Source organism: Canis lupus, chromosome 26 (genome assembly GCF_048164855.1).
Source record: "Canis lupus baileyi chromosome 26, mCanLup2.hap1, whole genome shotgun sequence".
NCBI lineage: Eukaryota > Metazoa > Chordata > Mammalia > Carnivora > Canidae > Canis > Canis lupus.
In genome coordinates, this window is record NC_132863.1 from 17,987,615 (window position 1) to 18,109,903 (window position 122,289).

Genomic DNA, 122,289 nt, shown 5'->3' on the forward strand with positions numbered 1-122,289 from the left:
TATTATTTACGATATAGGTCAAGGCATTAATATAGGACTTTATGATTAGAATTCAAACTTTATAACACTCTGCTTTTAAAAATGTAACTTCAAGATCTTATACTTCAAGTAGACAGTCTAGATGGAAATGTCAGAAAAAAAAAAACAAGGCAAATTATCAACCCCAGGCATTTTGGCTTAAAACATTTATTGCAAATAACCTCCCTCTCTCCTCGGCACATACCCATCAAAAGAAGGCTAAATGCTATATACAGTGTATGGACATTTGAAGAGGAAAAATAATTTAATTCCATAATCTCATGGCTAAATGGATAACTGGTGGAAGAAAATGGAGCTAGAAATAGGGATTGAGAGCCTTAGGAAATAAAGAGAAATGTAAATCTGTTCCCAATAGCCATGAAAATGAAATGTTAAGATTCCCACCTAAAATCTGAGGATTTTAGGATTCCTTGAAACTTCATTTGGAGCCAAGCTGTTTGAAGTTGGCACTAACAAAAGGGCTCTTTGGCAGCTACTATGAAAAACGTTACTTCCTTGCCAAACAAAATCTGTTTCATGAGGATATTTCAATTTTAAAAAAACCTCGCCCTAGTGGAGCTAGGATACCCTGCCCAACAGGATACAGAAATAATTACAAGAAAATGTCTCCCTAAAGCCTGGACTTTTTCTCCACTGGTGAAGGCTGCCAACCCATGGGACTATCTCCTCACAAGACTAACCCTACTCTTAATCACTAATCAATTAAAAAAAAAAAAAAATCAGCGTCGAGGTTCAAGTTAAGTGACAGTTTCTATTTCTAAAGAAATCTTTTAAAATTCCATGAACCATCCCATAAGAAAAAGCAGTTCTCTATAGATACTAAATTTGTGTGTATAAACAAACTGGCAAGAAACATTCAGCTTAGTTTTGGAGGTTACTGTTGAGGTCAGATGCCAGAATACTGCCACGGAAAGCTACAGGAAAACTTCACATTCTGCGGGAAACAATCACTAAACAAGAAGCAGCACAAACTTCTACTCAGGGACCCTGTATTGAAAGTAGGCCACCTTATGTAATTAAATGGTAACATTCTTGGAACGCGTTCCAAATTGAAGTTCAAAGGCCAGAGTGTCTCAGAATCCAGAGAAAAAGAGAAGTTTGTTTACCATAACGTGGTACAGAGCTAGTCAAACACTGATCCAGTGTTGCAGCAACTTGGAAGAAAAACACATAGTTCGTGACTGAGAAACACGAATCACAAAGCAAAAGGTCAGGAGAGAGCCCCCCGATGAATGTCAGAAATATCCATAGGGCAAAATTAAAAGACACGGTGCAAACAGCCAGATCGCTTCATCTGGTGAACTAATCGACAGAACTATAATGTTGTCGGAACCGTGAAAGAAAGTTCTTTTTAGCTCCACATAAAATACTTTAAAGCACCTCATTAATTTCTAATCATTAAATTTGTAAAAGTTTCTACATTAAAATTAAGAGAGCTAATCTCAGATTACCCAACCAGATAACCTGTGGCATACTCGACCAACTACTGCCGTTCTGGGAAGGTCTTCACCCACGATATGGCAACCTCAAAGCATCCAGCATTCAAACCCTGACATGCTTTAGCTATTAGTGGAGCTGAGACCCCTGCCAGGATGTGGCCACCTCAACCCATGCTGTACAACTGATGAAAGCGGTCCAAGGGCCCACTGAAGACCTAACAATTGAAGATGTAATAATTGCATGAGTCCTGCTAACATGACATCAAAACCTCTCCCACATTCATGCTCCGGGGTCTTCTGCTCGGGCAGTACTTCAACAGGTAAGTGGAGAAATATTTTGTTCTATTACCTCAAGAGGAGAGTTGTAATCTTTTTCTATAATTAGAGATTAAAGAATTAGTAGTAGGACTTATTCAAGTATCCTTCATCTTACATAAGGTTAACAAAGGTCAAATGACAGTCAATACACAAGCCAAGAGGCTTGTCTCCTTTTCTAGAAATTCTTACTGACTTGTCCTAAACGTTGAGGAATGGCTTCAGAGAATCAAAAACACACTTAATAAGACAAGCGAAGGCTATTTTTACCAATGCAATAACCAGAGGCCGGTCCAGCTAAAGGTGCGGACGGAAAGGGGAGTCAGGGGAGGAGGGATTCTAACCCGACCGCCGAGGCTGACGGTGGCCTCCTTTGGCACCCCTGAAATTCATCCCAGGGCTTCTCTTCAGGGCACGGCCGACAGGTTCTGGAACCGAAACGTCCGACTTGGGCCGGTCAGAGCGCGTTATTCGCGTCCGAGTCCGATCCCCCCGCGGGGGCCCGCGCGCCCACCCGGGGATGCCCCTCCGCGCCTCCCCGGTACCTACCAAGCTGGCGGCGCTCGCCTGGCCCCATCGGCCGCCCCGGGCCTCGGCGGCGGCGTCCCCTCGCGCCACGGGCCGGGGGGCCGCCTTCCCCGCGCCGGAGCAGTGGCCCCGTGGGCCGACGCCAGGCAGCCGCAGGCCGAGCGCGGCCGGGCGCAGCCACCAGCGCTCCGCCAGGCAGCCCCGGCAGCCCGGCCCCGAGCGCAGCACGGCCCCGCGGGCGCGCCCCTTGCCCGGCCGCGCCCCCGGCGCCCAGGCCGCGCTGCGAAGGAGCCCCCACGAGCCGCGCGCCACGCGTGAAGCCAGCATGGCCCTGCCGCCGCGCCGCGAGGACACAGGCGGCGAGCGCTCAGCAGCCTGGGGCGCCGGCGAGCCCCCGCTCCGCAGAGTCCCCGCAGCGTCGGAGAAGCTCGGGAGCCTCCATGGCAGTTTTCAAACCCCAGCACGCCTCGCTTATACAGGTGGCCAGCAGCCGCCAAGGACCGACGGCTTCGCGACGCTTTTGCGACACCGTCGGCGCTGGACTTCCCGGCGCCCCCGGCGGTCGCGGGAGCGCGTGCCGTTAGGCGCCTTGGGGTGCGCCGGGAGCCGCGGGTCGGCGGCGGCGTGGGCGTCTCTCGGCTCGCGGGGGTGAGCTGAGGTCGGTGCGGGCTAGCAGGGCGGGGACTAGCAGGGCGGGGCGGCGGCGCGGCCCCATGTGGCTCGGGCCTCAGGCTGAAGCCCTCCTGCAGAACCGCCCCCTCCGAGGTGTGGGGGGCGCCCCGGGGCCCTCGTGGGACGTTAAATATTAGTGAGGTCGTTAATACAGGCTCCCTGCCCTTTTGCCTCTTCTGGACGTTTCGTAAGCCAAAGACGGGTATTAGGAGATGCCAGTAGTGGCGATTACGGATTGTGTGCCAGGAAAGTGCTTCGTACAGCTAGATTCTAGTGCACTCTCCCATTTAATCCTCCCAGCAACTCCAAAATAGGTTCCTTTTTATTACCTTTACTTTAAAAAAAAAAAAAATTTGTTTATTCATAAGAGGCAGAGATCTAGGCAGAGGGAGAAGCAGGCTCGCTGGGGGAGCCGGATGCGGGGCTCCATCCCAGGACCCGGGGAGCAAGACCGGAGCGGAGAGCCACCCGGCTGCCCTATTACCTTTACTTTCACAGATAAGGAAATTGAGGCTTAGAGAGGTTAAGAAACTTGCTTCTTAGAGGAATATGCAGAATAACTAAGAATCAGTTCGTTGTTGACTGATTAGTATCATTATACATTAATACTGCAATTATATATTAATTACTGATGTATTATTATGCATTAACATCGCAGTGTTGCAGAACTGTTTTCTTAATTGAGTTCTGTGTCAAACTGGATTTGAATGGTTTTTGCGGCCTCGCCACCATCCCAACCCCCCCCCCCCCCCCCTCCCCCGTCTGTGATGACAGACCCACCTTAAACTCTTAGTTCAGGAGAGGAAAAGACCAACTGAATTTGAGAATCATTGTAGATCTGAGTATTTATCAAAAGAAATCTTTAATTACTCATGCATATGCTGAAATACCGACATTGAAACTTAGACTTTTTGTACCAGCAATGTAAAAAGATTAATTTTTTTTAATCATCTCGAAACCAAATATCTACAGTTCTCATACACAGACATCGGATAATCCTGTCAAGTGAGAGAGAATAGGCAGTATTTCAGCCTCTCCTTTGCTTTCCACTCACTGAATTGCCTTTATTCACTCTTTGCACTTCTTACCAATTTAAAACAGTTTCTCATTGTTTCTTGGGATTTTTCTTCTCTCTGCTCCACAGATGTTCTTGCTGCATCCGCCTGTAGTAGTTGGTATAACACGATCTTTTCTCTTATTGTGGTAATCATTTGCCAATATATACTTGTTTCAAATCATCAAGTTAAATATACACAATGATGTATGTCAATCATAGCTCAAAGCTGGAAAAATTTTAATAAAATATAGCAAACTAATATATATATATATTTTTAAAAAGCCACCTTTACTATGGACTACTGATATTACAGCTTATTATAAAGTAGGACGGTAAAGTATCTGGCATTTTGGCCTAAAAGACAATGACCACTTAATACATACAACTGGAAAGTAGGGGTGCTTGGCTGACTTAGTGGAGTGTGTGACTCTTGATCTTGGGGTTGTGAGTTTGAGCCCCATATTGGGTGTAGAGATTGCTTAAAAATCTTTTAAAAATAAACAAAAAATAATGAGTAACAGTGCTTCTAGCAATGCATTTCCCTAACATTTTCAGACAGGAGAATATCCAAATATTAGTCCGATTTCATTTTCTAGAACGTGACAGGTGTCAATAAATGAACAGGATAATCTGGGATGAAGGATGGAGAAAATGCAGAAACCCAGGAAAATAATTCCAGATATAAGATATTAGGTACATATAGTAAATAAAGAGTATAACTATATTTCCTAACATTGTTTGGAGGAGGGCAGAGGAAACCTAAAAATTCTACAGATAGTATTTGTTTTATAATAAGTTCATTTTCTGTTTTATAAATTCTGTAATTGTTCATTTCTAACCAATGGGATGAATAGATGAGCAGCTTACATGTCTGAGGGGATTGGGAATCTCTATCCCTGGAACTGTCCCAAATTTGGGAAAAATAATTAGAAAAATAAGTCTAACAAAAATCCAAATAAAAATAAAAATTCATTATGTAGGGGCACCTGGGTGGCTCAGTTGGTTAAGTGCCTGGCTTTGGCTCAAGTAATGATCTCAGGGTCCTGTGATCTGCTTCTCCCTCTGCCTCTCCCCCTGCCCGTTCTCTCTCTCTCTCTCTCTCTCTCTCTCTCATCAATAAACAAAATCTTTTTTTAAAATCCATATGTAGGGGACCCCAGGGTGGCTAAGTCATTTGAACGTCTCCCTTCAGCTCAGGTTATGGTCCTGAGGTCCTGGAATGGAGCCGTGAGTCAGGCTCGCTGCTCAACGGGGAGTCTGCTTCTCTCCCCACCCGCCCTCATGCTTGCACGCCTGCATGCACACTCTGAAATAAATAAAATCTTTTTCAAAAATCCGTAAGTAAACTCTTAGGTCTCATGCTTGAAATTAATTTCGAATTTTTATATCTCTACCCTTTTTATTAGTATAATTTTTTTAAAAAGCAAAATATACTAGTCAGGTATCTTATCCCAAGTAATCTAGTCAATCATGTAAGTGCTAATATTAAGAGAACAAAAGAATATGAAAAGAAAAAAGATTGTAAATAATTAACCTTGGATAATTAGCCAGTTGACAGTGTACTTTAGTGCTTTGAAAACGTAAATACCATTTAGAGCCACTAATAGCTATTGTGCAATCACAGCTATACTGTGTTTGGTTCCTTATCCTTTAATTGATTCTTTGCTGAGGAAGTTGTTAGAAATAAAAATCCCACCCATAGAGAGTAGTAATATCTTGCCACTTTTATGCTTTCCTTGGTAAGTTGCAAAGCACTGAAGGGTCTGGTTGTGCTAAATATCAACACATCTTAGGCTTTTGAAAATTCTGCAACCCATTCTTTCTCACTTGTCACTTCTATTTGAAGCATAAGCTTTTTGAAAAAAAAAAAACTGTGCCAAGTCTATTATTTTCTACTGATAAATTGACAAACTAGAAACGTGTTTGTCTCCTCATATATCAGACATACAATGAGGCATAGGTTTGTTATTTATAAGTTTTCAGTGTGGGACACACTAAACTTGAGTCACTTTCTGTTTCTTGAGACCAGAAGAAAATAGTGATAATGCAAAGTAGCTTTGCAAATGGATCTCATATAAGTAATAATGATTGGGAGTTAAAGCAAACCAGAAAATTGACATTATTTCTCTAGGAATCAAGTTAAACTTTGTAGGAGTGAGCCATAATCATTGACACAAAAAAGCCAGTAACTAGTAACTTAAATAAGGTACAGGTTTAAATCCTTGTAACTGATAGACCAACAGCCTTAAATAGGAAGGAATAAAATGATTGGGTTTAGATTCAGAACAGGAGAGGGAATTTGTTATAGGGCAAAGCTCCTCAGGACTTGCAGAGATTAGCTCCACCTATACTCTATAATTTAGTTTACTCTTTAACTTACTAAGAGTTTAAAGTATTAAGAGATCTAAACTAATTCTTTTTTCGTCATCTTCTAGTGCCAACTTTTCCTCATTCCTCCCAATAAGAGTACTGCTGGTACTAGAATATATGAACTATCAAGTCTTTACCTAAGAATTTTTATGCAGTCCATTCTTGTAGGAACCTCTAAAAGAAATAAAAATGCTCACGTAGGCAGGCATTATCTACAAATAAGGGAGTAAAATGGTTTTAATATATGGTAATAATGGTTTTAATATATTTAAACCTCTGCCCTTAATAAATATTTTTAAAGTAACAAAGGGATTTTTAATATTAGTGTATGACTTGTTTTATTTTCCATTCTATTCCCCTTTGCTGTCAAAAATTTAAGATTCTTTTCCTTTTTGTAGCTTAGAGACAAAGCTACCTGTTGTTGGCAGCTTTCTGGTGATCACAATGCTGTTTTAATGTTATTATCTATCCTTTCCATTTCAGGACAAGTGACTGAATTTTGGAAAATGAGAAATCACTCCCACTCCCCACTGGAAAAAAATTAAACCAATGCTGTGGACTCCTTCAGTGCTTTACTTCTGAGAGAAACCTTCAAATGTGAGTACAATTTTTTTTCCTCCACAGAATCCTAAGCACCTTAGTTAATTTTAAAAGTGTTCACATAGGGGCACCTGGCTGGTTCAGTTGGTGGTGCATGTGACTTTTGATCTTGGGGTCATGAGCTCAAGCCCTACATTGTGTGTAAAGATTATATAAGAAAAAAATAAAGGGGTTCATGTAATTACCGAAAATGGAATGCAAGTATGAGAGTTTTATATTTTAAAGTGTTTTGGGGGGCACCTGGCTGGCTTGGTCAGCTAAGCGTTCAGCTCAGGTCATGATCTTAGAGTCCTAGGATAGAGCCCCACATCATGCTCCCTGCTCAGTGGGGAGTTTGCTTCTTTCTCTCCCTGCTTCGGTACATGCGCGCTCTCTCTTTTTCTCTCTCTCATATAAATCAATAAAATCTTTAAAAAAATAGTTTTTTCTCTCTCTCATATAAATAAAATCTTAAAAAAATAGTGTTTCTGAATATGACGCATACTCTTCAGCTGTTAATTTCCTACACACACTTCATATTCCTTAAGAATTGAGCAGAGTTGTTCATATTTGTATAAACCATGTCTCCATACAGCTCAGCATTAATTTTTTTTTTCAGTTAAATCAAGTTATTTAATAATGTTATTTCTGGTAAACATGCTGATACATAGGAAAAGAGGGTGTAATGCTGGGCAGCTTGGTACTGATAGCATTAAACATAGTTGTGTTTCCTGACAACATTGGAGTCAGACTAGGTCCCTTCTGACGTTATGAGCAAAAGTAAAGGGCTGGATCCCTTTTGAAATATTTTTCACTGTTTTCTCATTAAAACTGAGATTTTACTCAGTAGAACTAGGTATTACCAAAGTAGGGTCAGCTTGTATAGCTGTCAGCCAGAGTTTGGGATGGATTTTCTGGTACAAAAGCCACCCTCTCAGGATGCCTGGGTGGCTCAGTGGTTGAGCACCTGCCTTCTTTCAGGGCGTGATCCTGAGTGATCCTGGAGTTCTGGGATTGAGTCCCACATTGGTCTCCCTGCAGGGAGCCTGCTTCTCCCTCTGCCTCTCTGTGTCTCTCATGAATAAATAAACAAAATCTTAAAAAAAAAAATAAATCCACCCTCTCTCTTCTGTTCTTGTCCATTCCAAGTCCATTTCCTGGGAGGAAAATTAGATTAAATATGTTCTTTCCCTTTTTCCCACAAATACTTAGAAAACTGTTATATGCCAGCCAGGTACTAGATTCTAGGCAATCTGCACATGTCTCTATTCTCAGAAAACTTACATTATTGGACCCTAGCCCCTAAAAGATTAAAAAAAAAAAAGCCTTCCATGAGATGTTTTCCAGGCCTCCTATATAAACTGGCGAAAACTCTAAAAAAATATGCAACACAAATTTCATATAAAATTTTAAAGGATGATGATTGTAGCCCAAGAGCCCTTTCTCCTGCAGTCACATCTTCTGACACTGTCCCCCTCCTGCCTCCCTCTGCCACTTTTAATGTTCCTTCTGATTATCTCAGGCCGGCTCCCCAGTATGGAGTTTTTGTGAATTCACTATAAGTATCTATACTCATAACTAGAAGTATTGTATATGATCTGGGTGGAGTGCTTTGGATAGGATGTATGCATGAGGGTTTAGTTGCAGGAAATACAAATCCCTTGTAGCCGCGGTAAAAACAAGGATTGCAAAATGGAATTGGGTGCTTGTGATATTGTCAGAAGGGCCGGAGGAGTGGGTGCTTCATGGTGGGTCTCCAGAACTGACTCTCAGAAAAATGTTGCAGATCTGGCTTGCCACAGAAGCTTCTACCCCCACAGCAGTGAGAAAGGTGGAGAATGGGGTGTGCTGCCATCACACCACAGCTGCTTCTCAATGGTTGGTAGAATTCTGCTGCAGAGAAACTAAATGTCTCCTCAACTACACATGCCACCAGAAAACAACAGGCAGGGGGAAGATTGTTCTCTTCACATCCACCTCCAAATCTCACAAAGGATGTCCAGTCCCTGCAATCCAACTCAAACTCAGAACACCAGCTGCAAAAGGAGTTTGGGAAGTGTCATTCCTTTGCTTCCCAGGCTCTGCATGGCAGATACATGAGGAGGGAGGAATGAAAGTTAGTATCAAATCACTGTATTTACAACATTCATCACTTCGGCTAGGCAATATACATCTACAAAATTCTACCGATTCATAACCTGTGTAACAAGAGCAACTACAACAGGTTCATGCAAGAACCACATTTCTCTCCTTTATAAAAGGAGAGTTGTTTGTGCAAGCCCATCACTGTGTGGTGCATATTCCTCTTCTGTTTCAGCTACATTCTCACCCTGATAACCTCTTCCAAAGGACTAAATTATCAAGTTAATTATCACCGATGCATTTAAAACACTAGAGGAAAATAAGAGGGTGGGAAGCAAATTGAGTAATGTACAGTGCAGGCCTCTCCACAACTGCACATGAGGTTGTTAACGTTTAAAACGGTCTTCCTCCATTCCCATTCCTTACTCCCTTTCCATCTCAGCTGCTCTGGATTCTTTACCTGATAGAGTGACTCAAAGCCTCATTCCTGAGGAGTCTGAGCCTTTAGAGATCATGCCTATAGCCTTCCACCACTCCTTGCTGGTGGACGTGTATATAGTAAGAGCTGCCCCAGAAGATTCTTTAAGATTCAGAAATCTTAGAGATTTCTGCCTCTATTTGTAGGAGTGACTCAGTTCCCCCCCCTCATTCTCAGGTCTGGCATTAATCCTCTTTTTTTCTTCTTCATAGGCTTAAGAGCCCAGTATGTTTTGGTGGCAGTTTCAACTCCCAGTTCAGTGCAGGCATTGCTGTGTCCTCTGACAGATGTATTCCTCCTTTATTATTTTTTTTTAATTTTTATTTATTTATGATAGTCACAGAGAGAGAGAGAGAGAGAGAGAGAGAGAGGCAGAGACACAGGCAGAGGGAGAAGCAGGCTCCATGCACCGGGAGCCCGATGTGGGATTCGATCCCGGGTCTCCAGGATCGCGCCCTGGGCCAAAGGCAGGCGCTAAACCGCTGCGCCACCCAGGGATCCCTGTATTCCTCCTTTAGATAGAAGGACCTCTAGCTAGTAAAGCCCCATTTTATGGGGATTCAAAACAAAAACGTTATGAATGGTCATTAGAAGAACAGTGAAACTGTTCTAAAATTTGCATCTTGTTTCCTAGGCCCACGTATTCTGGCTGTGGGAGAAACAACCATAGAGTGGTCACTAGCTTGGAGAAGTTCACATAGAACAGTACCCCAGACTTACAAGGTGTTGCACCTAGCTGGCATGATAACAGAATCTTCATTATCTGTTCCAATGTTCCCTAGGGCCAGATGCTTTTGGTTAAATGGGGTACATAGTAAAGACAGTAGCATATGAACTTCAGCCCATTGCCTTATTTCTTCAGTTGTAAAGTGACTTTATCAGGGGTAATACTATGTGGGATATCATGGTGGTGAATAAATTGAATAAATTCACATATGGCATTGTTCAGAGAAGCAAGGCAGGAAGGACATCCAAAATAAGCTCCCTGCTCACCCCCAGTGAAAACAAATTGCTGCCTCCTAGAGGCCCAGTGTAATTGATCAAACACCAAGTGGCAAGTTAGTCCCCTTGAAGCATGGTACTGTTATTTCAGGATAGATTGCTCCACTGGCTGATTAGATACTCAGCAATGGTGATAGTATATGTCACCCTTGGTGAGGGGAGGTTCAGGCTTGGTGAGCGTAAGCCAACCTTGGCCTCATGGTCACTATGTTCATGAATTCATTGAGCAAGGACTCGGGAGGCGAGAGAAAATGACTAGCTGACATTCATGGAGTAGGTGAATCCATTGAATTGTGAAGCTCCTTTACAATGCTCCTTTAGTGAGCATTCACATGGACTGAGATATTCTCATGCTCAGAGCATATTCTGAGAAGCTCATTCACACGCCTCTTCCCCAGACTGACTTTCACTCAGCAAATATTTACTGTGTGCCTGTTACATGCCATGTACTGCTATAGGAATGGGAGATTTAACAGTGAAGATGATAGTAAAAAAAAAATTCCCATCCCTACGGCTTACATTCTAGTGGGACTTAAGGAAACGGGCATGAAAAAGACTACCTAGTATATTAGATTGTATTGTTTGCTACAGAGAAAGCAGGGAAGGATGATAGAGTTGGGGGGAGTGCAGTTTTGAACAGTGTCTAAGAAAGATGGCACTAAGAAGGTGACATTTGAGTAATGACCCAAAGGAGTTGGGAGGATGAGCCATGTGGCTCTCTGGTGGAAAAGCATGTTGGATGGCAGAAACATGTGCAAAGGACCTCAGGTAGGAAATATGCCAGGCATGTTTTAGGACCAGCAGAGACCAGTGTGGCTGAAACAGAGTGATTGAGGAACATGAGAGCAGTGAGAATTGAGGTTAGAGTGTGAACATGGGAAAAGGTGTGAAAGACATTTTTCTATTTAGTAGCTGCTCCCCTTAGCTACACCCACTCACCCACCTCCACCTCCACACAGCTCTAATCTACAGTGGTATTCTGAGATTCATGTTAGCTCACAGGTAATACATGACATTTGTTTTTAGGCGTATCTTGCATACAACAGTTTGTGAACTCATCTGAGTCTTTTTGTTTCAATAGATGAGTTGAGTCCATTTGCATTTATTAATGTGACATATTTAAGGTGACTTTTGTCGTGAATATGTTGGGCTATTTTAAAACTTTTCCTGATGTAATGTTTTCTTGTTCTGTTTTTGTTTCTTTTCTAAAGTTTGTACCTGGGATTTGTTTTAATCAGGTATGGTAAGTTCACAGACACAAGACAATTGCTTTTGAAAGCATTAATTATATTTACCAACGGAAGGGGGCATACTGTTCCACAAAGGACCACATGGGGAAGCACCCAGGTTGGTCAGGAGGCAAGAGGGAGGGGAACGCTAGGCCTTTATTGCTGTGGTTGTGGGAAGTATTTAGGTGGGGGATATCCCCTACTGGGCAGGAAGTGAAACAAAAATGTTGGGGTTTGTGGTTAGAGGGTTAGTTGCAAAAGCTGGGATCACAGAGGAGATGTAAATAAGTTTGGTCTTGTGATTAATGGAGGCCAAATAGACAACCCAATATGGAAGAAAACTGGAAGAGATTCTCCTGATAATTTATTATCATCTTTTTCCCTATAATTTTATATAGTTGTTATAACCTTTGAGTTTTTAAACAGTAGTTTTCTTCTTTAATATAATGTAATATATTTATACTTTATATATATACACACACACATGAACAAACTATATATTACATATCCTTGTCCTGTCTCATCTACCACTTTATTTTGATGTTCTGTCTTTTGTGAAATATGCTTTTAATTCTATTAATAGATTTATCAGCTTTATGTATCTTTTAAGCCCCACCCCAGCCTTTAAAGATGAAATCGTATTTATACCATTTTCTCCCTCCTTTTTTTCAGACTCATATTTACATTATGTTCTATGGCAATCATTCCCACATTTATCTAGTTTTTATCTGACAGATAAACAATGTACATTGCCGGTTTTTCTTCCTGTTCATCTAGTTTGCTATTATTGGTCATATTTTAGTAGATTCTACAAGAATGGCTCACTTTCTGAGTTCCTGTATGTTAGGAAGTGTTTTTTGGCTTTATACATGAATGGTATTTGTCTGGCAATCGAGTACCATTTGAACACTCTCCTAACAAATGAGAAAGCTTGGTTTTATTGGTCTTGCCTCACTAAAGCAGAACCCAAAAACTTCCCTAGCATTCTATGGAAGGGACATTTAATCTAGCCTTCTTCAATCAGATGTTTCTAAATGAGATTTCTATTTCAAATGCAGCAATTTAAGGAGACCCCATGAAGAACACTTTGTTGCTCTTTTGGTGTGTGTGTGGGGGGGGACATTCTTCCACTTTTCTGCAGGGGCAGTCATTTCCCAGTGTCTCTAGTATAGAAGTGGCACCAGTGGGCTGTGGAGGCACAGTACTTTCCTCTAGGGTGTGCAGCAGTAGAGTGGTAGTGGCTTCCTCTTCAGGTCAGTTCTAAGGCATGGTTTTAGAAAGTGCTCCTTGCAGCATAGAATTTTGGTCCACCAATCTTCCAATAATTCTGTGAGCTAACCAAAATTCTTTAAAAAAAAAAAACAAAAACCATAAAACAAAAAAAACCCCTCATTTTCCTGCTTAATCAAGTCAGTCAGTTTCTGTTGTTTGCAACCCAGATGCTGCAAATTATAGCCAAGTGGGCCAAGTCTGACCCACTACCTATTAAGTAATTCTTAAGAATTAAGAATATTTAGCATTCTCAGAATGAAATTTTTATGAAATTCAGATTTCAATGTTTGTGAATACAGTTATATTGGAACACAACCACACCCATTTATTATGTATGGCTGCTTTAGAGCTAAAATGACTGAGTATTTGCGACAGAGACCAGAGCCCAGAAAGCCAAAATTTTCACTATTTGGCCCTGTACAGAAAAAGTTGGACTCTTGGTTTGCAATTAAGAAATCTGACTAAAACATCTGGGTATAAATTCTTTCTTAAAAACCTTGTAGGCATTGCTCTATTGTTTTACTGATAAATATTGCTTTAGAGAAATTTGAGAACAGCCAGATTTTTTTTTCTCCTTCAAGGTAGCTTATCTGTGTGACTTCTCATTGAACCTCTCTTCTGTTTCTGTACTCCAGCAAGATCCTGAGAAGCTGCTGCTGTCAACCTGTATGCCATATTCACACTATTGCACAGGGTTTTACTTTTTGCCCCAAATGGAGTATATAGCTTATTTTAAGAGAAATACTTTGTTGGTTTATTCTACAGTATTCACCACCAGACATCATCTCAGCCTCTTCCCTCTTGTAAGGCTACCTAGATCATCCTCATAGTTTTTGGCAGCTTTTCCTAGTATGTTAGAGTTTGGGGGTTCAGTTGTTTCCTGGTTCATAGAAGATGCACTATATATTTTTATCCTTCAGTTTCCTTATTAGTTTTGAGCAACTTCACAGGAGCGAAAGGGGAGAATGCCTCCATCTTGTTGCTAGAAACCTTTTATTCTCTTGTTATTTTTCGTATTTTTTTTTTAAATTTTTATTTATTTATGATAGTTACAGAGAGAGAGAGAGGCAGAGACACAGGCAGAGGGAGAAGCAGGCTCCATGCACCGGGAGCCCGACGTGGGATTCGATCCCGGGTCTCCAGGATCGCGCCCTGGGCCAAAGGCAGGCGGCAAACCGCTGCGCCACCCAGGGATCCCCCGCTGCGCCACCCAGGGATCCCTATTTTTCGTATTCTTAAATAAAGTTGGTTACCTACTTTAAGTTCTGTGTCCCCATTTATAAGTGGTATAATCACCCACTGTATGTGTATCCAGCATACGGGTATGTGTCAAAATCAGTCCTACCTGCTGGGACAGAAGCAGCAGAATAAAGCAAAATCTTTGTCCTTACAAGGCAGAACAAGAGATGGTAGCTTGGTCCAGAGTAATGGAACTGGAAGTAACTAAAAGTGCTGAGTGAATTTGCTGATGGACTGATAAGAAGATAAAAGAAAAAAAGAGGTAAAGATAACACCAATATTTTTGGCATGAGAAACCACCAGGATAGTTATTAAACATAAAATTTCAGAATACCTGGGAAAAGAAAGATCCAAGTACCTTCCCAAGAAGAGAAAAAAGTTCACATGCCAAGAACAAAAATCATAATGGCCTTGGATTTCTAAACAGCAACACTGAAAACTAAAAACAATAGAGCAACATCTATTTTTAGTCTTACAAACTAAAATTCTATACCCAAACTATCAATTCAGGGGTAAGGGTAGAATTTGCCTTATGAACTTGTTCTCAGGAAGCTACTAGAAGATGGGTTCTACCAAAAGGAGTCAGTGAAACAAGAAAGAGGATGACATAAAAGCCAGGAAATGGGACAGAAAATGAGAAGTCTCAAGATGATAGCTGTGTAGTTCAGACTGGAAAATGCTAGAGAAATCCAGAAGAGGTTTCAAAGAAGTTAAAATAGATTTGATTTGTTTGCATGTTCTGAGAGGAGACTTAGACGTACAGTGGAGCCTCAGGACCAAATTAGTGGTAGATACAGAGAAAGCTAAATAGCTGAAAAACAAATTAATTATTAACTCTAAGGAAAACAAAAGTCCAGTACCAGAAAGGAAATGAGTAATATTCAATAGTCATAATAACGTTACGGCTAAATATAGATTTAATGAAAACCAAGACATATAACTAAACTGGAATGAAATGGGAAAGTGTGTGTGTGTGTGCACGTGTGCAGAGGGTTTAGAGAAGAAGAGCATCTCACCTTCTGTGTGCTAAGTTAATGAGGCTCCTTAGTTTTTTTTTTTTTTTTTTAAATCTTAATTTCTTTTTTTTAACTTTATTTATTTATGATAGTCACAGAGAGAGAGAGAGGCAGAGACACAGGCAGAGGGAGAAGCAGGCTCCATGCACCAGGAGCCCGACATGGGACTCGATCCCGGGTCTCCAGGATCGCGCCCTGGGCCAAAGGCAGGCGCTAAACCGCTGCGCCACCCAGGGATCCCTCCTTAGTTTTATATAAGTCTTGCACAGCTATTGACTTAAAACAAGTACATATTTAACTTTGGTAATACAACATAATATAGTTTAAAATTTTTTTAGTAGCTAAGATGTTAAATATGTCAATAAAAATTATCTCCAATTTTTTTTGGAACTGAAAGTTGGTTTCAATTTATTTCTAAAGGTATTCAGTTTTTGTGTATCAGAACTAATTAAACATTAAGATGTAATTTTGCAAATACTTACCCAGATGGACATTTAATATGAAAAACTATGAAATATTTATAAGAATAAAAGAGGTCAAAAATAACAATATGAATAATATATATTTACATCATTAAAATATAAACATTTTTAATCTTTCAGAGGAGCTGTAAAAAATAAACACCTAACTTTATCACTTCTTAAAAATCAACAGTCTCTTCGTATTACATTAGTTTTAGGACATCATTTTCCAGAGAACAGTATTTTTTTTTTAACATATTGTTTATTAATGAGATGGTTTGTTTGTTTGGTTATTTATTTATTTATGAGATGGTTTTAAACTGCTAATAATCCTAGGAGGTCCTGGTTCGGTAGTCCACTTACATAGTTTGAAGCTGATAAACCTTCGGGCCTTTTTTCAAGAGGTAACCTTGGTCATTTAGTGATCCAATAAAATTTTCAAAATCAACAACCTGGAATAAAGTATCAAAAAAACAGCCCATTAAGTAATATGCAAAAATATGATTTATAAAATGAATCACTCAAACAGAAATAAACATTTCTCAAGTTTCTTGGGCAAATACATTTATTTGTACTTCCTCATAGAGAAAACTGCTTACATATAAGCCTTTAATTTTATTATGATTATATTCTAGTTGATTAGCTGAGCTAATAAAAAAAAAAAGCAGAAACTTCATTATCCAGAGTATTTTTTGTATTTGTTTTAGATTAGCTTCAAAAACAAAATTAGAGTAGCTTCAATTTTGAAATTTATTAGGCAATTTTCCATATAAACTTTTACATGCTTAAAGTTGTATTACATCCATCTTCACTAAAACTTTTAAGTAGGTAGAGCTGTCTGGCCCCAGGAATTACAGCTATCAAATCATTCTGAACACCTGTGAACTCAGCCAGGGATCTAAGAAAAGAACTGCAATTCTACAAATAGAAAAGCAACCAGTTTCTGCAAGAATGACAAAACAAAACCTCACTTCAAGAAAGAGAATAAGAGGCAGTACTGACTGCCAGGGACCTAATCAGTATGGATATAAGTAAGATGTCGGGACTAGAGTTCAGAATAACAATTATAAAGATACTAGCTGAGTTTGAAAAAAAGCATAGAAGACACTAGAGAATCCCTTTCTGGAGAAATAAAATAAGTCAAAATCAAAAAGGCTATAATGAAATGCAGTAAAAATGAAGGCTCTAAACGCTAGGATAAATGAGGCAGGAGAGAGAGTGATCTAGGAGACAAAATGATGGAGAATAAAGAAGCTGAGAAAAAGAGAAACTACGACTGGATCACGAGGAGAGAACTCAAGAAATAAGTGATACCATAAAGTGAAATAATATTAGAATAATCCCAGAAGAAGAGGATTCCAGAAGAGGAAAGATAGAGAAGGGTAGAAGGTACAGTGGAGCAAATTATAGCTGAGAACTTCCCTAATCTAGGGAAGGAAATAAGCATTCAAGTCCAGGAGGCACAGGGAACCACCCCCTCAAAATCAAAAATAGGTCAACACCTCGGCATGTAATAGTGAAGCTTGCAAATCTGAGACAAAGAGAAAATCCTGAAAGCAGCTTGGGGCAAGAGGTCTGTAACCTAAAAGGGTAGAAACATTAGACTGCAGTAGGTCTATTCAGAGAGACCTAGCAGGCCAGAAAGAACTGGCATGATATATTCAAGGTGTTAAATGAGAAAAATATGCAGCCAAGAATACTTTATCCAGCAAGGCTGTCATTCAAAATAGAAGGAGAGATAAAGAGCTTCCAGGACAAACGGAAACTAAAAGAATTTATGATCACTAAACCAGCCCTGCAAGAAATATTAAAGGAGATCCTTTATGGGAAGACAGAGCCCAAAAGTAACATAGACCAGAAAAGAACAGAGATAATAACTGAAACAGTGACTTTACAGGTAATACAGTGGCATTAAATTCATATCTTTCAGTAGTTACTCTCAATGTAAATGGGCTGAATGCCCTAATCAAAAGACACAGAGTATCAGATTGGAATAAAACAGCAAGACCCATGGATATATTGTCTGCAAGAGACCCATTTTGGACCCAAAGACACCTTTAGATAGAAAGTGAGGGAGTGGAAAACCATTTACCATGCTAATGAACACCAAAAGAAAGCTGGAGTAGCAATCCACATGTAAGACAAACTAGATTTTATTTTATTTATTTATTTTTAAAAAATGTTTATTTATTTATGATAGTCACAGAGAGAGAGAGGCAGAGACACAGGCAGAGGGAGAAGCAGGCTCCATGCACTGGGAGCCCGATGTGGGATTCGATCCCGGGTCTCCAGGATTGCGCCCTGGGCCAAAGGCAGGCGCTAAACCACTGCGCCACCCAGGGATCCCGACAAACTAGATTTTAAACCCAAGACTATAATAAGGGATGAGGAAGGACACTCTATCATAATTAAAGGGTCTATTCCAACAAGAAGATCTAACAATTGTATTTATGCCCCTAACATGAGAGCAGCCAATTATATATACCAATTAGTAACACAATTAAAGAAACACATCAATAATAATACAATAATAGAAGGGGACTTTAACACCCCACTCACAGCAATGGATAGACAATCTAAGCAGTAGATCGACAAGGAAACAAGGGCTTTGAATGACATACTGAACCAGATGGACTTCACAGAGATATTCAGAGCATTCATCCTAAAGCAACAAAATACATATTTTTCTTGAGTATATATGGAACATTCTCCAGAATAGATCATACTGGTCACAAATCAGGTCTCAACTGATAGCAAGAGACTGGGATCATTTCCTGCCTATTTGAGACTTGAATTCAATCAGAAGAGATGTGGAAAGAATTCAAATCCATGGGAGGTTAAAGAGCATCCTACTAAAGAATGAATGGGTCAACCAGGAAATTAAAGAAGAATTTTTTTAAATTCATGGAAACAAATGAAAATGAAAACATAACCATTCAAAACCTTTGGGATGCAGCAATGGCAGTCCTAAGAGGGACATATATAGCAATACAAACCTTTCTCAAGAAACAAAAAAGGTCTCAAGTACACTAACCTTATACCTAAATGAGAAAGATAGCAAAGAAAGCCAAAACCCATCAGGAGAAGAGAAATAAAGATTAGAGCAGAAATCAATGAAATAGAAACCAAAAGAATAGTAGACTAGATCAACGAAACTAGGAGCTGGATCTTTGAAAGAATTAATAAGATCAATAAATCTCTGGCCATACTTATCAAAAAGAGGAAGGACCCAAATAAATAAAATCATGAATAAAAAAGTAGAGACCACAACCAATACCACAGAAATACAAACAATTCTAAGAACATATTATGGGCAACAATATGCCAAAAAATTAGGCAATCTGGAAGAAACGGATGCATTCCTAGAGATGTATAAACTACCAAAACTGACACAGGAAGAAATAGAAAACCTGAACAGACCCATAACAAGCAAGGAAATTGAAGCAGTAATCAAAAACCTCCCAACAAAGAGGAGTCCAGAGCTGATGGCTTCCCAGGAGAATTCTACCCAACATTTAAAGAAGAGTTATACCTATTCTACTGAAGCTGTTTCAAAAAATAGAAATGGAAGGAAAACTTCCAAACTCTATGAGGCCAGCATTACCTTAATCCCAACACGAAACAAAGATCTCACCAAAAAGAATTACAGACCAATATCCCTGATGAACATGGATGCCAAAATTCTCACCAAGATACTAGCCAACAGAATCCAAAAATACATTAAAAGGATTATTTACCATGACCAAGTGGGATTTGTTCCTGGATGCAAAGGTGGTTCAACATCCACAAATCAACTGATGTGATACACTACATTAAGAAAGAACAAAAACATATGATCCTCTCAATAGATGCAGAAAAAGTATTTGAGAAGGTACAGCATCCTTTCTTAAAACTTTTCACAATGTAGAGGTAGAGGAAATATACCATAATATCATAAAAGCCATATATGAAAAGCCAGTGAATATCATTCTCAATGGGGAAAATGCAGAGCTTTTCCCCTAAGGTCAGGAACACGACAGATATATACGCTCACCACTGTTGTTCAACAGAGTACTAGAAGTCCTAGCCTCAGCAATCAGACAAAAAAAAAGAAATAAAAGGCATCCGATTCAGCAAAGAGGAAGTCAAACTCTCACTCTTTACAGATGACATAATACTCTGTGTGGAAAACCCAAAGGCTCCACCCCCAAATTGCTAGACCTCAAACAGGAATTCAGCAAAGTGTCAGGATATAAAATCAATGCACAGAAATCAGTTGCATTTCTATATACTGGCAATGAGACAGAAGAGAGAAATTAAGGAGTCGATCCCATTTACAATTATGCCAAAAACCGTGAGATACCTAGGAATAACATAACCAAAGAGGCAGAGGATCTATACTCAGAAAACTACAGAACACTCATGAAAGAAACTGAGGAAGACAGAAAGAAATGGAAAAACGTTCCATGCTCATAAACTGGAAGAACAAATGTTGTTAAAATGTCTATGCTACCTACAGCAATCTATACATTCAATGCAATACTATCAACTTTTTTCACAGAGTTGGAACAAATAATCCTAAAATTTGTATGGAACCAGAAAAGATCCCAAATAGCCCAAAGGAATGTTGACAAAGAAAACCAAAGCTTGTGGTATCACAATTCTAGACTACAAGCTCTATTACAAACTTGTAATCATCAAGACAATATGGGACTGGCACATAGATCAATGATACAGAATAGTAAACCCAGAAATGGACCCTCAACTCTGTGGTCAGCCAGTTTTCGACAAAGCAGGAAAGAATATCCAATGGAAAAAAGACAGTCTCTTCAACAAATAGTATTGGGAAAATTGGACAGCCACATGCAGAAAAATGAAACTAGACCATTTTCTTATACCATACACAAAAAACAGACTCAAAATGGATGAAAGACCTAAATGTGAGACAAGAATCCATCCAAATCCTAGAGAAGAACACAGGCAGCGAATTCTTCAACCTCTTCAACCTCAGCTGCAGCAACTTCTGGCTAGACACGTCTCCAAAGGCAACGGAAAAACAAAGGCAAAAATGAACTACTGGGACTTCATCAAGCAAAGGAAATAGCTGACAAAACCAAAACAAAACCAACAGAATGGTTGCAAATGTCTTATCAGACAAAGGGCTACTACCCAAAATCTATAAAGAACTTATCAAACTCAACATCCAAAGAAAAATAATCCAATCAGTAATGGGCAGAAAACATGAACAGACGTTTCTCCAAAGACAACAGATGGCCCACAGACACGTGAAACAATGCTCAACATCATTCGGCATCAGGAAAATACAACCAAAACCACAATGAGCTATGACCTCTCAGACCAGTCAGAATGGCTAAAATTAACAAGTCAGCAAACTACAGATGTCAGCAAAGATGTGGAGAAAGGGGAACCCTCTTACGCTGTTAGAATGCAAGCTGGTGCAGCCACTCTGGAAAACAGTATGGAGGTTCCTTAAGAGGTTAAAAATAGAGCTACCCTATGAGCCAGCAATTGCATTACTAGGTTTTACCCCAAAGATACAAATGTAGTGATCCAAAGGGGTAATTGCACCCCAGTGTTTACAGCAGCAATGTCCACAATAGCTTAGTTATGGAAAGAGCCCAGATGTCCATCGACAGATGAATGGATAAAGATGATGTGATATATACAGACACGTGCGCACACACGCACAATGGAATACTACTGAGCCATCGAAAAAATGAAATCTTGCCATTTGCAACAATGTGGATGGAACTAGAGGGTATTATGCTAAGTGAAGTTAGTCAATCTGAAAAAGACCATTATCATATGATTTCACTCATTTGTGGAATTTAAGAAACAAAACAGGATCATAGGGGAAAGGAGGGAAAAATAAAACAAGACGAAATCAGAGAGGGAGATAAACCATAAGAGAAACTGAGGGTTGATGCAGGGGAAGGGGGTGGGTGTATAGGGTAACTGGGTAATGGACATTAAGGAGGGCATGTGATGGAATGAGCAGTGGGTGTTATATAAGACTGACGAATCACTGACCTCTACCTCTGAAACTATAATGCACTATATATATTAATTTAATTTTTTTAAATAATTTCTTCCTTGTATGCTCAGTGTTGTTGTTTTTTTAAGATTTTATTTATTTATTCATAGAGATGCAGAGAGAGAGTAGCAGAGACACAGGCAGAGGGAGAAGCAGGCTCCATGCAGAGAGCCTGACGTGGGACTCGATCCAGGGTCTCCAGGATCACGCCCTGGGCTACAGGTGGCGCTAAACCGCTGTGCCACCGGGGCTGCCCTGAATTTAAATTTAAAAATGTAAAAACAAAACAACCCCACAAAGATGTTAAGATGACTTGCCCACAAGGGATTGTCAGAAAAACATGGAAAGTGAATCTTGCTGTATTTTGAAATACTCCAGAAAAGCCTATTCCAACCTTTTCATCCAAATCTTTATTTTTTTCAATCTCCATTTTATTAATTCCAGTATAGTTAAGTGTTATATTCAAGTGTACAATGGAGTGATTCAACCATTCTCTATATTATTCAGTGCTCCTCATGATAAGTGTACTCTTTTTTTTAAGGTTTTTTCTTCTAATGATTTACTTATTAGAGAGAGAGACAAAACATGTGTGCGAGCACACACATGGGAGAGAATCTTGGGCAGGAGAGAATCTTAAGCAGACTCCTTACTGATTGCAGAGTCCAATGCAGGACTCAATCTCAGGACCCTGAGATCATGGCCTGAACCAAAATCAAGAGTCCGATGTTTAACCAACTGAGCAACTCAGGCACTCCTAAAGATTTTTATTTTTTAAGTAATCTCTACACCCAATATGGGGTTTGAACTTGCAATCCTGAGATCAAGAGTTGCATACCCCACCAACTGAACCAGCCAGGTATCCCTCATAAAGTGTACTTTTAATCCCCTTCACCTATTTCACCCATCTCCTCCTCTGACCTCCCCTCTGGTTACTGTTTGTTCTCTATAGTTAAGAGTCTGTTTTTGGTTTGTCTCTTTTTTTTTTTTTTTTTTTTCGTTTGTTTTCTTAAATTCCATATATGAATGCAATCATATGGTATTTATTTTTCTCTGACTGGCTTCTTTTGCTTAGCATTATAGTCTCTAGCTCCATCCATGTTGTTGCAAATGGCAAGATTCCATTTTTTTAATGGCTGAGTAATATTCCAGTGTGTGTGTGTGTGTGTGTGTGTGTGTGTTTATTGCATCTTCTTTATCCATTCATCTATTGATGGACACTTAGGTCACTTCCATAATTTAGCTATTGTAAATAATGGGGCAATAAACACAGCAGTGCATATATCCCATTGAATGTGTTTGTATATTCTTTGGGTAACTGCACAGTAGTGTGAATGGTGGATCATAGGGTGATTCTTTTCTATTTTTTTAAAAGATTTATTGGAAAGAGAGAGAGCACACATGAGAAAGTACAAGGGGCAGGGAGGGGCAGAGGGAGAGGGACAAGCAGATTCCCACTGAGCAGGGAGCCTGACTTGGGATCATGACTTGAGCTAAAGGCAGATGCTTAACTGGTTGAGCCACCCAGGCACCCCGATCACAGTGTAGTTCTATTTTTAATTTTTTAAGGAACTTTCATACTGTTTTCCATAGTCACCCAAATCTTTTTGATATTTAGAAGTTCTATACTTAATATAAGACCTCGTGAAATTGTCATAAAAAAGATTTATTAAGTATTTGGTTTACCATACCTGAATGTTTAGCTCTTTGGCAATCTGCCGAAGTTGTTGAAATTGAAATAAATTATTGTAAGTTCTTTCAGCAATGTTGTTGAGAGCAGAAATAAATCTTTTTGCTGTTGACCTGTTGCTCATTCCAGAACCATGCTGGGATCGCTCAAAATCTAGTTTCCCAAATTCATCAGAGTAAGTTCCTAGCATGCTTAATGAAAAGAAAGAAAAACAAAGTTACCCCATGTGGCATGGCTATAGAAATCTTTGTTCCAGGTTATGAAAAGAAAAATGTGGAAGTAACCATGAGGCTCTCATATAGCAAAGATTTAAACATGTATTCACTAAATGGCCACTATGAAATTCACTATGGTATGAACTATGTGGAGATAAAAACATTTTTGGACACAGTTACCACTTTTAAGAAACATATGAGAAGAGAAAGGCCAAAGAATACAAAGTTGATACACTAGGGTATAAATACCTGGAGCATTCTTTTTGATTCATGAAAAAAAAAAAATGAAATTCTAAACATAGTAAATCTAGGCTTTAGAGGATAAAGGTATGTTCCCAGCTCCTAGTGTAGCATCTGACAAATCAAAGATGTTTAAAAATACTGTGGGAATGAACTAGAAGACTTGCAGTAATGATGAAAGGATCTACCTATTATTTCCATTTTTCTGCTTAATCTTATTTTCACAATATCATCAAAGAAAGACATATGTACTTTGTAGTAGATTTTAGCCAGAAGTCTGAAAACACCAGAGATACAGTTAGTCATCATCTGTAACCCAGCTTAATGGCTGATTCCCTGCCTGTACAATGGAACAGATACAATCTCATAGCAAGGCTTACAGGCAAAGATGTTATTTAATCAGGAATTGGTTAATCAAAATAAATTGGTCACTTGCTAGGCAATAGACTTGTAGTGGTGAATAAAACAGTAATAATTCCTGCCCTTAAGGAGCTTAAGGCAATGAGTTTACAGAATTACTAAAATCAGCTTCATTTTGTTCGTGAATAGTAAGAGCCTACATGAAAGAGAAAGCTATACAAATAGGAATGAGTCATCCAAATAAGACTATAATAAATAATTAATATAATTAATGTAAATAAATATTATGAAGAGCTTATTCCTCTTAAGTTACTTTTTCAAAAATGCTTTAAGCTACTAAGTTAACTATTAACAACTAATATTTACCGTAATCACCATATGCTATCCCATTTAGTACAACAATCCCCTGATGTAGGGACTATTCTTATTCCCATTTTACAAATGAAAAAGCAAAGTCTAGTAAGGTGAGTGACTTGCCAGAGGTTATGCAGCCAATGAGTGGCATATCTGGGATCTGAATCTCAACTATATGGCTTCAGATGTGAAGATTTATAAATATCTGAGCCACTTTCCTAAAAGAGAAAAAACTCAATTATCTTTCATCTTTGAAGGTGGATCTATTCTCCTGTACTTCCTGGTATATTTTTAATTTTAAAGAAAACATGTTTACCCTTGCTCATAAACATTTAGCTTTTATAGCTATGTGCTTTACTAACTATGATGAACTGTATCTCACAGTTTTGACTTTTCTTATTTTGGCTCTGCTTCCAAGTTAAAATGTAATTTTACAGGTCCAAAACCACATTAAGGGCAAACATTCAAAAACTCAAGAGAAAGAAACTCTGAAATGGAAGAGTTAATAAATAAAAGATGATTACTAAAGGTCAACTTTACTATCAATGCAGTACATTTACTGAGGGCATACTGTGCTAAAAAGTATGATCCTGGATCCTGGAAGTATACTGGTATACTCACAGAGTATATACTCACAGAGTATAGACTAAGGTCAGAAAGCATGGTAAGTGTAACAAACAATAATTCACAATCTAGTCTCAACGTGTTTAACTGGGTCTCGAAATCTACTATGGAACTAATGGCAGGTAATTCTAATCACTAGGAATCAACCTATTCTCATTATCTGAAAATTTTTATGAAAGCCAGTAAAGCACATTGAATTCATGGAAACAAATTCATATCTCACTGTTAATACTTTAACAATGAGATTTTTTTTTTCAGAAGCCCAGAAGTAAACTGACAGCCTAATTCAGTTACAAGCAAGGCAACTCTGAGAAGCAGTAGAAACAAATACAAAGTTCTACAAGAAATGCTGAAGAGTTCCTCTTGGATGGAAAAGTATATATAAACACTGTCTGATGTCAGGATTTCAGACACACAGAACCAATTATAAATGAGAAATACAAGATTTTTATTGAAATGGTTTAAAGCATAATTTATCTTAAGCATAATGCTCAGATATGAGAACAAATCAGACCAGTGGACTTATTGTGGAGAAATACCAGATGACTGCTTGAGTCGGTGTATAGGGCCTGATCTGAGGCCTAGGGGAAGTAAGTAAGGGTAAAGCTTCAAAAACAGAATGTTACAGGTAAGAGAGGGTGACAAGGTAACTGGATCCCTGATTTTGCTAGAGAGCCAAAGTGTAGTGCATACAACATTGTTCCGTAAAGCCAGGCACCAGAAGACCCAAAGGGTGAGAGATCGTTAAATGGAAAAGGAAACCAGGAGTAACAATGTTAGCTCCACCCTCAAAGATGGAGAGTTTAAGAGCAAGATGCTCAGAAAGATTGTAAACAAAGTGGCAACTTTTTGTCATTAAACAAGAAGTCCTTACTATTGGTCCTTGGTTTTAATTGGGGAAAAAAAGTTAGAATCCGGAATTTTGGTTAGATTCACTGACTTAGTTTTCTAGTGAAAAGAAGGTATCTATTGGGGCAATCTCTAGGTTTATTAGTCTGGTTTACCAGAAGTCAGGCAGACAACTGGTATTTGTGGCCATTCCTTTATGTCATATGCTAGTACACTGAACTCCTGGCAGCATGTTGTTGAGACAGTCATTCCTAGGTTATCTGGGTGCTTACAAATGGCAACTGAAGGGTCTCCAACACAATGAAGTCAGTTGGAGAGAATGATGCCAGCGTGGTAAAAATTTCATCCACAAGACCCCACAAACCCTAGTACTGAATCATGTAAAAAAGAAAACTGATAGTCCAAGCTCTGTGTAATATTAAACCAATACAATAGACAAAAGGTAATGTTAGGAATTGATTGAAAGGATTGGTAGTCATCAAGTGTTAATGATTTTACCCATATGAGACTGTTGCTTTTGAACATTCTCAAAATATGTACTTCTGAATTGAGTTTAGAACTATGTGAATGTATTACCCATTCGAAAACACATTTTTAATATAAAGATTATGCATACAAATATTTTAAACCAAGAGTATAGTTTATTCAGAGAACAAATCGACTAAGTAAAAATAATTTTACTTGGCCTAATTAAATTTATAATTTGAGATGGAAAGAGGACTGGTATTTCATTTAAAAAAGCATTTAAAATTTAATCTTACCTATATTTCATAACTTCAACTATATCCTCAGCATCTTCTTTGGTTGCTTCCTCTCTTAATTCCAGTCTTGCTCGTGCCTTGGAAGAAAAAAGAAGCATTTTTAGATAACAAAAGTAGGTATATTTAACATTGTTTGAGGAGGGCATGGAATGTTGAAGCTTATTTCATTTATTCATTTTACATAAAATCTGATTTTGGGGGGAAAGGGGACTGTAACACAAAAAGAATAAAAATTATCTGAAAACTTGAGTATGAAAATAATCACTCGGGCAGCCCGGGTGGCTCAGCAGTTTAGTGCCTGCCTTCAGCCCAGGGCATGATCCTGGAGACCCAGGTTTGAGTCCCACATCGGGCTCCCTGCATGGAGCCTGCTTCTCCCTCTGCCTGTGTCTCTGCCTCTCTCTCTCTCTCTCTCTCTCTTTCTCTCTCTCTCATGAATAAATAAAATCTTTAAAAAAAAAAAAAGAAAAGAAAAGAAAATAATCACTCATTTAAAATATGAATGAAAACCTATTTGTATCTACTAACATACATCTTTTGGAGTGTTCATTTCAGAAAACTTGGTTATGGTTTCTCCTTGTCTTTTACTTTCGGGAAATCATGCCTAACCATTTTGTTAAAACAACATTGAAGGATTAATCTGATTTTATTTTTATTTATTTTTATTTTTTAAAGATTTTATTTATTTATCCATGAGAGACACAGCTGCAGAAAGAGAGGCAGAGACACAAGCAGAGGAAGAAGAAGCAGGCTCCATGCAGGGAGCCCAAAGCAGGACTTGATCCCAGGTCTCCAGGATCACGCCCTGGGCTGAAGGCGGCGCTAAACTGCTGAGCCACCTGGGCTGCCCTGATTTTAAATGCAAAAAGCCCAAGCTCCAGCTAATTTTAACTGCCAGAGTTCTTTTTGCATTCCAAACCTGTGAATAAATGTTATTACTATTAGAAAAATACATACTATCCTTATAGACCTGTCATATCAAATCAAATACTGACACATTCCATGTTCCCATATATTCAACTTAGAGTCTCAGAATCCTTAAATAACCTAACCACTTGTCACACTCCAGGAGGCTTGAATGTCAGTAAAAGGGGGACAAAACATTGCATGATAAGTAACTAGTCCTGTGCTTAGAAAGAAGTAGCTATACTTTGGTTGTGATACAGATATGTCCAAACAATTTTTAAAAATTTTTACATTCATTTCAAATGTCTCTCAGTTGGAAGAAAAATCAAGGTAATTATGCAGGAAATTGAGAGAAATCATATCACTTCTTGCTCCCATTTTTAAGGCAAAAAAGCATGAACTTAAAAAAAAAAACCTCTGTTAGACGAATCAGAGATTCCAGCTGCCTAGTAGTGATGGGTGAGCTATTTAACCGCTGGCTCTGTTTCCGGAGCTCAAGGTAAAAATCTTGAAGAATCTGAGCAGCTTCTGTGGATAGCCTTGGATAGACATACTGCCGAGCGTAACCAATGTACTTTCTCAATAGCTGGTGGGGAATTAGATCTATTGTTTCTCCAGGAACTACCTAAAGCAGGATAAAAAAGCCCAAGATTACAAGGATGGGAAATAAAGTCTTTCTGTTAAAATAACTTTAGATACATATAAAATTCTAAAAGACTTTCCAAATAAGTAAAACACTGTTGTTCGAGCTCTGAGTCTAACCGACTTAGATTATTTCAAATGAAATAGTATAAATTTTTGTATAAAGCCTACTACTGTAATATAAAAGGTTTTGATATGAAAGCTATATATTACTGCTCTACAATAAGCAACATACTGAACTGACATTCAAATAGAACAGAAATAAAGATTAAGAAACAGAAACCTACCTTTAATCTTTCTGATAATGGTTTATCAGACACTACTTCAAGTACAGAAGTATTTGAATCCTGACTATTCATACGAGCTATGGTGGCACTGCTAACAGTTCTCTGCTTTCCAGCTCTTATTGCAATCACATGTTCAGAGAGTAAATGATCATGATCCTCATTTGGGGTATCTAACAGGATAAAGACCAAATCAAATCTGGACAGCAGGGCACTCCCCATTCTAAGAGGCATAAAAGAAAGAAGCAACAATGATTGGAATCTAAACAAATAGAAAACCGTTTCCTCACTTGTTTACTACTCGAGTTCCATGTAGAACTTTTAAAAAAAATAAAGTTTAGGTTAAAGTAACAAGCAACAGCTTTTGGATTCAATACACCCACCAACTCTCAATTCTGGAGAGACACCAGGCCACACACCCTTCAACAGGTGAACAAGCAATATATGCACCTACCTTTGGTAGGTTGAGAATAAGGCCCCTTCTTACACCATCTCTGTGTTCTATGTTACTACCTGATGGTGAGCTTTGCAGTGACTTTGAATTTTAAAACAAATGCCATATGATTCATCAGAAATTGTCTAGTTGGGTGGTTTTAGCCCTTTGTGTGTTTTCTTTCACCAAAACACAGTCTCTCAATGTATATATGATCACTTAGAAACCTCACTTTTTCTTAATAGTCATTGTTAATGGGTGGGTTAGTTGGTTAAGCACCTGCCTTGGTGTCAGCTCAGATCATGATTTCAGGTTGTGAGATTGAGCCCTGCATCAGGCTCTGTGCTGGGTGTGCAGCCTGCTTAAGATTCTCTCTCCCTCTCCCTCTCTCCTTCCCCTCCCCATTCTCTCCATCTCTTCAAAAAAAAAATAAGTCATTATAATCATTATAATAAAAATGCTATGTTCTACTTAGTCATCTTCCCTGATCCCACCAATCAGAATATCCTTCTATTTGAGACAAGAAAACTAAAATCCAGAGTGACTCAAGAATCTGGCCAAGGCCCCAAAGCAGGTTTGGGTACCACTAAAAACCAGAATCCAAGTCCATATTCAATAGGCTCTTTCTGATCTTTCCAATAAAGCACTTTTTCATTTTACTAAGAAAAACTGATAGATTGACATTTTTGGTGGTGGTGGTATAGCATCTCCAAGTACAATTATATATTTTCCTATGCATCGTTTCTATATTAAAGGTACACATTATCAAACATTAGGAAATTTGTTTTTTTTCTCTAGAATTTAAGCTCCCAATTTTTCACAAGGAATTCTTTTGTCTTTTTCTCAATTCTGCATTACTTCAATTTATTTCCCCCTTCCTATACCTTTTGTCCAATCTATACAGAACAAATTAGAGCATACATGCATACAAATACAAACTTTGTTTTTGGAAAAGTGTGATCATACCCCATTTAGAAGAATATAATATGCTCTTTTCATTTAACAGTAAAGCACAGAGCTATCAGCACATATGAAGCTACTTCCATTTTTGTAATTGCTACTTTCCACTATACAGCCTTGCCATAGTTTAACCACTTCCTTATCAAAGGGCATTTTAAGTTGTTTCCAATTTTTGGTGGGTGATAAACAATGCCATAATACCCAACCTGTAAATATATCTCTGTGCACTTGTGTGACTATTTCTGTGGGTATGATTCCCAAAAGTAGAACTGGCTAAAAACAAATGGAATGTACATTTAAAATAGTGATAAATGGGGGCACCTGGGTGGCTCAGTGGGTTAAGCATCTGACTTTTGATTTCAGCTTAGGTCATGATTTCAGGGTCATGAGATTGAGCCCCAAGTTGGGCTCTGCACTTGGCATGGATCCTGCTTGAGATTCTCTCTCCTTCTCCTTCTGTACCCCCCACCACTTGCTCATGCTCTTTCTCTTAAAAAAAAAAAAAAAAAAGGTGAAAAACATGTCAATTGTTCTTCAATATACTAACCTGAACATGTGAGAATCCATTTCCCCAACCCTGTGCCAAAATGATCATTAATATTTAAAATGTTTGCCAATTTGGTAGCTATCAATAGTATTTCATTGTTTTAATTTGTAGTGCTCAAACATGTTTTTGTACATTTACTGGAACTTATAATTTCTGTGAACTATTATATCCTCAGTTATCTTTTTCTTATTGATTTATGGTATAAATATCTGAAGAGACTTACTTTAAATTCTCAGAAACTGTTTTGGCTTTATTGTAGTGTCCTCCAACTGGATTTGCAGCAGCAATGATGGAAGTTCTGGCAGGGAGGCTACAAACCATGCCAGCCTTAGCAAGACTAATACTTTGCTGTTCCATAGCTTCTAACAAGGCTTGATGTTGATTCCCCATCTTATCAAATTCATCTATCCCACAAATACCTACAATCACAGTAAAATAATACAGACAGAAAGTTTTCTTTGATCGAGTTCCAAATCTTACAGGGTGAAAACTGTTCCATAATAAAGAATTATTTACAATTGTTTCTAGCAGTTAAAATTGTAAAATGTCATACAGTTGTGATTTTGTGCTTGTTTTACAGCAAATAAAGTACTTGTCTTAACTTTTATGTAATATTTTCTCATTCAACATTTTCCATAACCAAGGCACTGTGTTGTGAGGGCTAAAAAAATGAAGACATGAGAGTGAACCTCAAAAAGCTTAAAGACTTACATTCAAACAGATGAGAGAATGTGTGTGTGTGTATATATATATATACACACACACACACACACACCTTGAGCTTTCACTCTGAGTGAGATAGGGAGCCACTGGGGTTCTGATCAGAATAACTTGATCTGAGTTTTTACAAGATTGCTCTGCCTTGTTAAGAACAATAGAGCAAGGGTGGTCCCAGGCTTCCAACTATGAGATCACATTAATAATCCATGTAAAAGATGATAGCAGCAGTGGCAAAGTGGCTGGATGCTGGATATAAATGGAAGGTAAAGCCTACAATATTTATTGATAGACTGGATATGAGGTATGAGCAAAAGTCAAGGATGACTGCACATTTTCTGATTTGAGCAAACGGATGGAATTATCATTGACTGAGATGAGAAAGATGATAATAGGTTTGAAGGGGAAATCAGGATTTCAGTTTTAGACATGTTAAGTTTGAGGAAGTTATAAAGATACTGCAATAACAGGGAGACAGAACATGGAAGACTCCTAACTCTGGGAAACGAACTAGGGGTGGTGGAAGGGGAAGAGGGCGGGGGATGGGGGTGACTGGGTGGCAGGCACTGAGGGGGGCACTTGACGGGATGAGCACTGGGTGTTATTCTGTATGTTGGCAAATTGAACACCAATAAAAAATAAATTTATTATTAAAAAAAATAACAGGCAATAAGAAACACTGCCTGGAGTTTAAGGAAGAAGGGAGATACATTTGGAAATTTTCAGCAAATAGGCAAATTCATGAGACTAGAGAAGATCATCAAGAAGGTAAGCATAGACTAAGAAGAAAAAAGGTACATAAATGAAGCACCTAGAGGTGCCAATCAGTTAAGTTTGGGGAGATAAAGAACAAGAATGAGAAGCCAGTCAATGAAGTAAGAAGAAAACCAGAAGAGTGTAATGTCCTGGAAACCAAAGAGGGAAGGTATCAAGGAAAGGGGGCAGGTGAAGGTGCTAAGAGGATCTGGATTCAGAAGTGGAGGTCACTGGCAAACAAACGAATGAATGACCTTAACTGAACTGTAATCTGGGCATTGCCTGATGTATACATAGGAACATGTTTTCCAGTAGGGTTATAGCATCACAAAGGTAGCAAAGCTTAATTAGAAATCCCTTCTTGCTGAGCCCTTCAACTCAATTTCTTATAAACTGTAAGTCAAATCCTGAAAAATATCCAACAAGATGGGTTAAAATATAGCAAAACTTCTAATTATAAAGTAATAGCTCTAAATTCTTATTTTAAATCCTCTGAGAGTAAAAGGATAACATTCACTTTATTTTCAGTTCCAAGGCATCTAAAACTATTGTAGGCTAAGTAATAGCAATGCATTCAGCAAGTATTTACTATGCACCTTATGTATTAGGCAATAGGAATATGTCAGTCAACAGGATGACCAAATCCCATCTCACAGAGAACTTACTGTAAAGTTTTAAAACAGGCTTAAAACAAGATCACAAAATGTGATGGTGGTTATGAAATGGGAAGTACAGGAGCGAGCTATACCTATTTGACTTGATTGATTTTTATGTATAATTGTGCCTGTTGCAAGATTCTGAAAATGAATGACAATAAGTACCAGTTTCAGTTCTGTGGTAATAACCTGTATTTCCAGTGATTTTTTTCTGGCATTCACTCTCAACTCACTGGTTGATGCAGTGCTATCTGAACAGAATGTAAAGAAATTACTTAGAAAGGAAAAGGCTCTAAAACAAAACTCCAAAGCTCCAGAATTACTAATTATTTTGACCTGGAATAATTCCTTTAAAACCCTTGGCTCAATTTAAAAATAAAAGCTGTAATATTAATGGAAATTAAATATTATAAACAGTGGAGAATTTGGTCTCTTACCTTGATCACCAAGTACAAGGGCACCAGCTTCCAAAGCAAAATCTCCAGAGGAACTATCCTTTGAAAGAGTTACAGTCAAACCAGAGGTAGTTGTGGTATTACCACAAACATACACACCCCGTGGAGCAACGTTGCATACTGCCTAAAGAAACAAAAGGTTTAAAAGAATCAGCCAGGGGCACCTAGTGGTACAGTTGGTTGTGCGTCAGACTCCTGGTTTTGGCTTAGGTCATGATCTCAGGGTTGTGAGACAGCCCCATGTCAGGCTCCATGCTAGGCATGGAGTCTGCTTCGGATTCTCTACATCTCCCCCTGGCCCTCACTGGCCCCCTCCATGTGCTCTCTCTCTAATAAATAAATAAATCTTTAAAAAATAATAAAAAGAATCAGCCAAAGTAAAAGGGAAAAGATAAATAGTGACTGCTTCACAAATGTCAGCTATATGCCAAGTCAATATTGTTCTAATAGCTTTACTGTACAACCCTCATTACCACAGTTAATAGGAAGGTATTATTACATCCCCATTTAGTGACATAGAAAACAAGGCCTGCAGAGTAACTCACAATGCTATGAAAGTATGAAGTGAGAATTCAAATAAACCCAGGCAGCCTGCCTCTGATGCCTGTGATCATGTGAACACTACAGTTTCATTTTATGCTTTGTTTCCAAGTTCAAACAGACAAAACATGAATGCCAATCAATCTCAAAGGCTTCAATGCTTCTATATACATCAGGAAATAAGATGGCTTAATAATGCATTCCTTGTGAGTAAACAAGCTATGGCAGGTCAGAATAGTGGTTAAATAGCACAAGAATTAAAAGCATGGACCTCCAGAGTCAGGCAGACCTGTTTAAATCTTGGCTTTACCCTTTATTGGCTCTGCTGCTCTCAGATCTCTCTGAGCTTCAACTTCTTTATGTTTTATCACATATATCCCTGAGAAATATATAAGATTATGTATATAAGGCACTTAATCTGGTACCTGGCACAAATAAGTGCCCAATGCAAGGCCACTGTGTATGCAGTGCACTGCACAACTGCAGGAGACAATATTCACACTGCTATGTCGACAATGCACTCTGGACATGTGCAGTGCCTAACCCAAGTGAACCTATGGTGCTGAGCTTATACACAGTAGCTGTCGTTATTTTTGTTATTTATAATTCCTTATTAGTCTAGGAGGATGATGATGGCTTACTAAAATGGTCAGAGGAAAACAGGATTAAAAATGTGAATAATAATAATAATAATAATAATAATAATAATAAACGTGAATAATTCAGAACTGTTAGTGTTAGCCTAACTTTTAAAAACTGGTTTAGCAGGGCTAGAAGACTTACATACAATACAATCCACTGTTTACAACATTTAATTTCTGCTAATATTACAGCTTTTATTTTTAGAATAAATGCCATTATTCCAGGCCTAAAAAACATGAAAAATTGCCAATGTCATTTCTTGGTATTAAGTTTTTTTCACTACTATTAAATGTATTTTGAAACCATTATCTGCCAAGATCTATTTCTTAAACTAAAAAAAGAAAGGGGAACCTGGGTGGCTTAGCCAGTTGGGTATCTGACTTGATTTTGGCTTGGGTCATGATCTCTGGGTGGTGGGACTGAGCCCCACATCAGGCTCCATGTTTGGTGAGGAGTCTGCTTGGGATTCTCTCTTTCCCTTTGCCCCTCCTCACTGTGCTAGCAGTCACAGACATGTATGTGCACATGTGCTTGCACTCTCTCAAATACATCTTAAAAAAAAGGAATAAGAAAAATAGAAGTTTATTTGTATAGATAATCAAATACTGTGGAGGTTAAACCAGGCTTCTACCTATAATACACTAATTAAAAAGTCAAACACATATGCAAGGACATAAAAGAGAGGAAAAAAAGCTATAACAATTCAGGTCCCCACATGTACCTTTTACATGCACAATCTGGCTAGGTATCCAGTTTTCATTATTATTATCAATTGTTTCCCTAACAACTGGGTGCTCTGTGCCTCAGTTGTCAGGCTTATAGCAAGGGCTCAGAACTGAATTTTTTTTTTTTTTTAAATAGGTCCAGTTGGTCCAAAGGAACATGGAAATATAAATGAAATGTCAGAGTAGAAGTAAAATGATGACTGATTTAACAATAAAGCATAAGGAATAAATAGTAACTCTGACGTGAAAGACAGTGGTTTTATAATGCAATCATGAGGTCAAGGCGGTTCTCAATTCTGGTTGCACAGCACAATCACCTGTGGAAGGTTATACACACACAGACACTAGGACCCTAATCCAGAGGCTCTTAGTTCAGTTAGACTAGGGAAGGCCTCAGGATTTTGAGTCCCAAAGGTGATTCTGATATGCAGCCAAAGGTCTAACCCCTGGACAAAGATTCAGTAGCCACAGGACTACAACTTGCCAAAGAGACCCCTGGTCTAGTCACATTTGTCTACACGGGGGTGGGGGGTGGGGAATAGGACATATGAGCATTCTCTGAAAGGACACCATGACTGGCTTACCAAGTGTCACTCCCTAGGTAACCACAACTACTCCAACAGGCAAAACCTTTTAGGGCCATCATAAGCCCTGGACAGGAGAACCACTAGGCTCTACTGGCAGAGGCAGAATCTTCTTGAGGACCAGCAAGAAGCCGGTCATAAGAAGATGCCTTGCTTTAAAATCAGAGAGCAGCAGTGGAGATGCATACAGATAGATCTCTTACCTTTATCAGACTGTTCCTAAAGCTCAGTACAATGTTTATGTAGTTGTATGAAGACAGGATGTGTGGACACCTGCTTCCCTGCTCTTTACTTTCTCAAACTATTTTGTTCATAGGTGAAGTCACAACACCTAGCTTTGCTAGCAAAGCTGATACCAAAGAAAAAGGGGGTTAGAGAAATGGTTAACATTTCACAATGGTTGACATCTCAACAGACCATCATGTATGTCTGCACAGTCTATGGAACAGAAAATAGGCTCTATTTGAAAGGATGCCTGGACAGAAGTGACATATTACTTAAACAAACCCCGATTCACTTCTACCCCCATACCAACTATTTCTTCTGGAATAAAAATACTACATGGTTTAAGAAAATTCACTTGTGAATCAGTTATATGTTTCATAAGGAATACATCAAATACTAGATGAGAAATTTCCTACCTGTAACATCTGACTCTTTCCCAAGCCTGGGTCTCCAACAACAAGGACATGTGGATCTCCTCGAATAGGAATTCTGTTTTTGTCATCTGCATATTTTTGGCTTCCTCCAAAGAGTGCTAATGCCAAACCTGCTTTAACAAGCTCAAGTATAAAAGGGGGGAAGGGGGAAGAAAAACCTCAAAAGTGAGAAAAACATAAAGATGACTAGCAAAAAAGGGATGCTTCTTCTATATTTACATTTAATTGAGAATTTTTTTTGAAGCATGATTGAACTTTTTTCCCCTAAGAAAATTAACTTAAAATATAAACTTCCATAATGTAAATGATTAAAAAGCAAAAATTAGGAAGCACATAAAATCATAGAGGTATTTTTAAAGTCACTGAGTAAAGACCTACATTGCAAGGCATGAATCTACTCCACAAAACTGGGAAATAACCTGCTAGCTGTCGCTTTAGCACTTAGTGCCCAAAGTCACTGTAGGAGTACCTCATTCCTATTAGCTCAGATTAGTAAGCAGATCGTTCATACAAGGAGCTGAAATCTGGCTTTCACATCATTTATGGAGAATAATGACATATTAAAATACAAGTAACTGGCTAACAATTAGCTTTTTGCCAACTTTATATGTTTTTGAGTAAAGATGAAGGAGAGTACTTACTTCATGACCAAAAATGACAGGGCAAAGTGAGCTGAAAAACAGAATACAATTTATAAATCCCTATTTATGCTTCATCAATCCACTAGAAGATCTACATTACAACTTGCTTAACTTGCTTTATTTAGCATCAAAAAAAGAAAAAGACAAACATAAAATTTACATCCCTCAAACAACTCAAGACATTTTACTCTGTAAATTTCTCAAAATTCTTGATTAATCCATAAAGGGAAGAACACTTAAAAAATTTTACATGTACAAAGGAGACGAAATACTTGCATTTTATTTTCATTTTTTTGAGAGAGAGCACAAGACCAGGGGCAGGGAGGGCAGAGGAGAGGGAGAGAATTTAAGCAGGCTCCACACCCAATGTGGATGGAGCCCAACATGGGCTAGATCTCAGGACCCTGAGATCATGACCTGAGCCCAAATCAAGAGTTGGATGCTTAACTGATTAAGCCACCCAGGCGCCCCTTTGCAAAGCATTTTAAAGTAACCAAATAGACTGTTATCTATCACAAGCATTTAAAATACCTCATAATCATTGTCTTCTCCTTCGGGATACAGAATTATGTTGTATATTACACAAACACACATTTTCTATGTAGCCAAGTCACTGAAAGGAGGCTAACAGGTGAACTGAGTAAATAATATCTTAAGATGAGACAAAATGTCATTACTTCACATTAATTCAAAGGATCAGGATAAGATCATATATGAATACGTGAGTATATTTACATTTATCAGTTATAAAAACAAGGATCAAGCAAAAAAGGCTTGATCATTATCCCTTTTAATATCTGTAAAGACAGAAGATAGTGTCCTGCCACATCCCTTGGTACTCAGTGTTAAGCATGTTCCCACATAATCTCTAGTGGCTCCTGATCACACACCTGCACCTGTCTGCTGAAGGGCTTTTTCTGGAGGCAGAAGCCTCAGCAGTAGGCAGGCGGGTCAGGCTGAAAGTACCACCTAGTAAAACTAGGCCCTTCGATGGAAAAATACTGAGGCTAGTTCTACACAATCTAGTATTCTAGAGGCCTCAAGAGGATTAAGCCTCAGATGCTTGTAGTAACCTCTTCTTTGAGGCACCATACACTGACTACCATCCCTTCTCACTCTCCCATTCCCTTACCAGTATTTCTGGGATCACCTCCCAAACAAATGCTTACCCAAATTACTGCTTCTAAAGAAACCAAAACTAAAACATAACCTTCCATTGTCTTCTCCATTCTCCTTTCATACCTTTTCTACCTAGCAAAGGTAGACAAACTTTTTCTTAAAAGGCCAGAATGTAAATCTTTTCAGTTTTACTGTCTGGGTCACACTACCCAACTTGTCAAAAGCAATTATGTAGATGAATGGATGGCACTGTATTCCCATAAAATTTTATTTACAAAACCAGGCAGCCTGCCAACCCCTGCAAGATTAATAATGGACGACCATAAAAAATTCGAGTTTTAATGTTGAAATCACAAATTTAGGACTAAAGGGTAAGAACAACCTCTGAAAAGAAAACATTTCTAGTATGGCAGAAGGACCACTGTACAGGTTCATTCTTATTTGAAACAGGTAAAGGAACCAAAGCGGTGTTTTGATCTTCAACCAGGTGGTTCTTCCCTACCTGCTCACAGCCCACTCATCACACTGTCCCTAATCCACAGATCACAACCCTACTCTAGCTCAGAGCACCCCTTCTCCCAGGGTAGGTATGGATGGCTATCTATTCAGAAGTCTCTGAGGGTTTAAAGACTCCCTGAGGAACTCTATCCTTTCTCAATTGACTAACATATTAAAAGCAGAAACAGTCAAGTTCTTTTAGTGCCCAAAGCCTAAATAAAGGAAACACGACAGGGTTAAGTGTTCTAATACAATGCATTTCAAAACCTCAGTTCTTTACTACTCTTAGGTACATCTACTTTTCAGTCTCTCTTGTTTTCCTATTATTTCTTCAAAATATCCAAAAAATTGTTTAAAAGGTTTTAAAATAATGGTATGTTGTGTTAATTATGTTAAATACATTATTAAATTTCATGTAATCTTGGGACAACCTTCTGGGCAAGAATTAGTTCTATTTTGAGAAAAATGAAGGAGGTAATAAGTAACATGCTCCCAACCTCATTGGAAGTGGGATGGATTCTAACTTAGCTTATCTTTAAAAAAAAAAAAAAAAAAAGCTCTTAACCACTAAAGCAAAAATTGCCTCTACTGTGCTTCTTCTCTACTGCATGGCAATAACATGAAAATAAAAGAATATTATGAAATACTTAGTGAATGTAAGTGACTTCTATGTGAATCTCCTTCTTGTTTTTTAAAAGTAAACACCCAAAAATAAATAAATAAAATAAAAGTAAACACCCTACATACAACTAATTGAAATGACTGGAATTCACAGTCCCATCACTCTTTGTTGAGTAACCAACTTCTAGTGTGAGATAGTAAATTTTCTTTATAGATTAAACTAGACATCAACAAAGTTTTCCATACAGGTACAGACAGTAAATATCTGTGAGCTATTATTCTCTGTTGCAACTACTCAGCTCTGCCACTGCAGCCAGGCACTGGCACTACATAAATGGAAAGCAGCCAGGCCTACATAATTAATGATTATGGCTATGTTCCAATAAAAGTTTATTTACAGGAAGTGAAATTTCAATTTTATATAATTTTATGTGTCATGAAATATTCTTTTTTTTCAGCCATTAAAAAAATGTAAAAACCATTTTTAGCTTATGGGCATATACAAATGGGCAGTTAGCTGGATTTGACCTGCGAACTGTAATTTGCAATCATTTTGACTAATTTTTTGTTACTTGTAGCCAAGAGCACCCCTATCCTGCATATACATAATAAAACTTCAGATAACCTCATACATACTTGACAATGAGTTTAAACAGGTTTTCTTCAGCTTGAATCTCTTGGATAGCATAAAGGTCTTTAAGTGAGAATTCCATCAATGCTCCATGCTTACACCCATCCTCAGAGGTCTTTGTTTTTTGTCCTTTGCTATTACTAACAGAATTTGCTTCAATGTACAAAAGGAACATGCATTTGTCATTCTTATTTCGAGAACCTGTAAATTTCAAGGTATGAAATATAATAATTGGTATTTTCATTTTCCCTACAAAGACTCAAATACCATGAAAAAGAAAGGCACAGTAAAATACATATAAACTTGTATTTTAAAGGAAAAGTTTCACCTATGTAAGAAACAAGGAATTCCCTGTATCTGTGGAAATTCAAAAGTACTTTGAAAAAAGATGAATCCTGACAAATTATTGAGAAACAATCAAAATAAGAAAAGAATTATACAATACCTTCTTCAGCATTTGAGACTTTCACAACTCCAGTAATAGTCACTGTGTCTCCTGGGACACAGCTATCCACAAGATCATGAACAAGTTCACACTCTATCGTTCGTGGAATCCGACCTGCTTCTCGCTGATCATCAGACATTAGCTCCTGGATTCTAAAATGTTAAAAAATTTTCAGTCAGTACATATACTGACTTTAAGTTATTTCTTCAACATGTCAACTATTCAGGACCCACAAGATACAGAGCTAAAAGGCAGATTAGTTAAAAAAAAATTTCAATGGTATATCTAATATTACTTCAGTAGTTTCCAATTAAGAATGGCAGGATGAGAAATTGGGATCCCTGGGTGGCGCAGTGGTTTGGCGCCTGCCTTTGGCCCAGGGCGCGATCCTGGAGACCCAGGATCGAATCCCACGTCAGGCTCCCGGTGCATGGAGCCTGCTTCTCCCTCTGCCTGTGTCTCTGCCTCTCTCTCTCTCTGTGACTATCATAAATAAATAAAAAAAAAAAAAATTAAAAAAAAAAAAAAGAATGGCAGGATGAGCATGTACATTTGCCTACCCTCTCTCCAAAATGTCCGCCAAAATGGTAGCCACTAAATAAGACAGGTTATAGGGTGTGCAGAGGTGTTATCAATAAACACAAGCTCTTAAAAGTTCAGAAAACAGGAAGTGGAAAAATACTGATGGATAGAACAAAATGAAATTCAAAATACACACAGGAAAAAGTTACAAGGATCTAAGAGAAGTGGGGGCCAGTATTTTTTTTTTTTTTTTTTTTTTTTTTTTGGAAAGACCTTTTTTTTTTTTTAATTTTTATTTATTCATGATAGGCACACAGTGAGAGAGAGAGGCAGAGACACAGGCAGAGGGAGAAGCAGGCTCCATGCACCGGAAGCCTGACGTGGGATTCGATCCCGGATCTCCAGGATGGCGCCCTGGGCCAAAGGCAGGCGCCAAACCGCTGCGCCACCCAGGGATCCCGGGGCCAGTATTTTCAGCAGAGCCCTTGAGAGCCTTCTAGGTTGGAGTTGGTAGGAATGCAGAGTAGGGATGCTTGGTTTCTTACACAGGTGAAACTTTTCCTCATTTCGGTGGATGGCTAAAAGGAAACAGGATAATCAACTGAAAGATAAGTCACAGAATAGCTGTTCAACTTTTTGGTAGGTGGGTGGATAGGTGGGTAGGTGAAGAAAGAGGGCATTCCACCAAACCACGCTCTACTGTTTAACAAAAACCAGAACACTGTTCTAGAGAAATGGATCCATCCACTGTGTGAGGGGAGCTACAGCATCTAATGAAGGCATCAGAGCTCCAGAATAAAAGTCTCCTCATTCTGGCATCTGAGAAGTTCAACTCCAATTCAAAAACATATTCATAGGGCAGCCCCGGTGGCGCAGCGGTTTAGGGCCTGTAGCCCAGGGCGTGATCCTGGAGACCCTGGATCGAGTCCCACATCAGGCTCTCTGTATGGTGCCTGCTCCTCCCTCTGCCTGTGTCTCTGCCTCTCTCTCTCTCTCTGTCTCTATGAATAAATAAATAAAATCTTTAAAAAAATAAAATAATAAAATAAAAAAATAAAAATTTAAAAAAAAACATATTCATATAGCAAAATCTGATCATCAAAAGAGGGAGAGAGGCCTCATGAGGAAAAACTCCTACTTATAAAATAGCAACGGAAACCTATCAAAGGAGTCCAGATAATTTCTCAGTGTTCATCAGATATTTCAGGATGAAATGGCATTAATTCAGGAAAGAGAAGGGCATTAAAAACAAAACCTGCTGAAGAGTTTTTGAGAAAACTTTACCATCATAAAAACAAGAATAAGCGGCTATAAAAAGGGAACTACTAGAAAACTGTGAGATCGGGAAAATTAAATATATATATACATATATATATAAATCAAATATTTATAGGAGGGAAACAAACACACAAAAAGCACACAGAAAGTAAAGGGTGAAAACAAGTTAAAAGACGAATGAACAGTCCAACGGATGTATGTGATTGGAAGCTCAAAGAGAGAAAAGAGATATTCGGGAGTCCAAGACAACACCAGAAGAAAAGGACTGATCACTGTCACACAGGATGAAGACACGTTTAGATGTACTCTCACTATTCAGAACACTATAGAAGGATTTCAAAAAGTAGGAAAAGCACTAAACAACAAAGCTGTAGTCCAAATACGAAGCATATAAAACGGGAGAATTCAAGGGAGTAGAAGAGAATTCATTTTGATTTTGAGACTTGGATCATTTCTGTTAAGGGACAGAAAACAAAACAACATGGTAACATAAATTACATTTCCTTTTCTAAGCATCTGATCACTTTCTTTGTTACTTTGTGGAACAAAGATAAAATTATAAATGCTCTTGTTTTTGTTACATATGACCTATAAATTAAACAAGGAAGACAGTTATAACTGGAAAAGAGAAATAAACCTTGACAATGTAAAATTCACATCTTGGCTGAAAGAAATCTAGTGGTAGAAGGGGAAAAAGTAAAAGCGGGCTTTTCTTTACTCTGTCCTCCAGATCTCTGACCTGTTCTTCGAGTCTTCGATTTATTCACCCTAGTTTATCTAGTACCTTTATAACTATTACTTTAAACTCTCTATCAGGCATATTACTTATCTCCATTTCATTTAGGTCTCCTGCTGTGATTTTGTCCTTTTTGTTCTTTCACTTGGGACATACTCCTGTCTCATTTGACGAACACTCCATGTCTGTTTCTGTGTTAGGAAAGTCAGCCATGTCTCCTTCTCTTGAAAGCAGTAGCCTTATGAAGGTCCTATAGTGCCTTGCAGTGCAATGTCTCCTATTCTTAAGACCTTGGCGCTTCAGGGGTGTCTCGTATGTGTGTTGCATGTGCCCTACTACTGTGGCTAAGACATGTCTGTCTTCAGTCTAGTCGTCTCTAATGGTTCCCTTTGCCTGTTGTGGGCAGTGTTTGGTCCCTATGTTGTTAGTGGGTCAGTGTGGGCTGCCCTAGGCTTGAGGGAAGTTCGCCAGGTGTTTGCCAGAACTGCAGGAGCACCAAACTACAGGGTGCCCTCCCTGTATTATACCCTGAGAAGTTTCTGTTGGTGGACAGGGCCTACAGTCAGACCAGATGTCTGTCCCCAGCCCACTGCAGAGAGACAGCTGGATTGGCTGAGTGGTTATCTTCCCCTCTCCCCAGAGTAGAAGTCACTTTGGAGTGCTGCTGACCTCTGTCAGGGCTGCTTGCTCACTGCCATGCTTGTGGTGCCACTTTGGATGGACTCCTGCAGGAGAACGTAGGGGCAATGTGCACAGTACCAGCAAGGTCCACACCAGCTGGCTGTAGGAGGGGAGTTGTAGCTGCTGGGAAAACTCCTGTACAGAAAAGTACAGGGGTGTGGTGTCCATTAGCAAGCTAAGTGGAAGTGGAGAGTATTTTACTGTCCTGGTTCCCACAGGCGTCCCTTTAACTAGGCTGGGGGTCCACGGAGGGGAGACAGCACCAATCAGCTCTTTTGTTTTGGAGAAGTCTCTGAAAAAGCCCTGCCCCTCCAGTCTAGTACATGCTCTGAGATTAGCCAACAAATTTCCCTCATGTAAACCCTAGGCATTTTTCAAACTGCTGCTTCTATACTGTATCTTAGCAGAGCTGTTTGTTGTGCTCTCCCTTTAAGGGCAGGGACTCCGTTTTCTCTCACCACCAACTCTCCTAGAGCTGAGCCACTGATTTTTTCAAGTTTCAGGCTGGAAGAACTCACAAAATTAGGCCCCTTTGGTTTCAAAGCCAAATGTTATGGGTCGTCACCTTCCCCATGCAGGTTCCCGGTGCCTGGGGTGCCTGCTGTGGAGGTTTGCTTCTCTCCCCTCCCCACAACTGCTAAGTCTCTCCCTCTCACAGTCGCGTGGATCCGTTTGGCTCCTAACCACATCTCCACCTTCCTACCCTCTTGGATGTAGCCTCTTCTCTGTATTTAGCTGTGGAATCTGTTGCACCAGTCTTCAGGTTGCTTTTGGGGTTATTTACACTGATGTGGGTATTACCTACTTATATCTGTGGGACCAAGTAAGCTTAGGATCCTCCTACTCTGCCATCTTCCCTTGAAGTCTTTAAAACTTCTTTAAATAATGAATGTAAGTAAAAAAAAAAAAAAAAAAAAAAGAATGTAAGTAAAAATCACTGAATGTTAAAATAATAACTTTGGAATACATTCATTATACATCTAGGTAAGCCTCTCAATTCCTCTGAGGTCACAGCCAGGTATCCACCTAACCTGCACTACTTCAAACCCTGCTCCTTCTTCACCACCACCAACCCTCCACCTTCACCCTCCGTGCACACTCAAAACACTGCCAGACTGCAATGAGAAGCCTCAGAATGACACAACATGCTAAGGATGTCTTGCTTTAAGAAATTAGATATTAATACTTTTCTTATTAAAACAGATTAACAGAAAGAAGAAAACAACTCCAATCTCACTTCCTAGAGAGTATATTCTTAACATGTATTTCTTGCCAGTTTTGTCACTAGAAACACTGTACATGGTTTTTTTATGTCATTTCAAAATATTCTCCTGCACCATCATATTTAGTGGCTACACAATAATCCGTTGTACCATCCTACTTACAATATTTTCTTCAGATGTTTAGGCTGTTCCCCATTAAAACACACACACACACACACACACACACACACACACAGTGAAAACATACTTTCAGCAAGCTATTTCTTCACATATTGTGACTGTTTTCATCAAGTAAACCCCTAAAACTGGGACTGCTTCAACTGCAAGGCCTTTGATATACATTGTAAGGCTTTCACCTTGATGCATTCAAGTTATTCAAAGCACTAGCTGAGAAAAAATAATTAAATTCTTTATGAACATTCCAATCTAAGCCCAAAGATCTTTCACTTAGGGCAGATAGTCATTTTATATATCTACACATTGGTAGAATAAAACAATAATGTAAGATAATATTGTACTAACAAAGTTTTACTATAACTCATTCAAAATGAACTTTAGCAATATCTTACTTTTAAAGATTCAAGAAAAGGATTTAAATGGCCTCCCCTCTCCTTTTTTTAAGATTTGTTTATTATTTTAGAGGCTGGGGAGGGGTCACGGGGTGGGGAGAGAGAGAGAGAATCTCAAGCAGACTCCCCTCCTGGTTATGGAGCCTAAGTTTAGGCTCATTCTCATGACCCTGAGATCATGATCTGAGCCAAAACCAAGAATCAGACACTTAAATGCCTGAGCCACTCTCAGCCTCCCCTAAATGGTCTCCCTTTCTAAGTCTGATCTAATATCAAGAGATCATCATTCAAATCCAACTAAAATATTTGAGCCTATTTTCTTGTCCGCTATTTTTACCAAAAAAGCAGAGAGATTTTGTATAATTAAGTGAATTACCCTGGACCTTCTGTGAACTTACCCTATTGTGAACCTTGCAGCTCCTGAGAGGCCCTCATCACTCTCTTCAGAGGTGAAACTCCTACACTTTCTTTGCACACTGTTGTGAACTAAAAGAGCACAAGACCATGCTCAAGAGTCTTTAACATAGCCATAAAAAAGAATGACATCTTGCCATTTGAAACAACATGGATGGAGCTATATGGTACAATGCTAAGTGGGATAAGCCAATTAGAAAAAGACAAATACCATATTTCACTCATATGTGAAATTTAAGAAACAAAGATGAACCAAGGAGGAAAAAGAGAAACAAACTAAGAAAGAGACTCTTAACTATTGAGAACTGTTGATTACCAGAGGGGAGGTGGGTGAGAGATGGATGAAACAGATGAACGGGATTAAGAGTATACTTATTGTGATGGGCACTAAGCAACCACTATATTATATATATATATATAAACATAATATTGTAGGTTATCTACGTCGGAGTTAAAAATTTTTTAAATAAAATGTAAAAGTCTCAAACATTTATTTTATAAAATGGAGTTTGTGAAGATCTCAGCATATTGTACATTTATTATATATGTCAGTCTTAGTTTTCGCAGAACAGAAGGAGGTAAAGCTAGGACAGGGCTTGGTAGCAATCCATCTCACTGTTTCTCTAGGTTCTTGGTTTTTTAAATACCTTCTGCTGTCTTAGCCAGGTTTCTTGGGTAGCACTCTGACTTCAAACCACCCATTATTTTATATTCAGGGATGAGTTACGGGACGATGGTCAGATAAAACACAGTAATTTGTTGGGTTAAAAATACCATACACACACACATACACACACAAAACCATATGACCTACAAAAAACAGCTTAAAAAAAACCCCATAGTAAAATGCCTCATAGATAGTGAGAATATAAAATGAAACATATCTATTTCTAAGGCATTCTTTGTTTTAACACTTCTGACAACATTTCTATCACAGCTCATGGAAAGAAAATCATACAGCTTTGTTGGTCTACATCCAGTTCAATGAATCACATGAGAAATAAACTATTCCTCAGTAGAAAAAGGACAGGATACTTATAATTAAAATCCTTTCTGCAATCTGATATAGAACACATTTCAAATAAAGACAATTATCATTTCAATATATAAACTCTCAAACAAATAAATCTTTTACTATATACTTTACCATTGTCTACAGATAAGACTCCCAATATAATATATGAATATTATAGATTTACTGCCTAGTAAATCTATAACGTGAGATCTAAAACCTGTGTTTTATTTATAGTCTGCTTACTTGATTGACTGCCAGTCCATCGTAACCGTGAGAGGAGAGTTACGGAGAGCAGTGAATGACCTCCCTCGACATGTGGGCACAGGACACTGCAAGAAGATTAATTCACATCCACATTTTGATAAACTACAATCACATCTAAGGAAAATGCAAGTTAAAATGCTTCATTTAATACTACTTTTACTTGGTCACAGAATGGTGTTATAATAAAATGCAGTATGAGCATAATGACTACTTTCTTCTACATTGATTCTATATTACAAGCTTTTGAGGCACTTTTCCAGCTAGTCCCTCTTGATTACTGCTCTTATTCCTTTTACTGTGGGTGTGCAAGGCTCCTCACAAGCCTCTCACACTGAGCACATATTCCTTCCTTTGTGCACATTCAGTCTCCTGATCCTTGAATCTTGAATGCCCTCTCGCATTCACAATATCCAGCACCAATCCTCCCCTTTTCTAAAGTCTTCCTGGGTCTTCTTTGATCCCGAGCTCCCCTATCTCACTTGCCTTTGCACTGTGAGACAGTCCACAGAGACAGTCCTCAAAATGTAAATGTGTTTAAGTTTTTAAAAATCACTTATCCGCTATTTGGACCTCAAGATGCATTTGTAAATTCAGAGATTGTGGCCAACTGTATTTTCCAAATATGGCTGCAACAGTATTTTTCCATGAGCCTTTCTAGAACCCTCCCACTCCCCCATCAAAAGATGGAGTCTGATTTCCCTCTCCTGGAATCTGGACAGGCTTATGACTTATTTTGTAACCAATAGAAGTGATGCCACCTGTTTTCTGAAGCTAGCTCAAAAGAGGCAGCCATTTTTTCCTGAGAGCTGGACCTGTCTCTTGAAGCTATCAGCAGCCATGTGAGCAGATTGAGTACCCTTAGCTGCCATACCATGTACAAGAAACCAAAACCAGGCAAGAAAGACACATGGAGGAGAGATGCCCAGCCAGCCCCCAGCCACTCCAGCCTCTTGCTGTTCAGCTCTATCTGCTATTTGACTACAATTCCTTAAGAGATCTAAATGGGTAACTACCCAGCCAAGCAATTCTTCCAAACTTTGGACTAACAGAAGTCTTGAGAAAGAATTAGATGACTGCTGTTATTTTGAGCCACTAAGTTTTAGGGTGATTTGTTATATAGTAACAAAAATAGTGACTAAAATATGGATCTCCTGAACAAACATCTTTCTTGTCACTTCAATTCATGCAAGTTCAGACACATGCAGAACATTTCACACTAATGCTCATCCTGCGAGTCAGCATTACTACCCACTACATTGGAGAGCATGGGAATACTTTGACCAAATATAGTTTACAGAAAATATCCAATAAATCAGGATTGAAATTCTAGCCTCTGAACTAAAGACAAAGCCTGAACCTTAAGCCCAAAGAGTAGATGACACTCATTGACCAACACCACTGATTATTCAGAATCAATAGCCAAATCTCACACATCCTGTTCTTCCTAGAAGAGAAGGAAACCTTACAAATTTCAATTAGTGTAAAAATGTAATAAATGTAAAAATTTATTAAAATCCAAGGATAGTAAACACAATTCCAAAAAAGAAGAATAGATATGGTAGTCTCCCTGCCTTATCAAAAACTTTAATGAGATCAATATAAATAGGATTGTACAGGACCAGCAAAATGAAATGGACTCACATGTCCATAGGACAGTGCACCATAGAAGAAACAATACACATCAGTAGGACTGATAATAGAGGACTTAATTAATAAATGGTGCCAAATGGCTTTCACTTCAAAGAGCAAAATTAGGTCCTTAGTGTTATGCCATTCCCAAGATTAAATTCCTGATGGGCAAAAATCCAAGTATAAAAACGAAACTTAAAAGTATTAAAAGAAAATGTAAGAGATATGTTTATAACGCTCAAATGAAGAAGGCTTTTTAGGCAGGGCATAAAACATAAAGGTCATAAGGGGAAAAAAATGATCAATTTAATCTGTCAAAATGTAAAACTGTAGAACAAAAAATATACCACAAAGAGATAAAGCAACTACTGGGAGAACATATCTGTAATATACATAATCAATGATTAGTACCTAGAATTCATAAAGAATTCCTATCAATAGTATAAACAGGAAAATAAGCAGAAGATTTAAACAGAAAGTTCAATAAAGAAGGAAACTGGATGGCCAAAAAGATGTGAAAAGATGTTCAACTGCAACAGAAATTCATATTAAAAATGAAATGCCATTTACACCCATCAGAATGGCAAAATTTTAGAAGTCTAACAATACCAAGTGTTAATGAGAATACAGGGAAATGGCAATTATTTAACACTACCAACAGAGGGGTAAGCTGGGACCAACACTCTGGAAAGTCATTTGGCAACATCTAATAGTTAACAATGTTATATCCCACAACTGAGAAATTCCTCTGCTAAGGAGGAATGTACAAGAATGTTCTCTGCAGCATCACATAACTGTAAAATACTGAAAATAACACAAATGTCCACTAGGAGAATGGATAATAGTAGCTATTCATTCAATGGAATACTCCACAATGGTAAAGATGAAAGAATCAGGTATGTATTGAAATAGGTAGTCTAAAACAACCAAGTGAAAAAAGAGTTGGCAGAGTGTTACATTCAGCATACTATTTATGTAACAGCACAACAAAAAAGTGCGTGGAACTGGGGAGGGCAACAGAGAGAGTTCAACTTTGATAATATTTTATGTTTAAAAAATTAAGTTAATGGCGATCCCTAGGTGGCTCAGCAATTTAGCGCCTGCCTTCGGCCCAGGGCGTGGTCCTGAAGTCTGGGATCGAGTCCCACATCAAGCACCCTGCATGGAGCGTGCTTCTCCCTCTGCCTGTGTCTCTGCCTCTTTCTCTCTGTGTCAATCATGAATGAATAAAATCTTTAAAAAAATAAAAAATAAGCTAAAATCACAAAATATTAGTACTTGTCAACTCATAATGGTGCATATACAGATATTCTCTCCACTTTTCTATGGCTTTAAGATCTATAATAATCTTGGGATGCCTGGGTGGCTCAGTGGTTGAGCATCTACCTTTGGCTCATGGCATGATCCTGCGGTCCTGGGATCAAGTCCCACATCAGACTCCCTGCATGAAGCCTGCTTCTCCCTCTGCCTATGTTTCTGACTCTATCTCTCATGAATAAATAAATAGAATCTTTTTAAAAAAAATCTATAATAGTCTAAAAAAAAAAAAAGAAAAAAGGAACACATCACTTTCAAGCAGCAGAGTAAAGGAAACAACGTGTATACCTATTAAGTCTAAATATAAAAATATGAATGGAAAGAATACACATTCACTTCAGGATAATGATCTCTGGGAATGGTACAAGCAAGGGGGTACCAAGGAGATACTAATATCGGTTTATATCTTTATATCATTATGCTTTATATCTTTAAAAATATATCTGGGGGGCAGCCCAGGTAGATCAGCGGTTTAGCGCCGCCTTTGGCCCAGGGGCCTGATCCTGGAGACTTGGGATTGAGTCCCGCGTTGGGCTCCCTGCATGGAGCCTGCTTCTCCCTCTGCCTGTGTCTCTGCCTCTCTCTGCATCTCTCTGTGTCTCTCATTAATAAATAAATAAAATCTTTAAAAATATATATATATCTGGAACTGGCAAAATGTACATTCTGGGTGGTGACTGGAGAAATATTTTACCTATTTTTCTATACCCTAAATTATTTCTTTTTTTTTTTTAAAGATTTTATTTATTAAAAAAAAAAAAAGATTTTATTTATTTATTCATGATAGACACAGAGAGAAAGAGAGAGAGGCAGAGACACAGGCAGAGGGAGAAACAGGCTCCATGCTGGGAGCCCGACACGGGACTCAATCCCAGGACTCCAGGATCGCGCCCTGGACCAAAGGCAGGCGCTAAACCACTGAGCCACCAGGGATCTCCTCCCTAAAGTACTTCATAATTTAAAAATTGAAAATTAAAAATAAAAATTAGCTCCGTGTACAGAAACACTGGGAAATGTTTTCTGTAAAATGATCTGCCTTCTTTGCCAAGATAATTCAGTTAAAGAATAGCTTACCTTTGTGGGAAGATTATATTTTCCATCTGGAAGAGAAAAACTCTGAACTTCTCCACATGCAGCACAAAGAAAAGCCATCTTGGTGCAAAGAGGCTTTATATTACTGACACGAACCACTGTCCCTCTCAGAGCAATGTATTTTCCGTAGTAATTTGCCCGGACATTCTTGAGGTGTGTCAACGGCTCATAGTTATACACCCTAAAAGCAAAAACAAGAATGTATTTATCATTGAATTTACAAATGAACCAACAGTGAACATTATCTATATTTTCACAACTTCCTTTTAGGAGCAACTGGAGTTCTCCAACCATATCATCCCTATATATCAGAAATTTCACAAGAATTAAATCATCCTTAAAAATTAAAAAATGCTAAATCTCCCCTTTTCTTCTTGTCTCACTGGCTGTTCTCTGATGGGGAAAAAAGGGGAAAAAAAATGCCAACAGGAAAATTTTGGCAACAAAAAAATGACTTCCAGTTTCTAATTTCTTTTTCAAGAACCGTTACACAATGTCTTCTATAAATTCTAGAAAAGAAAAACAAAACCCTGATGATTACCTTATTCATTTCTTCTAATGAGAATTTAAAATCTTAAAGATGAATTAAAGAAAAACAAAATTCCATTTGTTCTGTGTCTAGTAGAAACCTCAAAATTTTAACAAAATATAATCAAGCACTTAGTGTATTACTTTTCAAATAGCAGGGACTTGATAAGGACACACCCATAATCAATCTTTACCAAAATGTGAAGGTTAGGAAATCATCTCATTTTAGGCAGGAAAAGTTTATTTTTGTCATGATTTCTTTGAAGAATTCTCAGTGGGTTCACTTAGGTGTGATAACCAATAGATGGCAAAGAACTCGTACCCTTTTTACTGATTTCTTTGGTTTTATAAAATGAGGTTCTCCTTCTTAAACAGTCTTAAATGCCAGATTCTAAATAATACCTTAATGACAGCAAATCCTCACCTGGCATGAATGTGTGGCACATTTACCATTGTTTCCCCATCCCTAGAAAATCCTTCTTGGGCTTGTAATTCAGCTGCATGCCTTTCAAGGTCCCTAGTTAATACCTAAACAAAACAGGTATTTACTCAAAAGTTGGAACAAAATACCCTCTTGAAGCAAAACTCTTTTTTAGAAAATATGAAGTTTATGAATATAAACAGTTCAGAGCAGAATATTAACAAAACTGTAATAGCCCTTTAAAACTCTGATATTTAATTGTAACTACTTATAGTGGATTGTTTTACCTGGGGTTTTGTTGTGTCTGGAATGGAAAACTCCAGCATTCCTGTCTACTACTTTATGTTCAAACTAAGCTTAATAGTAAAAGTCCTTGCAATAGTCCTCAAAGCTATTACTTTTGGACAGGCTCTGGTGATAACATATTTTCTACTTCTCCATATTCAGTGATTTATTAAGGTAGAGAAAATAGAGATAACTTCTGAAATATCCAATACGCACTCCCTTGGCATTTGATATTAAATAGTTAATAACGTCTTGTATATAAAGCAGTATGCTGACAATCTTAAAAGTGAAAACGAGATGTACATATACAGCTATAATTGCTATAAAGACCACAAAGATTTAGAGACAAAATACTATGCAAGTTTTGAAAAAAAGGTCATGAGAAAGGTTTCCTGGTGAGACAATAGTGTCAGGCCCCCCAGATTTGGATATGCAATGCAAGGGGCATTCCACGGTTAAGGGATAGCATGTGCAAGAGATCAGACAATTGAAAGACTCCTGAGGAGAGCTCAGCTAAGCTGAAGGGTAGTGAGTGGAAGTGGGGAGGAAGTTGAATCAGATCATGGAAGCCTATAACACCACAAAAAGGATTTAGATTTCACTCGGTAGAAAAGTAACTACAGTTTCCAAAGACAGATCATGTTTTATCAGGTATAGCAATAGTTTAGGAAAGATAATGAAGGTTTAAGACTGAGGCAGTAAAGGTGGAAAAGAAATAGATTTAAGAGATGTTTCAGAAATAGAAATGCAAGCATGTGGTGACTTGGATACAGAGAACTAATGAGTGAGAGGAGACTGAAGACAACACCAAGGTTTCCAGTCTCAGGTACCAGCAGTGGACACATCTTTGTAATGAATTATTCCTGCTCCTGGCTACCATTACCTCCTCTGCTCTATGTGCAGTTCTCAGTACCCCCTTTAAGACCCATAATAACTCTACCATCTCTACAAAGTCCTCTAAGCTCTCTCCATTTCTCCCCAATAACTCTTTATCTCTGAATGCAGCCAGTATTTTATCTGTGCTTGTTCTGAGATTTACTAGTCTTTTCCTTGAAGCATTTATCTCTTTGCCAGCCTAAATAATACTTTTACATATATTGTGTCAATTGATCCTGAGAAAAACTCAGGCAGACACAGCACATATTGTTATTTTCAGTTTATATATAGGGACACTCAGGAAGTGTAAGTGACTGGCCTCATGCCACAGAACCTAAATCTGAGTTGCTTTCTAAGTTTGCAACAGATAATATGATCCTAGTCTTATCTTCCCTGAAATTGTTTCTAAGGAACTCTTTAATTTATGTATTATCTTCAATAGACTAAACTAATTCAAATAAATTAAAATAAATGCTATATTTAGATAAGCTATTCTACATAAAATAAATGGTATCTATTAAGACAAGATTGTAAGCTTTCAGTCCTAGCCAACATCTGTTGGTTAAAAACTAAGTATCTTTTAGAGAAGATACTGTTACTGCAAAATCTTCCTTTAAAATTTTGACAGAAGTCTGCACAAAATAAATATTTACCTGATGTATTGCCAGACCCATGCAAGCCAAGGTTTTCTCAGGTGTATCCCTTAACTCATTTGCTATATTTGGTACCAAGTCAGCCATTTCATTGTCTTCTGTTAGTTCTTTAAAATCCACCAAAATACTTCCCTTTCTTTCTATTTCATCCTATAAAATATTAAGGCATGAACACAATGATGCCTTTTTTGGAGCCAACTATCATAACTAAACATTCAATTACATACTTTGAAAAAGAATATGTTTATATGGTGAAAACAATGGGTATAATAAGCTTTACATCAAACATATTTACACTATTTAAAATATATTAACTTATTTATGCCTCTTCACAACTCTTTGTGGTATTAATACTACTATGCCCAACTGATACAGGAGAAAACCAAGGTACAAAGAATGTAGGTAATACACCGAAGTCCACACTGAGCTAAGTGGCAGAGCTGGGATCTGGATCAAGGCTGTCTGGCTGCAGCATCTCCTGATTAATAGCATCTCAAACACATTGTTCAAGAAGATAATAGATAAAGGTAGACTAGTAGCTTTGTTGTATAGGAATCTTACCTTATCATATAAATCAATACGCCTTGTGAAAAAATTTTCAAATGCTTGAATCTTCTGAATAAAAGGAGAGCTACTGCTGTAAACTAATCCAACAAAATGGCATTAGCACTAATAATCACATGTGTACAGGCATATCTTTCATGAGACGGAAGAAACACTTAACATACATGGTAGAAGACTTTTAACTACTTTGCATTCTGATTACATTTACATAAGAATATACATAAGTACTGAGTGAATAATTAAGATTTTTTTTTTTAAGATTTTTTTATTTATTTATTCATGAGAGACATGGAAAGAGAGAGGCAGAGACCAGAGGGAGAAGCAGGCTCCATGAAGGGAGCCCGATATGGGACTTGATTCTGGGACTCCAGGATCATGCCCCGGGGTCAAAGGCAGGTGCCAAACCGCTGAGCCACCCAGGGATCCCAATAGTTAAGATTCTAAAGCAAGTTTAGGTCTGCATAGTCTTAAATGCAAATAAGAAGTATCTCTCTATAAAAGCACCAATATCTGGAAATCTTTGACTGAACCGCTGATACTTAATAGGACCTAGTAGTTCAAATAACTTACATAATAAAGCTTAAAAAATGAAAACTATAACAAAGCCAAAGCTAGACACATGAACTAAATTCTTATTTAGAAACAGAGCTAACAACAATCAGTCTTTGCAAAGTAAATTCTACTAGTCCAAATTGCCATATCCTGCGATCAGTGGAGACAGACCACTACTTACTTCACTCCAGTCCTAAAACCTTTATACTATAAAGTTCTGTAACATTTTCAAATTGGTCTTCCACAGCGATACAATAACATGAAGTAGTTTCGAAGTAGAGATGATTAAACCCAAGGCATCTCCTGAACTCCATCTTTAGGATCAGTCTAAAGATCACTTCTAGTGTTCTGGGCTAACTGCCAGGGAAATACTGCATGTTGGTAGCTAAGGCATTCTAAAGCAACAAAAGACATATCACTTAGGAAACACATCTGTGTATATAGTAGAAACAGACTCTCAATACAGAAAACATTTGTAAAGCACTTTATTCATTCACCAAATGAACACTGAGTGCTTCATATGGAGCAAGATCCTTGCCCTTAAAATACACAGCCTAGTGTACACATAACCCATAACTCATAAGACATAATAAACATAAAAACTGTAAAAACCCAGGAAAAACTAGTCTCCAAACCTCTAAATATGTGTATGTTAGCTGATGTTCTTGATTATAAAAGGGGAGATTCCTTAAGTGTGTTTCTACACAAACCTGTGTTGGTGGTATCTCAGTTCCAAGCCCACCCTCCTATTTTTCTGCTCTGTGATGCTGTAATTGAGATCTGCACAGTGCATTTTCCAGACTTCTTTTAAGCTCTGCCAACTGGAGCCACTTTAAAGACTGGAAGGTGGCAAGAAAGGAGGATTTTATTTTTGTTTCTAATTCTTTGCAGCATCTCTCCAGCTGCAGAAAATAGCTACAGTTCCAGCCTCCAGCTATAAGCATCAACTGTGCAATCCTCCCACTGGAGTTACCGGCAACAACTAGCTTCATTCACTGCAGTGATCTGAGCACAGATTAGAAGGGTACCCTTTAGAGGTCCAAGTACTACTTTGAGGGGGCCCCTCAGTAGCTGAAGCAACAGCTGTTCCTCTGAATTCCTAGGTCCTAGCAACCTCAGAACTTCTTACCTTTTGTACCCTCAGCCATAAGAATAGATGCTGCTTCCAGAAGTTACCATTAGCTGGGGGCTTATCTCAATGCTCCTCTTTTGCTCTTTAGACTTCCATCTGTATATTCAATTCCCCGTATTAAATCCCTTTTTGAAATACCTAATGTAGTTTCTGCTTTCCTAATTGATATAAAACCTAAAAATATTCTTGAAACAACAACATTTAATTGTTTGAGTGAATTAAAATTAAAGAAGGTGGTATCTATCAATAAGCCAAATGAATTATAGTAATAATATGAGATGTAACATCCAAAGACAAGTTAAGAAAATAGAATTTACAATACTTTTTGCACTTTTAACTCTACCTTCGGAGAAATAAAGCTTCCAGCCTTTATATGGTATGAACTGGTCCAATGTTGATTGTAGTAGCGAAGACTGTGAGGTTTGTTCTGAAGAAAACAGAATACACTAATTAGTAGAAATAGTATATGTGCTGCCAAGCAAGCACTAGCTCAGTAGAAATAGAACATTTTTTCTAATTTGCTTCTCCTTCCAACAATGAGAAATTGATATGGTATTACTAGTTGCAGGTAAAGTTAGAGGTTTCAGTAAAAACGTTGGATTTAATGTTTAAATACTATTTTAAGGAGTAACATCATATAAGACTCTAAGTTAAACTGTTCTCTGTAGGACAGGCAGTTTCCTTCATGAAGGAAAAAAAAAATTGAACAATTTTTGACCTCCTCTACCAGAAGTATGTTTTCTCATGGTTTTATTCAGATCAGATCTGTGTTCTTTTTCTCTCCATTGTCCTGTGAAGCTCCCACCACCTCTTCCTCTTTTCCAGCTTTGAAATCTTCCTCGTCCAAATCCTCTGCCTCTATAGTCTCCATTCATATTTTCTAAAAGATAAAGACCAAAAAAAAATCCTCATCAAAATTACAGTGAAAATAGTGTTAAGAATGTAGTAACATAGTAAATACAAAATTAACATATTCTAATGTGAGATTAACAAACAGGCCTGCAACAGTGTAGCTTCAGACACTCCAGTTACTTTAAGTTACTTATTTCCATCTCTCTCTTTAAGTTTTTATTTAAATTCCAGTTAGTTAACATACAGTGTAGTAAGTCTCAGTGATTCAACACTACCATACAACCCCAGGGCTCACCACAAGTGCACTCCTTAATTTCCATCACCTATTTCACCACCCACCTCCTTCTGGTAACTATCAGGGGTTTTTTTCTCTATAGCTAAGAGTCTGTTTCTCGGTTTGTCTCTCTCTCTCTCCCCCCCCCCCCACTTTGCTCATTTGTTTCTTAAATTCCACATAAGAGAGGCACCTGGGTGGCTCAATGGTTGAGTGTCTGTCTGCCTTTGGCTCAGAGCATGATCCCAGGGTCCTGGGATCGAGTCCCACATCAGGCTCCCTGTGGGGAGCCTGATTCTCTCTCTGCCTCTTTCTCTGTCTCTCATGAATAAATAAAATCTTACCAAAAAAAAAAATCAGATTGTTTGATAGCAGTACTGAGCTCCCAACTCCGTCTTCAGACTCCCGCGTGAAGCGCTACTTTGAGAAGACTACATGCCATACCTTTTAGAAATGGGATAAGAGTGAGAATACCTAGTAAAGAATTCAAAAACAAACTCAAGAAGGACTGTAGAACTGAACCCACGGGTGGGTCCGCTGTGCTTCGTTAAATACCCTCCTTCATTTACATCTCCTCAAGCTGTTCTGACTTGCAAAGGATATAGGTCTCCAAGCTCTCAGTTCTCAGCGGGGCAGGCTCCCGGGTGGCAGCAGGTGCACTCCGCTTGGCTCTCCCTTATTCCAGGGGGAAAGGAAATAGGCGGGGCCAGGAAGAGACTGAAGTCCGACGTCCTCAGGTGACGCCTGCCCAAGTCCCTTCCGTCGCAGTCCTTCTGACGTCCCCGCGCGGGGCCAAGTCTCCCGTGTCGGAGCAGCTCGGAGACCTCCGTTCCTCACGACACTTCGCAGGCTCTCGGGAAGATATTTAGCTACTCACGCTGAACTCACCTGCTTCCAAAATCTTTTTTGGCGCGTTTTGTGACGTAACTTCCGCCCAAGGAGCGGCGAGACGAGAGGGAACGGAGTGCAGCCAATCAAGGAGTTCGGCCAGGCGGAAGCTGCGAGGCTCCCGGAAACTGTCGGGAGGGTCCGACCGGAAAGCGGAAGCGGCGCGCTGCACGTGGGGGCGGTGCCGGCCGGAGGCTTCTACGTCCGTTCGGCTGGTGGTAGTGAGGCTGGCCGCGGCGGCCGCGGAGGACGAGGGGCGGGGCGCGGGGGCCGCGAGAGGCGCTGAAGCGCGGGGAGAGCGGCTGAGCTCCATGGAGGACTCAGGAGAGCCGCTGGACCCTCAGCCACCGCATCCCGGGGACCACCGCATCCGTGACGGCGACTTCGTGGTGCTGAAACGGGAAGATGTGTTCAAAGCGGTGCAAGTCCAGCGGAGAAAGTAAGTCAGGTGGCTGGCCTTCGGGGTCGCCGTCCCCGCTTTCTAGATACCCCTTCCCTGCAGGTCTTCCCACAGAGCATCTCCCGCCAGGGCCCCGTTCTTGATTCTCTAGTTCCCCAACCTCCTCCTTCCCTTGGTCTTCCCACAGCGGCCTTTTCCCCCAAAGCCCCATTCTCGGCCCTCCGCGTCCCATTCTCCCCTATCCCCCCTGTCTTCCCGCAGAGTGCCCCCTACCTGGTTTCAAGCCTGGCCTTCTGCCCTCAGCATCCATCTCGTTCCGCGGGGCCCCTTTCCCATCCTTGCCCCTCGGATGCTCAGGTGCTCTCCCCGCCGCCCCCCCTCCCCCCGCGTCCTTCTCCCTCTGTCCAGGGTTCTTCCAGGTCCGTGAGACGTTCTCTCCTCTTATCTCACAGAACCCATCAATCATCCTCTGATATCCTTGCCTCTCAGGGTTCTCCCCTTCCCTACCATCCTTTCACCCTGTTCCCTCGGCAGGATCAATCCCACAAAAATGAAACCTCTGCGACCTTTTCTGCCCCGTAGGCTCTTTTCTCTATCCAAACTGGAATAATTGTTTACACCTAATTATATCGGAGAACAACTTCTCATAGCACGTAGGATCACTCTAGGGTTCCCTCACTTTATGGGAAGGGATATGAGGTCTAGGAAAGTTAAATTCCCCAAAAGCAATTCGCTCAGGGTCTCAAAACTTGAAATTAGGCTTGATTTGTGAGCCTACTGGTTAGTTATAACTCTGTTTTAATATTAGAGAAGTGGGAATTTTTCGTGACTTCACGACAGGGATGTTGAGGTTGTTAAACCCCAACAGCTCATTCATGCTGAAAATCTGTTGAGATATTTCAATTAGTTATCTGAAAAGTACAACCAAGCTTTCTTTTGAGTTAGCTTATTATAGTACTTTTGACAATGAAATAAGTTGAGTTCAGTGTAAGGAGAACAGTTTTCTGCAGACCATAGGTTTGGTAGTGGTAGATTTGGAGTTTCTAAGAGTGCACGTGAGATGAATGATTTTACTCCTGTGTGAATCAAACTGTTGACTGGTATTTAAAGTGAAACAGGTATCATTGGAAAATAGTCAAGTAACAGTTCCCAAAGCACCATACTGGTGACAACCAAGTTTTATTGCACGAGAATCAATTTAGTAAAGACAAAGAAATACAGGGTGGTGGGGGGCGGGGGGAGTTCCCTTTAGTCCAGAAATGTAATATCTGCACCATTTTCTTTTTAGAATTTCCAATTAGAAATATGGGCCTGGGCCAGCCTTCAAGTATGTATTTTTTGGAAAGAGCCAATACTACTTATTTAAATTTTATAATTGAACAGTGCAGCACAGCAGTGCAGCAAAGTCCTTGTAAGTTTGATGAATGCTTCCAGAGTTTATACAGCTGTACAATGGCCATACGGGTGAAACTTTGGTCTTCTTTCCTTTTTCATACTGCCCTTTTAAGTTGCTTGATTTTAAAATGTGATTGTTAATGTGCTCTTTTAGACAAGAGCTTTTTCATTACCAACAAGGCAAATAGTAGCATCTTCATTTCTAAAAAGTACTTTGTAACCATACGAGACATATTTATTTGGAAACACTTTTCATTACTTCTCTTGGCAGAAGCCAGTACATTAATTTCCATTTTATTCAATAAATGACGCTCTGAGTTCATCTACACTGCAAGGCAGACTCTCCCTTCACTCTTCTTTGAGTCTGTACACATCTGATTGAGCAGAAACAATCCTGACTCACTGAGAAGGAGACTTAGCAAATCTTACTCCTTCTCAGTGAAAACATGGCACCACATTCTTCTGCCTGGTCCCCATTTTCCTGATTGGGGCAGTGACCTCTTGTCACATATCAGTTTGAGTGACCTACTCTTCTTTCCATATCAGACCAGCTACCAGAAGGGTAAATCCAACCCAGCTCAGCCTCAGTGTTTCATTAGCACCAGGATGCTCAAGGGATGAGAGTATGGGATGTATATCTGGGCTAACTGAGTTTCAACTTGGATTGACTGGATGTATGTCAGCAAATATTTGGAGAGTGCGTTATGTTCTGTTATGTTTTAGAAACAAGGCACTTAGCAAAGAATCAGAATTGATCCTATATCTGGATCACTTAGGATCTCATGGAGTTCACTCAGATGGTTCAAGTGAAGAGATTTAATGAAGATGTGACACATACACATACAGTGATGTGGCAAGATTTAGAGAACCAACAGAGAGTGGGAATGCACCCAGGGGTCTATCAGTGGTGGGAAACTTTTGGCAAGGGAGGTTGGGTGATGTGATCTATGGGTTCTGTCATAGACTCCTAGAGCACAGAGAAAGGGAAAGAAGGTGTGGGGTGGGGCACAAACAAAATTAACCAGTATGTGTCTTCCAGGATTCAGAGTTCTGTGGACATGGGCCATATCCTAAAATTAAGGGGGGCTTCGTGAGATCCATTGGTCTTTCCTGGAGCAGACTGTGTGGTAGAGTAGAAGGAACCAGGCTTTGGGATCAGGCAGACCTGGATTTTAATCCTGATTCCCACTTTCTAACGATGTATCTTGGACAAGATACTTTTCCCTAAGCCTCAGATTGTTCATCTGGGAAGAGCTATGTCCTAGGATTACTGTGAGAATTAAATTAAAAAAAAAAAAAATCGGGATCCCTGGGTGGCGCAGCGGTTTGGCGCCTGCCTTTGGCCCAGGGCGCGATCCTGGAGACCCGGGATCGAATCCCACGTCAGGCTCCCGGTCCATGGAGCCTGCTTCTCCCTCTGCCTGTGTCTCTGCCTCTCTCTCTCTCTCTCTCTGTGACTATCATAAATAATTAAAATAAAATAAAAAAAAAAAAAATGAAACACGCTGGCACGTACTGCCTAGCTACTGGTCAACACTCAGCAGATATTAGTTTTCTTTTTATGTGTGTGTAGGACTTTCCTTTTAAATGATAATAAGATAAAAATCCAGGTAATGGGGAAAGCTGAGGCTGCCTGATCCTCAGTAGAGCATTGTCAGTGTTAGGCAGCATTTCCAAACATATAGAATATCAGTAATGTTTATTTGTAAATATATTTGCCTTTACTGGGTAATTTTATTTGTTTGTAGTCACCACACCCAATGTGAACTCATGACCCTGAGATCAAGAGTCTCATGCTCTACTGACTAACCCTGGTTTTACTAGATAATTTTTTTAAAAAATAGCCAGTTAGACCAGGGAATTTGTTAAATCCTTGTCATCTCAATGACTGTTCAATTTTGCGAGTTTCTCGCTAGAGTTGCAAGGGGTGTTAACACTGTGTGTCCAGTGGCCTGACAGTGACTTTATGCTTTATGCTATTCATGAGATCCACAAAGCTGTGAGTTTGGATGTCCTGTCAGTGCAAATTGGAGTCAGAACAAGGCCTCAGAAGAGGAATGTCTTCTGTCCTTGTTTCTCCTTCCAAGTTCAGTGTTTTTGTGGGTTCTTACTAATTTTATGTCTCTGCCCCAGCCCAGTTCTCTCTAGTTCACTTGTCAGTTTATGTTCAGAGATAACGCTGATCATTCTTTATGGAGACCAGTTTTGAAATAAACTTGATTGAGCCTATCTTTTCTATACTGAATGCAAATGAGGTTCAGCTATTTGCATTTTCTTCCCCAGAAAAGTAACTTTTGAAAAACAGTGGTTCTATCTGGATAACATCATTGGCCATAGCTATGGAACCACATTTGAAGTGACCAATGGAGGAAGTCTTCAGCCTAAGAAGAAGAAGGAAGAGCCTACTTCAGGTACACTATTTTGGATATATGAAATAGGTGCTCTTGAGCTGGCTAGTCAGAAACCTGTTGACCCCAATTTTAAAATGCTAACCCAGGCTATCCCCAAAGAAATGTAAACTTATAATCTAAGAACTGTAGCTTGGTGGAATGAAGCAAGGTCTGCCTTTGGCTTTGGGTCCCTGGATTCTGGCTCCAGCCCATCACTAACTGGCTTTCTGACGTTGGGCCAAATTTTTAATCCTAGAAGAATCCTTGCTAGTTCGGTGCTAGAACAGGTAGAGTCCTTTCAGTGCCCAGAAGTTACATAACAGCTGCAGGCAGTTAGCATGTAGGGTAGGAGTAAGAGTCTGGCTTTGACTTTAACTGACTATGTTTAAGTTCCAAGTTCATCACTTGCCTTGTAACCTTAGGCAGGTTACTTGGTTTCTCTAGGGCTTGTATCTTCATCTGTAAAATGGAGCCATAAATACATTTTATGTCAAGGCTATAGCCAGTGTTCAGTCATGTAACACATAGAAAGGTCTTAACCATGCTTTGCCTATAGCAAAGGCCTCATAATTTTAGTTGTCATTGTTAATTAAATACTATAACACTTGTTAAAATAAATGTACCTGAAATATTTTATTAATAAAATAAAATAATTGGCTTTTAGAACCAAACAACTAAAATACTAACCAAATCAAAGTTTTGGTTCAGACCAGTTAATAAAATGCTTTTACTCTAACCTCCATATTTTTATTTAGCACTAAATATGGTCCAGGCATGATTAGGCACTGTCCAAGTCATCTTATTAAGTGTACTGAGCAGTGGGGAACACCAAGAATGAGTAGACAAACAGCATACTTGCAGATGGTGATATGTGCTGTGAAGATGGTAAAACAGGGAGGTATACTGGAGGCTGATTGGGTGAGACATGGCTGAGATAATGAGCTCAGCCCTGAGTGATGGAAAGGACCTAGGCAGAGATCTGTCATGAAAGCAGTGCCAAGTGGAGGGAGCAGCAAGTGCCAAAGCCCTGTGGTGAGCCTGTGCTTGGTTTAAGGAACAGGAGGGCAGTGTGGCTGAAGTACAGGGGTAGTTAGAAAAGGTAGTCAGGGGCCAGAACATATACAACCTTGCAGATATCTTTAGAATGTATTGTAATTGTAAGAAGCCACTGTTTTGTGCATGGGAGGATTCGATGAGCCAGTTTGCATTTTACAAGGAGAATACTCTAGGTGTCTGGGTGGATTGTAAGGCAAGAGTGGGAGCAAAAAGATGAGTTAGAGAGTGGAACAGTCACAGCAACAAAGAATAGTGGATGAGAGGTGGGTCGGGGAGACAGTGGAACTTGAGTGGCTGATGTGCTGAATGTGGACATGACCTTAGAGGAAGAAAGATCTTAAATAACTTCAGATCAGAAGTGTCATTAAGCAATTTCCTTCTTTAGAGACCAAAGAAGCAGGCACTGATAATCGAAATATAATTGATGATGGGAAATCTCAGAAACTTACTCAAGATGACATAAAAGCTTTAAAGGACAAAGGCATTAAAGGAGAGGTAATGTTCAAAGGACATTGTGTTTTGTTTTTGTTTTTGGTATTGAGGAAATTGCTTGGTTTTTAAAGCAGGATTTACTTAAGGTGAAACATAAAAATACTGTTTTTCTATTAGAAATAGTTTGACATGTACATGCCATTCCATATATCGGAGATTTCATTTCTTATATGCAGGAATTTAAGTGAGTGGCATTACTGATATTATTAGCAAAAGAGAATTTAATAATTTTGGGCGCATCAGAGCTTAACTTGGTTCATTTTCAGTAATGTTTTCAGCCAGTGTCTTCAGAAATGACTGTTCTTTTACTCCCCTTTTCCCTTCATCATGTATCTCTGTTTTGTGGGGTTTTTTTTAACCCTATTTTAAGTGCAGGTACAAAGTACTTGTATTTTATACAAATTCTAGATAGAGTAAAAAGAAATGCGGTTTATTCATTTGGACTTCTGTGGAAAAGGGACTGGAAAATCAGACCTTTGGATACATTCTGGGGTAAGAAACCTCTGAAGTTATCATTTCAGTGGAAATAAAATTTCAGAAAATCCGCTTGTTCCTTTTCTTGTAGGAAATAGTTCAGCAGTTAATTGAAAATAGTACAACATTCCGAGACAAGACAGAATTTGCTCAAGATAAATATATAAAAAAGAAGAAAAAGAAGTAAGTGGATTTTGTTTGAAAAGAATGAAAGTGTCAAATCATTATAAATTTCTGAAATTTTCAAAATAAAATATTTTTAAGCCAGTTTTTAAAAACTAACATCTGCTGTTTTCTTCTTCCAGGTATGAAGCCATCATTACTGTTGTGAAGCCATCCACTCGCATTCTTTCAATTATGTATTATGCAAGAGAACCTGGAAAAATTAAGTACGCTTTGTTTCCTTTCAAAAATATAATTGGGGGAAAATATATCTTTAAGAAAAGTCATGATTTTAAGTAAAATGAAAAACTTGTTCACCTGCATAAAGTGTCCTCCTACCTCATAAACTGTAAGTTCTTTTTACTGTGCCTCCAAAGCAATCTATAATCTTATCAACATAATTTTTGTGAAACATACAAACAAAACTTGAAAAAATGATTAGAGTAGCTGACTCTGCTTAGCTAAAAATAAATGAATCATTCTTTTTTCCTCAGCCACATGAGATATGATACACTAGCCCAGATGTTGACCTTGGGAAATGTCCGTGCTGGCAATAAAATGATTGTAATGGAAACTTGTGCAGGCTTGGTGCTGGGTGCAATGATGGAACGGATGGGAGGTAAGATGTAACACTTTCAGGTTCATTAAAGCACCACCATGATGTGAGTAGAAGGGCCTAAAAACTCAAACACACAGAGAGTGAGGTTGAGTTCCGGCAAGATTAATGACATGGTTTGTGTGGGCCCACACAGCCCCAGTCCCTGGGACCTTCCCATAGAGTCCACATCTCCCTGCCAGTGCTGTGTTGGTGCCCCTGGATGGCAATTACCCTTTCCAGTTTCAACATCAGTGGGGATGTTTCTGAAGCCTTTGGCTGGCTTAGACCTCCAGGACTGTGATTTCAGTAAATTTTTGGATAGCTGGTGCTCATTTTTTTGGCCTGAATTGAGGGAATTGGATGAGAAGAACACAAGGGAAGAGCACAACACAGCATGGTTTGCCTGCCCTCCCTCTAACCCTGTGGCAGATGAGAACTTTCAGCTGCTCTGAATGAGGATTGGATTGGCAGAAAGCTAAGAGCCAGTCACCAATCATGTGACACCCAAATTTTGGGTGATCTCAGGGTTTTAACCATAGTGTCAAGTGGGGGTTCATATGTTTTGGGATGATATTTCCTTCACTGGGAATATTCATATACTGGAAAGACCTGCAGAGGAGCTGCATCATCCTATAGCCCCTGAACAGAGTAGAGACCTTCAGTCTCCATTCTGTGGAGGACTCTTGAGTATTTGCAGAGTCTAGAGTCACCTCCATCAAGCAGATTTTTTTTTTAATCTCTTCAGGTTTTGGTTCCATTATTCAGTTGTACCCTGGAGGTGGACCTGTTCGGGCAGCAACAGCATGTTTTGGATTTCCCAAATCTTTCCTCAGTGGTCTTTATGAGTTTCCACTCAACAAAGTGGACAGTCTCCTAAATGGAACATTTTCTGTGGAGATGTTAGCTTCAGAGCCTAAAGACAGTGCATCAGTTGAAGAAAGTAATGGGACTCTGGAGGAAAAACAGACTTCGGAACAAGACAATGAAGACAGTGTAGCAGAAGGCCCAGAGAGCCATCACCCACCAGAACAGGAAACAATGGAAATCGTCTCTCAAGATCCAGAATATAAGGAGCCTAAAGAGAGAGGAAACAAAAAGGATTATGTAAGTGTTAAGAGTCCCCCTTACCTTCATAATATTCCCTTCAGAGTTTCAGTTAACTTCATTTAAGCACAGATTTGGTTTGGCTTTGGAGCATCAGTGCCCAAGGTAATAAATGCCAAAACAGGTGGAGAAAGTGTGTGTGGGTGTACACACGTGTGTGGTGTATTCTTTGGGATGGAGCTTTAGGATCCAGAAACATTGTATAGGCAGGTTCTGATGGTCCTATTACAAATGGGTTTGTGTTTTCAACCTCCTCATGAATGACCTTCTTGCTTTAGTCCAAATTGATAAATACGTTGAAATGTTTTGACAGACCAGCATTTCCATAAACCTGACTGAATGACCTAAGTACATTAATTTTTTCTTTTTCTTCTTGAAGATTCAGGAAAAGCAAAGGAGACAAGAAGAGCAAAGGAAAAGACATTTAGAGGCTGCTGCTCTGCTGAGTGAAAGAAACGCAGATGGGTGCGTTGATGAAAGAATGCAGATATCTGGGTGTTCGTGGGCTCTGCTTCAAACAGCTTAGAATTCTCTGCCTGTCTGCTTTGATTATAGCTGAAGCAGAGATGATGATTCTGTCTTGATTTTTTAAAGAAAGGAGGCTGCATCTGGTGGAGGTGGGGAAATTGGTTGTGCTGGTTTCAGAGTTTTAGAATAAATTTGAAATTTCTCTAATGACAGTGTATCAAATGGGTCTGTGTAGTCCTGCTACATCTAAGGAGTGGGGTATTCAAATTGATGTATTAATGGCTAATTAGGTAAAGGCTAAGGAAAACCTGACAGGAGGTGTAGACTCAGAGATCTGCCAAGCCAGAATTACAGTGTTGGATTTGTTTCCAGGTGATTTTTTTTTTTTATAATCAAGAATGTCATTAAATGCTACCTAGAGTTGCCAAGGACCACAAGAGCTTTTAATTAATTTTGTGTTTCTTAGAAAGTAATAGCTCATGATTTTATTTATTTATTTATTTTTTTTTGGAATTTGGAGAATATTGTATTTAAAGGTCTTCCCTGTATGAGTCATGGCAAATGAATAGATGATCGTTTTAAGTGCATTTTAAAATCTATGCACTGCTTTGCCGAGTAGAGAAGTAATTTGTCTAATGTTTTCCTTGCAGTTTAATTGTAGCTAGTCGTTTCCATCCCACTCCACTACTGCTGTCTTTGCTGGACTTCGTGGCCCCTTCAAGACCGTTTGTGGTCTACTGTCAGTATAAAGAGGTAATGCTGACATGGAACGGACGGGAGTTCTTTCATCTGCATGTTAATATTCAAATCGCAGCCCTCGAAGTCGTTCTTAATAGAACTCTGTTTATGCCTTTAGCCTCTGTTGGAATGCTACACAAAACTGCGGGAAAGAGGAGGCGTCATCAACCTCAGGCTGTCTGAAACCTGGCTTAGGAATTACCAGGTATGTGTACTTAACAGCAGTTCCAGAGAGCTGATTCTCCTGAGTCGCTCTGGCTCTTTGCAGTAGTGCCAGAAGTTGTTAAATAGAGATACCCCTATTTCTGTCAACAGAGATGAAAGACTCTCCTGCCTATAACTCAGAGAAAGTGCCCTGGGTTTTCCTGACCCTTTTTCCTCCTTTCATGTCAGAGTCTATCACTCTGTAACTCCAGTCCAGAAACACAAACAGTTATGGTTCTTGTTTCTCCAAGGCCTTGAGATCACTGTGGAAGGGAATAACTGATAATAGCAAAATCCCTAGGTCAACAAGAAAATGACTCTCTCCTCTTTGCTGGGATGTCTTTGTAGCAGGTTTTCAGGATTTACTGGTGGGCTCCATGTCAGTTCAGGTCCTTTGGAAGGCATGTGCTAAGATGAAATTAGAAGTGGGAAGGGATTTATTGGGGAGGATGCCTCTGAAAGATGAGGGGGAGAGGGAGCAGGATCAGATGGGAAAGCCCTCAGACCATGGCAGATGTCTGATTGCTATAAAGAAGGGAGACAAAGGAAGATGGAGAGGAAGAGCCTGCAGCCCTGCCTTCAGAAAGTCTCAGCCAGGATGATGGGGAAAGCTAGAGCAAAGATTGCCCATTAAAGGAGCCCTGTATTGGGCAGAAATGTTGCGGTCCTGGGTACCCATGCTCAGTAATCGACTTGGAGCAGCCCATGGCCTCCCTGGGTCTAAAGCTGCAGAGGATCCCAAAGAGCAGCAGCTAGAGGCTTTCTGCTGCCTGAACTCCTCACAGCCAGTTCCCTCTTGAAGGAGCACCTCCATGGCTGCCACAGGCCCTGCCCTGCTGCTTGGACATGGTACTACATAATCCAGAATACTCAAAGCCCTGAACGGACTCTGCCCGTTAGAGTTAACAAGGTATCAGGGAAAGGAAGCTCTGGATATATGTCTAGTAACTACTTCTCCATGGACCCAAGCTCCACCGTTGGCCATGAAGCTTCCTGGAGCCAATAGAAAGAAAGATATGCACAGGCCCAGTGGACTACAAAAACATTTGCTCATTTGCCACCAGAGACTCGCCTCAGGTTTGAGAGCCACAGCTTCAGTTTTATTTTTCAAAAGAAAATCATTTAAGCCAATTTCTACACTTTCATCTGCACTATCAGGTGAAGGAAAGGAGCTCTTTAGGAAGTGGTCAGATTAAATCTTTAAGAGAATCTCTGTCCTTTAAATTCAGATGTATGGCCTGTGTATTGTTAGCATGTGCTTTATCTGCTTAGGAAAACATGAATGTCTTTCTGTCTTGATTAGGTTTTGCCAGATCGAAGTCATCCCAAACTACTGATGAGTGGAGGTGGGGGGTACCTCCTCTCAGGCTTCACTGTTGCCATGGATAACCTTAAAGCAGACCCCAGTCTCAAATCCAACGCAAGCACTTTAGAATCAAACAAGACTGAAGAGCCAGCAGCGAAAAAACGGAAATGCCCAGAGTCTGACTCTTAACCTTTCAAAAATTGCTCTGATTTTTGTCCTCAGGCATTATACAGTTAGTAATTTGACTTTAAATGCCATTACTAATCGTTTTCTCATATTCTGAAAGTAAGAATGTGTCTATACACTTGTTCCTGGGAAGAACAAGTAAGCCTTTGTCCACCTCTGACACAGATAAATTTGGTCTGTCAGAACATCAAGCGAAAACACCCAAGTCTGGGGTGTATGCAGTGGACTGGTATGTATGGCCAATTCTGTTTATTTCACAAAAATCCTCTAAGTACTTTTAGTACTCTGAAAATATCTTGAGAATTTAGACCTCCTAAAAATATATTTATACAAGACTTTGTTTATATGTTAAGCTAAGTGGAATAACACAACATACCTAAAACTTGGGTACTGAAAGCCAGAATCTGTGGAAGAAATTTCTCGTGTTCATTCCACTGTCTTAAACTGAAGCAATATGGCTGTGTGAGTGTGTGAGATTTACAGTACCAAAAATGTCCTCCCTGTTCCCTCCAGTGGAATAAACTTTTTTTAAAACATTAGGTTTTTTTTTAATTTTATTTTAATAGTTGACAACTTAGGAAAGTTCTGAGTATTTATTTTACTGCTTTTTTTTTTGTCGATACACAAAGGTGTAGTAGGGTACTTTTTTGTGTTACTTTTCTCATCCCCTCATTCTTTGTTTCAAAACAAGTGACTATAATTTTTGTGTACTATTGAATTAAAGGAAACAGCGAAGGTTTTTTTCCCCTACCAGGGACTTACAGAGCTACACCCCCACCCACACACGTTTGTGGTTGTTGGTATATATACATATATATATATATATATATATATATATATATATATATGTATATATACATATGGAAACAATGCACTATCTGTATGATCTATGACAAGTTTAGTGCAGGGCTTAGACCAGTTCTCATTGCATTAGTGTCACTCCTTGTCAAATGTATTTTAAAGTGCCTTTTTTGGTGATTATTAATGCTGGTTTGTTGAGCTCTGGCATGATTAGGTGGTTAGCCTTTCTAAGCTCTGAAAACATTTAATCAAATTTGATCATCTACTGCAGCCAAGGAAAGTATTTAGAGTAAGCCACAGCTCTTGTCTTGCTCACTAAACATGCTCATACTGTGTGTTGTTCACAACATTATAGCATAGATGCAGATCATCCAGCAAGGAACATCTCAGAAAAAAAATTACATTTTCCTAGTAGCATGTACTATCCTGATAATGGTCAGTGTGATTACCAAGAGTTTTGATTCCTTTTTCTTAAAACAATTGCTTTTAAAGAATAAAAGTGTTTTTTATTATGATTTGTCTGATTTCCATTAATGATGTGGTCAGTGACACCACATTCACTGGCTTTCAGCTGATTGTGGTATGTGATCTGTCGAAGAAAACGTGCCCAAATTGACACCTCACTGAACACGTCCTTGTAAACAGTCATCATCCACATACAATCAGTCGAGTTTTATCAAGGAGAACACGTGTGCACAGACTGAATTCAGTAGTGTCAGGTCTCCACTGGTTGCTGTTAGAATCCTCTCCTACTTGGGATTCATCCAGTTTTCAAGTCCCATTTCATTTCACTCATTCTGGAAGTCTGCACTACCAAGGCCTTGTGCATTCATGTAGCTGCCCCTGGAGTTGACTTGTGAACTCATATGCCAGCAGCAAAAGTTAGTGTTAACCTGCATTATTTTTTTCTCTTGCATAAAATTTACTTCATCTTTGAAGACTGATGCTTAATTCAATAACTTGAAAACTTAGTATGTGCGAAGATTCCCTGGAGGGCTTATTAAACCCAAATTGTGTAACACCTCAAAGTTTCTGATTCAGTAGATCTGGGGTGGGGCAAAAAATTTGCGTTTCTTAGAAGTTTCCAGGTGATGCTGCTGGCCCAGGGACCACTGCTTGAGAAACACTCCTGTGTGTGCACCCACATCAAGAGCTTGGCAAAATACTTGATGCTTTTGTCTTGTTTGTAAAGTAGATATTCATTTTTGGAGCAAATGAATGGATAATTGTATGACTTCTGAACATCTAGCCACCAGGAGAGTTATGTGAAATAACACTTTAATAAGTGGCAATCAGAAAATAAAGACAAAAATTTTGTAATGTCCACCTTATTTCTTCACTGGGTTAGGATCTTGGAAATATACAGTGGTGGCAATTAGATGATTTTGTAGCTTAGAGGTACACTAATATTGTGTGAAGCATATCCCCCCACCTTTGTCAAATTATAATTGACATGTAACATTGTGTAAATTGGGACACCTGGATGGCTCGGTTGAACATCTGACTCTTGGTTTTGGCTCAAGTCATGATCTCAGGGTCCTGAGATTGAACCCCCGAGTCAGGCTCTGCACTTAGTGGGAGTCTGCTTAAGATTCTCTCCCTCTGCCCCTGCTCCCAGTCATGTGTGTACTCTTTCTCCCTCTCTAAAATAAATATTTTTAAAAAACCAGTAACAACATTGTGTAAGTTTAAGGTATATGACATGTTATTTTGATACACTTAATATACTGCAAAGTGATTACCACCATAGCCTTAGCTGACACCTCTATCCTATCACATAATTACCATTTCTGTTCGTGGTGAGAACATTTAAGATCTACTCTCAGCATATATCTTCAATATGTAATGCAGTATTGTTAACTATAGTCACTCTGCTGTATATTAGATTCCTAGAACTTGTTCATGTTATAACTGGAAATTTATACTCTTCGACCAGTGTCTCCTTAGTACCCACCCCACCCCCTCAGCCCCTGGCAACCACCATTCCACTCTCTGTTTTTATGAGTTTGGTTTTTTTAGATTCTACATACAAGTAACACATTATCTTTCTCTGTCTGGTTTATTTCACATAGCACAATGCTCTCAAGTATCCAGGTTGTCACAAATGGCAGGATTTCCTTTCTTCTCATGGCTGAATAATGTTCCATGTGTATAGCTACCACATATTTATCCATCCATCCATTGACAGGTTGTTTCCATATCTTGCCTATTGTGAATAATGTTGCAGTGAATGCGGGAGTGTAGTTACCTCTTCAAGATACTGATTTTGTTTCCTTCAGATAACATATCCATACACAAAAGATCTATAGTTTATACTCCTTTCCTGTGTTTTGTGAATTTTATTTCACAATTGATTTTTTTCATATTGTATATCCATTAACAAACTACTGAATCGTTATTTTTAATCCTTTTGTCTTTTAACCTTTATTCTGGAATTATAAGTGACTTACCGACCACTATTACAATGTTCTGAATTTAACTGTATATCAGTGAGTTTTATACTGTTTTCAGGTTACTACCAATTAGCTGATTAGTAGCTTCCATTTTAGCTTAATTAATTCCCTTCAACATTTCCTGTCAGGCCAGTCTAGTGGTAATGAGCTTCTTCAGCTTTTGTTTGTCTGGAAAACTATTTTTCCTTCCCTTCTGAAGGGCAACTCCAAGCATTCTTAATTACATTGAGTATTGTTGATTGGCAGTTTTGTTTTTGTTTTTTTTTCAGCACTTTGAATAATATCATACCACTTCCTTCTGATGAGGAGAATTTCCTCTTGAAAAACCCACTGATAGTCATATAAGGGTTTCCTTGTAGGTAACAAGTTGCTTTTCTCTGGCTCCTCTTAAGAGCATCCTTGTCTTTAATTTTTGACAATTTAATTATAATGTGTCTTGGTGTAGGTTCATCTTATTTGGTACTCTTTGGGTTTCTTGGATCTGGATGTCTGTTTCTTTCTCCAGGTTAGGGAAGTTTTTAGCCATTATTTCTTTAAATAACTTTTCTGTCACTTTCTTTTTCCTTCTGGGACCCAGATAATGCATATGTTTGTCCACTTGATGGTGTCTCATAAGTCCTTTATGCTATCTTCACTCTTGTTCATTTTTAAATTTTTTGCACCTCTGATTGGATGACTTCCACTGCCCAGTCTTTGAGTTCATTGATCTTTTCTTCTCTCTGATCTATCTACCGTTGAACCCCTATATTGAATATTTTAGTTCACTTACTGTATTATTTAGCTTAATGATTTCTTTGTGGTACTTATTTATATTTTCTGTCTTTTTAAATTCTCACTTCATTCATGATCTGACCATGGTGAGCACTTTTATGACCATCATTTTGAACTCTCTATAGAATAAATCATTTATCTCTGTCTCATTAAGATCTGTTTCTGGAGATTTATCTTGGTCTTTTGTTTGGAACATATTCATCTGGTTTATTTTTTCTTCACTCTACTGGTGCTTGCATATTAGATATGACAGCAATCTCTCTCAGTCTTGACAAATTGATCTTGTGCAGGAGATAAGCCTCACCAATCAGCTCAGTCTGAGCTCCTGGTTGTCTGTCAAACCTTTGTGATTGTCGGGAACCTGGGTGGCTAGTTGGTGAAGCATCCAACTGTTTCAGCTCAGGTTGTGATCTCAGGGTTGTAAGATAGAGCCTTGCATCAGGCTCTGCACTGGGCCTGGAGCTGGCTTAAAATACGGTCTCTCTCCTCTGCCCCTCCCCCCCCAAAAGAAAAAAGGCTTTGTGATTATCTAAACCACCATCTTTGTTCTGAGTGGTCCCCAGTAATTGAGAGTGTGCCAAGACCTGCCAGTATCACAAAGGATACTGAAAGGGGAGAATTTCACTTATTTATTTATTTTTAATTTTTATTTATTTATGATAGTCACACACACAGAGAGAGAGAGAGAGAGAGAGAGGCAGAGACATAGGCAGAGGGAGAAGCAGGCCCCATGCACCGGGAGCCTGACATGGGATTCGATCCCGGGTGTTCAGGATCGCGCCCTGGGCCAAAGGCAGGCGCCAAACCCCTGCACCACCCAGGGATCCCGAAAGGGGAGAATTTCAAAGGGGAGAATTATCAGCCCCTAGAAGCAGGCTGATTAGTGGCAGGATCTTCAGGCAGCAGGTAGGAATGAATTTTCTTTTTCATTTTTAAATAGTTGGGACAAGTAAGAAAAATAACTTTGTGACACATGAAACTTACATGACATTCAAATTGCAGTGCCCATAATTGAAGTTTTAGTGGAAAACGGTACTGTTGGTGGCTGCTTTTGTGCTATGGGGCAGAGTTGAATATTTGTGGCAGATACCATGTGGCCCTCAAAGCTTAAAATACGTGCTATGTGGCCATCCAAAAGATATGCTGATCATGGATTTAAGTGAAGTGGTGAGAGGAATTGTGGGGGTGAAGAAACCAGGAGAGCAGCACTTTGGAGCAGCCACAGCAGAGAGCTGGTTTGGAGCAAGCAGCAACAAAAGATGTAAAGTGAAATCCAGAGCTCCTTAATGGTCCTCTAGACCTACAGACAGAATTTGACATGGTTGACCTCTTTCCTTGCGACAGTTTTTTTACTTGGCTTCTAGGACACTATCTCTTCTGATTTCCCTCCTATCTTTCTGGCTATTCTTCCCCCATCTCTGCTGCTCATTCCTCTTCTCTGAGGTGATTGTTTAGAACAACAATGGCACTCCAAGGCTTAGCAGTTGCACCCTTTCCCTTTTTTTGTCTACACACTGCTAGGTGTAGGTGTTGGAGGGATCTGGGGTCTGATCAAAAAAGATATGACCATGAGGTGGCAGTAGTACCCACATGCTTTATTGAGTGGTGGTTCTGCCCAGACAGGTTAGCAAGGAAGGGGATGTTTTTTCACAGTGAGAATCTATCTAGAAGCAACACCATGGGGAGTACTTCTCAGAAGAGGAGGGCAAGGGAACCCCCAAGGAAAGGGGAATTTGAGAAGGCCCTCTTGTGTCTAGGTGGAGTCTCTGGATCTGACTGCTCTGAAGGACAAGAGTCTTATAACTGTTTTTTTTTTTTTTTTTTTTATGATAGTCACAGAGAGAGAGAGAGAGAGAGAGAGAGAGAGAGAGAGGCAGAGACACAGGCAGAGGGAGAAGCAGGCTCCATGCACCGGGAGCCCGACGTGGGATTCGATCCAGGGTCTCCAGGATCACGCCCTGGGCCAAAGGCAGGCGCCAAACCGCTGCGCCACCCAGGGATCCCAAGAGTCTTATAACTTAAAAGACTTGGGATCAATGGTCAGCAGATGCTGGGTATATGCTGAAGGTATGCAAAGCAGATGGACCCTAAATGTCTAAAAAATTACTTATTTGGGCTCTGTTTAAAAGAAGTGGATGTGTAAAGTTTGAGTTTGGCACCAGCAGGCTTTTGAGCTAACAGTTCTCAGCCTATAATGAAGAAATAACCACTCTGCAGCCAATGCATAGGGGCCATCTTTCACATAACCACAGGTGATCTTACTTAGTTTTAAGGATTTGTTTGTTTTTACTGAGGCATAATTGACATATTATAACCTTATATAACATATAGCTTCAGGAGTACAACATTACAATTCAGTATTTGTATACACTGAGAAATGATCACCACAATAAGTCTAGTTACCATCTGTCAGCAGACATAGTGAAAAAATTTTTTGTGTGTGATGAGAACTTTTAAGATTTACTCTCTTAGCAACTTTCAAATATGCAATATGATATCATTAACCATAGTCACCACACTGTGTGTTATATCCCCAGGACCTACTTGCTTTATAACTGAAAGTTGGTACCTTTTTTTTTTTTTTTTTCATTTTAAGTTTTTATTTAAAGTCACATATAAGGTTACTTTACTCCTGCATCTTCTCAATGGTTTCTTCCTTATATTTGCCCTTTTCCTTTCCTACTTGGCGAGATTTGGCTTTACGCTCAAGGATCTTTTTGCGGTCTTTGTCCAGTTTTAGTCTAGTGATAACCACCTTGCTAGGGTGAATGCCCACGTGGACAGTTGTGCCATTTGCCTTCTCTCGCTGTATTCGTTCAATGTAGATGACATACTTCTTCCTGTAAACCTGGACTACTTTGCCGATTTGCTGACCTTTGTAGTGTCCCCGCACAACTTGCACTTCGTCATCCTTCCGGATGGGCATGGACCGCACGTTGTACTTCTGCCTCAACTCTTTGGAAAGCGGGGAAGACATGATCTTCCTGCGAATGTGGGAAGGCGCATTGAAATGCCGCTTACGATTCTTGCTCCGGTCAGAAGTCACAAACGGATTGAACTTCATGTTGGCTGCGAGCGCCTCAGCGATGGCCGCCGAAAGTTGGTACCTTTTGACCCCTTTCACCCATTTTGCCCACCCCACTAGCAGCCACCAATTTTCTGCATCTATGAGCTTGGTTTTTTGGTTTTGTTTTGATTTGTTTGTTTTGTTCTTTGTAGAGTCCACATATAAGTAAAATCATACAGTATTTGTCTTTCTCTAATTTCTCTTAGTGTAGTTGCCTTCAAGGTCCACCCATGTTATCACAACTGGCAAGATTCCATTCCTTTTTATGACTGAGTAGTTTCACATTTGATATAAATATATATAATGTATGTGTATATATATGTACATATATAAAATATATATAAAACATCTTTTTTATCCATTTATCCATCAGTGGACACTAAGGTTGTTTTGTAAATAATGTCGCCCTGAACATGAGGATGCGTGTAAACACTAAAATTAAAATTAGTGTTTTTATTTTTTTTTTCAGATAAATATCCAGAAGTGGAATTGCTGGATCCTATGGTAGTTCTATATTAAACTGTCCTTCCTCTATTACATATTCTTGGATCCTTTATTGTAAATTAATTGACCATATATGCGTGGGTTTATTACTCTATTTTGTTCCCTTGGTCTATAGGTCTTTTTATGCCAATATCATACTGTTTTGATTACTATAACTTTGCAATATAGTTTGAAATCAGGGATGATGGTATCTCCAGCTTTGTTCTTCTTTCTCAAGATTGCTTTGGCTATTTGAGGTCTTTAGTGGTTTCAGACAAGTTTGGGAATTGTGTTTTATGTGAATAATGCCATTGGAATTCGGTAAGGATTGCATTGAATCTGTAGATTGCTTTAGGTAACATGGACATTTTAACAATCTATGAGCATAGAATATCTTTCCATTTATTTGTGTCTTCTTCAACTTTTTTTGTCAATGTTTTATCGTTCTCAGTGTATAGGTTTTTCAATTTCTTGGTTAAATTTAGTTCTAGATATTTTATTCTTTTTGATGCAGTTGTAAATGGGATTTTTTCTGAATTTCTCTTTCTGATAATTCATGTTAGTATATAGAAATACAACAAATTTTTGTATATTGATTTTTGTATCCTGTAGCTTTACTGAATTCTTTTTTGGCAGAGTTTTTAGGGTTTTCTATATATGAAATCATGTCATCTGCAAATCACAACAGTTTTACTTCTTTCTTTCCAATTTGTATGACTTTTATTTCTTTTCCTACCTAATTGCTTAGCCTAGCACTTCCAGTACTATGTTGAATAAAAGTGGCAAGAGTGAGCATCCTTGTCTTATTCCTGGTCTTAGAGGAAAAGCTTTTCGTTTTTCACCATTAAGTAGGATATTAGCAAAAAAAAAAAAAAAGTAGGATATTAGCTGTGGGCTTGTCATATATGGTTTTTATTATGTTGAGGTAATACCTATACCTATATCTCTATACCTACTTTGTTGAGGGCTTTTTATCATAAATGGATGTTAAATTTTGTCAAATACTTTTTCTGCATCTGAGATAATTATATGGTTTTTATCTTTCATTTTGTTAATATGGTGTATCATGTTAATTGCTTTATTAGATGTTGAACCATCCTTGCATCTCTGGAATAAATCTCATTTGATAGTGGTGTATGATCCTTTTAATGTATTGTTGAATTCAGTTTGCTGAGGATTTTTGTGTCTATGTTCATCAAGGCTATCGGCCTGTAATCTTATTGTGGTGTCCTTGTTTTGGTATTAGAGTAATGCTGGCCTCATAGAAATAAATTTGGAGGGATTTTCTCCTCTTCAATTTTTTGGAATATTTTCAGGTGGATTGGCATTAATTTCTCTTTGAATGTTTGGTAGAATTCACCAGTGAAGTTGTCTGGTCCTGGACCTTTGTTTGTTGATAGGTTTTTGATGACTAATTCAACCTACCTACTAAAAATTAGTCTGTTCAGATTTTCTAATTCTTCATAATTCAGTCTTGGAAAGTTGTATGTTTTTAGGAATATATCCGTATCTTCTAGGTTGTCCAATTTGTTGGCATATAATTATTCATAGTAGAGGCACCTGGGTGGCTCAGTGATTGAGCGTCTGCCTTTGACTCAGGTCATGATCGGGGGTCCTGGGATTGAGTTCCACATTGGGCTCCCCATAGGGAGCCTGCTTCTACCTCTGCCTATGTCTCTGTCTCTGGGTCTCTCATGAATAAATAAATAAAATCTTTCCAAAAAAAGTTTAAAAAATTATTCATAGTAGTCTCTTTGTGGTGTCTGGTGTAACAGCTCCTCTTTCATTTCTGACTTTATTTGTTTGAGCCCTCTCTTTTTTTCTTGGTAAGTCAAGCTAGAAGTATGTCAATTTTGTTGATCTTTTTAAGGAAGTAGCTCTTTGTTTCACCGATCTTTTCTATTGTCTCTTTAGTCATTATTTCATTTATTTCCACTCTGATCTTTGTTATTTCTTCCTTCTACTAACCCTGGACTTTGTTTATCTTTTTTCAAGTTTTAAGGTTTTATTTTTTTTATTTTTATTTTTTTTAAAGGAACCTTCCTCTGTTATGGAAAGTAGGAGATATCAGAGAAGGGAGTCCTTTTTTTTTTTTTTTTTTTTTTTTAAAGATTTATTTATTTATTCATTCAGAGAGAGCGTGAGAGAGGCAGAGACACAGGCAGAGGGAGAAGCAGGCTCCATGCAGGAAGCCCGATGTGGGACTCGATCCTGGGTCTCCAGGATCACACCCCGGGCTGCAGGCGGCGCTAAACCGCTGCGCCACCAGGGCTGCCCAGTTTTAAGGTTTTAAATGCCATCTCTATGATGATGACTCCCACATGATGTCTTTAGTGCGGTCCTTTCCCTTGAGCTCCAGACCCATATACCCAACTCAACACCTCCACTTGAGTGTCTGGTCACATCTCAGATTTAACATAGCCTGATCTGAACTCCCCATATTTTCCTTCCCAAGCCAGTCCTTCGTATAGTTCTCCCCAGCTCTAATGTTCCCCGTTGTTCAGGCCTAAAGCTTCCATCCTCAATGCCTCTCTTTCACTTATGCCACACCAAATCCCTCAGCCCTACCTGTCCTCTGTCTCCAAAACAGACCCATAGTCAGATGACTTCTCTTTATCCCCAGTGCCACACGCTGGTCCAAGCCATCACAGTGACCCACTGAGAATTTTGCAGTGGTCTCCTTACTGGTTTTTGTGTTCGTACCCTCACTTGCCCTACAGTCTTCTTTCAACCCAGGAGCTGGAGTGTTGTTATCACATAAAGCAAATCATGTCAGGCCTCTACTGATATCTTTTCAATTTCAAAAGCAAAAGTCTTTACCAGGGTGTACAAAGCCCTGTGTAATCTGGCCCATGCCACTTCACTACTTATGTCCACATGGGCCTCTTTGCTCGTCTTCAAACATACCAACCACATTACTCAGGGCCTTTGCACTTGCTGTTCACTCTGCCTGAAGTGTCCTTCCTCTGGGGGTCCACATGGTTCACATCCTCACTTTTTTTAAGGGTTTCATTTTCTCAATGAGGCCTGTTATATACCCAAATGACTGGTTTCTGGACCACAGAGTAGTAACTATTGTAGTCAATTAATTATTTTAGCATCTGTGATCTCCCAATTATACTATATTTTACAGTGTTGTGTTGTGTATTTTCATTTTGTAATGCTGGGACCCTTTTCCCCTCCTGTTCCATAATTGTGCTTTAACTCCTCCTTGATAAAATATTAGAGACTATGACAATTAAAATATTCAAGTACAATTGCCAAACTGTGGAAGGAGTCTCGGTGTCCATTGAAAGATGAATGGATAAAGAAGATGTGGTTTATGTATACAATGGAATATTACTCAGCCATTAGAAACAACAAATGCCCACCATTTGCTTCGACGTGGATGGAACTGGAGGGTATTCTGCTGAGTGAAATAAGTCAATTGGAGTAGGACAAAAATTATATGGTCTCATTCATTTGGAGAATATAAAAAAATAGTGAAAGGGAATAAAGGGGAAAGGGGAAAAAATAAGTGGGGAATATCAGAAAGGGAGACAGAACATGAAAGACTCTGGGAAATGAACTAGGGGTGGTGGAAGCAGAGGTGGGCGGGGGGTGGGGATGACTGGGTGGCGGGCACTGAGGTGGGCACTTGACAGGCTGAGCACTGGGTGTTATTCTATATGTTGACAAACTGAACACCAATAAAAAATAAATTTATTTTAAAAAATAAAATATTCAAGTAGGAGAAGAGCTCTAAAATACAGATGATTACATCTGCAGAAGGATTTGGAAGGAAAGGGTCAGAGGCCATTTGTTTCTGATCATATTAGATACCTAGGGCCGCCTTAACAAAAGACCAAAAACTGAGCGACTTAAAACAACATAAATGTGTTGTTTCACAGTCCTGGAAGTCAGAAGTCCCAAATCAAGGTGTTAGCAGGGCTATTCTCACCCTTGCAGTCCTAGGGGAGAATCTTTCTTTGCTTTTCCAGCTTCCAGTGACCCCAGATGTTTCTTGGCTGGTGGCAGCCCAGCTTCAGTCTCTGCCACCACCTTCACATGGCCATCTTCCCTTTGTGTTTATGTCTTCACATGAGATTCTCCTTGGTGTCTACACAGATCTCCCTCCTCTTACAAGAACACTGGTCATGTTGGATATGGGCCCACCCTAATGACCTCATCCTAACTTGATTGCATCTGTAGAGACTATTTCCAAATATGGTCACACTCACAGGTGCCAGGGGTTAAGTCTTCAACGTATCATTTTGGAGGACAACAGTTCAACCCATCACACCCACCATATGCTTTTCAGGACGACCTGATGTCTTGCCATCAACATATATTACTTTTCTCAAAAGAGGGAAAATTAGTGGTGTAGGTAGTCCTTGAGTTCATCTCAAAGAAATGGTGGCATGGCATCTCCAGAGATCCTAACTGCACTCTGTTGGCACCATGGATTGGGTGGAATTCTCTTGAATGTCTCTTGTATCCTTGATAGGTCTTCTGTTCCTACACATTCCCCTGCCCTGAAGTGTTTACAAACTAAACTAAAAAGATGTGCTAGTGCATAGGACATCAACAGGAGGCCAGGACCATGCAGTGCTATGTTCCACCTGCCAGCAGCCAGCAGCCTCTCATGAGCAGTGCCGTGTGTGCGTGTGTGTGTGTGTGTGCGTGGCTTGCCAGACTAGCATTTGGTGCTTTGCAGTGTTTTGCCCTCCCTTATCCAGTGAGTAAATCCTTTTCATCTTGGGCCCTTGAATCCTCTTTATTAGGAAGTGATTTTGTTTTCTGCTGAATTGCAATAAAGAAAAAGGAGAGACGTGTCTATTGCAATATGTTAAGCATTTCTTAGTAACTTGTATCAAGATGCAATAATACAAAGGGTTACAATGGTGGTATATTAAATATATTTACCATGAGACTAGCTTGGCTTTGGATGGTTTCTTAGATTCAGGTCCCCAAGAAGCAGACCCTGAAATAAGAAGTTGAGGACAAGCAGTTGATTTGGGAGGCGACTCAAGGCAACATCAGTTGAGGTTACCAGTAGGAAGTGGGGCAGGGAGATAAAGATAACCTAGAAAGGGTGTATTACCAAGAAGCTCACTGCTATGGCACCTGGGGCTCAATCCCTTGGGGGGCACCATTGGTGAGGAATGAGATGACAGAAAAAGAAAGGAGAACAGGAAATTTTCCACCTGTCTTGCCATAGGAAGCTAGCTGCCGAGTTAATAATGGTAGCAGTCAACATTTCCTGCACCATGCCATATACCAGGCACTATTCTAAGTGTTTTGCGTACTCATATCATCCTCGTAACAATCCAATGAGGCAGATATCCTTGTTTTACTGATGAATCTGAGGTCCAGAGAGGGAAAGCAACTTGTCCAAAGTCATACAACTACTTAGTAATAGAATCAGAGCCCTGTTGGGATCCTTGGGTGGCTCAGCGGTTTTGGCACCTGCCTTTGGCCCAGGGCGTGATCCTGGAGTCCTGGGATCGAGTCCCACATCGGACTCCCTGCAAGGAGCCTGCTTTTCCCTCTGCCTGTGTCTCGGCCTCTCTCTCTGTGTCTCCCATGAATAAATAAATAAAATCTTGAAAGAAAAAAAAAAGAATCAGAGTCCTGTTTTTATACACAGTAAAAATCAGGCCTTGAGGGCCCAGGGATCTGTCTGGATCAGCCCAGATGTTCTGATTCCCAGTCCAAAGTTATCCCATTATCTAGGCTCTCTCTTCCTTAGCCCTGAAAAATGATCCTTAGTTGGCTACTCTCAGAGATTTCCAGATAATAGAATTTAAAAAGTAAATGTCTTATGGTCACTTTTGAAATAGATTGTTCAAGTCTATTTAACAATCTTTCTTTACTCTAGGGAAAAAGATGTCTTTTCTTGTACTCTTTCGCTTTATATCCTGGACATTCTTTTACTTCAAAGTTTTGCACTTTCCCTCCCCCACCCCCCAATTCTGCATCCAAAGACCAACAAATCCTAGTGCTATCTTTTAAAATTTACTTTAGAGAATGGATTTGAAAATCACACTCCTCCTTGTTAGCCCAAAGAAGGCTAAGAACATGAAGCTTTGGCCTCAGGTGAATCTTTTATTATTTCAAACCAAGACAAACATATTTTTTCAAGGATGACAGCACAATCATTATCACAAGCATGTTAATATGTCTATTTCAAGAGAAAGAATATACTACAAGTCATGCTATTCATATTTTCAATAGCATTCTGGCATAAATTAAAGCATTTCCAGTTGTGTCAAACATTGAATGAACAGTAAATTCTACTTTCTGCTTTTGGGTAAATAAATGGTGTCTTTCAGTGAAGTGGCAGAAAATAATGTGAGGGCTGCTTCTTAAAACCGCCCTTTGCTCCAACAGCCATCAGCCCCTTCGGTTACCACTGAACTTCTCAGCTATTTTCTGTAGTTCCATATCCATTGCAGCCAGGTTCTCAAGTTCCTTTTCCTAGAAAATACAGAAAAGTGGAGGCATGAGGTCCCAGATCAATAAATTTTATTGTGGTCTGAGGGAGTATGAATAGAAGGGAATTTTTTGATATTAGAAGCCATATGAGACACCCTACATCAGTGGTTCTCAAAGTGTGGTCCCCTGATCAGAAGCATCAGCATCACCAAGGAACCTGTCAGAAATGCAGATTCTTGGGCCCCACCTGCAAACTACTCAATCAGAAACTCTGAAGGCTAGAAATCTCTTGAGATTCTGATGCACATTCAAGTTTAAGAAACAGCAACCAGCATAATCAAATTAGGAAAAATCATTGTTTAGGCAGGAACCGTTCTAATCACGTTAACTCTCTGAGATGTAAATGAATTTTTATAGTCCAATAGCTGATAAAGGAAGACTAAAGCAACTAATTTCTATATCATATGTTCCTTCTTATCCTGTGAAATAGTGATGAAAAGTTAAATGACCAGGAAGATACCAAATTGGGGTTGTCAACGTTGGCCGAACACTGAAACCACCTGGAAGCTTTGAAAAATCCTGATGCCCAAGTAGCACCCAGCACCAAATAGACAGAATCCCTGGGGGTGGACCCAAAACATCAGTAATTACTCAAGCCCTGCAGCTGATTCCTGTGTGCAGCCAAGGTTGGGAAGCACTGCAGTAGGGTAAGTGGGCAGGGACAATGGAACTCAAACCCAGAGGTTGTCCCCACTCTCTTACTGAGGATACATTCTCAAGGTAATTAATTCCCACCAGTTTCACCACATTAATTTCAGGTAGTCTTGAAGACATTAATATTAACCATCTTAATTTTAAACAAAAGCCCCACACGTTACCTCTTCCTCCGTCAGAACTCCCTGGCCAGCCCTGTCCTGTTCATTCTCTGCTGCATGGTGTGGGCTCATCTGCTCCTCAGAGTCATAGAAGTCTGGAAATTCGGCAGACTTCTTCCTGTAGTGAAGGAGCTGGTCCAGTTCAGCCACTCTGTCATACTGCCTTTTCAGATCCAGTTTGGGGGAGAGATTTCTCTTCTCATATCCCCAATTCACATCGTCCTCGAAGGGCTTTTTCTCCCACACATCATAGTTGTATTCTGGGAAGAAATTCTTCTCATTCAAGGTTAGCCCATTTTCCTCTTCCCCTTCAAGAAAATTGTCATCCATGTTGTCTTTTCTCTCAAAATGCCTGCTCTTCCACTGGGGAGGATCATAGTATGGGTTGAGCAGCTCCCCTAATCTCTTCCTCTTGTCAGTGGTGTAATGAGGACCATACTGTGTACCTTGAAGCCTAGCTTCCTCCCTGCTCTCTTTAGCATCTTCCAGGTCCTCCTGCTGCTGCCACTTCCCTTGGGCTCCTTCCTCACCTCTTTCCTCACCATAGCTGAGGTAATTTCTGTCCTGCTCTTTCCACTCACCTTGTGGATACCTCCTTACCTTGTCCATTGGGCTTTCTTGAACACTGTGGTATCCTTCACCCAAGAACCGTTTTTCTTCTTTGTCTGGAATGGAATATGCACCTGGTCCCCCTCCCCTGGCTCTGTGGTGGTGTTCCTCCTCATGGCCCCTCTCTCCCTCACTTTCTTCATTATATCTGTGGGCCATGTGGTCAAACTCTGAGCCGGGGGGATTTCTCTTGTCCTCCTCCTGGCTGTCCTCACTGGGAGGCCTTGGAGCCCTGTACTCCTCACTTCCTCTGCCGCCATATTGTCCTTGCTCCAGGTCCTTGGGAGCCTGGTAACTCCTCACTTCTTCCCCATATTCGGGTTCTTCCTCTGAAGCCCTGTAGTGGGCTGGATGGTGGTCCCTCTTTTCCCCTAAGCTGGCCATGCCCATGTCTGACTTCTCGGATTCCTCACGGAGGTGTCCTCTTTGCTCAGAGGGAGGTGTCCCTTCTTGAGAGGACCTGTCAGGCCTGGTCCTCCCATGGTGGTGTCTTGGCTTCCAGTGTCGTTTGTCCACCTCAGGGTCAGTATCTTCCTCACTTTCCTCAGATTCTTCCCGGCTCCCAACTGGGCTTTTAGACTCTTGAGGGTGTTCCTCCTGGCTTCTTGTATCCTCTCCACTCTCCTGGCTACTCCTTTCTCTGCTGTGTGTCTTCTCCTCAGGGGTGCTGGCAGAGTGTGTACCATATCTGGCCACTAACTCCTCTTTTTTCTTAGCTGAAGCCTGGTTTCTTTTGTTGAGAAAGGCATTTTGTGTCTCTCCTGGCTCCTCCAGGTTTTTCTCTTCACTGCCATCTCTTCCATGCTCCCTTTTCTGATATTTCTCCCCCTCCTCTTCCTTCCTGTCCTCTTCCTCAGTTTTCTCAGAATAGTGTGTCTTTGCTTCTTTAGAGACTTGGCTGTCAGGGAGGTATAGGTCCCCTTGGGATTCACTTGCTCCTTCTCGGCTGTGCCCACCCTCTGTGTCTGCCATTGTCGGGCCTTGGGTGCCCCCCTCTCCTGGGGGTCTTGCTTCTTCCCTACCAGAAGGCCTGTTGGCATCTGAGGCATCAGTTGGGTCTCTTAACAATCTTACTTCAAACCGTGTATTTTCATTTTCACTTTTCTCTTCATCTTTGACCTCTTTTCTACCTATATGAAAATAAAGAAGCTTAAGTGTAATTTCAGAATTGTGCACCAGCCTCAGTGAGCACTACAAAACTGAAGGACCTGAAAAATCACTTGGATACTTTTTAAAGTTAATAAAAAGTATAGTCAGACTCCTTTTGAAAGAAAATGGGATGAAAGCTCGTTAGTTGTGTTTAATAATAAACTCTACTTTTACTTTTTCCATAACACTCAACCAGCATGTCTCACTGGTACTAGTGATCAAATTAAAATCAAAATAGAGATTTATGAAATGTTAGAATTTAGAACCAGAAGAAACCTTAGAATTCATCTATTTCAGCCTCTCCTTTTTGCAAATGAAGACATTGAGACTCAGAGAGGTATAATTAGGGACCCTTCTTTCCATATTTGTTCGAGTAAGGATTAAAAAGTTAGCCTTATGTAAATAGCTCTAACTAAAATCCAACTAAATAAAGTTAAATAGCCAAAATGGGAAGTATCAGGAGGAAGTATCAATGGAGGATTTAAAATTTTAAATTATTAGTTTATCAGCCTTTTAATCTAATCAACTGTGTAGACTCAATGTAGCAGTAAGAGACCATGTAACCTAGTAACTGGTGGTAAGAAGGGTGCATATTTCTTCCCTGAGAAAACCGCATACCAGTAGAAAGAACCATTTCTTCCATCACTCAGATCCCATCTGCCCAACGTATTCTCAGATGTTGAAGATAAACATCAGTATACTGAGTTATCTTTGTTTCATTAGTCAACAGTAGATGGTACAACTGATATTTTAATTGAATGTGTTCTCTCCTATCTCTTCCAAATGTCAATACCTCCTTTACTAAATCCTCCTTAATGCAAGAGCATTTCATGAAAGAAGACATGCAGTTAGCATTGTCTGATTGTTAGCTGGAAAGGCTTGAATTTCAATTTATGTCACTGAGTTCATATAGAACTCCTGAAGCCAAGGCCCCTCATAGCTCTGGGTCTAGATCTATACTGTCTGTTGTGGGAGCTGCCAGCCCTTTATGGTTCCTGAGTACTTGAAATGTGGCTGGTCCAAACTGAGATGAGCTATAAGTCTAAGATACCTACCAGATTTTGAAGACTTTGTATGAAAAAATTGCAAAATATCTCAAATTTTCATATTGATTGTATATTGAAATAATATTTTGGATGTATTGGGTAATATATATTATAAATATACTGGGTGTGGGGGCACCTAGCTGGCTTAGTCAGAAAAGCATGTGACTCTTGATCTTGGGGTTGTAAGTTCAAGCCTCACATTGGGTGTAGAGATTATTAAAAAAAAAAGATAAACTTTATAAGTATATATATACACAAATCTATTAGATGGGTAAAAATTATTTACTAAATAAAATATATTGGATAAAAATAAAATACATTATTAAAATTAATTTCTCCTATCTCTTTTTACTTTTTTAACATGGCCACTAAGAAATGTGAAATTAGTGATGCATGGGTGGGTCAGTCTGCCTTTGAATCAAGATGTGATCCCAGGGTCCTGGGATTGAGTCCCACCTTGGGCTCCTCTCAGGGAGCCTGCTTCTCCTTCTGCCTGTGTCTCTGCCTCTCTATGTCTCTCATGAATAAATAACTAAAATCTTTAAAAAAAGAAATATGAAATTATATTTGTGGTTCACGTTATATTTCTACGAAATGGCACTGATGAGTCATTTTGAACTGACATTTGCAAAATGGAAAAAAATGGTCATTGGAAAAATACTCAAGAAATAGTGGATGGTCTGTACCTTTCTCCTGAAATCCTAGCCTGGCATGATAACATTCTCATGTTTTGTGAATCAACTGAAATGTCTCTGACCTTTCACATCCAGAGAGCTGGTCCCTCCCCAGGGATTTTGTCTTTGAAGAGCCAGTGCAGCATTGAAGCAAGTGAGGTCGTCCAGGTAGGCACAGGTAAGCTGACATAGCCCTAATCAGACAGGGTCTCAGCTTTCCAGGGCAGGCGCTGTGCCACCCCTTTCCTACTGCTTACCGGTCAGTAACAGAGTATTTTTATTTTTTCCCAGCTAATTCTGTGCTCTCTGTAGCAGCTTGTGCCTGAGTCTTAGCACTTCCTCCTAAATTTAGCTCTAAGTCCCTGCAGGTGCGATCAGAAGAGGACTGTGATTAGCAACACATAGTCATTGTCAATCTGTAAATCCAAGGTATGAAGCTCATTCTTACTTTCAAGTAAAAAAGGAGGAAATGTACCTTCCATCCTTAACTCTGTTGCAAGGATGACAAGATTAACCTGGACAAAGAGAGGCTTATGCCTATTAAGAAATTGGGCTATGTATTCCCTAAGGTCTCTTCACGCCATAAAACAATGATTCTCCTCTATTCCCCCAAGTGCTCATTCACCCAATAAGTGTATGCTTGCTCCACAGACACCCTGGAGAGAATGGGGAGTGGGGATGGAGATGGGCAAGGGGTAGGAGAGAGAATCAATCCATCCATCCAGCTGGCTGAAAAGCTCCAACTGATCTTCTGTTTAAGACATATCAGCAGGAGAGAAAACTAGAATCAGGCAGAAGCCACAAACTGGTAACCCAGAGGTGAGTTCTGGTTGCCCTAAATCTCATTTTACCTCATTTCAAATTCAGAGGCAAATACTAAGTACCAGGAGATATTGCTTACAAATCCAAATTTTAACTTCTTTTAAAAAATCCCAAATCTGATAACAAAGTCTGTATTTCTCCAGAGTAGGGTTGGAGCTACAAAACATCTGCCCTCCACCCCCCGCCCCCCACTCCCACCCAGAAGGACATGTATCCTCTAGTTTTTGAGTCACTTCCTATTCTGCTTTACTCCTTATGCTGTCAGGCCCTGGCTGCTGTCTGAGTCTGCAGCCCAGAGGAGCTCTTAAACCCTCCTGATCTCAGCATTATATATAGTTCTCTGGGTAGTGTCACCAGGGTCCGATAGACATGAGTCATTTGATTTTAGCCAGTTTCCCTGGGCCTCTCTCAACAGACATCAAATGGCCCCAGGGCACAGTCAGTGATAACAGAGGCTAGAATCACTATGGCCACAATATAAAGGTTGAGTCTGATCTTGACAGTTAAGCAGGGCCCTGCATTCAACAGCTCTTCCTAAGCAGTCACAGTTCTTTGATGACCTACTATGGCAGGCCCCACACTTTTGCATCTATCTGGTAAATGAAGGAAGGGGAAGGGAGATAGTGAGGTTTGTCCAGAGGAGCTGGCTCTAGTCTCTGCCTGAAGACTCATTCTGTTTGTATTCATTCCCTGTAATGGCTGGAAAAGAAAGTTGGGGAGAAATTCAGAAAAACATGTGTAAGCTGGGATTGATAGGGAAGCTTCCTCCCACTGTTCATGGGGCTCATGGAGGCTCAGGTCCCCACATCTGTGATTACCTTGAAGCCCCCAGTGGTGGATTGAGTCCTGCCAGGTCAGTCTTTTGGTCAGTTGTCAATATTTGTTTTTACCATTTTATGCATGAGGGCTCATGTGCAGCAATAGCAAGAGACTATTATCTTGCAATAAGAGATTTTGGAAGTGACAAGAAAACAAAAATCTAGTCTTGCCAGCCTAACTAAAAATTTAAAAGCAGAGACTGTTGGAGAGAACAGTGGTTTTTGGATTTGTTTGTATCAGTTTGATTTCATGCATAAAAGAGACGGCATAGTTTTATAAAACTGGTCTTTTAATGTCAACTCCCAGTGGATACCGCTTGCATTACTGTTGAAATTTGTATAGAAAATCCCACTCTAGATTCAGAAGGTCATAGCTCTGACTCACTGGATGTTCCACTTCTCCTTTCCTCCTCTAGTTCTCCACCATTTGGCGGTACCTCCCATTCTAATCAGCTCTACATTAAAATGGCTTGAGCAATCTGTCATGTAAAGAGGACAGAAGTTTCCAAGTCATCCTTCAAGCTTCTAACTTCTCACTGTCAGAAGAGCAGAAGGCAAATAATTTTAAGTTCTCTTTCTATCCTTTCATCTCCCAACATTTCCAGAATACTTAACTCCTGCTACCTAATCACAAACCAGCACTCCCCACACTTCTCTCCACCCAAATGAAAACCTGTTCTAAAAATCCAAACTCTGGAACCAAGGAATTTAAGAACTGATAGATATATCAAAGGCTATCATTGAGTTCAACTCCCTCACTTTACTTTGAGAAAATAAGCCCAGAAAGTCAAGAGATCTTTCCCCATGGCCATACAGCTATGAAGAGGCAGAGTGGGACTAGAAGTCATATCTTCTGTCTCCCCAGATCCTAGTCTAGCCTATATTCTTTCCATTTCATTATGCCCTCCCCTGCCCCCTTTCATTTGGAGGTAAAGTAGTAGGTGAAGTAGAGGGAGCAGGAGGAAGGACCATGTGAGAGACAAAAATCTCCTGCAGTGTAGGACACTTACTCTTTTTCAGGACTTGGCGACACTCAGGGGTGATGGGTGGAGCACTGGACTTTGACAAGGCATTTGAGAGGACCTCAATGATGCAGCGAGTCACCTGGAGGGAGACCCAAAAGCATGTTGGCAAAAGCTGGTGTCACTAGGATGACACACTAACTCAACCTAGAGCTGCTGTAGCAAGAGGCTTGGCTCTGTGGCCTAGACTGGTGTGGAATCCTTGGGGCAGAAATGTAGAGTTATAGGACCACAGTGAAATCTCCCAGTCTTCTCCACAGAACAATGCAAAACAGCATTGGGTCAAGATTTCACAAGAGAAGAGAAATAAACACCCATTTCTTGGGGCATCTGAGTCGCTCAGTTGGTTAACCATCTGCCTTTGGCTCAGGTCATGATCCTGGAGTCCCAGGATCAAGCCCCACATCAGGCTCCCTGCTCAGCGGGGGAGGCCCTCCCTCTGTGCCCCTCACCCTGCTTCTGCTCTCTTTCTCTGTCTCTATCTCTGTCTCATAAATAAATAAATAAATAAATAAATAAATAAATAAATAAATAAATAAATAAAATCTTAAAAAACAAACATCCATTTCTTGCAGGTTGGAAGGAAAATGGTGATGACAGCTACCCTCAGGGGGCACTAAACACATCCAGGAAGGAAGTGAGACCCCAGGGCAGAAAGGACATTCTCTGCCACCCTTCCCTCAGGGATAAAAACCTGGCTTTGTAAGACTATGTTGTAGGTTTCTTGTGGCTGTCATTTGTTTTTGTTTTGTTTTGCTTTGGTTTGGTATGGTAAGTAGTGGGAGATTCTAGACTTCCAATCCAACTTACCATTTCTTCATTGTGGTTCCTGTTATCCACTGGCACAGAACTGACTGCTTTGAAGGAGAAAAAGAAATGGGAAGACTTGAGTTGATTTTTGGAAGTTGTGTGACCCCACACTCACAAAATTACCCCTACGTTCCGTACATTATTTGGAGAGAGGAGCAGAATCACAGCTGAGCAGAATGGAGATAGTTGAAGAAAATTAGTTCAGGAGCCATAATTGCCCCAGTTGCGCGCACGCGCACACACACACACACACACACACACACAGATGTTTTCCCTAGCAGTGTCTTAAACATGATTTGGAAATGAATGCTATCTTATATGCAGTATAATTCAAATCCAGACCACAGACAAAGAGAGCTTCTGAGATACTGGCAACGTTCTATTTCTTTTTGTTTGTTTGTTTAAGATTTATTCATTTGAGAGAGAGAGAACAAGAAAACGAGTGGGGGAAAGGGCAGAAGGAGAGAGAGAGAAACTCAAGCAGACTCCCTGCTGAGCGCAGGGCCCACAGCATGGCTGGATACTATGACCCTGAGATCATGACCTGAGTCAAAACCAAGAGTTAGATGCTCAACCAACTGAGCTAACCAGGTACCCTGGCAACATTCTGTTTCTTGATGAGGGCACTGATTATACAAATGTGCTCACTCAGTGAAAACTTCATTAAGCTGTATACTTACCTGTGCAGCTTTCTAAATGTATATTATACTTAAGTAAAAAGTTTTTAAAACCTAGTTTAAATGAAACTAGAGTACCCTCCTCAGCTCTTCTGCCTATCCTCTACCTAGTCCTGTCTCTAATAAATTATCCCCTCCCAAAACTCACTTTATTTTTAGAGACATGGTTGCGATTATCTTATATCACTAATTACCTAATTTTTACCCCCACTCCTTTGCATGAACAAGCTTGCTTATATCAGTGTTGTTTCCTTTTCCCCATGTTGTCTGCAGCCATGTGTAAAGAGCAGGGAAGGGATCTCATTCTACTAGTACAGCATCAAGTCCATAATACCATGTACAAATAGGTTTTTAACAACTGGCTTATGAAGATATTTTAAAAGAATAAATTTTAATTTATTCAAATTAAATTTCATGAAGCTCTGCTTGTTTTAAACCAGCAATTCAAATACTTTATCCTCTTAGGAGATGTTTTAGATGCTTTTAATTTTACAAAGCACCCCCCCCCCCCGCTTTTTTCTCCAAGCTGCTTTGATTTCTTTCATCTTTCACTTTGACTTTGTTCTTGTCTAAGCCCTTTCTATTGGAGAAGCTAAAGCATTTACATGTAGGCCCATCTCCACAGTTCTCCTGGTACGCCCTGGAGTAGACAACTGCTATTTTGGCTGAAGAAGCTCAGTGCAGGAAATTCTAGGTCCTTGAGCAAGAGAAGAGCTAGCTGGAGCAAGAGCAAAACTCTCAGACATCAGAGATGAAAGCTACTCAAATGTAGTTTATTTTTAACCAGCAACCTGACCTCTCCTCACAAAATGTTTGCTCTCCAAGCCTCTTTAACTGCCTGCCTCTAATCAGTTACAGATCGTAGGGCTCAATCTAGAAATAAAGCACCTATTTCATGTACTCACCTTACTGAATTTTCCTTTTTTAAAACATGGCCAGGGATCTACTTCAATTGTTTCAAGAAGCCCAAAGCTATCCAGCATATTAAAATCATTTGTAAACCGTTTAAGAAATGGTGAACAGGTAAGAAGACCCCCAAAATCTTTCTAAAAGGTACTTCAGACAAGATCCAGATGTCCTCCCTTTGGCACCCAGGCTTCAGTATGCTGGGCCATTATTTATCCCTCAAATGGCTGTTATTTGGGAACATTCCCACTGTGGCACTTTTTCTTTGCACCTGAATCTGTAAAATTCTCTAGAAAGAAATAACAGAGAATTACTCCTCTCATAAACTAGAAGGTGCCTTTTTAAAATCTAGCTTTATTAAACCTTCTTTGGTAATACAGTTTCTTTCTAACAACTTTTTTCCCCACAAATGTGAAATCAGAGGACACCTAGGTGGCTCAGCGGTTGAGAGTCTGCCTTTGGTTCAGGCCCTGATCCCCCGTTTGGGGATCGAGTCCTGCATTGCGCTCCCTGTGAAAGGCCTGCTTCTCCCTCTGCCTGTCTCTGCCTCTCTCTGTGTATCTCTCATGAATAAATAAATAAAATCCTTAAAAAATAATTGAACAAATTTTTTTAAATGTGAAATCAGTGTTTTTATTAACTACTAACATTGCCAAAGTATTAATAGTCATCAGATTTGGGCAGACAGAAATATTTTTCTTTATCGCTCTAAATAATTTATAGCTCATGTTTGTTATTGCAGGACAGTCCTGTTTCTCTGACTGAGATTTTTTCAGACCTGTTTTTGATGGAAAGGAACTGAGGTCTCCTTATAAAAGTGCATTATGCATCTCAGTGAGACATTTAAGTTCTGTATTTCTTCCAACTGAATCTGTGACAGCAAAGTACTAGCCAAAGACACATTAAATCCCCAAAAGTAGTTTAACTTATTTTTGTATAAAGTAAGATTCAGGAGGCACCAAAGAAAACCCAAGGATTCTAAAAGTGAAATAGTCAGGCGGTAGAAAATCTTCAAATTATATTGTATGATAAACCTGAAAATAATTTCTGAAGTATTATATACCACAAGACTATCAAACTAAGGTTTGATTCCAGAATAAAAATATAGCTATAATTTAAAAAATTAAGCAACCTCATCTGGGCAGAAACTACTTTACCCTGTACAATATGGGTGTCACATAACTACTTCACTCATATTAAATTTTTAGAGTGCCCAGTAGCTATTATAGAAAGGTATGGATTTCCCTTCAGAAGCTCTTCAGGGTAGGAAATGAGCCAGATGGTTTCCTGAGGTTTTCTTCAGTCTTGTGATTTTGCTAGATAATAAACTTTGCTTGACGGCTACCATGTTTCATTTCCAGGCATTTGTGAAGACAGAAATGGGGAATGACTGCTAATGGGCATAGGTGTTTCTTTCTGGGCTAATGAAAAACTTCTGACATTTGATAGTGATTACAGAATCTGTGAATCTAAATTATGCACTTTAAAAGTTTTATGGTGTGTGAATTACAGTTCAATAGTTTTTTAAAGAATATAATATCTATTTTAGCCGATATTAAAATATGAGCCCTTCTTAAAATATTCTCTTGCATAAAGGATCTCTAAATGTTCTGCCACTATATTAAGTAAGTCTCACAAATGACACTGTCTTGCAGTCTAAAGCACAATGTATAGCTGTAGCATTTTAAGTGATTTCTTTCTGAAAATATTTTTGACCGGAAAGGACTCTAAATATTCATTTAGTTTTCTTTAAGAACACTTATAGGCAATTTATAAGTTACAAGAATGTTAGAAATTTCTGAATGTATGTGGCTTGCAAGAAAATAAATTACCACTGGCTTTCATTTTGTGTCTTTACATTTGGGAATCTAGCAATTGCTGTCAATGAAAGCTTCATATTCATGGATGGCAATACTTCAGTTCCAGTTAGGAGTCTCAATCTCAGATAAGAACAATATCCTATGAGGTTATTAAAACAGCCACCGAAAATCTCCAGTTTAATCTGGTGATAGCATACATACTTCTCAGTGGTCTAGTGATTTTACTTCAATGCACACACACACACACACACACACACACATTTTTTCAAATCTCCAGAGATAATTTCTTCAAGATTCAGAGTAGTTTGAAAGATTAGTCCTACAATCTTCCATACATAAAGAGATACTGTCAAATATCTACTACTTAAAATTTCTTTCTCCCAATTGACTAAAAAGATTTTTTTTTACTTCTTCAAGGATATCTTTGTGGTTATTTTATCCTTGTTATTTTCTTGAAGTACAAAAGTCAAAATATCTACTGCAATTTCCATTAATAACTTAAAAATGGATGGATTTGGGTATGAGATTACCTCTTCTCAGAAATGGAACTATAAAATACCCCCCAAAATGACATTAAACTTGTACATACATATACATGAACACACACACATAGATGAATATGTTACGAAAAAGATATGATATCTTAAAAAATACGAGACTTACTTTCATCTCCTCATGTTTAAATAATAATAATAAGGGAAATTATATCCCAGGTGCCAACTAATACAAGTACTCCTGTGTCTCCGTAGTTCCCTGGCTTTAAAAAAACCGAACAGATACTTAATTCCAGTTACATATTAAGGTTTTGGGAGCATCTCTTTAGACAGGTAGAGAAGGCAGAGAGCGTGACATTTTACAAGTAAGCACAAAATGTGGGGTTTCCTTGGAGGCACAGGCACGTTTCTATCTACAGAAAAACTCAAATATGAAAAAAACTGAGACTCTTCTGGTTGGGCTAGGAAGCCCTCTGGCTTTTTCCAAGTCAGACGATGAAGCAGAGAGTTTCGGGAATTAATCATCTCAAGCAAGAAGGAGAAATCTTCCACCCAACCCTTCCTCTCCCCCAGTATCTATCTACAAGCCTACGGTCCCCAGCGGCCGAGAGAACGCGGCAAGCGCTGTCCGCGGTGCTGATCAGCCCGCGGAGCCCACTCACCGGCCACCACTGCAGCTCCCAGGAGGCAGAGAAACACTGCAGGCTGCATGGCTCCGCTTGCCCGAATCTGCACGAAGAGGATGGCGGCTGGACCTGTGAGTGAGATGCGGGCAGAAGGCAAGATAAAGATGCTCCGGGAAAGCAGCTGTGTGTCCAGGTCCCCGCGGTGTGGCGCGGTTGGCGCAGGACCCGCTCTTTTAAAGGGCAAGCCGAGCCGGGCCCGCAGGGCCAGGAGGGGTGGGAACCCACCCAGGAGGCGGCGCCCCCTCGCTCAGCACTGACGTCACGACCCCCACCCCCACCCCCACCCCCACCCCCCCGCGGGCCTCGGCGCAAGTAGAAGGAAATTTACGCCAGTTCAGTGTCCTGGGTGCTTGGGGTCTGGAGCGGGGCTGGGGAGTAAGGCGGGCGTAGGAATGAAAGGGTGAGGAGAGAGTGCAAATGTGACGCGAGAGGAGAGACGCAGGTCCCTCTTAGATTGCCCAAGCTTGGTCATCTTGGTCCATCCCACCTCCAAACCTGAAAACGTGTGTTTGAGGTTGTGTATGGTATGCGGTTTTGTTGAGAATGTGTCTAGGGCTAAGTCTGTTTTGTGTCTTTACTGCCCAGCGGAGGATAAGACTCCTGCTAACTGAAGAGGACTACATGGTGGGGGGACGTGGCAAAAGAAATAAGGGCTTTAAAAGCAAAAGATGCAGCTGGAAAATATGAAGCCTGCTGTTCCTTCACATTTTTAGTTTTAAATCTGTCTACCTACCCATTATTCTGTGTCTACCTACCTACCTACCTACCTATGTACTATTTGTGATTCTCTGTCTTTCTCTCCCTCTGAACACATAACATAGGGTTTAATATAAATGTCTCCCTTCTACCTCTATTTCCCCAGGTTCCCTAATTATCCTCTGCAGAGTCTATACTACTTAACCACTTTCTGTTGTTTAGCATTAATTTATTTTGAAACATACACAGCTTTATCTTTTTTTTTTTGAATGGCTGCATTATATTACATTGACTGTATTAGCTAGAATTTATTTAACTAGTCCCCTTTCTGATGGACATTTATTTAGGTAGTCACCCTTTGGCCTTTAATTACTCCTTTATAACAGAGGCCTAGGGACAGGAGTGGGTAATGAAATACTAGAGTCTACTGCTTGTAGACTCTAGTCTAGTACATCCCATAAGCACTGTGCATCCTTTCTCGCTTTAAAAACAAAATAGGAAGGTATTTCATTATTATGTGCGAGAAGAAGGTGAAAACATCTTCCAGGATATTTTTTAAATGAGTTCTTTCGGCCTAATGAGGAATCAGGAAAAAGAAGCAGGCAAATGAAACACCAAATGAAACAATCCAGAATCTTCTCTGATAACACAGGCTTTGGGCAATAGAGTGAACCTTCATTTGAGGTTTTTTTTTTTTTTTAGGGAAGGCAGATGTCTGCATGCACAGCTAACGGAAGTTTCAGTGTCTTTTTTCCTGAAAATCAATGACGCTCAAATTCTTTATGCATGCACTACATCTTGAAAAGCTGGGAATGATTTCCCTGAGACCATGGCCACAGAATATTTAAAAGAATAGTCCTGAAAAGGATATTAGTGGGACAACTGGTAGAATTTGAATAAGATCTGTAGATTGCATGATAAATATTGTATCAATATTAATTTCTTGATCTTGAGAATTGTACTATGGATATGTAAGAGAATGTCTTTGTTTTTTAGGAAATGCATGTTTAAATAGCTAGAGATAAAGTGGTGTCATATGTACAACTTACCCCTAAATGTTTTAGAAAAATTTAGGGAGAGGAAAAGAGGGAACACTAAGGGCAACATTTGGGAAATTGGGGTGAAAGGTATATAGGAATTTTTAATACTATTTCTCATTTTTCTGAAATCTGATATTGTTTTAAAACAAACAGAAAATAATATTCTTGGCACAAGAGAGTCTATATAAAACCTCTGGAAAGAAGTGGATACAAAAAAAAATGAGGGAAGGCCCTTCCTTGGGTGCTGATCTAGGGGAAATTCTTTGGCTATTATTAAAATTGTATAAGGGTTCCAACTGCTGTTTAAAAGGCACCAATTGCCAATAGTACCTAGAAATTGGCACCTTCCAGGAGCATCTACATTCCAGTGTTTCAGCAATTTCCCTTTTGACTTGCTCTCTTGTAAAACACAGGGTTAAAAACGTTAACGTCATTCTGTAGCTTCTCAGACAGGGCTTGGGCTGAGTTTATTACCCATCAAGAACAGTCTTTTCATTATTGTGAATTGGCCCACAGCCAGTTCCTATATTCAGGCTTACTTTTTTTCATTCTCATTATTTTACAAACTTTTTATTATTTTGCCTTTTGCATTTAGATCACCACGTACTAGGGGGGAAGAAAAGCTTTTGGAAAGAGCATTTCCAAGGAATTCTTTCAAAGCGGAATGACAGGGGAAAACCAATATTTTCCTCGGGAACCAGAGCTTAGAATAAACCTGGCATGAGTTAGAGATATAGTCACACTTTTTACCACGTTGCCACTTAACGTGCACTTAATTCTCAGTGTCCTGAGAATTTTTTATTGAAATTACCATCCTTTCTCACCTTCTGTGTAGTGTCACTGAAACAACAACAACAACAACAACAAAAACAAGAAACAAAGCCTAGAGTTCATATGTGCATAGGTATGTTTCTAGACTCTTCCAGAATACTGATCCATTCTGTCTCATTTTTCTATTTATCCTTGAAGCAGTATCACACTTTCTCTATCACCATAGCTTTTTTTTTTTTTTTAAGATTTTATTTATTTATTTGACAGAGAGAGAGAGAGCAAGAGAGTGAGCACAAGCAGGGAGAGTGGCAGGCAGAGGGAGAGGGAGGATCAGACTCCCTGCTGAGCAGGGAGCCTGATGTGGGACTCCATCCCAGGACCCTGGGATCATGACCTGAGCCAAAAGCAGACACTTCACCGACTAAACAACCCAGACGTCCCCACCACAGCTTTTTAATAAGTCTTGCTATTTGATGTAAAAGGTCTTCCCACCCTGTTTTTCTTCTGGAGGGCATTGATTAGTCTTGGCCTTTATATTTTCATACAAATTTTAGAATCAGTCGCCAATTGCCATGTGAGAAATCTGTTAGGATTTTGATAAGAGTTGAATCAAATGTATGGATCAATTTGGAAGCAGCTGATATCTTCACGATATTGGGCAGGCTTAGCTTTTTCATTACTGATAATACTTTGGATATAATCTTAAGTAGCATAAAATACTATTACCACAGGAGAAGAAAAGAAGCCATTTGTCAGGAATGCTTTCAAAGAAAAATTAAGGAGGAAAACATATCTCCCTTAGGAACCAGGGTCTAGAATAAACCATCGTTTTGTACATGGCTCCTGAAATAGGTTATCCATGAGGGTCTGGCCAGGAAAATGAAACCCTTAGAAGGAATTTAATAAGGAAAAAATACATAGAGATTAAGAAAGCTGAAAGAGCAAATAGGGGAACAAGAGGAATCCCAGAGATTAGTAAATGCAGGCAGCTGCTACATCCCTAGGGAATGGAAGGATAAAGAAATGCTGTGTCCTCACTGGAGCCCAGAAACATGGGCCATTTGGTAAAAAGTGGGAAATTCTGCAGGCTAGGAAGGCAGATTCTGGGGCCATGGAGGAAAGATTGTCTGGTAGGAGCTGGAAACAAAGAAGAGAAGCAGCCACTGCTACCAATGCATCATCCTCTTCCCAAGGAGAGAAAGGGGGAGAATTATCTTGGCTTCCCTTTTCTTTCAGCACCCGTGCCTCTTATTGGCTGAACATAACTGGGTAAGACTGACAGGGAAGCCTGAGCAATGTAGTTTGCAAGGAACAATTCCTCCAATGATACAGAATAGTGCAAGGAACCAGAAAACAAACAAGTGAATGGCATATAGGTCAGAATCACCTAGCAATACAGGTACTAAATTTTGATTTTCTCTCCAAACGCATTAATTAATTTCATTAACATATATAAATATTTACTACGTGTCAAGCACTCTGTGTAGTACATGCATATTTGCCTACAACAAATTACATGGTTAATCCCAATATTAGTGGCAAAAGGAAATGTGCTCCATCTACTCTAGCAGAGTTCATCAGCCAGTCAGGGAGAAGAGGTGGGAGTGGTGAAGGGTAGACTCCAGGTCTGCAGAGGAGGGTGAGAAAGCAAGGCATGTCAGGAAAATGGCAGTACCATGGAAACTGCTGCCCTGCAAATGTACATCTACAGAATGCTGAGATTTCCCCCAGATTCCCAGATCCCTCTGAGGTGTGTATTTCACATAGGCTCTAAGAGTTTCTCAGTGGGACTAAGCTTTAGTTATCCACAATGGAACTTTCCTGATAGCAAGCTCTTTGGGGCTGCCTTTCCTTCCCTATTTTGCTTCTCCACTGCTTGACTCTGTTTCTTAGAAATATCTCCAAAATAAATTCTTTCCAGTCAAATTCTTTATCTCAGGGTCAACTTCTGGAGGAAATTGAATGATGACACATATATTCACAAACCTATTACAGACCATTAAATATAGTTTTTCTTATTATGTCTGACTTTTGGTTGAAGCCTCATAACTAGGGAACATGGGCTTTAAGTGTCCACCTCTTCCAAGGAGGAGTCAGGTACATCTCTTCGGGACTCACTAACAGGCACAGTGAACTGGCACAGTGACTATCACAACATCTGTGAGGGAGAACTAAAAATGCAAAGGGGACTGATTGGAGAAAGAATATGTTTGATAGGGAGCCCTGTACTGTTTCATGATTCTTCTTCCTATCTCAGCCAAGTGAGAGGCCCCTAGAGAACAGTTCACAAAAAGTGGGGCTGCTTGCAGGAAGGAAGACTGACATCTCATTTCCCAGCTGGATGCTTGCTGAGCTGCAGGCTCCCAAAGATTTCCTATAATGCTACTAGAGGAGAAGAGGAAAGTGGGAAGGAGACCATAGGGCAATTTTATTTGAGAGTTCAAGAGCTAAGTGAAGTTCAAGAGCTAAGCTAAGTGAAGAGCTAAGTGAAGGCAGTGGGAGGTCAGCTGGAGCAGCTTGCAAACTGGGGAGGACAGTGGCTGGAGCATCTGTGCATCTGGAGTTTTTCCTTGGGCCAAATGGACTGCATGGATTGTTACTGGTCATAAGCCACCCAAAAAAAGTCCCCTGCTTGATGAAGCAAGGGGACCCAGGGATGTACTGATGATAGTAGCTTAGAGGTGTTGTAAAAGATCAGACAGGGAGCATCACCCCTGTCAGGGGTTCGTGGGTTGAGGATTACCATAGAGGACTCTAAAGAATCGAGAAAGGTCTCTTATGAAAGGGCAAGCCAGCATCTAGAGGTTCCCTGGGGGAACTACAGAGGACACTGGTGACCTCTGATCCCTTCTCAGTCTTCTTTGATCTGCTGCCTTGTTCCAAACCAGAAGGAGCTGGGTGGAGGGGACTGTGGGAGGGGGTGGTTATGATAGGAAAGAAAGAAACAAGGAGAACAAAAGAATGAGCCAGACTTACCCTCTTTTCCATGATTGGTTCTGAGTCAGGCAGCAGCTGGGTGCTGGAGGAGCTTTGAAGTGGGTGAAAAATAGAAGTCTGGACTGTTGTAAGGGTCCAGAGTTAATGAAAAGCTGTCGTTACTGCCTGAGATATTGTTCAAGGATCAGGAAAGGAGATTTGACAGAGGCAGTTGTAGGAGAAGATTGAAGCTGTTTTCCTGAGTGTACCTTCCAACTTCAGTATGTTCAAAATGATATATGTGTAATATAAGATTGAAAAATGCTTCCACATTGTTTACATACATGAGTGTTATAGTAATAAGAGGGAATGCTCCAATTGGACCAGAAATCCTGAGGAGTCCCCAAAAGATAAAAGCAGATGGTTTCAGAGTGAAAGAGAAAATTCACAGCCTGTAATAAGATAGAACTAATGCAAAAGGTCAGATGAATTTTGGAGTTCCTCCAAGCCCAGAAGCAGGAGGGAATCTGTGGGCAACTGTTGAGGGGTATGGGGTATCTGGTGGAAGTGCTTGGGATATATGGCCCTCCCTTCCTCCAGCACTTGGGCCCAGCAGTAGGTAGCAGAGATGCCCAGACCTGCGCCCTGTGCTGTTGGGTTCTTCTCATCTCTTAGTAGCAACTTCCCTCCACCTCTGATACCTTGATTCCTGCAGCTTCTTTTTCTTTTTCCCATTAAAAAGCCTTCTCTCTATGGCACTCTTCATAGAGATTTTTTGAAATTTGGTCTCATTCCAAAATATGTAGCTCAATTTGTGGAATTTCCAGCACCAAGCTAGGAACGGTGGTCATAACCTTGAAGTCACACCACCTTCAGGCCAGCATGGCTGTTACCGGACCAGTCCTCTGCAGGCCATTCTGAGATCTCCCTCTTGTGCTGTCTGCTGAATTCCCCTGGTTCTCCTCTCTGCACTCATCCTCAGGAGTCATGAAAGGTAAGTTGTTTCTGCCTCTGTGATTCTGAGAGATCTGGCAAACTTAAAACTGTTTTTGCTCTGGGAGGAGGCATTCTTCTGCTGATGCAGAATTTTTAATTATTTATGGTGAATATTAGAGCATATCAGCTCCCAGGCAGGCTTCTTCTCTACAAAAATGTATTCTGTGGATGTAAACTCTGGGAAAACTCCATGTAGGCTAATTTTGGTTTTACACCTATGAATATTTTATTTCCCAATCATTCATAATGGTCCTTGAGGAGCCATTACTATTAAGTAAATACATACAGTCCCAAACCTCCTAAGATGTAATTGCCCATATTTTTGTACTGGGTAACAAATATATATATGTGTATATATATATGTGTGTGTGTGTGTGTGTGTGGTGGGCTACTTCTCATAAGTTTTATTAAAAGATTGCTCTCCATCTCTTTCTTACTCTCCTCTAGGTGCCTTTTCTCTCTTTTGTACTCACAAGGTTGAGGTAAGAGCACCAAAAGATATTATACTGCCATATAAACATGGTACTCTCTGAAACTATAAATTACCAATGGATGAACTATTCTCAACTCAATATTTTCGTCTTTTGGAAGGCATTTGATCCAATCAGGCATGAAAATAAGCATTGGAACACTTACCTAATTTGGTCCTTTCCCCCTAGGAGTATAATGGAGGCACACCTCATAGCTAACTTAAGAAAAGAGAAAGAACCTTTGCTGGAATATGACCCAAGAGGCAAAGTGGTACCCTACGTCCTGCAGACTAAAGCAGAAGCCTCAAGGTTCATTGAGCCTGAATCTTCTGGAACATGGGCCAGTTTCCAGCCCAGAGGTGGAAGAGGAAGCAAAAGGGCATCCAAAAGACTTCACTGAATCTATAGTCAAAGGAAATGTTGGAGATAGGTAAGAGCAGCATAGGAATTACCTCAAGGGAGATGGTTTAGTCACTGAAAAGTGAACCTGAATCCTTCAATTCCTGAATTCACCCAGGGACTGCATGAAATGGATAGACAACATTCTTCAAAATCTAGAGCAATGATTTATTTGCATAATAATTCAGTTTTATTATGATACTCTGGACATTTTTTTGAAAATAGGAATGTGGAGGGAGAAAAAAACCAGGAAGAGTATATAAGAAACAGAGTATCATACACACAAGTTCCTATTCTCTGCTCTCTGGGTAAGCCCACATTGGTATTCTTGGATGCTGCTACTTCTTGATTTGGGGGAAAGGAGGTAACAGAAGCCTCAGAGCAGGCATCAAAATGTCAAGTCAGTCAATGGTCCCAATCCTCCCCTTACCATACCCTTTTCCATTTATCCTTGTCCCTCCAGATAAAAGAGAGAAATCAAAAGAACTTGGGGAGATAAGGCACCATGCTCTGTCTTCTTGTTATTCCCCTCTAGAGTAAGCAACCAAATGTGCCAGCTTCCATCATCTACTTCTCTTTCCAGGATGATTAACATCCCACCATGTCAGATCTAAGAGTGAAGAGGTAACTTATACAAAATATACTGTTACAAGGTGCTAATGAATGGTGGGGGACTCCAAACCAATATTACTCCTGGAACCATTTCAGAATAACTTGTCCCTAAAGATTTCTGAGGGGTGGAAATCTATGAGTAGAATTTCAGCACAGTGCAGAGGTCCCCCAGAAACCCACTTCAGTTAAGAACCTTCTCAGGATCTCTCAGCTCACACATTACCTGAGAGCCATGGCCCACTCAGTGAACCAACTCTGCTTGGTGCACATAAAAGCAATAGCTCCCATGGTAACATTTTTGGAGTTGGGGACTGCTGCTGAAGTGGACATTTATGTGAACACTGCAGAGTGGATGATGGTTTGGAAGACCTTCCAGAACTCCTGGAAAGAGGGTACAAGTCTTTTTTATTTGTTTTAATCTCTGGTAACCCTGATAGCATCTGGCCCACCCTCCACTGAGGTAGGATCTGGAAGATGTCTTTTGACTGCCTTCTCCTCTGTCCACAACTCACACTCTTTACCCTGTGCCTGTGGAATCAACCTTGCCTGAGTCTTTGGGTCTCACTCAACCTCTGTGAGAAGAGATACACAGAGTTCAGCATTAGGCCACATATTTCTTACTGGTCAGGCCCAATCTGGAATCTGACTTCCTGTGACTAGTCTTGTTTCTGATCCATCTCTGACCTTCCTGAGCCACCTCTACTATAGCCCAAGGTTACATAATGTGTGATAAGAATTTGAGACCTCATCCCAGTAAAGGATGTCTCTTTGTACTTTTGGGTGCTCGGCCACAAACCTCAGAGTCACCCTTAACTCCTCTTCCTCTCACATCCAACATTTGATCGGGATTTGGCAAATCCTGAAGACTCAGGCTTTAAAATATGTCCAGAATCTGGCTGCTTATTTCCAACTCTAACTCCTACTGCCACTGCTGCAAGTCACCATCTTCTCTCAGCTATATAAATGAATGGCTTCCTCACTGGTCTCCCTGCTTCTCCCCTTGTCTCTTGATAATCCATCCTACATAGTGCAGCCACACAGAGCACACTACAATGTCTATTCAGCCCATGCTATTACTCTGTTCAAAGTGCTCCAATGTCTCCCATCTCATGCACAAAACCAGAATCCTTACACTGAATACCAGCCATTTAGGATTTGGCTCCCTTTACCTCTCTCACTTCTCCTGCCACACTCCCCTGCACACTGTGCTCCAGCCATGCTAGTTTATGTGCTGTTTCTAAAACATGCCAAGCATCCTTCTGCCGTAGGTCCCTTGCACTTGCTGTGTCTATATACAGAGCCAGAGATCCACACATCCCCTCCTTCCTTGAGAGCTTTGCTTCAATGCCACCTTCTCAGTGAGGGCTTCCCAAACCTTCTCCCTCCCCTGTTGCAGACATTCCCTTATTCTTCCTCCTGTATTATTGTTCTCCAAAGCACCTATCACCACTAGTAAAACAACATATGTATTTTACTTATTTGTTCGTTGCCTACCTCTTCTACTAGAGTGCAAGCTCCATGAGAGCAGGGGCTTATTTGCCTTTTTCATTCTATACTCTATTCCTTTTTTTTTTTTTAAGATTTTATTTATTTATTCATGAGAATACACAAAGAGGAGAGAGAGAGAGGCAGAGACACAGGCAGAGGGAGAAGCAGGCTCCATGCAGGAAGCCTGACATGGGACTTGATCCCCGACTGGTTTCTTTATAAGAGAAAGGAGAGGGAGGGACACCTGGGTGGCTCAGAGGTTGAGCATCTGCCTTCGGCCCAGGGCATGACCCTGGAGTCCCTGGATCGAGTTCCACATCGGGCTCCCTGCATGGAGCCTGCTTCTCTCTCTGCCTATGTCTTTGCCTCTCTCTGTGTGTCTTTCATGAATAAATACATAAAATATTTTTTAAAAATTTGTTTTAATTTTAAAAAAAGAAAAAGGAGAGGGAGATTTGGATACAGAGACAAAGGAGACCCAGGAAGAAGGCATGTGATGAGAGACACAGAGATTGAAGGAATGCCAAGGAATGCCAAGGACTGTTGTCAGCCACCGGAAAGTAGGAAGAGGCAAGGAAAAATTCTTCCCAATAGGATTCAGAGGGAGCATGGCCCTACTGACATCTTAACTTTGGATTTCTAGTTCCAGAACTGTGAGACAATAAATCTCTGCTGTTTTAAGCCCCCCAGGTTATGGTAATTTGTTACCATATTAGGAGCTAGGTTACCATATTGGGAAACTAATACAGAACTACATGAACGAAGAGAATAAGGTAGGGCTGTGCATAAGATTAAAGGAGAGGAAAAATAGGAACTATCGTCATTCACTTATTGAGGACCTTTATATGCCTCCTCCATTCCTATCATGTGCTTGCTGCATGGTCAGCATCATTTCTGTTCATCCTTTTTTTAAAAAAGATTTTATTTATTTATTTGAGAGAGCGGGGGAGCAAGGAAAGGGGCAGAGGCAGAGGGAGAAGCAGGCTCCCATCTGAGCAGGAAGCCAGCTGCAGGGCTCGATTCCAGGACCCTGGGATTATGACCTGAGCCAAAGGAAGATGCTTACTTAACTGAGCCACCCAGGCATCCTCATTTCTGTTCATCCTTAAAACAATCCTATGAGGTAGGGATCATTTTTGGTTCATTATCCTCATTTTGAAGATAAGAACATCAAAGTTCAGAGAAGTTAAGTGACTTACTCAAGGACACATAGCTATTAATAACTTAAAAAACAAACTTGTCTGGCTTTTAACACTCATCTCCCTTCCCCTGTGACACTCTACCTCTTTGACGTTCTCTCTCAGGTGGGCAAGAGCCATCTCAACATCTCAAATGATAGAGACAGTGATATTAAAATCCTCAATATTTATATCAAGGAAGCAGGGCAAGGATATTTTAGGATCCAAGTAGAGTTCAATACCTTTTGCACTGCAAAGATCACCTCGATTTGGTAGAAAGATTCAGATGTCATTAAAAAATAGAATTTTAGAATGCCTCAGTGGCTCAGTGGTTGAGCATCAGCCTTGGACTCAAGTGGTGATCCCCAGGTCCCGGGATCAAGTCCCGAGTTGGGCTCCCCGCACGGAGCCTGCTTCTCCCTCTGCCTGTGTCTCTGCCTCTCTCTGCATGTGTCTCTCATGAATAAATAAATAAAATCTTTTTAAAAAATAGAATTTTAAATACCCACAGACATACTAAGAAAAATGCTATAAAGCACTGAGACGGTTTACATGGAAGGAAACCACCATCACAATCAGAAGAGATCCATGGTGGTTAGAATCTCTTACCCCTCCCCCCACACACACCTGCCTTTTATTTGGCATCCTAGCCTGAAGTTGAAATAATAGGATTGTGTTTGAATTTTTATACTGATAAGGATAATCAACCAATTATCTAATAAAAAGGAACATTCCTAACATAAGTGCAATAATTGAATGGTAGGGAATATAATGAGTCCTATACAACAAAGCACCCATAGGGGGTGGACAAAGGGAAAGAGAGAATCTTAAGCAGGGCTCCATTCTCAGGGCAAAGTCTGATTTGGGGCTCAGTGTCACGACCCTGAGATCACTACCCAAGCCAAAATAAAGAGTAGGACACTTAACCAACTTAGGCACCCAAATGCTCCTGCATTCTTCGTTTTTAAAAATTATTATTATTTCTTCTAAATTGTGGTTGGTTAGAATCTTTTAATCTGTGATTTTAACTGTTAGGAGTCTGAATTTGGCCTAGCAACTGGAATTGGTTTCAATTAGGTATGTGTAATAAAAGGCTATGCCTATATTTCACTGACTATATTCTAGCCTTTGAGAAAATACTATCTTCAATTTTGTTTTGAGGTGTGACTGCAAGTGCAGGGTGCACCTACCCCAAGCAGTCTAGGCCTCACCACAGCATTCAGTGCAGAGATCCCAACCTGGCCCACCATGGCCCTCAGTGGTGGTTTGGCTTCTACTGGTTGGTTGTTTTAAATATTTGAATTTGAATAGTTTTCATTGAGGTTTGCACTCTCCTGTTTGGCCACATTCAGTCTCTACCACTTTTGTAATCTTTACATTTCGCCCAATTCCCACCATTTGTCATGTATGTGGCCCTTGGAAACATTTGCCTCTACGATCCTTGGAAGGAATGCCTTGGACAATTTTTCCCACACTTGTAGAAATGCCTCCACTCTCTTAATTATGCTTCTGTTCCCCACGGGAGTCATAATAGTTCTTCATATCTCAGGATGAAATCCTTCAATCTGATTGCTTCCATCCTGAAGCCTAAAGTCAACCCAGAGAGAACTGGAGTTTTGCTAGTAGGGAGTGTGTCTCTCTAAAGCTTGAAAGGGCAGGTTTAGTGGGACCAGATAGAAAGGGACTTTGGGCAGTCTGAGGGCATAAGAGGTGGTACGCACTAAGGAGCTGCTGTGGAGTGTTTGCATGAGGGAATTCCTTCCCAGCATCTCTTATACAACTTTTTTAAGGTTCTATTTATTTATTCATGAAAGACACACACACACAGAGAGAGAGAGAGAGAGAGAGAGAGAGAGGCAGAGACATAGGCAGAAGGAGAAGCATGCTCCCCGTGGGGAGCCTGATGCAGGACTCAATCCCAGAATCCCAGGATCATGATTTGAGCCGAAAGCAGATGCTCAACCACTGAGCCACCCAGGCATCCCTTCTTACAATTTATGTACTTTCTAGATATCAAATTCTGAAACAAATTGAGAAATTGGGAAAACAGGAGAAGGTATTACAATTCTCCTGTGAGAATTAAAGCTTAACCATAAGCAGAGAGATACTGGTCTGAAGGGATCTATTGAGGGTATCCACTGAAAGAACAGGAAGCACTAGGCTTGGCATTGAAGATTCAGGTAAATATTTCTAGAGCATTTCAGAGTTGTCATGGTTTGATCTGCCTGCTTGTGTGTAGCTGTTACTGTGTTGTGTTCCTACATACGTGTGGTCCTACTGGCTGCTAACCTAGAGACACTTGCAAACAAAATAAATATGAATACCTTTATACTTTTATAGTGTTTGGATATTTGCTATAAGCTACAATGTTTTTGTGTATTTCTCATTTAGTAAAAATACTTTAAGAAATAGAGGCTGGCTGGCTCAGTCAGTAAAGCATGTGACTCTTAATCTCAAGGTCACGAGTTCGAGCCCTATGTTGGGCATAGAGCTTACTTAAACAATATATTTTTTAAAAAATCCATAGGGGTATGCCTGGGTGGCTCAGTTGGTTGAGCATCCAATTCTTGGTTTCAACTCAGATCTTGATCTCTGGGTCCTGGGATCAAGACTCCTCACCCCTATCAGGTTCTGTGCTCAACTTGGAGTCTTCACAAGATTCTCTCTCCCTCTCCCTCTCCCTCTGCCTCTTCTTCACTTGTGCACACACACACACACACACACACACACACAATCTCTCTCTTTTAAATAAATCAATCTTTAAAAAACATAAATCCACAATAATAAATAAAGAATTCCTGATATTTTAATACCAAATCTCAATGATTAATATGTGTTTGAGAATGGATAAGGATTTAAAAGGGTGGTGGGAATTTGTTTTGAAATTTTGCCTAGGGCCAATCTTATTCCTGGAGGAAAAATAATGGTCTCTAGGAGGCACAGTTTTCTGCAGGGTAGCAAAGCTATTTGGTAAATGTCACAGGCTACAGAAGCCACAGGGATTTGCTCTTATTTGTCTTATCTGTCATGTTCTCAATTTCACCTAGAAACATCATTTCACTTTTGTCTTGGCTGACAAGTCAGCTTATATGCCTAAGGAGGCTTAAGTGAATGTGGTAACTGAGATCCTGTCTGGTCCAGAAACTGAGGTCTTTTAACTACTCTGTGGCCCAAAACACTCAGTCAGATAGCAGGATCTGCAGTTTCCCTTATGCCAACTGCATGTGTTCCAGCCCAGATGAGTTCAGGTGGAACTAGATGTGATCAAACCATGTCAAGTCCTCAGCTTAATTGTTCTTTTGAGAAGAAATTATTCTGTATCACCCTATTAGATACAATGGTGCTTAAACCAGATGCCCTCTAGTCCTGGGAGACTGGCAACCAAAGAGAGGGCATGAATGAAATTCAGCAAGCACATGCTTCACTTCTCATTTCAATCCAACTCAAAATGGAAGCCTCTTTGGCTTCCACTAGCAGGAACCAGTTGTCCTTTGAAGCCAGGACAAAGCCAGCAAAGAGTTCATGCCTTTTACACTTGAAGGAATGTGATAGACCATGGTTGACCTCTGCCCCACTCACATTTTTTATGTGGCTGGGGGGGGGGGAGAATTAAAATTCTCACTCTGATATAATAACTAGGCTCTGAGCTGCTAATTCGATATACAGGTAGATGTAGAAGTAAAAGATGCACATTATATAGATATAGATGTTGTATATGGTGAAGTCAGTGATGTTGATATAGATATTGTATATGCTGTGATGAGGCTGTCAATGACATAGATGTAAATGCAGATGTAGCTGATATTGACATAAATATAGATGTACATAGAGTAGATGCCAATATAGATGTAGATGTGATTGGCATAGCTGCAAACATGTAGATCAGAGTTTCTCAATGTCAGCACTATTGACATTTTGGGCTGAATAATACTTTATTTTCAGGGGCTGTCCTGTGCATTGTAGAATGGTTAGCAGCATCTCCGGCCTCTACTCACTAGATTCCAAGGGCATGCCTTTCCCACCCTGAGTTGTGACAATCAAAAATGTTTCTGGATGTTGCCAAATGTCTCCTGGGTACAAAGTTGCCCTACTTGGGAACTACCGATTTACACAGTGTAGATGGATGTAAATGTCAGGTAGACATTGATGTGAATGTGAGCATAGATGTAGACAATGCAGATGATAAACAAGAAAGCATAGTTGTAGGTAATATAGATACAAATGTAGATGTTGGTAAAGAATATCTAAATACAAATGGAGGAGATGATGTGGGTCGAGATGTAAATGCTATTTTTCTAAACATAGGTGTAGATAACATATGTGACATGGCTTGTGTTGATGGTATAAAGGTAAGTTTTATGATCTGGGCAGAAAAATACTGGTGTTGATGATGTAGATGATATAGTTTAGGTATAACGAGAGTTCAGGTATAGGAGATAGATATCTAGATAGATCAATATAAAAAGAATTTTCCCAATGTGAATTTAAGTTTTTTGAAGATGGGGATCATATATATATATATTCATATCTCCCAGAGCAATTTGGAGGTACTCATTAATGATCTGTTGATTGTTTAATTAGTTCTACTCTCTAAGAGCCAATAGAGTTATCTCTTATATTCAAGTATGTTTTCAATTAAGAAAACAGATTGTCTTCAGGAAAGTTTGTGGTTATTTAAAACTCCAAGTTATAAATAAACGTATGTAGATAGACATTTAAAAAAAATTTTTTTTATTTATTTATGATAGTCACACAGAGAGAGAGAGAGAGGGGCAGAGACACAGGCAGAGGGAGAAGCAGGCTCCATGCACCGGGAGCCCGACGTGGGATTCGATCCCGGGTCTCCAGAATTGCGCCCTGGGCCAAAGGCAGGCGCTAAACCGCTGCGCCACCCAGGGATCCCTGGATAGACATTTAAATACTCAAAACATATCCTGCATATATTTCCCCAACATTTTGTTATGAAAAATTTCAAACATACGGAAGACTTGAAAAAAATGTACAAATAAGACCCACATATACCCACCACTTAGACTTTATCTTTAACTTACTCTACTATAAAACATTTACTTTACCTTTACTACAATATTATATACTTGTTTAACTCACATCTATGTACCTCTCCATCCGTTATTCCATCTTATTTGTTGATGCATTTCAGAGTAAGTCCTCCATGTGTTTTTCACTGATTCCCTGGGAAACTAAATTCCCCCACATACTACTTTTGACTTCCTATAACTATATACTATCATCTTGCCTAGGATGGTCATAGGACACCTGAGATGTTTTGCAGAATAAACCTTTGTAGATCATCATGACATTTTTTTTTTAATTTTTTATTTATTTATGATAGGCACAGAGTGAGAGAGAGAGAGGCAGAGACACAGGCAGAGGGAGAAGCAGGCTCCATGCACCGGGAGCCCGACGTGGGATTCGATCCCGGGTCTCCAGAATTGCGCCCTGGGCCAAAGGCAGGCGCTAAACCGCTGCGCCACCCAGGGATCCCCATCATGACATTTGTTAAAAATTTGAAGCTGAAATTAAGCAAGGATAAGCCCAAAGTTTATTGAGGAGAGGCACTGAAAACACGCAGGCTGTGCGTTTCTCTCACTTCTCCTTTGGGAGAGTTTTCAAACCACAGGTAAGCAGCTCCTGTCAGGAATGGTTTTCAGTGTGGTGTTGCCTGAAGGCAGAGAAACTGCCCTGAGATCTATGAAGGTCCTTTTTGATAGAGCCATCTGATTCTGAGGTCTCTCATTTTTGACTAAAGACTGATACTCAGACTGAAGAAAGAAAAAAAAAATAAATGACAAAACCAGAAAGACATTAGACTTCAAGATAATAGATAGATTCATTAGTATAAGATCACATGACAAGCCTCAGATGGTTTCTCAACTCATTCAGTAAAGCTTTTTTTTTTTTTTTTAAGACTTCACTTATTTATTTATTTGAGAGGGAGAGAGAGCACGAGCGGGGCGAGGGGCAAAGGGAGAGATAATCTCTCAAGCAGACTCCATGCTGAGCCTGCAGCTCCATGTAGGGCTCGACACAGGGCTTGATCCCACAACCCTGAGATCATGATCTGAGCTGAAAACAAGAGGCTGTTGCTTAACGGACTGAGCCAACCAGGCACCCTCTTCAGTAAATCTTGGTAGGATGTTCATATGCAAGACAACAACTGAGTAAATGTTTCTGCTTTCACTGAGGTCCTAGCCTTTCTCACAGACATGGCCAAATTGTCAACTCGCAGCTGGCTGACCCACAGTTTAAGCAAATGCTATTCATAGTCCTGAGGAACCTGATCTCGTCCCTAGAAATGAGCAATACTGTATATTCTTCAGAATCACAGTTCTCTACATACCCCCAAACTCATTACGTTTAGTAAATTATAAATCTCTCCAAACATCAAAGCTGACAAGAACCTGCTGGAAGTACCTTGGCTATGGACTGCAGCATTTCCAAATATCCTATAAGACATTTACTAAATGGAAGGGAGTGTCAATCTGTCAAGTTTATTGAGTTTTTAGAGGGCTATGGTCAGTCTGAGCTGCCAACATGTTACCAGGCAGAGCTAAAGAGGACTAGATATGGAGCGACCCTGTGACATGGGTGGAGAGCTACTGAATAGTAAATAGCGAATAGAAGTAGTGAATACCAATTAGAAATTTGGTCTGGGGGTGGCACACATGGGTGGGGAACAGAAAGTCTGTCCACAAGTCTAGAGGATGAGAGAACACAGAGTAGCAGATGCTGTAGATGCCCAGCCTGGATCTCCTTGGGCCTCGACATTGCATGTATACCGTGACTTCCAACCACCAGCATCTGCCTGAGGGCTTTGTGTGGTGGCTGGGGTCCGCTCTGCCCATACACACTGCACGCCAGACATGCTGCAGTATTAGTGCCTTCCCGGTTGCAGCCTTTGACAAAAGACTGATGGGAACTGGTACTCGCATTACCCTCGCTCTCTCACTTGTGCAGGACAACTCTGAGGCTTATGTTCTGCCCCAGCCCCCGAGTTCTGCAGTGGGGCTGAGTTCCAGTTTCCACAGTAGCAGCTTGCTTGATGATGCACCCCTACTGGCCTCCTTTTCTCACTCCATCTCACTCCCCCACTCAAATGAACTACTTGCACTTGAATTATGTGCCCCAGGGTCTGTTGCTGAGGGAACCTAAACTCAGCCTGTGCCTAAACACAGGCAGTGGACAAATGCTCTGAAGATCCCTCTGGCTCATTATTTTCCATCTTGTAATCCATGAAGGCAATCAGAAAGCAGAGAAGACAGGGCCTGCCAAACACTCTTACCTCAGCCCAGAAAACTCAAGGGCATCTTTTCCTAGTAACAAAGAAATTCTGTGCCTTTGGGAACAGCTGTCACAGTGTCAGCTCTGGCTTCATATTACTTAACCACGCACCACCACCTCCCATTTTGGAATTTGAGAGCCATCAGAAATACACCGAGGGAACAGAGGCTGTTGCCTCAACAAATCTCCTAGGTCTCGGTTCATCTCTGCCCCAGCCTGATACACAGCAGCAATGGAAGACTTTCAAGTGCAAGTCCAATCACTAATGGAACCCTTGGAGAAGAAGTTTTAATGGCCCTGGAAGCCATTGTGCTTACACTGAGCATCTGAGTAAAAGTCAAGTAGACAGATTGATCTTTGGTTTTTCTCCCCAGAGATTAGGCCAGGAAACAATCACTGAAACACTAAGACACAGAAGAAACTGTTACCTCTTCAATGAGATTAAAGCCTTTGTACACTTCTTGTTTAAAAGCTGTTTAGGGGCACCTGGGTGGCTCAGTTGGTTAAGTGGTGGACCTGTGGTTTCGGCTGAGGTCATGATCTCAGAGTCCTGGGACTGAGTCCTGTGCTGGGCTCCATGCTCAGCGGGGAGTCTGCTTGAGGACTCTATCCCTCTTCCTTTGCCCATTCCCCTGCTCTCTCTTTCCCCCTGCTCTCTCTCTAAAATAAATAAATAAATCTTTAAAAAATTATAGTGCTTTTCTGTTGATGAAATTCATTTTGGGGGTAGGTAGGAAATAACTCTATATTTTGTTGAAATAAAATAACTACTGTTGTCTATGTCTCTATACAGTAACAGAAGTTCAAGTGGGGAGACGGGCAGGTCTTTTGCTGTTATGGGGAATGCTTAGCATCCTAATTCCTTTTCCTCTATGATGTGGGAAATGGTGAGAAGCAGGATTCACCTTTTACTATAGAAGGAAGCCAAACCAGATGGATCTTTCCCTGACCCCTGGCTGCTAGAGGACAGTCACATGATCTAGCCTCAGCAAATCAGACATCCCCACATAGGACTTAATTTAGACACAGGGATAGTTTAGAATTTAGTGCAGCAGTGGCACCTAGGCTCCTGGCCATTGCTGCAGTGGTGTTCAACAGCCAGAGTGCAGCAGGGCCAGAGTTAGGAACATTCCAACCAGACTATCCCTGCAGCATGACCTCAGCTGTGTTCCTGCTGTCCAGCCTCCTTCAGATCCTGCCTGTTTTCAAAACCTGATTATCCAGACTTCTGGTCAATTCTGTTTGCCACCCATTAGCCTTCTACTAAAAGCTAGAGTCCACTTCTGTTGTGTACAATTCAGAACTCTGGCACAGAAAGTGACATCCCCTAGTATACACCAGAATCACCCTGGAAGTCAGAGACCTGGGATCTTGTCCAGGGAGCATCTAGATAACTAGACAAAGGGGTCTTTATCTCCTTCCCCACAGAGGGCTTGACTACATAATTGCTAAGTTTCCCTTACTGTTCAAAGTCTATGATTCTACATGAAGTGCTGGTCAGTGAAGACCCAAAGCTACTTGGGTTTCTGCATCCTTAGTGATAGGGAAGGAGTGTCTGGAAAAAGATGTCATCGTGTGAAGCCCACAGATAGATCTGGTCTAAATCAAATAATCAGGGACACCTGAGTGGCTCAGGAGTTGAGCATCTGCCTTTGGCTCAGGGTGTGATCCTGGAGCCCGGGACTGAGTCCCACATCATGTTTCCTGCATGGAGCCTGCTTCTCCCTCTGCCTGTGTCTCTGCCTCTCTCTGTGTGTCTCTCATGAATAAATAAGTAAAATCTTTTAAAAAAAAATCAAAGAATGTCTCAAGCCACTTTATGTGTGCATAGGTCCCCAAAGGGGTGAATGTACATGATAAACACTGCCTTGGGCATGTTACAGCCAAGAACATCTATGGTTCATTTAATAGTGTCCACAAGTGCCTGCTATATGAGTGGTCCCATTGGAGACAAAGACAATCAGAGATCAGACGGTCAGAGTGACTGGCACTTTTATGTATGTGGTAATATAAATAATTTTGTAGCCATGAAAACAAGTCTGGAGAATGGGAAATGTGGTCGAAACATGCATAGGTCATGGATTTTTAGGGGAAGAGTAAAGGCCATTTGTCATGAAGCGCTTCCCATGGTCACACTATAACAGATGCAGGAAAAAACCTACTGGAATCACAATGAGTCAGGAAAACTTTTGCAGTTTAATGATAAATCAATTTATTTGGAGAGTAGTTCCAAATAGTTTTTACAGGAGAGGGAGGCTAGTGCAGATTGAAAGAGGTTTAAGAGCTACAAATGCAACGGTAGATCCTTGTTTAAATCCTAATTCAAACAAAACAACTGTAAGAAGTTGTTTTTGAGACAAATGGGGAAAAATTAAACATGGGCTAAGTATTAGATAACATTAAGGAATTACTGACAATTATCTTCAGGTATTAATGGTCAGGGTCATTTGCTTTGTTTTGTTCTGTTGAGTCCTTAATCCATCAGCGATAGATACTCAATTCACAGGTGAGGTAAAAGAATGCCTGATTTGCTTTAAAATACTCTGGCATAGCAATCCTCCAAGTGTGGTCTGTGGATCGATGCCAGGTTACAAATTGTGAGCTGTTGGTCTGTGCTAAGTGCAGGTATTGACAGTAAGTGTTTAGAAACTGCTCTGTCATGGCATCCAAGGAGGGATTAGTGTCCCACTGCCCAGGGTAGAGCCCAGTCTGGGTGTCGTCGAATTGCACAGTGAGCTGCCCGTCTCATGAGCATGAGCTCTGTCCCGGAGTGGGCCGTGGCAAACTGGGCATGAAACAAAAAGGGCCTTCACCATTGATAACCTAAGAACACTCTAGCACACACACAGAGGGGGTGGGGGAGGTGGATAAAAAAGGGCAGGAAGCTGGCAGCTGCTGAAGGCAGGTGATGGACACATAGCACAGTTCTCTGTACGCTCGTGACAGTTTGAAAATCTACATCATTTGGTTTACTAAAAAGTTAAGAAGAAAATCTAGTCTGTCAAGGGAGATATTTTAAATACGTAGGTTTTCAATATATTTCATCTACTTATGTCTACACATAGAGCATATATGTAATATGTGTGTGTTTCAAATAAACCAGTGTAGAAATGACTGAATCACACATGGTGCACATAGGGCTTATATGTGATGGTTCAGATAAAACTTTATTTTACAGAAGAAATTGTGGGTAAACAAACAGAAAGTAATTTCCTGGATCACGAGCTTGGTGAGCTTTTATTATATAATAAATTCCTATTATGTAATAAACTCCTTGAAGCCACGGCTCCTATGAGATACCACTTCTATGTCTCCACAGGACCCAACGCTGGGTACTGCAGAGTAAATGGTGCCTAATAAATACTGGCTGATCGGCGAAACTCAGGAAATGAATTGCTCTGAACCGTAGTTTAATTCTCCATGCAGTAACACCACACCGCTCAATCAATTTCAAAATCAGTTTCCCGAATCCACCCTCGTGGAGGTTTGTCACAGAATGTCTGAGCCTGAGGGGGACTTGGAGCTTTGCTAATGGCCTCATTTTGCAGATGGAAACGAGGCCTGGAGGAGTTAGATGAGCCTCACTGGACATCCTGCTTGTTAATGGCAGCATTGTTGCCTCTGCCGCCTACAGTTGGACTCCTCCTTCTGCCATGAAGTTTCTCAGAAGGGACAAAGCCACCTACTTCCCCCTCCTCCTTACTCCTGGTTTAAAATTATATGGTTTCAGTTGCAGGAAGAGGAAAGAATTGTCAGGCTGGCTCTACCAGGAGACTGAACAGAAGATGGGACTACAGAACAAGCTCATGTCATAATCAGTATTTACCCAGGACTCGTCTGTGCCCACCCTGGCTAAGATAAGCTCCCTAGCTTTTGGGAACTTTCCATCTCTTTGGGGAAAGAAGATTTACACATGTTAATAGCTACAGGGAGGCCCTGAGATTACAGCATGAGTGATGGGGAGAGTCACGGGGGCTAGAGAAGGAATGGAATGGTTTGGAGGCCATGGAGCTTGGGCATAAGGTCTGACGACTGAGAAGAGGGAAGAACACTCAGGTTAGAATAGCATGGGCCTGGGTCTGTGCTTCACCTTGCGGTGTTAAGGATCTTGGGGACTTTCTGTGGGGGGTGGGATGGGATCCAGTACTGACTAGATTTAGGAAGACCAATATGGCAGCAATAGTGTGTGGGAATAGCTGGAAACAGGAACCTTGAGAGGGCCTTAAGGAGATAAAAGCTTGGAGCAGGTGATAGCAGTAGGAAGAGAAAGAAGAAGCAGAAGTTAAGAATTTCAATTTTTAAGCAACCACACACACCCCTACCAAAAAACTTCAAAAACCAACACTGCCTACCAAGTGCTATTCTAAATACCATACAAATCCGAACTCATTTGAGCATCCTGAATTAGGTACAATTGCTATTTGTTTTACAGATGAGGAAACTGAGGCATAGTAAGTTCAAGTAACATGCCCAAGGACGCATGCTAATAAATGATTAAAGTCAAGATTCATATCCAGGCAGGGGGGCTCCTAGGTCTCAGCTCTTAATGACCACTACGGGCTATTGTGGACTGTTCAGAAGTAAAAGTCATGATGAGTCCAAATTTCTTCAAGCCTGGGTGACTTAGCAAATGTTAATGCCATTGATGGATGACATACATCAAATGGGGGTATTATTAGCCTGTGGGAAAGAGGATACACTTGACTTTTTATACATTTTGTTTAAGGTGACAAGGACACATCTGAGTAGAATGTCCCATGGAAAATTAGAACTACAGGACGAGCCTGGTAAAGACATGGTTGCCAATTTTTTTTTCAACCCTTGAAAAATGTTGTGCCATTTTCCTCTGGCCTCTATGATTTCGAATGAGAAATTTGCTGTCATTTGAATTGGTACTTGTGTAGAACTAAGGCATGCATCATTTCCTCTGGTTGCTCTTAAGATTTTTTTTTTCTGGGATCCCTGGGTGGCTCAGCGGTTTGGCGCCTGCCTTTGGCCCAGGGCATGATCCTGGAGTCCCAGAATTGAGTCCTGCATTGGGCTCCCTGTATGGAGCCTGCTTCTCTCTCTGCCTCTCTTTCTGTGTCTCTAATAAATAAATAAATAAAATCTTAAAAAAAAAAAAAAGTTTTTTTTTTCCTTAAGTTTCCAGAAGTTTAATTATGCTGTGTTTTGATGAGGATTTCTTTAAGTTTATCCTAGTTCAGGTTCACATAGCTCTTGCAACTGTAGGTTTTGTCTTTCACCAAATGGAAGTTTTCAGTCATTATTTCCTTGAGTATTTGTTTAGCACCACAATCCTTCTCATCTCCTTCTGGGATTCTGATATCCATGTTCATATCTTTTGTTACTGTTCCACAGATTCCTTTTCTTCCCCCAGTCTCTTTTCTCTTGTTTGTTAGATCGAATAAATTTGATTGAACTGTTCTCAATTCAGTGATGCCATCTTTTGTCATCTGTACTCTACCATTGAGCCCATCCAATGAGTTTTTTTTTTTTTTTTTTTTTTGGTTGCTGTGCTTTTCAGTTCTATAATTTCCACTTGGTTCTTTTTTGTAACTGCTATTTCTTTGATGAGGTTTTATATTTTTTCATATGTTTCAAGGGATTTCATAATTACTTGCTGAAACCATTTTATGGTAACTGCTTTAAAAATCTCTGCCAGATAGTTCCAACATCTGATTCATCTCACTATTGGTGTCAGTTGACTATCTTTTCTCACTCATGTTGTGATTTTCCAGGTTCTTGGTATGACAAGTTACTTTTTTTTTTTTTCACTGTATCCTGGACATTTTGCAAATTATGTTAGGATACTCTTAATCTTATATAAATCTTCTATTTTAGTAGGCAGCCACTCTGTTTAAGTTTTGGGGTTGTTTTTTAAGGTTTCCTTTTGTAGTCTATAGTTTCAATGACAATTTTTTGAGCCCTTGCAATGCTGTTCTGGTCTACTTTGTTCTGGTTTTGCGTAAGCTCCCACTGGATCCCTGCATGTGATGTGCCCACATGGATATCATCGGGCAGATGTAGGGGAATGCCCTAGGTCACCATTGGCCATTGCATGGGCTGGGAGACGCTGGGCCTGCTGGCACTGCTAGTGCAGATGTATGTATATCATGCATTTTTTATTCTAGCATTTTTATTATTTTATCTTTTTTACTTTTCATTTTTAATCCATCTCAAATTCATTTTGATATCAAGACTGAGGTGAAGAATTTAGCCTTTCTTACTCTTGTCCCCTAGTTGGGGAGCCAATTATTCTAAAACCATCTGCTAAAAATTCTACCTTCTTACAAATCTGAAATGTTACCTTCATCAAACTCTCAACTTATATGTGCATTTATATCTATGGGCTGAACTCTTTTTCTTTGGTCTACTTTTGTTGTTGCTCTAGTTACTGTAGAGTTAAAAATGTTTTCATATTCGACAAGGCTAGTCCCTTCTCTTTAATTTGCTGGCAATTCACATATGTTTTGCTTTCTAAAAGGATTTGCAACATGTCTGCAGGTAAAGACAGGCAAAGGAAGATGTAGCTTGACCTGATGGAAGTTTCTTGCAGTGTTCCAGGAGAGAGATGGTGGGATACTATAATGTAGGATAGATTATCTGATTGTCTTCCAAATTTCCATCATTTTCTGGTATAATGCCTGTATAATTTTTGACATATCTATATGTTGTCTGCACTATTACTTTTTTGCAAATTCAATTTACTTTTTTTTAAAAAGGGTATTTTTTTTTTAGAGAGAAAGTGCAAGTGGGGGTGGGGGGTGGTGGGGGAGAAGGTAAGGAAGAGAGAATCTCAAGCAGATTCTGCTGAGCCCAGAGCCCTACACAGGGCTTGATCTCCCAATCCCTGTGAAATGATGACCTGAGCCAAAATCAAGAGTCAGATTAAGCAACTGAGCCACTCAGGTGCCCCTAATTCAATTCACTTTTAAATTTTAAGTATTTATATTGGTCTTATCCTACATGCTATCTGTAAAAGCACAGATTCAATGCAGTAGTTATAACATATTAAATGTTATAGCTAACAATGAAAATAAACATTGTCCACGTAGTACCTACAGCATACTGCCAGCAGTTTGAGAAACAAATGGTCTGAGCAAACAATTCTCATCTGTTCTCCAGATGAAACTCCTCACTCAGAAGGGAGCCACCTGGGTTAGCTGGTGATCTCTGTTGCTTGAGCTGGATGCTGGGTGCATAAGTGGGTTCAGTTTGTGAAAATCATCAAGTGTTCACTTAGAAACTCTTTTCTGTGTGACTAGGATAATTCAGCAAAAGGTTTGAAAAGTATCTCCATATTGTTTGTGCTAATTACTGGTAATAAGATCTATGGCATGTACTCTTACACAGGTCATGCAAAGAAATGACTAATGAAGTGAGTAGCAGTCACACAAATGTAAAACATTGATAGCAGTTTCTCTTCAGAGTTCTGATGTTCCTGCAAGCAAATATACCCTCACACAGATCTCTGGAAAGGGCCACAGAGGATATTGTAGGCCAATCAGAATGTTCATGGGATGATAAGACCTCGGTGAAGCGATCTGTAGGGCAGAAATAGATGATTATACCAAAGGCCAGAGCCTTAATATCCTTATCTCTTAGTCTTTATTAAAGGTAAACAGAGATAAATGGAAAAATGCCATCCTACCCTCACGAAGATCAAATTAGAGAGTGAGATTGCAGGGAATCAAATATCTTGTACTGACCTGTCACAAGCACTTACTCAGATACCAGCAAACACACAGCACACTCTTTTTTCTTTTTCCTTTTCTTTTTTTTTTTTTTTTTTTTTTTTTAATTTATGATAGTCACAGAGAGAGAGAGAGAGAGAGAGAGGCAGAGGGAGAAGCAGGCTCCATGCACCGGGAGCCCGACGTGGGATTCGATCCCGGGTCTCCAGGATCGCGCCCTGGGCCAAAGGCAGGCGCCAAACCGCTGCGCCACCCAGGGATCCCTTTTTTTTTTTTTTTTTTTATACGCTAAGGTGATTCTGGCTTTTAGATTTCTGAAATCTCCCACTTCAGAGTCTACCTCTTGCTGAGCACCCTCAGCACCCATAATAATAAAGGTCACAAAAATTACTGATACTAAAATCTCACTGCCAAACCAAAGCTGCTGTTTTCCTGCATGGAGATTCAAGTGGCTTCCATCTTCTGTCCTGTAAGAACAGAAGAAAATAACCCAGTTTCCCTCTGTTGGTGGCCATGGAAACTAATCTCCAATATTTATTTCAGCGCCTGAATAATAGCAAAAAGTACAGCATCCTTCAGAGGCATCCATTAATTTGTTTCATGCTAAAAAACAATAAAACTACCTACCTTAAAATTCAACCTGCACGTTTTCAACAAGTCCTGCGGGTTTCGAGTATTTGGGGGCCAGGGGACTAGGAGAAGCCCCTGGGGAGAGAGTCACAAGATTGTTCATCAGAGAAAAACCTGGAGGCTTGTTTCCTCAAGTATCTCTCAAAGACTTACTCATTTCCTATTTCCTACCATTTAGGAAAAAAAGCACTGCCTTCCAGCGGTGCTTCTGCACTTCAGTGTGAAATACTGTTCTTTCTCTGATCGTCTCAGAACTGGAAGCCTTACTTACTATGTAATTCCTGATTTTTAAAAGTCTCCTTTCTCTACCTGAGAGTCCCCAAGAGCTCTGCCTTAAAAGGCTCACTCACTCTTAATGTACACTCTGAGGATGATCTAGTGCAAAATCTGCTTTCTGGCAAACTTATGGGGCCTTAGGCCAATCAAATTTCACCTAAAGTTTCTCAAAATCTAACTGCACAGGGTTGCCAGCTTCTCTTGTTCCCCCAAATGATATAACTCTTTCCATCAGTGTAATTTAGTCCCAGGGCTGTCAAGGCAAGGATTAGTAGGAGCCCTCCAACTACAGCTTGAGAGAGCTTGGTGCCAGGTGA

At 40.0% G+C, this 122,289-nt stretch overlaps 5 protein-coding genes and 1 long non-coding RNA gene across 17 annotated transcripts in view; 2 read left to right on the plus strand and 4 right to left on the minus strand.

Moving 5' to 3' along the window:
• The window catches only part of CRLS1 (cardiolipin synthase 1), a 23,440-nt gene extending 20,611 nt beyond the window's left edge, over positions 1 to 2,829 (minus strand). The window contains exon 1 of one of the 5 annotated variants that reach the window (XM_072800125.1): positions 2,343 to 2,829. In XM_072800125.1, coding sequence (XP_072656226.1) covers positions 2,343 to 2,648 — 306 coding nt within the window. In that variant the 5' untranslated portion in view covers positions 2,649 to 2,829. Of the gene's footprint in view, positions 1 to 1,490; positions 1,673 to 2,342 lie in introns of those variants that run through there. The other 4 variants (XM_072800127.1, XM_072800126.1, XM_072800129.1 and 1 more) reach the window with 4 other exon arrangements.
• Positions 2,830 to 15,860: 13,031 nt separating this feature from the next.
• MCM8 (minichromosome maintenance 8 homologous recombination repair factor) lies at positions 15,861 to 58,487 on the minus strand. 6 transcript variants are annotated; one of them, XM_072800114.1, is made up of 20 exons: positions 58,129 to 58,487; positions 56,833 to 56,994; positions 56,458 to 56,541; positions 54,428 to 54,510; positions 53,867 to 54,016; positions 52,056 to 52,159; positions 51,086 to 51,284; positions 47,045 to 47,130; positions 40,364 to 40,515; positions 39,924 to 40,119; positions 37,050 to 37,080; positions 36,391 to 36,531; positions 33,241 to 33,382; positions 30,898 to 31,093; positions 28,734 to 28,957; positions 28,224 to 28,429; positions 26,903 to 26,979; positions 23,501 to 23,690; positions 19,516 to 19,585; positions 15,861 to 16,230 (listed from the first exon to the last, which is right to left on the minus strand). In XM_072800114.1, the coding sequence occupies exons 1-20, from the start codon at positions 58,439 to 58,441 to the stop codon at positions 16,223 to 16,225; spliced, it is 2,814 nt and encodes a 937-aa protein (XP_072656215.1). In that variant the 5' UTR covers positions 58,442 to 58,487; the 3' UTR covers positions 15,861 to 16,222. The 6 variants fall into 6 exon arrangements, with proteins under 6 accessions (XP_072656215.1, XP_072656214.1, XP_072656213.1 ...); XM_072800113.1 differs by lacking the exon at positions 19,516 to 19,585 and having other exon boundaries at positions 28,224 to 28,433; positions 28,738 to 28,957; XM_072800112.1 differs by lacking the exon at positions 19,516 to 19,585 and having other exon boundaries at positions 58,129 to 58,482.
• On the plus strand, positions 58,016 to 71,222 carry TRMT6 (tRNA methyltransferase 6 non-catalytic subunit). 2 transcript variants are annotated; one of them, XM_072800123.1, is made up of 11 exons: positions 58,016 to 58,567; positions 62,207 to 62,334; positions 63,755 to 63,864; positions 64,427 to 64,518; positions 64,641 to 64,724; positions 64,992 to 65,116; positions 65,841 to 66,199; positions 66,579 to 66,664; positions 67,318 to 67,420; positions 67,524 to 67,610; positions 68,913 to 71,222. In XM_072800123.1, the coding sequence occupies exons 1-11, from the start codon at positions 58,440 to 58,442 to the stop codon at positions 69,102 to 69,104; spliced, it is 1,494 nt and encodes a 497-aa protein (XP_072656224.1). In that variant the 5' UTR covers positions 58,016 to 58,439; the 3' UTR covers positions 69,105 to 71,222. The 2 variants fall into 2 exon arrangements, with proteins under 2 accessions (XP_072656224.1, XP_072656225.1); XM_072800124.1 differs by lacking the exon at positions 63,755 to 63,864 and having other exon boundaries at positions 58,291 to 58,567.
• A 4,474-nt stretch (positions 71,223 to 75,696) lies between these two features.
• On the minus strand, positions 75,697 to 76,227 carry LOC140618130 (large ribosomal subunit protein uL24-like). Its single transcript, XM_072800132.1, has one exon. The coding sequence runs from the start codon at positions 76,188 to 76,190 to the stop codon at positions 75,753 to 75,755; it is 438 nt and encodes a 145-aa protein (XP_072656233.1). The 5' UTR covers positions 76,191 to 76,227; the 3' UTR covers positions 75,697 to 75,752.
• Positions 76,228 to 82,249: 6,022 nt separating this feature from the next.
• On the plus strand, positions 82,250 to 94,308 carry LOC140618132 (uncharacterized). The gene is made up of 3 exons (XR_012018335.1): positions 82,250 to 88,265; positions 89,503 to 89,640; positions 90,684 to 94,308. It is a non-coding gene; the product is annotated as an uncharacterized lncRNA (long non-coding RNA).
• CHGB (chromogranin B) lies at positions 82,744 to 95,727 on the minus strand. Of its 2 annotated transcripts, none has more exons than XM_072800134.1 (5): positions 95,478 to 95,727; positions 90,919 to 90,965; positions 90,097 to 90,190; positions 83,972 to 85,707; positions 82,744 to 83,135 (listed from the first exon to the last, which is right to left on the minus strand). In XM_072800134.1, exons 1-5 carry the CDS (start codon positions 95,524 to 95,526, stop codon positions 83,052 to 83,054), a joined length of 2,010 nt encoding a protein of 669 aa, XP_072656235.1. In that variant the 5' UTR covers positions 95,527 to 95,727; the 3' UTR covers positions 82,744 to 83,051. The 2 variants fall into 2 exon arrangements, with proteins under 2 accessions (XP_072656235.1, XP_072656234.1); XM_072800133.1 differs by having other exon boundaries at positions 90,919 to 90,962; positions 95,478 to 95,680.
• Between the last annotated feature and the right edge of the window lie 26,562 nt (positions 95,728 to 122,289).

Coding starts and splice junctions, on each gene's coding strand:
- TRMT6 (XM_072800123.1), top strand. CDS start 58,440: ATGGAGGACTCAGGAGAGCCGCTGGACCCTCAGCCACCGCATCCCGGG. Junction 62,335..63,754: donor GAAGGAAGAGCCTACTTCAG/GTACACTATTTT, acceptor TTCCTTCTTTAG/AGACCAAAGAAGCAGGCACT. Junction 67,611..68,912: donor CCTGGCTTAGGAATTACCAG/GTATGTGTACTT, acceptor TGTCTTGATTAG/GTTTTGCCAGATCGAAGTCA.
- MCM8 (XM_072800113.1), bottom strand. CDS start 58,441: ATGGAGCTCAGCCGCTCTCCCCGCGCTTCAGCGCCTCTCGCGGCCCCC. Junction 54,017..54,427: donor GTATTGATTTATATGATAAG/GTAAGATTCCTA, acceptor AATATTTTATAG/GATGAAATAGAAAGAAAGGG. Junction 28,958..30,897: donor ACAGTTTCTGAGAATTTAAA/GTAAGTCTCTTC, acceptor TATGCCTCTTAG/AATGGGGAGTGCCCTGCTGT.
- LOC140618130 (XM_072800132.1), bottom strand. CDS start 76,190: ATGAAGTTCAATCCGTTTGTGACTTCTGACCGGAGCAAGAATCGTAAG.
- CHGB (XM_072800134.1), bottom strand. CDS start 95,526: ATGCAGCCTGCAGTGTTTCTCTGCCTCCTGGGAGCTGCAGTGGTGGCC. Junction 90,191..90,918: donor GGAACCACAATGAAGAAATG/GTAAGTTGGATT, acceptor GTCTCCCTCCAG/GTGACTCGCTGCATCATTGA. Junction 83,136..83,971: donor GAGTTCTGACGGAGGAAGAG/GTAACGTGTGGG, acceptor TGTATTTTCTAG/GAAAAGGAACTTGAGAACCT.